General features: G+C 40.3%; 1 protein-coding gene across 1 annotated transcript; it reads left to right on the top strand.

Annotated features, from left to right (window-relative positions):
• Positions 1 to 24,829: 24,829 nt before the first annotated feature.
• LOC125465430 (ubiquitin-conjugating enzyme E2 E1) lies at positions 24,830 to 127,766 on the top strand. Its single transcript, XM_048558950.2, has 5 exons — positions 24,830 to 25,678; positions 26,233 to 26,283; positions 115,794 to 115,926; positions 123,840 to 123,987; positions 126,219 to 127,766. The coding sequence occupies exons 1-5, from the start codon at positions 25,449 to 25,451 to the stop codon at positions 126,314 to 126,316; spliced, it is 660 nt and encodes a 219-aa protein (XP_048414907.1). The 5' UTR covers positions 24,830 to 25,448; the 3' UTR covers positions 126,317 to 127,766.
• The last annotated feature ends 16,413 nt before the right edge of the window (positions 127,767 to 144,179 follow it).

Genomic DNA, 144,179 nt, shown 5'->3' with positions numbered 1-144,179 from the left:
TCTGGTTTCCTCCCACAGTCCAAATTTGTGCAGGCTAGGTGGATTGGCCATGCTAAACTGCCCACAGTGTTCAGGGATGTGCAGAGTAGATGGGTTATAGGGGGATGGGTCTGGATGGGATGCTCTGAGGGTCAGTGTGGGCATTTGGGCCAAAGGGCCTGTTTCCATACTGTAGGGATTCTATGACTGTGAAGTATTGAAAATAGAAGCAGGAATAGGCCTTTGAGCCTGCTATTGCATTCAACAAGATGATGGCTGATCATCCTACTCAATATCCTGTTCCCGTTTTCTCTCCATACTCTTTTTTAACCCCTGAGCCCTAAGAACTACATCTAACTTATTTTTGAAATCACTTATTGTTTTAGTCTTAACCGCTTTCTGTGGTACAGAGCGACAGGCTCACTACGCTTTGGATGAAGCAATTCATTCCCATTTCATTCCTAAATGAACAATTCCATATCATTAATCTGTAATGCCTGGTTCTGAGCTAACCTGTAAATCAAAAACATCCTTCCTGCATTTATGCTGTCTAGTATTGTTCGGATTTTATGTTGCTATGAGATTCCACAATGCACATCCCTCCCCAACCCAGTTTTCCAAAGTCCAGTGAAATAAAACTTAACAGGCCCTAATCTCGAACTCATGTACCAGTCTTGCCATCACAGGAATCAGTCTCGTAAATCTTTGTTACACTCCCTCCATAGCCTCAACATCCTTCCTCAAGGAGACTAAAACTGCGCACAATACTCAAGGCGTGGTCTCACCAAGGCCCTATGCAACTTCACCAAGATATTGCTGCTCCTGTGTGCAAATCCACTCACTATGACGGCCAACATACCATTTGCCACATCTACCCCCTGCTGCATCTGCATGTGTACTTTCAACAACTGGTGTACAAGAACATCCAGGTCTCATTGCATCTCCTCCTTTTCCAATCTATCACCGTTGACACAATGATCTGAATTTCTGTTCTTGCTACCAATGTGAATAACCTTATATTTATGAACAATATATATAAAAACATAGAAAATAGGTGCAGGCATAGGTCATTCAACCCTTCAACATGCTCTACCATTCAATAAGAACATGGCTGGTGATCAAGCACAATATCTCAATCCCTCCCTCTCTCATATCTGTGGGTTCCTTATAGCCACAAAAACTACATTTACTTCCTTCTGCCTCAATCAGTTTCTATGGTAGTGAACTCCACAGGCTCACCATTCCTTGGGTGAAGAAATTTCTCCTTATTTCAGTCCTAAAAGGTTTACTCAATTTGTTTAAACTATGATCTCCCCGCCCCGGTTCTGGAATCTCCACCATTGGGAACACCCATAATGGTTCAGATGAAGCGATGGAGAGTTACGGATTAGCTAGGAAGGATTTAAAGAGAGAGTTAAGAAGATCAAGGAGGGGGCATGAGCAGACATTAGCAGGTAGAATACAGGAGAACCCGATAGCTTTCTATAGGTGTGTGAGGAATAAGAGGATGACTAGGGTAGGAATAAGGCCAGTCAAAGACAGAAGTGGGAAGTTGTGTGTGGACCCTGTGGAGATCGGAGAGGTGCTAAACGAATATTTCTCATCTGTTTTCACTCAGGTAAAGGAGAATATTGTACAGGAGAAGACTGAGATACGGGCTACTAGAATTGAAAGGATTGAGGTTAGTAAGGAGGAGGTGTTATCAATACTAGAAGGTGTGAAGGTAGATAAATCCTCTGGGCAAGATGGGATTTTGCCAAGGTTTCTCTGGGGCGCTAGGGAGGAAGTGGCGGCGCCTTTGGCCTTGATCTTTGAGTCATCATTGTCTATAGGTTTAGTACCAGAGGACTGGAGGATTGCAAATGTCAATTGTTCAAGAAGAACAGTAGAGATGACCCAGATAATTATAGACCAGTGAGCCTTACATCTGTTGGAGGAAAAGTTTTGGAAAGGATTATAAGAGATAGGATTTATAATCATCTAGCAAGCAAAAATTTGATTGGAGATAGTCAGCATGGATTCACCAAGAGCAGGTCATGTCTCACAAACCTCATTGAGTTTTTTCAGAAGGTGACCAAGCATGTGGATGAGGGAAGGGCAGTTGACATGGACTTCAGTAAAGCCTTTGATAAAGTTCCACATGGTAGGCTATTGGAGAAAACGCGGAGGTGTGGAATTGAAGGAGATTTAGCAGTTTGGATTAGAAACTAGCTTTCTGTAAGAAGGCAACGAGTGGTGGTTGATGGAAAATATTTAGCCTAGAGTCCAGTTGCTAGTGGTGTGCCACAAGGATCTGTTTTAGGATCACTGCTGTTTGTCATTTTTATAAATGACTTGGACACGGGCATAGGTGGATGGGTTAGTAAGTTTGCAGATGACACTAAAGTCAGTGGACTGGTGGACAGTGTGGAAGAATGTTGCAGGTTGCAGGGAGACTTGGATAAATTGCAGAATTGGGCTGAAAGGTGGTAAATGGAGTTCAATGCAGATAAATGTGAGGTGATTCATTTTGGGAAGAATAATAGGAAGGCAGAATACTGGGTTAATGGAAAGATTCTTGGTAGTGTGGATGTACAGAGGGATCTTGGTGTCCATGAACATAGATCCCTGAAAGTTGCCACCCAGGTTGATTGTGCTGTTAAGAGGGCATACGGTGTGTTAGGTTTTATTGGTAGAAGAATTGAATTCCGGAGTCGTGATGTCATGCTGTAACTGTACAAAACACTAGTGTGGCCTCACTTGGAATATTGTGTACAGTTCTGGTCGCCCCATTACAGGAAGGATGTGGAAGCCTTGAAAAAGGTGCAGACGAGATCTACCAGGATGTTGCCTGGTCTGGACCGACTTCGGTTTGTTCTCATTGGAGAGAAGAAGGCTAAGAGGGGATTTTATAGAGACATACAAGATGATCAGAGGATTATATAGGGTGGACAGTGAGAGTCTTTTTCCTAGGATGATGACGTCGGCTTGTATGAGGGGGCATACCTGCAAATTGAGGGGTGATAGATTTAAGACAGATGTCAGAGGCAGGTTCTTTACTCAGAGTGGTAAGGGTGCAGAACACCCTGCCTGCCAATGTAGTTAATTCAGCCACATTAGGGGCATTTAAACAGTCCTTGGATAAGCATATGGATGACCATGGGATAGAGTAGGGGATGGGCTTAAATTAGTTCACAAGTCGGCGCAACCTCGAGGGCCAAAGGGCCTGTTCTACGCTGTACTGTTCTATGTTCTGCATCTACCTTGTCTAGACCTGTAAAATTTTTTAGGTTGCTTTAAGAGTTTCCAACCCCCTCATTCTTCTCAACTCTGGTGAATACAACTCCAACCGACTCAATTCTCTCCTCATATATCAGTCTAGCCATCCTAGGAATCTATTTGGTAAACCTTTACTGCACTCCTTCTACAGCAAGAACATTCTTCCTCAGATAAGGAGACCAAAATTGCACACAATTTTCCTGGTGCGGCCTCTCACCAGTGCCTTGTATCATTGGAGCAAGATATCCCTCCTCTCGCTATAAAGGCCAACATACAGTTTGCTTTCTTTCCTGCCTGCTGCACCTGCACACTTATTTTTGGCAACTGGTGTACAAGGACACTCGGGTCAATGAAGATTCCTCTCAATTTTCAGCCATTCAAATAACAATCAGCCTTCCTACTTTTGCTAGCAAAGTGAAAAACCTCACATTTATCCACATTATACTACATCTGTCAAGCATTTTTCCACTCACTCAGACTATCCAAAACACCCTGCAGAATCTCTGCATCTTCCTCATAGCTCACTTTTCGTCTTAGCTTTGTTTCACCTGGGAATGTTGAGATTTTACATTTAGTCATAGAGTCAGAGCTGTAGAGCATTGAAACAGACCCTTCAGTGCAACTTGTCCATGCTGAACAAATTTCCTAAATTAATCTAGGCACAATTGCCAGCATTTGGCCCATATCTCTCTAAACCTTTTGTATTCATACAGTCATCCAGATGCCTTTTAAATATTGTAATGTACCAGCCTCCAAGACTTCCTCTGGCAGCTCGTTCCATACATGCACCACCCTGTGTGAAAAATTTGACCCTTTGGTTGCTTTTGATTCATTCCCCTCTCACCTTAAACCTATGACCTCTAGCTTTCAACTTGCTAACCCTGGGGAAAAGACCTTGGCGTTCACCCTATCCACGCCCCTCTAGATTTTATATAAGTTCTATAAGGTCATCCCTCAGTCCCCAACGCTTCTGGGAAAATAGCCCCAGCCTACTCAGCCTCTCCCTCAAACTCTCCAACCCTTGTAAATCTTTTCTGAACCATGTCAAGTTTCACAACATCTTTCCTCCGACAGGGAGACCAGAATTGAGTGCAGGTTTCCAAAAGTTGCCTAACCAATGTCCTGTCCAGCAGCAACATGAAGTTCTGTAATCTAAATTATTAATATATACTGCGAATAGCTGCGAACTTAGTACCAATCCCTGTCATACCCTACTGGTCACTGAAAAAGACCCATTTATTCCTCGTCTATTACCTGTCTGTTGACCAATTTTCAACCCATTTCAATAAACTGTCCCCAATCCCATATATTTCAATTTTACACATTAATCTCTTCTGTGCAACTTTGTCAAAAGCATTCTGAAGGTCCATATAAATCACATCCACAAGTTCCCAAGAACTCATTCCATCCTCAAAGAAATCCAGTAGATCTATCAAACTTGACTTCCTTTTTGTAAATCCATGCCAACTGTGTCAAATTCTACCACTCTTTTCTAAGCGCTCAGGCATAAAATCCTAGATATTGGACTCCAGCATCTTACCCATGACTGACGCCAGACTCACTGGTCCACAATTTCTTGTTTTCTCTCAACATCCCATCTTAAATAGCGGGGTTACATTAGCTATCCTTCAACCATTAGGAACCATTCTAGAGTCTGAAGAACTTTGGAAGGTGACCACCAATGCATCTACTATTTCTAGGGCCACTTCCGTAAGCACTCTGAGATACTTATTATCAGGCCCTGGGGATTTATCAACCTTGAATCACATCAATTCCTGTAAAACCATTTCTCTGCAATAAACAAAGAAACAAAGAAACCTACAGCACAGGAACAGGCCCTTCGGCCCTCCAAGCCTGCGCCGATCAAGATCCTCTGTCTAACCTGTCATCTATTTTCTAACGGTCTGTGTCCATTTGCTCCCTGCCCATCCATGTACCTGTCCAAATATATCTTAAAAGACGCTAATGTATCTGCGTCTACCACCTCCACTGGCAACGCGTTCCAGGCACCCACCACCCTCTGTGTAAAGAACTTTCCACGCATATCTCCCTTAAACTTTCCTCTCTCACTTTGAACTCATGACCCCTAGTAATTGAGTCCCCCACTTTGGGAAAAAGCATTTTGCTATCCACTCTGTCTATACCCCTCATGATTTTGGAGACCTCAATCAGGTCCCCCCTCAATCTCCGTCTTTCTAATGAACATAATCCTAATCTATTCAACCTCTCTTCATAGCTAGCACCCTCCATACCAGGCAACATCCTGGTGAACCTCCTCTGCACCCTCTCCAAAGCATCCTCATCCTTTTGGTAATGTGGTGACCAGAACTGCACACAGTACTCCAAATGTGGCCGAACCAAGGTCCTATACAACTGCAACATGACCTTCCAACTCTTGTACTCAATACCCCGCCCAATGAAGGAAAGCATGCCGTATGCCTTTTTGACCACCCTATTGACCTGCGTTGTCAGCTTCAGGGAACAATGGACCTGAACACCCAGATCTCTCTGTTCATCAATTTTCCCGAGGACTTTTCCATTTACTGTATAGTTCGCCCTTGAATTTGATCTTCCAAAATGCATCACCTCGCATTTGCTCAGATTGAACTCCATCTGCCATTTATCTGCCCAACTCTCTAGTCTATCTATATTCTGCTGTAATTTCTGACAGTCCCCTTCACTATCAGCTACTCCAACAATCTTAGTGTCATCAGAAAACTTGCTGATCAGACCACCTACACCTTCCTCCAGATCATTTACACATTTCACAAACAACAGTGGTCCCAGCACAGATCCCTGTGGAACACCACTGGTTACAGGTCTCCAATTTCAGAAACCCCCTTCTACTAGTACCCTCTGTCTCCTGTTGCCCAGCCAGTTTTTTTATCCATCTAGCTAGCACACCCTGGACCCCATGTGACTTCACTTTCTCCATCAGCCTGCCATGGGGAATCTTATCAAATAACTTACTGAAGTCCATGTATATGACATCTACAGCCTTTCCCTCATCAATCAACTTTGTCACATCCTCAAAGAATTCTATTAAGTTGGTAAGACATAACCTTCCCTGTACAAAACCGTGTTGCCTATCACTGATACTTCACTATCAAGCATTTTCCCACTCACTTGTTCAAATCAAATCAAAGCCTCTCTGCATTCTCCTTACAGATTACCCTCCCACCCAGCTTTGTGTCATCTGCAATCTGGGAGCAATTACATTTAATTCCCATTTCTAAATCATTGATATATATTGTGGACAGCTGAGGTCCAAGCACTGATCCCTACGATACCCCACTACTCACTATTTGCCACTCAGAAAATGATCTTCATGCCAAATCTCTGCTTCCTGTCTGCTAATCTGTTCTCTACCTATGTCACTACATTACCCCCAACCCCAAGTGCTAACATCTTAAGTGGGATCTTATCAAAATCGTACATTAAAACAGAAACTGTGCTACCTACCTTGTTATGTGAAGTAAATTCTGAGACTGAGAAGAAATGGAAGAGCTTTTCTCACATCTTGAGTGATGTTTAACATATTGCTGTACCTGATTTGGGCTCTTGATCTTCTTAATACAGATTTACCAATTGATTGGAGAAAGCCACTGTGTAAGATTGACCTGCTCAATTGCACTCAGTTTGTCACAACCAAACTGCACATTAATAGTATGACAGTATTTTTCAATTACAAATTATTATGCAGAAAGCATAATAAAAAAGCATTTTTGCAATCAACAGGATTACATATGCACTTTGGAGTTTAGGGACCTTCTTGGTCCATCTCCTGTTGTTTCTGGTTTTTGGGAAAGTAATTTATGCAGAGCTTTTATTATTACTATTATTATTATTATTATAGTACTTATGTTTAAAGATTTGCAAAAAGTTAGTTTATTTGAAAAACTATGGCGATGTCTGGACTTGTTCTTTTCAAAAGCTTACCGCAAGGACATTTCTTTTTAAAAATGCTTACTAGAAGAGACAATTTTTAATGAATTGATGCTGGAGCGTTGAAGAGTCTGGAACTGATTGGATTTACTTAGAGATGTCATGAGTTTAGAGGGTATTTTTCAGTATTATTTAAAAAGGCCAGGTGGACTCTTTGCTAAGTGAGAAGCGACCTAATTCGTCCTTTCCAAACTTTTGAGGAAACCCTTGAGAGCCCAGTATGAGAGCTGAAAAGATGATGGAGCAATCCTCCTGAAAAGCTTTCACAGACTTTCTCTCAAAACTGCTTGAACAAACTGACATACAGATGATTTAGGAGGAGGAGTAGACCATTTGTGTCCTGGAGCCTGCTCTGCAATTTACTAAGACCACGACTGATCTAATTGTAACCTGAACTCCACATTCCAGACTATCCCCAGTAGCATTCACCTTCTTGCTTACCATGAATCTATCCACCACTGCCTTAAAAATACTCAAAAACTCTGCTTCCACTGCTAGTTGAAAGACAGTTCCAAGGACTCAGAACCTTCTTAGAGAACAAAAAAACTAATTAATGACATACCCCTTATGGTGACCCATAATTATAGCTAAACCCACTGGAGAAAATACCCTCGCCACATCTGTTCTGTGAAGTCCTGTGAGGATTTTAACCAAGTTGTCTTCCAAGCTCCAGTGGATACAAGTCTAGATTGTTCAACCTTTGCTTAAAAAGATAGCCTGCTCCTTCCAAATATCAATCTAGTAAACCTTCTCTGAATTGCTTCCAACCTATTTACATCCTTCTTGAATTTAAACAACCAATATTTGTGATCTCATCACAGCCCTGCATAACTCAAGTTGAACCTACCTACTTTTGAGGATTTGAAAAGTGCTATTCAAATCCCCATAACAAATATTCTATTAGCTTTCCTAAGTATTTACTGTACCTGAGTATTAGACTTTGCTAATTCATGCACCAGGGCACCCCGATCTCGCTGCATTTTCATAGTAGTGTCCTAGGACAAATTATCAGCTGTTAATTACTTTCCTGAGGTCAACATAGAGGGTAGGTGAGAGTGATTATGCTTGACGTCAAGGCTACATCAATGTCAGAAGTGGGGATGTTTGCAGATGACTGTACAACATTCAACATAATTTCTGATTATCCAGATGCTAAAGCAGCCTGTGGCTAAATGAAACAAGATGAGGACAATATCCATGCCTGGGCTAATAAGTAGCAACCAGCGTTTGCACTACAGAAGTGCCAGGCAATGACTCCGTCCAACAGAACAAGAGAAAATCTAACCATTGTCCTATTACATTCAATGGCATTACCATCAAAAACATTCTGCAAGTTACCATTGACCAGAAACTGAACTGGACAAGCCATTAAATCCTGTGGTTACAAAGGCAGGTCAAAGAATTAGAATGCTGCAGCAAGTAACTCACCTTTTGACTCGCCAAAGCCTGTCCAAGGCACAAGTCGGGAATGGAATCGAACATTCCCCACTTTACCGGATGAGTACAGTTTCAACAACACTCAACAAGCTTGACACCAATCAGGACAATGCAGCCACTTTATCATATGCACAAACATTCACTCTCTCCATCACTAATGCATAGTAGCAGCAGTGTACCATTTACAAGATGTATTGGAGAAATCACCAAGGTTCTTCAGAAAGCACCTTCCAAAGCCTCAACCTTTACCATCTAGAATGGAAAGGGCAGGACATATGCAGTAACACCACAACCTGCAAATTCCCATCTAAGCAACTCACCGCTCTGACATGGAAATATATCACTATTCCTTCAGTGTCACTGTGTGAAAATCTTGGAACTCCCTTCCTAATAGCATTGTGGTTGCATTTAAACCGGACAGACTGCAGCAGTTCAAAATAGCGGCTGAGCAACACCTTCTCAAGAGTAACAAAAGATGGGCCATAAATGCAGGCACAGCCAGTGAAGTCGACATTCCTTGAATGGATACAAAAAGAACTCTCATCATTTAGAAAACATGCTTCTTCTCATTCTTCCAGTCAAAATGGAAAATGTCACATTTTGCCACATTAAATTCAATTTGTCAGATTTGTCCACTCACTCAACCTATATGTATTTCCCTTTGCAGTCTGCTTATGTCCTCTTCATAACTTAATCTCCTACCTATCTTCATGCCATCAGTAAGTTTAGCAAGCATGTTTTTAGTTCCTTCAGTAATATCAATTGTAAAATCTTACAGTCCTAGTACAGATCACTGCAGCACAACATTCATTGCATCTTAGATACTAGTCTTTGAATTGTTTCTAAATAGATCCCAGATTGTCTATGTGCGCCAGAATGTCAGATTGCAATTCACTGGAACATTTCATATGTTACTCCTTTTTATTCAATAATTAACAATAACTTGGGCCAAGTCTTTTTTTTTAAAACAAGGTCAGCAGACAAAGTTCCTTGATTTTTTTTTGCTTTAACGTGCGTGTTAGAGTTGTGCACACAGGTTCTAGGTTATATAGAAAGGTTAATATTTTAACTTTCATATATCAAAATGTGTGTTAAACAGCTCTGCATCTTTCTTGATTTAATTTTGCATTATAATAAGAGAATAATTCTGTTTGCTTATTAAAGAAACGTGGTTTGCAGATTTTTTTTTGTATTTGGAAACATTTAAATATATGTTGCGACCAGTAGAATGAGGCTAAGACAGTACACTCCTCCAGCCTCACTAATAACAGGAATGAAGACTGGCTGGTATTGCTGAAGTCATGTGAGGGATCCTGGAAATTGCTGGAGGTAATAAAAGTCCAGGCCAAAGTAACCATAATAATTTCTGGCAGCGCCGTGCCTGCCCTCTGATGAAGGTTGCCTTGAAACATGCAACACAATTCTATCCTCCTATTACTGGTGAATCAATACTTTCACATACATTGTTTCTCAGACAAATCAGGGCAAGTCTGCAGCTGATAGTAACTACGAAAGTGGGTTCAATAATAAATAATGCCAAAGCTGTTCATGCACATTGGTGAGAAGAAGGAAAAGGTTCTCACACAATTCAAGAAACACAACTTAAATTTCAGCATTAAGTTATTGACTGCTCCTTGAATACTTTATTTTATTCACTTGTAGGACATGAGCTTCACTAGCTGGGCCAGCATTTATTGCCCACATTTAGTTGCCCCTGACAAGTTGGGCAATTATTAACAATTATTTTATCAAAGATTTTCTTTCAACAGAACTCTGCAGATGAAGTTTTTGATTTTTTTCTCTTTAGCCTGCACATTATGATTGTGTAATTTATAACTTTAGATCATTTAAAAATTTTATTATTCATAAATGCCCTATTTGTAAGGACATGACTGAATTCCTGACAAGTGAAATTGAATACCAATCTTTCAAGCAACACCACCACTGCTCAACCAACAGAAAACAGGCAATTGAATAGTTAAAACAGAGGTTTCATTACCCAGTTTGAAATCACACAGCCTAAGCACATCCTTTGTTCCCTAGGTCTTGAGTAGTTTCATTTACACCAAAAAGTGGGGAAAATATTATGGCGTGTCAGAATAACAAACTTTTGAAACAAAACTATCTTTGTGCATAAATTCTATCTAGTGGCCTGATTAAATTCTCTTCAAGCTGCAGAGTAACATTGCTAATTAATTCTATTTCCGGCTTTAAATGTTGTCAATTTATTTAACCATTAAAACAGAAACATAACAGCTATGCCTTACAGAAGGGATTATTCCCCCTCTTATACCCAGATACTTTAATCAATCAACTCCAATATTCATTTTCCTCACCAGTAATTTTTTCAACTTAGTATTTGTGTTTGCTGGTCATCATATGGATAGCATCTACACTTGGAAATCCAAACACAAATTGGGTGATCACTCTGATGCATGTCTCCATTCAACCTGTAAGCATGACTGTGACTTCTCTTTCCCACTCACTCTGACCACTATGCCTGAAGCTTTCAATACTGTTACCATGTTGCTCAATATCGGCTTGAGGAGCATCATGTCTTTCAACTAGTGGGCAGTCTTCCAGACTAAATGCTGACTTCTATAATGTCACATCAAAATAATGCTATGTTTTTCAGGCAGTAGCTGCTGAATTTTCACCACAGGGGGAAGAAATAAGGACACAATCTGTTTATGAATGGCATGGCCTCTAGGGCAAATGGATTAAAATTCAAAGTCTCATTAGGGCAAATTCTGAAGGTACAGAAACATGTTGCCAGTTGTAATGACCATAACTTTTTATTTTTATGTATCTGTGATTACGTACTGAAATGGGAAAAGTGTTGTTTTAAAATCCAGGGTTTGTGGAAGGCTTTGCTACAATTTTTAAAAGCAAGCTAACAATGCTTGTTGTAAGCGCTTGTCCAATGGGAGTTAGTCCGACTTCTAATCAGTCAGGTTGCATGCTGAGCCAGTTTGGTGGTGGGCAGGGCACAGCCTGATTGTACAAATATTACATTTATCTTAAAAAAATATTTATTACACTGTTTTAAGAGTTATTTACCACTTAGGCCAGGAAATCATATTGGTTCAGCAAGTCAGGGACAAGGTGCTCGGGATTAAGTTTTGGCCAGGGTAGGGGAGGCTAATGGAGCTGTTGGCCATACTATTTTTATTCCAACCAGTAATGCTTTGATTTCTGACAGAGTCTCAAGATTCAAGTGAATGCATTATTTGGTTTGTCTCATCAATAAGGGAATCAAGGGTTATGAGGATAAAGCAAGAAAGTGGAATGAAAATTATCAGATTAACCACAATTTCATTGAATGGCACAGCAGATTCAGTGACCTAAGTGTCCTACTTCTCCACTTACATTTTACAATTTTATGCTCTTTCAGCACTTAAGTATGGATGGGCTTGGTGACTGTACATTGAATAGGCAGGACCCAGTTATAATCACAAAGTGTAATCACAATACACTTACCTTCACCATCTGCAGCCTATTTCAAGTCAGCAACAAATTTTATTTGCTCATGTTTATTTAGGGCTAAATTTAATCTTAATTCTCAACTTTTATTTATCTTATTCCTAATAGGCCACTTCAAACTAAATATTTAATATTTTCCTTTTGGAAATGAAATATGGAAAGTTTATGATCAATAAATTAACAAAAACATTTTATTTATAGATCACAAATTATGTACATAAACAATCTTTGCTGAGTCTGCTATCCAATCTTTCTAAAGTGTCAAGGACCTTTTTTCCCCTTCTTGGACTTCAAACTGAAATAGAAGTTGAACTACTGTGTTGCTGAAATACCAGGAAAGGTTTGCAACTTGACTAAAGACATGTGGTGCACACTTTAGTGCAAGAAAACGCCAGTCTGAAACAGTGAGATCGCCACTTCTCCCAGTGTAAGTGAAAAGACAAAAAAAACCCAAGAAAGTTTAAAAGAAAGAATTTGGCCTAGAAAAGACCTAGCACACCAGATCAATCATCAACATGAAGATCAACTATTACTTTACAGACAATAGCATCATCAAGGCTGACATGAAAACGAACAGATAGACCACCCTTGAAATCTGGAGTTGTGATCTTCAGAATTCTGTTCTTTGTTCACCTATACCATCTGTGCCAAATACCACTTTTATTGGAATGACACAATATGAGAGTGAGTCAGTCAGAGAGACGGTGAGAGAGACAGCAAGAGAGAGAATCTGTTTCGCAACAATCTTTTGAATGGTTCTTCAAAAACTACCAGTTGAGATGGTCAGGTGTGCTCAACATTGCGATTGGTTCCTTGACAGATGGCTCACAGTCTTGTGTTTCAGGAGAAACATCAAGGCTGCAAAGAAAAGCATCTAAATCTGTCTCTCTTCCTCCTGTGTACAGATATAACAGAAAACCTCTTCAAAGCTATTTGTAATTTTTTTTGTTTAAATTGCTGTCTCTCCAAATTGTCTGTTGAAAGGAGAAAACGCCTACAGAAGCACTGAAAGGGTTAACTTCTGAAGCAGTGAATGGAAAACAGCATGAGTGTGCAAACAACATGGTCCCACAAGCAAAGAATTGAAAGGAAGTGGAGGTAACAGAAAGAAAACAACTCATCAACATCGGTGGTCTGAACAGGTGCCAGGACTGTGTTTGTCTGATTTTCTTTTCCCTCCCTGTCTTGTAACGTTTGTATGTTGGGCAATTTCAAAAGGGGATAGAGTTTAAGTTGTAGAGTACATGTTAGAAATTCATATTTCTTTCATGCCATTACTTAAACAGTTTGACAACAATAAATCATTATCTTTTTAATGAAATGGCCTGGTATGTGATTTTTAACCTGAATTACACAGTGAGGTAAAATTTTAAGCAATTAGGCAGTTTAATCAAATTTTCACATTTTTGATGATTCCAGTAGGTCATGGCATCATCTGTCATGTGTGTGTGTGTGTGTGTGTTTGGAGTTTTTAATAGGTACATAGTTTAAGATAAAGTGTTAGATGAGTAATCACTTCTTTCCTCTGCCATTTATTAAAGTTGTGTGTTATAATGAATAGTTACTTTCTGTGTGTGATAAAACCTAATGTGAATTGCCTTTGTCCTGAATGGCAACCAAGCAAACTGATCAGCTTGCTGGTCTAATTTGGAATTTTATACACTTGACAGCTCGTGGAACAGGGGGACGTGTTTATTAGTATTCTCTTTCATGTCAAGTTATGACAAAAGCAGAAGAAAATCCTAAAAGGAAAAGCCAACACAAATACAGAAGATAGTATTACTCTGCAACAGCCTAAAAACATAATAAGAAAATTAGAATGAAAAAGGTGTCCCTCAAAATCAAGTGTTAACCCTTGCGAAAATCTCATAAGAAGCCTTTTTTAAAGATCATCCTGTTAGAGATATTATCACAAATCTCAGCAGGCAGGATTTAAACCTAAGCTTCCTACCTCCAGGTCAGGAGGCCATGCAAGGCCCATTAGAATTTTAAAAAAATACAATTTTGCCACCTCAGCTGAGTTCAATCAACTCCACACCTGTTCATGGGGTTCTGATGAGGGGTCAGTCATTATCACTTCAAGGGATATCCTATGTGCAGTAGGATCCATCCATGTACTTTAATGGAGTGGGCTTTTGCTGTTGCAGTAAATTGCTGAGGCAGTCTGAACTGGCTGTGGATGAAGGGAGGAGTGGTGGTAATTGGTAGAAAAGTAGGCATAGACATGGATGTTGAGTATGGGCAAGGCTTTCCTGTTGATGGACCTCACTAGCAAGTCACCGGTTGTTTTGATAGCCACATGATTTCAGTCGATAATGCCCTACAGCCTGAGGAAGCCAACAGAAGAAAAACCTAATGGTTTCTGTTGGTGAATGAACATATAGACAGTTTTTGGCAACAAGCATATCAGTGATCAAAGATGCAGTCGTGTGCAGACATTTTTAGACACCTAATGTCTGTAGCTAATCCCTAGAAATTCAAAACAAAGATGTTCGAGGCCACTGTGACTTTGACAACAGTTAACAGAGCTTCGCACAGCAGTCTTTGGTAATAAGATAACAAATCTCTGTTGTCGTGTGTCTTGAGATTCACAGTTTCTTTCAGCCCTAATTCATCTCTAAACAGCTTAGTCTTCACCAGTTGATCCTGTATTGAAGGTCTGGCCTCCATTCTCTTCCTGGTCTCCTTTTTCTCTTTGGTGTCTCCCAGAAACTTCTGATTTGTTCCTATGAAAAGTTGCCTTTTTTTGCCACAAAACTCAAGACATGGCCATCATGCTTCACTGCTGTCTGCAGCTTTCCTTTACAGCAGGTGGCTACCCATTCTCTTTGTCAGCCTTGCCTACTTGTTCCCTTGTGTTTACGATACCAGGGAGCATGTCTAACTTGTTTTCAAAGCTTGGGTGCTATGCACCCTGTCCTTACTAATGTAGCACCAAGGGTGTATACTTACCATGTATCCACATGCAGCCCTTATTGGCTGCAGTAATCCACAATCTGTACACCTACCCTTGCACAGCCTATGGACAGTTTCTCAAACCCACGGGCTCCATTAAATTTCCCATCTAGCTTCCTTTCATGTTTAAAAACGCGTTCATACAAGGTTTACTTGTTAAAGTAAAAAAAAATTACCTAGCCTCAATGGTGGGGGGTGGGGAAGAATGGGAATCATGTGCTTAAAATTTGGATGTCTTATGATGCATGTCTGAGGCAGGTGGAACTTGAACCTTCTTTATTATTGCCCACACTGGGATCAGCATCTTGAAATTGATACTCCACTTTACATTGGTTTATTCATGCTCCCAGTCCACTTTCCCACTAGTCTCAATTTTTTTTTCCACCTTCAGAAGTCACAAAAATTCAACTTCCCCAGGAGGCGTTAATGATCATGTGGATTTCTAACGACAAAAGACTTGCATCAACATATGTCGTTTTACTTGTTTCATTCTGCTGCTACTTTTTCTCTTTGACTTCCATCATTTCCTTCAATATTTAGTAAGTCTCCTCTTACATCCTATCATACATTTGCCTTTTTAACTTCCACCTAATTCTGCTGCCTCTGATCCCCATACACACTTTCCCCAGCTCGGAATATGGTTCAGCCCATTCGCATGTCCAACATTTCCAATTGTGATTGCGCCCAAAAGACTAGCTGTGTTTATTTCTCCACAAATGCTGCTTACCTGCTCAGTCTTTCCAGCATTCCTTGCTTTTATCACTATTATTTATAGTAATTACTGAACATTACTAGCCTCTTGTGTAGCAAAAAATAATAAACAATTTGCAACGTCTAGTGCTAAAAGTATTACTACAATTACTTCTTCCTAAAACAAATTGATTCAGGACAATTCAAAGTTGATGTTTTTCATTAGAATATTCAAACTAATGTTGAGAAAAGCAATAATGACAAAGTTTGTTTTATATTCCTTGATCTAAAAAAATTAAGATGAACTCATTTCCCTGCATATACAATAGAAAATTGTAGTCATACTTCTGATTCTCAATGTTCTTAATTAGATTCACATGAATGCGGAACAGAAGCGGTATGTTCAGCCCTGAACGAATGGTGGAACAGGCTCAAAGATCATAGCTGATCTGTACCCCAAGTGTCTTGGCTAGCAAAGATCTACATCAATTTCAAACTCCTCAATTTAGGATCTGTTTTGTTTCTGGGCTGGGGGCTCCATTCTTCTACCATCCACTGCCTGAAAAATGTTTCCTAACCTCTCTCGTAAATGGTCTGTTTCTGACCTTTGAAGTTCTGTTCCCTTGTCCTAGCTATCATATCAACAGCAAGAATCTCTCCTTTCTATCTTAACAATTCCGTTCAAAATGCCAAAACCTCAATCAAGTAATCCTTTAACATTCCATACTTCATGGTATGTAAGTTAATTTAATCCTCCCTCCAACCAAAAGAACAGAACTGAGGAAAGATCACTAGACTTGAACCATCAACTGTTTTCTCTCCACAGTTGCTGCCATATCTGCTGATTTCCTCTATCAATTTCTGTTTTCGTGTGTGACTACATTATTTTACTTGATCACCACACTTAATATATATTGACACCTGATTCTTTTTAGATCTTCAATTCCTGACTTTTCAGCATTATCCTATTTTTGGTACAAAATGAATGATCTTGCACCACCTTATGTTGAAATCTGACTGCCACAATTTCACCCCCTCAATTAATCACTTGAAACATTGGTTTTGTTGTCAGTATAAGAAACAAAGAAAGAACCAGCAATTATATCGTGGCTTTCCTGATCTCCGTTTGTTCCAAAGTGCTTTACAATCAATATTTTTCAAGGGTGGTAACTGCTGTAATGCAGGGCACATTGCTGTGTGAGAAAATTGCCTACAATGTCCCATAAACCATACTGAACTAACCAGACAAAACAGTCAAGCAGCAAGGAGAAACCATGCCATATTCCCTATATCTTTTGATCCATTCACACTCAAAGAAAATAACAAAAGAAAACCATCCTGGCTCCTGAGCCTGAACTGTTTGTAAATGGAGCTTCCCATTTTTGGATGGCAAACATGTCGGCATTCAGGGAATTAAGGCTTACACAAAGGAACAGTTGAGTAGCATCTTACTGTACAGAAATACCTCGATTCCAAATGAACGACTGAGTGTAAATGGGAACAGGGGTCATGCTTTTAATGCGAGATCCGTTTTGGCATTCAATAGTACACTCCTTTTCAATTACTGTACTTGCCTTTTATCAGATTCCTTAAAACCATACATAGATTAGAGCATATTTATAGGCCATTTGGCCTAACTGGATTGTGCCCATGTTTAAACTTCCCACGTGCCTAATTTTGACCCTCTTCCATTTTATCAAGCAAATTTTGTTAATAACTGTATTGAGAACATTAATTATCACAAAATCTAATCTTATTTAAGAGGAGATTGTTCTAAATTTACAACCATTTGTGCGAAAGTGTTTTGTGATTTTAGTACAGTGTATTAAGATAACATAAAATTACAAAAAGACATGGCATTAGAAGATGAGACTTGAAAATAAAATCAATCATTAAAAATCGAAGGGAGAGATAAATGATAAATTACAAAGATTTAGAGCAGTATCTATGTACTAAAATGAACTGTGGAGAACAACTGAGACACTATTGCATTTATGTTTATTAGAAAAGGGAATAGCGCTAAAAAAATTAACAGACAGCAGCTGTCATCCTTCTACTTAAAAAGATATAAGTCTGAGGAAGCATAGGCTGAGCTGCTTAACACTGAATGACAATTTCATGTTCTTTAGAACATAAAACATAGAACAGTACAGGACAGGACAGGGTCTTTGGCCCACGATGATGTGCTGAACTTTTACCCTAACCCGAAAGTCTATCTAACCTCCACCCAACCTTTTATACTATCATCCATATGCCTATCTAATAGCTGCTTAAACGCCCCTAATGAGGCCGACTCCACTACCCGCTCCAGCAATGCATTCCACGGCCAGACCACACTCTGAGTAAAGAACCTACCTTTGACGTCTCCCCTATATCTACCTCCATTCACTTTAAAACTATGCCCCCTCTTAATAGCCACCTCCACCCTAGGGAAAAGGTCTCTGGTTGTTTATCTATACCTCCGATTGTTTCAAACACTTCTTTCAAGTCTCCTCTCATCTTTCGTTCTAAAGAGAAAAGCCCTAGTTCTCGCAACCATTCCTCGGAAGACCTTCCCTCCATTCCAGGCAACATCCTTGTCAATCTCCTCTGCACCTTTTCCAACGCTTCTACATCTTTCTTGTAATGAGGTGACCAGAACTGGGCACAATATTCCAGATGTAGTTGAAACAGGCTTTTGTATAGCTGGAGCATAACTTCACGGCTCTTGAACTCAATCCCTCCATTAATGAAAGCTAACACACCATACGCATTCGTAACTTGGGTGGCAGCTTTCAGGGATCTGTGGACATGAACCCCAAGATCCCTCTGCTCCTCCACACTGCCAAGAATCTTTCCGTTAACCCTGTATTCTGCTTCCAAGTTTTTCCTTCCAAAATGAATCCCCTCCCGTTTTTCAGGGTTAAACTCCATCTGCCACTTCTCAGCCCACCTCTGCATCCTTTGTAATGTAGAATAGCCCTCTGCAACATCCACAACACAACCCACCTTCACATCGTCCGTGAACTTACTAATCCACCCTTCCACTCCTTTATCCAAATCATTTACAAAAATCACAATTAGAAGAGGACCCAGAACAAATTCTTGTGGGACACTACTTGTAACTGAGCACCATGTTGAATATTTTCCATCCACGACCACCCTTTGCCTTCTAAAGGTTAGCCAATTCTGAATCCAATCGGCCACATTTCCCCCATCCCATGCCTCCTTACCTTCTGCATGAGCCTACCATGGGGATCCTTATCAAACGTCTTACTTAAATCGATGTATACCACATGCACTGATCTACCTTCATCCATGTGTTTGGTCACCTCTTCAAAAACCTCAGTAAGGTTTGAGAGGCATGATCTACCCCTCACAAATCCATGCTGACTGTCACAACTCAGACTGTGCCTTTCCAAGTGATCATAAATCCTATCTCTGAACCCTTTCCAATAATTTACCCACCACTGACATTAGACTAACTGGCCTGTAATTTCCAGGGTTATCCTTATTCCCTTTTTTTGAACAAGGGAATGACGTTCACTTCTCTCCAATCTTCCGGCACTATACCTGTGGACAGTGAGGATGAAAAGATCATAGTCAAAGGCCCTGCGATCTCTTCCCTCGCTTCTCATAGAATCCTTTGATAAATCTCATCAGGCCCGGGGGACTTATCTATCTTCAACTTGCTCAAGATTCCTAGCACATCTTCCTTACTAACAGCAACCTCTTCTGGCCTACCAGCCTGTTTCTCACAGTCGTCCTCTACAACTAGGTCCCTCTCAGTTATGAATACCAAAAAAAAGTATTCGTCTTTGCTACCATCAAAGATGTAATAGAGAAACATCTAATATATCAAAAATATGAATGATTGCTAAAGTTTTTTAAAAAAGGTCATGCTTCACTAACCTTAATTTTTTTTTGAAGTAGTAACGGGAAAAGTAGATAAAGATGTACCAAAATCTGTTATTTTTTTCCCCCAATCTGATTAAAAGCAAAATAATATCCGTTTTTATCAGCCTGGTGCCAATATTATTTTCATCAATGCATGAGTGAACTTTACATTTCCTGTGTCAGTTATTGCTCAGGTCTCCAGTCAAACAGTTGAGAGTACTAATCCAGAGATACAAGCACAAAATTTAGGCTGACATTTCAGTGCAGCGTGAAGCAAGTGCTGCATTGACTGTGTAGAGACTTATGCATGGTGAGTTTGGCCATGTTCATATTTCTCTCTGATCAGTTGATAATACTCCCGCCTCCGAACTAGAAGGTCACGTGTTCCAGCTTCATTAAAGTGGCTGGATTTTTTTTGGTTAACCAATCTGAGTTAAAAATCACCAATTGTCCTACAATTAATTGTTGTTTGTAGAAGACAGAGTTAAGCGATCCTACAGTCAATGGGTCAGATCTAAATTCTGCACTCCAACCATCCATGTACAAACAGTTGCAATTAAGCTACTAATAGGGGGTTGATAGTCCAAAATATTTCTTCTCATCAATGGGAAGTCCAGCACATCAGTGCAAATAATAAGGCTGAACCACTGCATCCATCTTTGGCCAAAAATGTTGAGTGGATAATCCGTCTGGACCTCTTCCTGAGATTCCCAGCATCATAGGAGCCAATCTTAACAGGTTGTTTCACTCCACGGATATGCAAAAAGCTACCGGGCCTGACAACACTCCAGCAACAGTAATGAAGATGTGTTCCAGAATTTCCGATGACCCCAGCCATGTTGTTCTGGTACTGCACAACATTAGTATCTATGTGAAAGTGTGGTACATTCCCTAGGTATGTGTTCACAAAGAGCAGGACAAATCCAACCAAGCAAAGTTCCACTCAATCTGCCTACCCTTCATCAGCAAAATGATGGAAGGGATTGTCAACCATCTTATCAACCCACATTTTCAAAGGAATAACTGGCTCATTCTTAGTCTTTTTCTGCTGCACCAAGGCCACTAAGTTCCATACTGCATTACAAACTTGGACCAAACATGGACAAAACAAGCTGAATTCCAGAGGTAACTTTCCTTCATATCTAGGCAGTATTTAGCACAAAGCTGAAAGAACTGCTGGAAATCAGAAACAAACAGAAATTGTCAGAAAAACTCAAGTCTGGCAACTTCTGTGGAGAGAATCATAGTTAACCACTCAGGTTCAGTGACCGTTCACCAGCCCTGAAGAAAGATCACTGGACCTGAAATATTAACTCTGATTTCTAGCATTTAGCAGAGTGCAGCATTAAGTAACGCCCATAATTACAAAGTCAATGAGAATCGGGGAGGAACTCGCTGCTGGTTGGAGTTAGATGTAACTTTTAAAAAAATGATAATGGCTTTGAGGTCAATCATCTCTGCCACAAGACTTCTCTGCAACCATTCCTCGAGGTAGTATGCTGGTCCCAACCATCAGAAGTGTTTTTATTTGAAGCTTGTGCAGTGTCCAGCACTGCAACATTCCAGATAGTGAAGCAGTCCATGTTCATCTGCAGCAAGTCCTGGGCAACGTCTAGGCTTGAATGTCTAAATGGTAAGTAATATTCATGCCACACAAGTACCAGGCAATGTTTGTTTCCAGTAAGAGAGTATATAATCATTGCTTATGCCATTGGATGTCAAGTGGCATTGATATTTTATTTTTAACAATTCTTTCATGCAATGTGGGTATTGTTGTATGAGACAGCATTTATTGCTCATTACTAAATACCCTTGAATTGAGTGGCTTGCCAAACCACTTTGCAAAACATTTAATGGTTCACTATATTTTTGTGGGTCTGGACTCATGTGTTAGCCAGACAAAGTAAGGCTGGCAGATCTTCTCTCATTAGGAACATCAGGGATCAAACTGAGGCTTACAATAATCAACAATGATTTAATGGTTGTTGTTGTACCAGCTTATTTATTGTTATCAAATGTAAATTTTCACCATTTGACATATTGGGATTTTAAGGCATATCCCTCAAACATATGTTTGGGATTCTGAATTGTTGGTCCAGTGACATGACCAGTATGTCACGATGTCCCTTGAATTCCCCACTATCAACATCCTGTGGGTTACCATTGACTAGAAACCGAACTAGGCTTGCAATTTACTTACAGTGGCTACAAGAGTAGTTCAGAGGTCAGGGATTCTATACAAAGTAACTCACCTGCCATCTCCCCCACTCCCTGTCTGCTATCTACAGGCACAAGTCAGGAATGTGATAGAGTACCCTCCATTTGTCTGGATGCACAGCTCCAAAAACACTCACTAAGCTTGACACTATTATGCAAAGAATACAGGGATATGGACCAATGGCAGGCAAAGGGATTAGTTTAAATTGGTGTCATGTTCTGCAGAACATCATGGGCTGAAGGGCCTGTTCCTGTGCTGTAAAGCTCTATGTTCTATCCAAGATACAGCAGGTGACTTCACTGGCACCCTAACCACAATCTTTAATATTAAATCCCTTCACCACCAACACACAGTAACAGCAATGTATACCATCTAGATGATGCAATATGATAACTCACCAAGACTCTGCCGAAAACACCTTTCAAACCTATGACCTCTACTACCTAGAAACACTACAGCAACAGGTACTCAGGATTAATACACATGCAATTTCCAAGTTACACACCATCCTGACTTGCATGGTATTATCATTCCATCACTGTTGCTGTATCAAAATGCTGGAGTTAAGTTTCCAAAAGCACTGTGATCATCCCTACACCCAAGTTACAGTGGTTCAAGAAGGCAACTCACCACCACCTTCTCTAAGGCAATCAGGTATGGCCAATGGTCTAGCTAGCAACACCCACCTTTCATGAACAAACAAAAATCTCTCAAATTTCAACCAATCTTTCTTAACTTTACTGAGGTTGTTGACTTGCTCGCTGAACTGGCTTGTTCTTGTTCAGTCATTTTTCACCAAACTAGGTGACATCATCAGTGGACCCTCCAATGAAGTGGTGTTATTCTACTCCACTTGAAATTTATACTGTTTGTTCCATTACGGTGAGCAGTGTCATTTCTGGTTTTGGTCTGTATGGGTTTACTTACCATAATGGACCAAACAGTATAAATTAAGTGGAGTAGAATAACACTGCTTCATTGGAACCTCCACTGATGATGTCACCTTATATGGTGATGAAATGTCTGAATAAGAATAAGCTAGCTCGACAAACAAGTCAACAACCTCCTCCACAGCCGGAGTTATGGATCTTTGCCAAAACTTTAATCTTAACTTTACTATTGAAAGACATAGCTCTAATGTTCATGCTATGTCCCCTACACCTAAGCATCCTAAATAACTGCAGTATTTTCTATCTATCTTATCAGCTCTCCTTCATATCTCTCAAAATTGGCAGTCTTCATTTCCTACATTATAAATAACTTGGTTTGAGAAAGTGTTTTGTTTAAGTCACCCTGTAATCTTCTTATTCCCAAGAAACAAAATTATGATATGTGCAATATAATACTTGGAGTTTAGACATAATTCTGTCAATTCCATGCTGTCATACCTCCAGGACCAATGTATCATTTCCTAAGGTGTTCCCTACAACTGAAATTAGTTCTCCAGGTGTGTGGTATAACTCAGACTCTGTACACCTGCATGGTAATTTTTAACCGTTGTACTCTTCTAGTCCTCTAGACACAACGGCCCATATTCCATGTTATGTTCTTACCTATGATATTTTAAAACCTATATACATTGACCTGCAAGTCTCCCTGAACTGTCACAGTTCCTAGCTTTTCATCACTTAGAAAGTACTTTGATTTATTCTGTTTAGATTTAAATTGAGTGAGTTTGTATTTCCCTACACTGAAATCCATTTGTCACAGTTTTGGATATTCCCTTGATATTCAGTATCTCTTCATAGTTCTGTACTTCCATTTATGTGGCTTCCGGTTTGACACCTTTTAGCTACCAGCAAACTTGGATATATAGCTGTCCATGCCATCAAAGTATTGTAATTAATAAAATATAGCTAATAGTTAAGCCCCAACAGAGATCTGTAAGACATCAGTCGTCATATCCATCAATTAAAAGGTACCTGTCTATTTTCCCTGTTCGGTAATATAATAACAAAGTCAATAATATTGCTTTCAATTACACAAACCTGAATTTTTGATAAGTCTCTAATGAGAGGCTTTATGAACTTCCAAAAGACACTTGATATAAATTACATTCATAGACATTCCTCAGACTAGCATTTCAAACACGCTTTAAAAAAAATTCAGGTTTGTCAGAAATAACCTGCCCTTCACAACCCAAGTTGGCCCATTCTGATTCGCTGAAAGTTTAAGGTGCTCAGTTACTCTCTACTTTTAATATAGACTTTAAAAGTTTCACAAATTGGTTCACATGCTTGGGTTTCCTTTCTTAAATAACCAAGTGGTCTGGAGTTTTCCCAATCTACATGAATTGTTCAGTTGCGAGAATGAGAGGGGAACAGAGTTTGGGCATTAAGGATTCTCTCCTTCCTGCAAAACCATGGGATGAAAGTCACTTAGTCTGGAGCATTTGGCATTGTTTTTAGGTTTATTACATTTATCAGTACTATAATTTTGCTTATGTCAATTTCGAAGAAGAGAATGAGTATTCCCTCTAGTATCCTAATGAATGTTGTCCCTTCACCAACATATTGCAAACAAATTATCTGGTTAATATTGCCCTGCAGTTTGTAAATTGGCAACCGCCATTTCATACGTTATAAACTACTTCGATTGATCGAGTGGTTTGGGTGTCTTTGAGATCCTGAAAGACCACATCAAGAGTTTTTAGACAAGAAAGGAAAAAAAAACTAAACTTCCTTGGAATATCAAACATGTCTGAAAACGTCTTCACTTCATTCAACAAATTATCCGTGTTGTCTTTTAAAAACATTTAAGTGTTTAAATACAAAGTTCATGAGCAATAGAATAAAAATGTCAGTGAAACCTAATGAACCAAGTCAATTAATCCGAAAATAGACAAACAATGTGCCTAGAAGTGTGTGAGTACAACTTTCTATGTAGTTACCAGACCTTGTAACAATCCCAAAGAAGCCCTGTCTCCTCCCTGCATTTGTGGTTGGTCTACTTCCGTTCCTTTCCCTGTCCGAGTGAGACACGCGTCTGACATTGTACCAGCCCTGGCAACCGGCAGGTCGGCGACAATCGCTGTCCAGATTACCAGAGAAGCAAAAGTGTAAAAAGAATCCAACAAAGAGGGAAAATAAAGTAAAAGGAGGACAGAAACACACAGCGAAAAGTATAACAAATACAAAAGTCAACATCTGACAGCAGGTTCATTCTTCAAGTCCATATGGTGCAACACTTGTTTTTTTCCACAGATTGTACAAAGTGTGGCATCCTGTCTGTTTTGTTATTGTTGTGAGGATAGTCCCCTCAATCACTCCAGAGCTGGAGCAGCTCCAGCTGATAGTGCGCAGCCGATGACGGGATATTGCTCGGTGAGTGAGTGTCAGTCAGTGCGTTGTTGCTGTGAGTGTTACACTACATCAGATACACTGTGACTCACTCTTACTGACATTGTATCCTCACCTCTCTCTATACTCTTATCTCTTCAGGTGTCCGCTTTCCTTTTTAATTATGTTAAGTTCTATGTCTTGATTCTCCATCTTTTCCGTTGTTGTCGGTGTGTTGTGTGTTTGTTTGGGAGGTGGGAGGGGAGCAGAGAGTGAGACACTGTCGTGCTTCAACGCAGTCAGTGTGTGACAGCGAGCCAGCGGTGGAGATGTCGGATGACGACTCGAGGGCCAGCACCAGCTCCTCCTCGTCTTCAAGTTCTTCACAAGCAGCTGAGAAAGAGACGAGAAACAACAACGACAGCATCACCGGCGGCGGCAGCAGCGATAACAACGGCGGCGGCGGGGGTGGTAGCGGCGGAGGGAGCAAGAGGAAAAGAGAAGCGAAGAACAACACCATGAGCAAGAACCCCAAACTGCTCACCACCAGCGCCAAGAGGTGAGTGCGGATGGCGGGGGGGTGGGCACGAGCTCCGGCCGTTGGTCTGGGGTGGGGGGGGGGGGGGGGGGGGAGAGATCATGGGGCTCCTGCTTTGCTTCTCTTCCCCTTCCCCCTTCCCCCCACCCTCCGGGGTTTCCTCCTTTCTCTCACCCGCGACACGCCAGACTTCTTTAACACCAGAGGCTCATTTGCATATTAGCTAAGATCATTTTGTACAAAAAAACAGGGCCGAGTTCTGACTCCATTGCCCCGGGTTTGCATTTCTGACGCCAACTACTTTCCACTGGGCCGGCTTGTGCGGACTCTGCTCGCCGGAGGAGTGCGGCAATCGAGTTGGAAATTTTTCACTGTATTAGCTTCTTGGAGCTGTGAGAGGCGGCCATGTTTTTCCCCCCCTCTCGCTTTCTCGTACAGGCTGAGGGTCAACGTCTTTGCTTTATTTTATTTCCCTAACTTTTTGAAGTCGTGAAATTTCGGAGAATGTGTTGGGAATGTGGCATTCTTAGTTATGCCGTGAGTTTTTAAAATGGTCAATGTTTTATGTTTGACAGAATCCAGAAGGAGCTGGCTGACATCACGTTGGATCCACCACCGAACTGCAGGTTAGTTATTTCTCATAAAATAAATGGTCTGCTTTAATATCTGCGTTAAAAGGGCGATGATAACTGGGCGTGCGATTTTTGTTTTATTTTAAAAATCTGGTTAATGAGTTAAAAGAGTAGTGATTGTTGTATTGAAACAGAAATTGGGATTCAGGCCAATTTTCTATTTGCAGAATCAAATAGAAGTTAAACGTCAGTACTTTAAACTGAAGTTTCTCTAATAAGTTTCAGTTTGGAAGCTTGAAAATTTCCTCCACGTTGAGGGGATTCCCATCAGTACTAAACTTCCTGGAAGATTCTTGTCCATCTGCATTTGGGCTGTTTCACAATTGTGATTTTTTGGGGGGGGGGAGGTACTGGGGTTACTGAAGTGTTCTGGTTGTGTATGTAATAGACGTGCTCATTTTTGATAAGTAAATGTTATGTCCTTCACAGACACCGCAAATGCGAGTAATTTGACTTTAAATGATTTTAATCAGTGCTGATAAGATGGTGACAAGTTCCTATCCAGTGGACAATTTTAAGCCTCACCTTTTCTTTTCAAAACAAAACTCCTTAAATTTTTTTTAACTGCTTTTGCAAGACCAGAATAAGGTCTGCCTACAATTAATTAGTGTACAAAATGTGAGATAGTGATTGGGATGTTGTCACATTTTAGGACAAAATGAGATTTGCAGTTATGATGTCTTCTGGGTTGTAGTTCGTTCTTGTTTTCTTAATGAGAACAAAAATGGCACTCAGTACCTATGTTGTGAAAAACATTTAAAAGTCATTTCCACTTAGTTGGATCACTTCCTGTTCGAGAAACTCTTTCACTTCGCTTATAACTTGAGCATTTATTTAAAACACCACCCTTCTTGGATATTAGTCATTGATTCGTTTGTATATTTGCCCAAGATAGAGCCTACAGTTATGTTGCACATGAAAATTCTTGTGTTTTATGAAGGAGACAATTGGAACAACTCCATGAACTTCGAGTCCAGAAATAAGTTTTCGGGTATTAATTAGATTTCAGAAATGATATTGGCATGTGATGTACTCTGCGCTGTTGGTATTCCATCACAAATTGTGTATGTTTTCTCTCTAATGAGATAGTAAATGGATAAGTGAGTTTAAAACCTGTAACTTAATCAATCCATGTGATAGCATAAGCTGTGAATAAATGGGTGACAGAATCTCAAAATTACTGAAATACTGCACAAAGCTTGAGTTATAACTAAGAAATTTTGAATAATGTTTGAAATGCACTGGAGTGAATGAATGTACAACATAGGCATACTAGCTTTGGCCATAATAGTGTTTTTAGATACAACTCTGAGGTAAACCTGCTTTCGGTATGTATGTGCTCTGGCATCGCAGGCATTGATGTCTGGTTTTGCGGATAGGTGCGCTTGGTTTTGATTTCTCCCATTTAAAACAAACTACTCGGTAATGATATAGGGGTTGGGCAGAAATATGGAAGGTTGAGTTAACCTAACCCTGACATGGAGGGGAAAATGGTTTCCTTAGATGTGTTGAGAGAGTTTGCTGCATTGATAACCTATTGCTGCGATAGCACAGGCCTGCGGGATTATTCTTAACGCCTTTCTCTGACATTTGAATGAAAAAAATTGTATGACATTACTCTCTGTGAGGCAGCCAGATTGGATGCCATGGAACAGAAAGCAACTTTAGTGCGTTATCTAAATTTTGAGCAGGCAGATCAGTTGGATTTCCCTTGAGCTGGATCAGTTTGACACAGTCCTTAAGGTAAGCATAGATCTTCCTATTTAACTGCACCCCAGTATGCTTGATTTCTTTTTCTTCTGTGGGCATATGTGCAAACGTGGACTCTGGCATGGAGCTGTTCTAGCTATGGCATTGAAGTAAATCTGAACCTACAGGACTAAGACAGAACTTTTCATGCAGCACCTGCTGAATATTTTGCAAACTGAGATGTGTGTAGTTACTGATTATCAGTCCACTGAAATGATGGCTTTGAGGGACATCACTGTCTATTCATCATTCTTGATGGACTCTGAAAGAAGAATGAAGAAGATTTTAGAGCAAGTTAAGTACAAGGTTTCAAAGATAGTAGGAACTGCAGATGCTGGAGAATCTGAGATAACAAGGTTTAGAGCTGGATGAACACAGCAGGCCAAGCAGCATCAGAAGAGCAGGAAGGCTGATGTCTCGGGCCTAGACCCTTTTTTCTGAAGAAGGGTCTAGGCCTGAGATGTCAGCTTATCTGCTCCTCTGCTGCTTGGCCTGCAGTGTTCATCCAGCTCTACCCCTTGTTATCTAAGTACAAGGTTTGTTTGCTATTTGCCACGGAATTATGCAACATACTGCATATATGATGCAGGACGCGAAATTTATTTTTAAGTATCTTAGACTGCTCGTTCTGTGTAACGCCACGGAAAGAGCATAAAGATAGTTCCTTGCTGATGGCTGTCACTGTAATATTTTCAGTTTGATGGATTTTGGTTTAGTGCCCAATATTTTTGAGGAAATTCAATGGTGTCATTAACTAAAACTTTTTCGATTGTGTACCTGCAGTTTTTAATTCTATCTAGCCAAATCAAAATGCCTGGAAACAACCTTGAAATTGCCAGAGATCTATGAATTTTTCACTGAGCTATTTCTTTGGCTGTTAACTGACAACTTATACAGTAAATGTTCTAAAACTCCTCAAAGTAGCATCAGGAAGAATATGCTGACATTGGAGTGAGGTGCAACACATTAACCAGAATGACGCCAAGAGTAAAGCAGTTAAATCATGAGCATAGGTTGCCTGAAGAAAAGTTGTAATCCTTTGAACATGGAAGATTCAGGATTGATCTAGTTGAGGTGTTTAGGATGATGAACTGATTTAGATAGTGTGGCACTAATTACCTTATTTTCTTTGGTGATGGTTTTCAGAAAAACAAGCCAGAGCTTTAAAATCTTAGGTAGGCCGTTTGGAGGTGATGTCAGAAAACACCTTTTCATGTGAAGTCTTGTAGAAAACTTGAAAATTTCTCTTCTTAAGGTGAGGTCACTTGAAAATTTTTGACTTTTTTTCTGTTAACCAAGGACATTTTCTGTATTACAGAACTAAGGTAGCTGGGTTGTTAAGACGGATCAACCATGATCAAATTGTATGGTAGTATAAGCTTGAGACATTGAATGGCTTACGTCTTGTGTGTCTCTATTTCACATGTCCAACAAGAAGATTCTTATTTCAATTATTATTCACCCCCACATTGCTGAATTTGGCTAAATTATCCATTTAAATCACAATCACAAATGTTTTATTCCATTTAAAGCTCTCATTTGAACTTACCTGATCTCTTACACTTTGCATTTCATGTGATGAAGATATTTGAATTCTATTGGATGAACTACAGGAGTTCCGCTATAACACGATAGATGTATTCCTGTGAAATGATGCATTATAGAAAATCACACTATAGAAATAACGGGGCCTATGGGAGTTGGTGAGTTGGGGTAGATCAACAAAAAAAAGTCACTCCAAGTGATTCATCACTCAAAAGCGTAATACATAAGAGAGCGCAGTTGTTGAACAAATGTTTAATGCACATAATGAAATAACAGTAAATTTACTGCCTTAGCTTGAAAAAATGTCAAGATGACTTCATGGGGGAGGAGGTTCTGAGGTAGCTGTGTTGTTAATGCAGGAGCTGAGGGTTGCCGTCATTACTGCTGCCGTCTCCGCCCCCTTCAGATGCAGTTTTATTTGCAGTGTTAGGGTGAAGGATAGTTAATCCAGAAGTGGGTAGTTGTCCATCGTCTTCTGACTATTTTCTTGGGGCTTGGCTTAAAAAAAGATATCCAGCTTTTGCTGCCTTACCCCTGTTCTTTGTTCGTCATGAACTGCTACCCTGCTGTGTTTTGCATTGTAGTCATTGTCCTCTAATCATTGCAACTGCTTCTCAATTTCCCCCAGGATAAAGAGAAAACCGAAGTGGAAAGCTGTCATGGTGCTGCATCCTGGATTTCACCTTCATATCCAGCTTCCACTTCCCCCTCAGTGACAAGTTGGTAAAGATCAGAAATACAGAGGTCTTTATTGTGGGACTCAAGCAGTTCTTCAACACCCTCGCTCTCCACTTCTTTAATCCAGCTTGCTTTGCAAGATCAACACAATGTTCTTTAATTTTTGGGAACTCCTCTGGATCAAAGTTTTTTTAAAACGTGAGAGAAGTTTCTGCCAAACTGCATGCGAGCAGCCCTTACTGACATCACCCCAGGCCTCCATGATAATGTCAGTTGCATTCTTGATGTTAAAGCTCGAACAAATTGAAGAACACTGCCCTTCTCTCCCTCAGTGATTGAAGTCAGCCTCTTAAATGTGGATCTTACATAATAAGCTTTAAAAGTTGCTCTTGCACTGTGGTCCATGGGTTGAAGGAGAGGTGTTGTGTTGGGGCTAGAAATATCACTTTGTTTTCAGAAAGCTCACCAGTGGCCTGAAGATAGCTTTGCAGATTATCCAGGATGAGGAAAATCTTGAAATCACATTTCTTTTTCCTGCAATACTTCATAGAAAACATGAATAATAAAGTCAGAAAAAATTTGCCCAGTCACGCAACCGCTTTTGCTTGACCTAAAGTAGATGCCTAGAGTCGAATTAAGGTAACCTTTCAAGGCTCGTGGGTTGGCAGATTGGTGCACGATCAGAGGCTTAAGCTTTAAGTCTCCACTTGCACTTGTCCACAGCAGCACAGTCGTATGATTCTTTGCCACCTTAAGGCCTGGAGCATGTGCTTCATTCGTAGAAATGTAGGTTCTTGCTGGTATTTCCTTCATGTATAAACTTGTCTCATCCAAATTGAAAACTTGATCTAAGTTGTAGCCGCCTTCGTCAGTTAGTTTTTTTTAAAAACTATGGGAGGCAATGCGATTGCCTGCTCCTTGTCTGCATTGACAGCTTTGCCACATAACTTCACATTATGAAAATCTTAACTGTTCTTAAAACCAGTGAGCCAGCCGCTGCTAGCACTAAAGGCACACGTCTGCAGGATCTTTGATAACAAAGTGTGGAGCTGGATGAACACAGCAGGCCAAGCAGCATCCGAGGAGCACAAAAGCTGACGTTTTGGGCCTAGACCCTTCATCAGTTCCCATTATCTCTGCAGGATCTTTGGCTTGTTTTGTTAGATCCTCATAAATTGATAAGGTTCTCTCTTTCATGTTGAGAAGGATGGCCACAGATTGCTTCTTAGTTTGCTGTTCTATCTACAAACTTAGCTGCTTAATCTCCTCAAGTTCCTTTGTCTGTGACCTGTTAGATTTGCTAGCTCTTAGACTTGTTCCAGTAATACTGCTTGCTTTAATCTTTTCTGCATTGTCTCTAATGGTGCATAAGGTAGGCTCCTTCATTCCCGTTTGCGCAAGCAATATCATTTTTTTCTCATTCCGCTCAAAATGTTTTATCACATGTAACTTCTTTTCCAGTGTTATAGCCTTTCTCTTACACACGCCACCTGCAATTTTATCACTAGGATGTTTCTTATTATCATTCTTGTCACTTTGTCTTTGCCTTTTGTGGGTAACACAGCTGAATTGTACAGTACATTTCACAGCGTGAGGATCCTTGATGTCAATGCAGTGACTCTCTTGGGTGCATGCTCAGGACAAAGCCCGCAATCCGATCATGTGACGTCGACATTGGAATTGTGTTGTGGCTGAGACAAAGTTTGTGTTTTTCAAATACTGTTTCCCCTATTCGTCAGTCACATTATAGGCAATTCGTGTTGCCGTACAACTCCCTCCACCCGGTACTGTTTAATTCATAAAGCCCTTCTATTTCTAACTTTTGATATCAGCTTCCATATCTTTCTGAAAACATTGAATTGATAGCATTAAACAGTTACAGCCTGACCTTTATTAACAAGTACAAAAATATTAACGATGAGATCTAGCTTTTCATTTTTGTTTTCAATTTTTATTAAAACTTTCATTTTGTTTTACAACAAAAGTAAATTGCCTCCAACTCAAGGTTGATTTTCATTCTCCAATCAACAATGTTTACAACAGCAAAGATATTCACCTTATTAAGGTAAAGTAAAACTGGTAAAACAAACTACTGGTTGGAGTTTATTACTGTGTCAATATTAGTCTGACCACTGTTAATGTCCATCTTTTTTAATCACTTAACTTCTTGTAGACTGGGCTACTGCTGCAATCTTGGTGATAATTTTGGGGCTTTACCACTTGCGTAATGACTGAAAGTATTGACTGGTATACTTTAAGCCATAAAGATCAGACAAATTCAGTTTTGATCTGAGGCTTGTGCTGAGTTAACTGGTTTGAACTGAGATAGGGTAATGTGCAAGAAACAACCTTTGTCCCCCAAACTAGTTGTAGTGGGAAATAGAGCTGAGCGTCTTACTGCACATTCGTTATTCTGTAATCTACATTAAAGGCTCATATTTGAGGATGAGATTGGATGTCTTCTAGTACAAATTGTCCATTCATATAATATCTGGATCTGCATGAAGAATGACCAGTTAAGATAAAAACGAAAGAACTGCAGATGCTGTAAATCAGGAACAAAAACAAAGTTGCTGGAAAAGCTCAGCTGGTCTGGCAGCATCTGTGAAGGAAACACCTGTTCTGAGGAAGAGTCACTGGACCCAGAACATGGACTGTTTTTTTCCTTCACATGCTCCTAGACCTGCTGAGCTTTTCCAGCAACTTTGTTTTTGTGACCAGGTAAGATGCATTGTATCAGTAATAGTATCCCAGGTGAAATGCCATTTTGCAGGTGTAGTGCTGAAAAATAATTATTTTTAATAAAGAAGCTGCTTGATATTCAGTTTTGATTAATAGAATTATAACACTGTGTAGACTGGTGACTTTAAGAGCAGTAAGGTTTTCAAGAGGGAGTTAAAGACAAATTACTGATGTGAAAGGAAACATTGAAAAATAAAATGGAGTCTGAAAATCTTGCTAGTGCCTGAGCGCTCGTCAAACAAGGTCAGACTGTAAGCCAGTTCAAGCTGTAAATTTTATTAGAATTTGCATGCAGAAATTTACAAGCTTGCATTGGCAGTCACAAATATGAGGGCTTTAAGAGGTGAGAAAGTTGAATAAAACCTAAATATTTCCATCATATGATAGGTACATGAAATCAAGTAAGTCTTTGGAGTAGAATTTTAAATGCAGAAAGAAAAACTGAAATAGAGTTATAAGGGATTATGTAGCAAACTTCAGTGAGTCATGATTAATAGTTCAATTGAATTAATAGAATAAGCTTCTCCTTTTGAAATACCAATACTTAATTTCTGATTGGATTGGTTCTAACAGTGGAAGCTAATAAAGTTACCCTGTAGATTTTTGTGCACTGAGTGAATCACCCAGGCTTTACTAAAAATTTCTGTTTTTGGTCAGTGTCTGAGTTATTTAAGCGGAACATTAGATTTTGCTGCTTCTAAGATGTTTTTTTCATTTTTTCATTGAGGAAAGTGTCAGTTTATTATGATTTATGGTGCTTAGGCGTTTATGGCAACATGTCAAGCCAACTGTATAAAACATTCCCATTTCTCATCTTCAAATGAAATGTTTTGTTTGTGTTTGTGTTTTTGTTTTTACCTTCAGGCTTTGTTGGATATTGTGTTTGTGAATGAGCTTTGAAATATTTATTTATTTGGATTTTTTAAAAAAAAAACAGACTTAGATGCCATTTCACTTCCACTAGTTGCAACCTTTTGAGATAAGGACTTCACGGTGAGTGAGTTCATTCCCTCCTCTATCAAACCAACTGGAGCAATCTTCCTAATACTGCATAGAAATGTGACTTCTGTGAATCGAGTACTGAACAGTTTTGATTAGAATGTAAATCAATCTGTAATAATGTCATTGTGGCTGTGAAGAAGTGTGATTGGTAGTCAGATTGATAGGGCAAAAGTTGAAGCACTTGCTCTGCTGCTGTTGACTATCTAGCTAAGATATCTGCAACCTCAAGGCCCGTTCTGTCTGGAATCACATTGAAACTTCTTAAGAAAAGTTCTACCCCAGCTAATCAGTGGGTTAATTCACCATCTGGCATGATAGAGTGTTCGGGGAGTTACCTAATCTTAAATTGTTTGTCACAGATTTATGCTGAGTTTAGTCTATTCTTTGTTTTTGATTCCTCATTGAAAACTTACTTGAATGATATGCAGTCTGATGAAAATGTGTAGCCAACCACAGTCCCCTCAATCAGAACAGGCAAGAGAAAACATAGGTGGAAAAAATTAAGTTGTGGGAAATTCAGGTTAGGCGGCATCTGTGAAGATAGAAACAGAATTAACATTTTTAGAGTCCAAAGTGTCTCTTCTTGGGAACAGAGTAAATATGGAACTGGAGGTTGCCATTGACTTATGTTTATGCATTGTCAGCATTCAAATTGTTGGATATCATTCAAACTTGATTTTTGTAATCTGTATTCTTTATAGATTGCAGCCTGTAGATTACTCCCAGATGTCTCTTCCCCACACCACCCCCCACCCCCCAGCCCTCGGAAGAGGATTTTTACTGTCTGAAGTTCTACTTATTGTATCGCCTGTTTCATATAGTTTTCAGGTAATAGTGATAGCAGTTAAAGGATTGAAAGCACACCGAGAAAGAGTGCAACTGCAGCACCTATTTGGAGTTATCTTTTAGCTTTGTGTGGATGGGAGGTTTTGATTATTTTGAGTTACGTGTTGCTGAATAATTCTGAAATGCTTCAAATGAAACAAGAATTGTTTAGCATGGATTAGTGGTTGGGAAGAAAAGTGCTTTTGATTTGCTGTAAAAGTCTCCTGTGCCGAAGCCTGAGGTGCAATGGTACTTTATTATGATTTGTCCTTTGAAAGGTGGTTTCTGTATCATATCTACTTGTTTTAGGGTATTGGTGTTAAATGGGAAATTTGTTGCTGCCTACAACAGCTGGTAAATTATTTGCACCATATTTTGGTTTTTAAAAAATTTTAAATTTAAAACTAGTATGGCTGAAATTGAGTGTAGATTACACCAAATTAAGGTTGTTACCACACTCCAATCATGCAGCCTATGTATGTATTTCTTCACGCCTTTGTTTAAAGTAACTGTAAGTGCAATAAATTGAAGCATTATAGTTCAATTTTTTTTATTCTTTGGTCATGCTGACTGCGCGTAATTAATGCTTTCTGTAATTCCAAATATCCAGCATAGCTTAATGAAAGTTGAGGTTCAATTTTTTTTTCTCAGTTGCCATTTTAGTAAAATGACGGTTTTTCAGAACTATTGCCTGAAACATTTTGTTTTTAAAAGCATAGTTCATATTTGCCTTTTATTACAACTCCCTGTAGTGACTGATGATGGGGTGTGGTACTTAACTCAACTCAAAAGACCATTTTTTGTGTTTCAAAATGAGTGTTGGTCATATTCTGTAGCAAGTATCACAGCAACGTCTGATCCTGCCCACATCAGAACGCATTGACTTTTTAACCAGATGTGATTGACTTTTTTCTTTAAACCCTCCTTAGCATGAAACAGAGATTGACAGACTGTAGCCTGCCTTTGCATGAAATCTACTTCTACAACAATAATGAAATCTGACTGAGACTGATTCAAAGACTTTTCTTGTCAGAGTGGCTTATTCAGTAGCATGTCTAGTGATACTGTTTCAAAGATGAATGCCATATGATAACATAGGTCCTGAAATATCTATAAATGTTGAAGCTGTATTAAACTCCGTGTATTCATACACTATTATAGCTCTGAATCTTTTGTATTAACTGCTCCTTTTCAAAATAACACTGGCTGTTTATTGATTGTTAGCCCCAATGCTAAGTAGTGCTGTGCAGTTTTGCTTGTAGATCTAGAATTTTACCTGAGCTCATTGGTAACGTTCCTTTAACTTTCCATTTGCTTAGCTGCCTAACTGAACACATTTTAAAAGAAACTTTTCTTGCTCACAGCCTGCCTATTCTTTGTGCCCGATAATTCTGCAGCCATTCGACTTAGCTGGAACATTAATTAGTAAGCTTCAAACCAACAGCATCAAGGTGGTGATGTTTCAGTAATACGCAAATTTGTTAACTAATACAATTTTTGATCCAGTATCTGCCTATTGTAAGTTAGAAAGCAAAGTTTATTAATTGATAACAAATTAGGGAGAGCTGCAGTAAGAGACAATTAAAGCAAGTATTTCTTCGTTATTGCTGTGCGCAGTGGGTTCCCAGTGCTGCATGTTAATGCATGTGTCTGTGTGACAGCTTATCATAAGCAAATTGTTTACTTTGGAGTTAACAGCTGACTCAGATCAGGGATTGGTGGAATGAATACCTCTGGTCCAGTAGAAAAATCACTTTCGTTGCCTTGGTACAAATGACCAAAGCAATTGTCCATCTTGTGGTGCCACTATGGGCCATTTATGAACATATGAAAAACTAAATATAATAAATACAATTTTATTGCCACTTGGCATTCATCTCCCCCCTCCCTGCCATAATGTTTAACTGCCTCCACTTATGAACTCTCACTTAGAGTTAGCCTATATAATAATACAAGGCTACCTACCTAAGGTTTCTGTCAAATGAAGGACCTATAATAGCAGATTAGTAGTGAGTTACAAGGGTGTGATTTTAGTTGTGTATTTTAGTGACATGCAATCATGTGTGAGAAACGGCATTTAATTTGAGATCGTAGCAATTGTTACTTTATGTAAATATGTTCCACGGCAGATAATATGTAATGTACACAATTTGATGTCTTTGTTTCCATATTTTGTTGTTAAACGTTGCAAAATTCAGTCATTTAAGGTTTACATTAGGTGTCACCGCAGAAATGTCATTTGGATATACTGTTGTATCTCCTGTGATTGCAATTGAGGCTAGGTTTCTCTCCAGGGTAATTAAATGGAAGGGTGGTGTGTGACGAACAAGAATCGAAGTTCAAATCGGCTATGATTTTGTGGAATAACTGAGCTAGTGAGAGAGGCTACATGGCCCATTCATATTCCTAAACTAATTGTACAGTGTGCTTTTGTTTCTTGGTTCATTGCAATTTAGAGGCCTAAGCAAAATCTCCAGCAATGAAAAATACACTTTCTGCTTTTATTTTATGGTCGTACTCATTATTGCCAGTTACATTATCGTACATGCAAAGTAATTTAGTTTGCATATTCAGTTAGTGTTTTTGTTAATATCTATAGATAAGTGGAGCAGTACCTATTTGCTGTTTCTATGTTGGTTGATAGTCCCCTGTTTGATTGGAATGTTCAAATAAGGTTGAAAGGGATTGAAATATTGCTTTAAGATTGCATGATTTAAATGTGGATAATTCCATATGAAGACAAATGCTGATTAAAATAGTGATTTAGTTAATGCCTTATTCCATACAGTGCTGAACATAAATCATCACTTCTGATATTTGGAGAATCTTATTTGCAACAAACCTTTGGTTTGGATTAATCTAGAATGGGTTCAGATTCAAAATTGCATATTGGGATTTGGTAGTTTTTATGCATATATGCAATTCTAAAATTTCAATTTTAGTCTTGAATGGTTTGCAAATTATGAAACATTGGCTCGAGAATATCTTCACAAAATATAATTAGTTACAAAATAAATTCTTCTTTCAGGCACCTTTGTTGCCATTTTTGTTTGACTTCAGTTGAATCTAATAAATAGGTGTGTCAGGCTATCTGATGCATACATTGTGAAGTTTAGAAGAAATTTTGTAAGAAATAATGCACTTGATTTCAAAGCCTAACTCTTGATTAAAAGAGGGAAACTAGAATTGGTTTTCATGTAACTTCAAACATAATTTTACAATACAGGATTTAAACCACAATTTTTAAAAACCAAAAGAACTACGGATGTTGTAAATCAGGAAGAAATACAGAAATTGCTGGAAAAACTCAGCAGGTCTGGGAGTATCTGGGGAAAACAAAACAGGGTTAACATTTTGCATCCAGGCAGTTCCGAAGAAGGGTCGCCGGACCCGAAACATTAACCCTGTTTGTTTTTCCCCCACAGATGCTGCCAGACCTGTTGAGCTTTTCCAGCAACTTCTGTTTTTCTTCAGAATTTAAATCTCAGTTGGTTTACGTTGAGATTATGATGTCACAGTAGTGTTTGTTTGTGCTTTCAGATTGTGGTAGTGTTCGGTGTTTGGTAAAAGGGCATTCACACAGATAATAAATGGGAACTGCAAGTGGAAAACACTGCTGCTAAGTGCCGTATGTGTAAATAAGTCAAATAAATTAGCCATGATGTATTTCCAGATCTGTAAATAAATCTGTAAATATAAGCATTCTTTTTTCATATATTATGACAGAGTTGTTATGAAGGAAGCCATTTGGCCATTATCTGCCATTATCTGCACCAGCTTCTTGAGAGTGTGTCATTACCAAGGGCCAGTATCCTTGTTTAGCATTCACACTAATCTTGAGCTTTTGGTCAAATAGAATAAGTATGGTAAAATATGGAATTGAGAAAAGGTTGAAGTGTTGACCACTCCATTTGAAGTCTGCTGTGTTGGCATTGTTAACTATCCTAACATTGGTAGATGAACAGTATCTACTTTATATTACCATGTGATCTGAAAAAAGATCAATAGTTTAATTTTAATTCTGATGAACTTAAGCCCAGAATGAAATGGCACCTACAGTTGCTACTTCTGATGAATGGGTTTGCATGTATAAACTTTTCACCTAAAGTTGAAGTATGATTTTTAAAAAATAATGTACTTGGGGATTCTTGATTCATTCTTTTGTACTGATTACAATTTAAGATTAACTTCTAATTAAAGTGTTTCTGTCTACCAGTTTTATTTACGTATTTTAAAGCACAACTGAATTATGAAATTTGTCAATTCAGAAAATTAGATTGCATAATAATTTATGCAATGAATTGGAAAAATCTTGTGTAATCAATCATTCTTTTAAAGGCAGCATTAACGGAAGCCTGAGTTGCCTGACTATACTCTTCACTTTGGGATAAGGTAGAACTTGTGTAAAGGGCTAAGAAGCATAATTGAAGGAGAGGGAGTAGGAGAAATGAAGTACTTCAACCAGAAATCAGACAAGTTTACAATAAGGACGTTTTAGAGTTCCTCAATATGTTTAGCGTTTGAAAGGGGAGGGATTACGAAAGTATCTTGTTCTGATTTATTATCTAATGATTTTTGCTGGAATGTATGCTTATCTGGATGTCAGGTGAAAAGTGAATGGGATTTTGTTTGTGTTGCCATAAATAACCTACATATTGTCCACATTGACTATTGAACAATATTGAATTATGTTAATTGTGTCAAGCAACTATGGTCTGCTGGCACCAGGAAAACTGCATGTGCCTCCATATTTTATGGGAGGGGAAACAATGGACTATAAAAGTTCATTGACAAAAAAAAATCATTATGGAGTCGATCTCTGCAAAATTGATTAATATAGTAAATATGCATTTGTTGTCAGCCTGTTTTGCCTTCTAATAAATACTGCTGTACTTGGAAGTATTAATGCTTTGATACTTTAATTTGTTAATAGCTTAAGGTTATCTCAGTTTGTATTTCAGAAACAGTGTGTGCACTTTGCTGGAGTGGTTTCATTAGAGTAGAAGTTATGAGTAGGTTGTGGGATGTGAAATTGGGATTGCAAGCTGGAACTTCGTTCTGGTATCTGGAATGGAAATGTTGATTTAACATCAACTCTAAGGGTCCTTTTTTAAAACCTGTCCTCTTTTCAGCTTGTGGGCATGGTCGAATCCATTGAGTTCTGAGGCCTGATTGCTGACACCAATAATCTGAAACTTGTAGGTATCCTACTAAAATATCGTTAAGAGTAAATGTATTCCTTAAGTCCCACGAGCTTACCCTACCATTCAGTAAGATCATGACTGATCATTTGCTTTGAATTCCACATTCCAGTCTATCTCTGACAACTACTGATTCTTCTCAAGAGCCTAGGCACCTCTACCTAGAAAAAACTTGTATGATCCTGCTTTGTGAGGTAGATTCTAAAGTTGCATAACCCTTTGGCGGGGAGGGGGGTAGGAGAAGGTGGATGGTGGGGAGGAATCAGCTGGTCTCTGCCCTAAACGGGCAACACCTAATTTTTAAAAAGTGCCCCTAGTCCTAGACTCCTCCACAAGAGGAAACATTGTTTCCATGTGCATCTTGTCAACACCACTCAGGATCATATATATTTCAGTCAAGTCATGCTGTGGAGATGCTGGTGTTGGACTGGGGTAGTCCAAGTCAGAAGTTGCATGACACCAGGCTTTATTCCAATAGGTTTATTAAAATCACAGACTTTCAGAGCACTACTCCTTCATTAGGTGATGTAGAGAGGGGCGTGTAGGTAGAGAGATAATGCCAAGATTAAGCTGTTAGTTACCTGGAATAAAGATAAAGCATATAAAGTGCCGAAGGGCAGTGGGAAGCCTACCAAGACCAATACAGGCCAACAGAAAAAGGGAGAAGATTAAATATGAGGGTAAGCTAGCCACTAACATAATATAAAATAAAATTGCAGGCTTTTTTAAACATATATAGGGCAAAAGTGGACATTGGGCTACTGAAAATGGCAAGTAGTAATGTGGAATAAAGAAGCAACGGAGGAACTGGACAAATACTTTGTGTCAGTCTTCACTGTGGAAGACACAAATAACATCCCAAAAAAAGAGTTGGGGAGCAAAGGCGAATATGGTGGTCATGACCAAGGAGGAACTGCTAGAAAGACTGGAAATGTCTGAAGGTGGCTGAATGACCTGGACCAGATGGGCGACTCCCCTGTGTTCTGAAAAAGATAGCTGAAGAGATAGTGGAGGTATTAGTGTTGATCTTTCAGGAATCACTGGAATCAGGTTGGCGGGGTGTCCTCAGAGGACTGGAAAATCACTAATGTGATCCCTCGTTTAAGAAAGGAGTAAGGCAAAAGATGGGAAATTTACAGGCTGATTAGCCTGACCTCAGTTGTTGGTAAGATTTTGGAGTCCATTTGTGAAGGATGAGATTTCTGAATACTTGGAAGTGCATGATAAAACGGGGCAAAGTCAGCATGGTTTCATCAAGGTGGAGCCATACCTGACAAATCTGTTAGAATTCTTTCAGGAGGTAACAAGCAGATTAGACCAAGGAGAGCCAGTGGATGTTATCTACTTGGACTTCCAGAAGGCCTTTCCTTCGACAGGCTGCTGGACAGGAGGTCGCTGAGTAAGATCAGAGCCCATGGAGTTAGAGACAAGATATTTGAATGGATAGAAGATTGGCTCTCTGGCAGAAAGCAGAGTGTGTGGATAAAAGGGCCTTTCTTGAGGTGGTAGCCAGTGACTGGTGTTCCATAAGGGTAAATGTTGGGACCACAATTTTTCATTTTATAGGTTAATGATCTCAATGAAAGAACTGAGGGCAATCTGGCTGTTTGCGGATGATACAAAGGTAGGTGGAGGGACAGGTAATATTGAGGAGACAGGGATGGGTTGCTGCTGAAGGATTTAGACTGGTTAGGAGAGTGGGCAAAGATGTGGCAGATGGAATACAATGTGGGAAAGTGTGAGGTTGTGCACTCTGGTAAGAAGAATAGAAGTATAGACCATTTTCTAAATGGAGAGAAAATTCAGAAACCTGAAGTGCAAAGGGACTTGGGAGACCTAGTCCAGGATTCTCTTAAGGTTAACTTGCAGTTTGAGTTGGTAGTTAGGATGGAAAATAAAATGGGTTGGCACTTACTTCAAGAAGGCTGGAATATAGAAGTAGGGATGTACTCTATAAGGCTTTATATGATTCTAGTCAGACCACATTTAGAATATTATGAGCAATTTTGTCCCATATCTCCGGAAGGATATACCAGCCCTGGAGCGGGTCTAGAGGAGGTTCACGAGAATGGTCCCAAGAATGAAAGACTTAACATATAAAGAACTTTGAAGACTCTGGGTTTGTACTCCATGGGGTTTAGCAGGATTGGTGGGGGGGCATTGGGATCTGATTTGAAAAATTGCAGAATACTGAATGGTCTGGATAGAGTGGTTGTTGGAAAGATTTCTCCATTAGCAGGAGAGACTGAGACTGGAGGGCACAATGTTAGAGTAAAGGGAAGACCCTATAGAACGGAGATGAGGAGAACAACTTCAGCCAGAGACTGGTGAATCTTCAGAATTCATTGCCACAGAAGGCTGTGGATGTCATTGAGTATATTTAAGACAAGGATAGATAGGTTCTTGATTGTTAAGACGATCAAAGGTTACGGGGAGAAAGCGGGAGAATGAGATTAAGAAACATATCAGCCATGATTTGAATGGCACAGCAGACTCGATGGTCTGAATGGCCTAATTTCTGCTCCAGTGTCCTGTGACCTTAAAGACGCTCTTGATTACTAGCAAAGACATGTTCTTTAGTCTGTCAACATTGTACTCTCTATTTGTGCTCATTGGTTGAAATTTAAACTGTTGAAACTAGAATTTATCTTACCATTATCGCTCCATCTGTATAGTCTGTACTGGTGCGCGCCTCTCCACTTTGTCAGGTAAAGGAACAGCATACCAAAAGCTTATGTTTTACAATAAACCTGTTGGGCTGTAACCTGGTGTCATGTGACTTCTGACTCAGTCAAGGCAGCACAAACTCTTCTAGACCATGGTGGAAACAAGTCCAGCCTTCCAACCTATCCATATAAGACAACCTGCTTATTTCAGGCATCATTCTGGTTAAATCTTCAGAATAATCTCAAATAAACTTTTATGTTCTTCAGTTAAGTAGAAACACCAAAACTGCACATACATGTAGTCTCACTCATGCCCTGTGTAACTGACATGGGCATCATTGGCTGGCCAACATTTATTGACTATCAATAGTTGCCTAGGGATAACTGCTGCAATCCACGTGCTGTAGGGATTGCAGTATATTTCCAAGTCAGCATGGTAAGCAGTTTGGAGGGGAGCTGCAGGTGGTTGTGTTTCCATGTATTTGCTGCTCTTGTCCTTCTTGATGGAAGAAGTCACAAGTTTGGAAGGTGTGGTCCAAGGATCTTTTGGTTTTCTGTTTAAATCATACTCCTGTTATTTTTATTCTTTCTGCCAAAATGAAATATGTCATTAATTCTCTACATTATAGTACAGGTGTCAGATTTTTTGCCTACTCACTCAACCTATCTATGAAGGGTCTAGGCTCGAAGCGTCAACTTTCCTGCTCCTATGATGCTGCTTGGCCAGCTGTGTTTATCCAGCTCTACACCATGTTATTTATAACCTTATTATGTTGTCTTCACAACCTATTTTCCAACCCAACTTGATGTCATCTGCAAATTTAGCTACAATGTCTTGTCTCCCTGCATCTAAGTCATTGATGTAAATTGTAAAAGGCTAAGGGCTAAACACCGACTGTTGCAAGATTCCATTTTTTGTAATCATAAAGATAAAGACTTATTCTATGCAATTGTTTGCTTTAGTTCCTCCAGTTTTGTGCTTTCCTTAACAATTTCAGATAACCCTCCAGAGGTAGTTCCTGCCCTTAGTCTTTTTCTTCATTGTAGGAATATACTTACCTTGTGAGTTCTGCAATATCTCTTGTTTTCTACCAGCTAGCCAGACAACTGTCTATGTTAGAATGTTAACCCTGACACTATGAGCTCCTACTTTGCACATAACTCTTGCGTTAGCTTTTTCAAATGCCATCCGGAGGCTCCCCTTTAACCACTGTGAACTCTAATAAATTGTTGAACGTGATTTCCCTTTCACAAAACCATGCTGACTTTTCCCACTTGTCTTGAATTTTCTTAAGTGCTCAACTGTAACTTTAATAATGAGATCTAACCAAAACAACTTGTCTATTGTTTAGAAAAGCACAAACCAGAAATTACTGGTGAAACTTAGTACATCTGGTAGCATCGGTGGAGAAAAAGCAGAGTAATGTTTCAGATGCAGTGGATCTTCAGAACAGATAACTGGGGAAGTTGGTGAGAAAGATTGAGGCAGATGGATATAGAGGGAACCAAGAGGGTCAAGAAAGAAAAACCTTTAGGGGTGGGGAGTAGGATTAATATGGTAAGCCAGAGAAGAAGAGCTTGAAAGGTGGTAATGGGGGCTGTGACTGGGTGAGAATGATTTGCCAGTGCTGACAGGATTTGGAATGTCAAAGTAAGTCATAGAAATGGAAGGAGGTTTTCATGCTTTTAAAAGTATTAAACTCAATACTGAGTCTGGAAAGCTGTAATATCCCTTAATCAGAAGATGACGTAATGCTCTTCCAGCTTGCATGAAGTTTTGCTGGAACCACTGCAGCAGGTTTTGGCCAGAAAACCTGTGTTGAAGTGGCAGGCAGCTGGAACTTTGGTTCACTTTTGCAGACAGTGTAGGTGTTCCAGAAAGTGATCACTCAACCTGTGCTTTTGCTTCCCCAACGTAGAAGAGATTGCGTTGTGAGCAGCGAACAGAACAGTCTAAGTTGAGTGATGTTCGGTAAGTTGCTGCTCCACCCGAAGTGTATGTTTTGGGCCCAGATTAATGAGGGAGGAGGTAAATGGCCAAGGTTGCACCTTATGTAATTACATGGGTAGGTTTTGGGAGTGGAGAAGGACTGGACCAAGGTATTGTGGAGGGAACAGCCCCTGCAGAATGATGAGGGAGGGAAGGGGAATGTCTGTGTGGAGTGGCAGAAATGGTGGCTTTTGATCCTTTTGGATGTAGAATGTGAGAACTGGAGAGTTCATATTGTGGGAATGGAGAGAAGGGTTGAGGCCATAAGTGTAGGAAATGCTCAGACATGGCTCAGAGGCTTGTCAAACACATTAGCATGTCAGACAGATGCGGTGGAGAATAGAATAGAGCCCTTACCGGAAGCAGGGTGACAAGGTTAGTGGGTTTGCACTGAATATTGGCGGCTAGCAAATCTCCAGAAATGGGAACACCAGTATCATGGAATGGAATGGGGGAGTCAGAGATGGATCAATTGAAGGTGAGAGCAGGATGGAAACTGAAAGCAAAATTTTTTTTTAAAATTCTAATTCGAGCCCAGAGGGAGAAGTGGCATCTAAGATGTCATCTGTTCTCCGAAAAAAAAGTTGTGGAGAATGACCTGAGTCGGACTGGAATCGGAAAAGTTCCACATACCCTACGGAGAGACAGACATGACTGGGTCCTATAAGAGTACCAGTGTATATATGCTGTAGTTTGCACTACACCTTATGGTTTATGGTTTATAGTTTCCTATTTTCTGCATTCTTCCCTCCTTGAATTTAGGAGATGTTTACTACTGTTCAATCTAGTGAATTTTGGTAAATTTACCGTCAAAACTTTCTCAGTAGCTACCTCTTGAGACATAAGGATGGGATTCATTAGGACTTGTTAGTCCAGTGTTTGCTCCATCAACTCCCCTAGTGATCTTAATTTCACCAAGTTTGTCTCCTTTCCACCTTCTGATTTTACATAAATATTTTTGTGTCCTGTACAACAAAGCCAGTGTAAAATATTTGTTCGTTTCATTGTAAATTCCTCATTTTCCACTATTACTTCTCTAGTTTTCACAATTTTTAGAGATCATTCTTTATCATACTTTTATTCTTTTTTTTAAATAGCTACAGTAATTGTTGCTATCCTCTTTTTTGCAATTCAAGTTAACTCTCCCACATAATCCAATTTCATTCTGTTAATTAATCTTTTATTCTCTGCCTTTCTTCGTATTGTGTCATCTGAGCTGCCAGTCACTTTGCAATTATTTGATTCTTCCTCCAGTTTGATGCTTTCCTTAACTTTAGATAACCATGAATGGTTGGTCATCCCCTTGCACCTCTTCTTTATGGCAGGTATCTATTTATGTCAAGTATTCTGAAATATCATTTTAAATATTGCATCGCTATTGATCTATGTATCTTGTATCTGTTCACTTCAGCAAACTCAGCAGTCTTTCCTTGAATGGTTACCTTTGTTTAACTTAGCATACACATCTCTCCTTTTCCTTCGTTGCTGCTACCTAGGGATGGTTTTACGTTGTGGTCATTAATGCTGGTCATTTTACACAAAATAGTCTAGTTTTCACAACACTGTAAGCTGCTTTATGAAGCTATCTCATGCATTCTATGAACTCATCCGTGTCAATCTGACACACAGTTTATATGTAGACTAAATTTGCCCGTGATCATTTGCTGTCCCTTGGTCATAAGCACCCAGTATTTTTCTTAAATGCTTTGTCCAACGTTATGGCTACAGTGTTGGACCTGTAAACCACATCTACGAGTGACTTGCTCCTCTTACTGTCCCTCGTCCGCACTTAAACCAATTCTAAATTCCTGATCTCCTAAACAAGGATCATTTCTACCAATGCCATCCTGGATTAACAGGGCTTCCTCTCCACCTTCACCTAGCTTCCTATTATTTAATTTCATGTACCCATCAATATTCTGGACTCGGTCTTTGTCATATGTCTCTGTAATGGCTATCAATAATCTTACCTGAAGTAAATAATTTGTGTTCATTTAATTTATAAATGTTATGTACAATTAATTTTTAGTTTTTTGTCTTTATTGTCTTTTTTAATGTTCTTGACTGTTAGTCTACTCTTGATTTATTCTGTTTGCTCAGAGAATCATCATCCTGACAGTGCATTTTGCCCATCAAGTCTGCATTGACACTCAAAACAGCATCCTACAAGACCCACTTCTCACCCTATCCCTGGAAACTTACATTAACCATGACTAATCTGTCTAGCCTACGCAATCCTGGACGCTATAGGGCAATTTAACGTGGCCAGTCCACCTAATCTATACATGTTCGGACTCCACAGGAAACCGGAGCACCTGGCAGAAACCCACACAGACAGTTGTCTAAGGCTGGAATCAAACTTGGGTCCCTGGCACTGTGGTTAGCAGAGCTGCTTCAATGTGCTATTGTGCTACCCCCAAAACACAAAGGTGTCAGTCCCAGATATCCATAATATCTCTACAGTTCAGAAAGAGGCCATTCAGCTGTTTGTTCCTGCCATTCTTTGACCCTCCATTTTTCTAAACTATTATTTTGCTCTTCTGCCTTAACACTACCTTGTTTGATTTGCTACAGTTACCCAACTGTGCCACCCTCTCGGACTTTAGCAACTTTACTTTTACTCAAACACCCAAAAACATTTTTCAAATTATATATACGAAGTTTTTCTGAACAAATGCTAAATTTAGTGAAACTTTATCACAATGATCTTGTAGATGGAAGTTGTGTGTGCTGGAATTTGCATACTGTCTCTAACATCGCTTAACTTGCTAGTTTTTTTTCTGATGGTTAACTGATTTTAACACATCCAGAATCTTTTTAATGTGCTTTTTTTCAATAGAAATCATTAAATGTGTATAAATAATTTTTAGTTTCATGTTTTATACAATTTATTTTTAATTTCCAACTGCATTGCAACCTTTATGTACAATGCACATCAGCTAGCTGATGAGTTAGCTGTAGTAAAATTTTAGAATGTGCAAATTCTCTTGGAGTGTCATCATATCTATTTTATTTTGTTATTCGCATTGTAAACTGTCTTGTTTGTTACTGTGATGGTCATATGGCCCTCTTTTTGCTAAAATCATACCTGGTATCTCCTGCTTTAAACATTTCCTTTTGCTCTATACTTCATTTAAAATATTCTCATCCATTCTAAAATTTCTCTCTTCATTTGAGTACTTCCTCATCCATTTGATTTCAGCTAAGGTGGTGCTTGAACGTTGCCACTCTTCCTTGCCCTCCTGTATTGTGTGAAAGTTTCCCTCCATATAAATGCTTCTAACCATATCCATGGTCATTTCCTTAACCTTGGTAGCTCCATGACTTCTCCACTCCATAATTTGCATTTAAAATTGAGAGTATTCTTTTACCTTTTTTCCTTAAATCCCACAACCCATTTGATGTATCCAACTGCCTTTAGTATCTACTTCTGGAATCAAACTTTTTACTACCATTCCCATCCCACTTCCCCTAACAAGCCACTTTGCAACTCCACTTCCAAACTCCTAGACTATGCGTTTTCTATTTTTCATGATAATTCTGTTGCATTGTTGTGGTGTACATCTTAATGTGTTTTTTCACTATCTACCAGGATCAAAGTATGCGATGTCCTGGTCTGATTTTGCTTTGTGATGCTGACCTTGCAGTGGCATCCAATTATTGAAATTCATTTGCAACAATTTGTAGATTGGTCCTTGTCAGAGCCAGGAGGATCATTTTAAAAAACAATCAAGATTCAATATTCTGTCCACGTCAACGACCTCATTCTAGAGGCCATTGCCATTTTTCTATATTTCTGTTAACAGTTTCTAGCAATCTGACCTTTTGGAACAGAAATGAGCGCCAGGATTGCCAAGGCAGTAACTGTAGTGCAAATAAAATTGAGAATTTTGGCAAATGGTAAACTAACAAAATACGAGGTTTTGAGTTCTCTTTTCCTCCCTATACAGCAGTGAAGCGTAATCAATTTATATAAGCCATTGGACATTGCTTGAATATAGTTTGGAAATTATTTATATTTTGTTTAAAATATAACAGAACACAAATTTGCCCTTCACTTGACTTGAAGCTTACCTAACTGGATGGCACGGTGGCTCAGTGGTTAGCACTGCTGTCTCTCAGCCCTAGAGACTCTAGTTTAGTTCTATACTCAGGTGACTGTGTGGAGTTTGCACATTCTTCCTGTGTCTGCATGGGTATCCATTGTATGCTCCAGTTTCCTTCCACAGTCCAAAGCTGTGCAAGTTAAATGGATTATCCATGCCAGATTGCCCATCGTGTTCAGGGATGTGTAGGTTAGGTGCATTAGCTACAGGAAAATGCAGGGATAGGGTAGAGGGATGGGAATGGGACTGGGTGGGATGCTGTTTGGAGGGTCAGTGTGGACTTGTTGGGCTGAATGGCCTGTTTCCACACTGGAGTTTCTATTCTACGATGATGGCAAAAATTGAACTACCTCAGCCTAAAGGGAGTCTAGTATGTTTGCCTTTTGTGCCAGCAGTGACTCCATTAGTTGGAGAATGTGAATTGAAGGGATGACAGCCACAACTCCAAAGACAATGGCACAATTACTGTTGGCATGAAACTGACAGATCAACCAAACCTATGATTAAAAAGATGCCTGGAGGTTGGATGTTCAGTTGTAGAGTCATGCAGCATGGACTCGTTGGATCTTAACCAGGTTGCTTAAACTGAACTAGTCCCATTTGCCTCTACTATGTCTTTTGGCAGAGTATTTCATGTACACACAATCCTCTGGAAGAAGTTGCACCTCATCCCTTTTAAATCTTTGTTATCTTTACCTTAAACCGATTCCCCTGCTTTGGAGGGGAAAAGACCTTGGCTAGTCACCTTTTATAATTTAACTATGATTAGAAGCAATGCATGGGTACCCCATGCTGATTGGAGGGACTGAAAACAGTCAGTCATGATGAGCGTAGAAACAGCATTAGACAAAAGAAATAACAAGAAAATGGAAATGACCCTGCTAGAAGGAAAGGAAAGGTAAAGTCGACCTCTGGTCAATCCTGTTCATCTGTGTTGGCGTGGGAGAGACTGCCACTCATGCAGCTACCTCTGCAGCTACCATAGATTAACAGATATTAAATTTGGCGTTGACGTAATCCCCAGGGTGCTGTCCATCTCCCAAGAAGATGGACAATGAATAGGGAGATCTTGGAATTTTTAATTAAACTGGACTAATAACCCAGGTGCCCAATCCAATTCTTTTGGGCATGGTTTATATTCCCATTACAGGCAGCTAGCTGGTGGAGTTTAAATTCAATTTACAAAACCTGGGATGGTAACAATGAAGTCATTATTTTAAAGTAAAAACCAATCTGAGTTCATTTGTGTCTTTTGGAGAAGAAAATGTGCCCCTTAACTAGTCTGGTCTGTATTTGACTTCAGACCCTCAACAATGTGGTTGACTTTGGCTTGCTGTGTCAGTTCAGAAGACAATTGGATCAGTGCAAGGGCAAATTACGGATGGGCAACAAATACCATAATACCAGTGATGCCTACATCCAATAAAAGAATTTTATTATAACCTCTGTTTTTAAAGGCCTGAATGTTCAATTGGGTTGGAATCCTTCTTTCTGTATCAAACAAAGTTGTCCTCTTATTTTTGGTAGTTTTCTGGGTGATCTTCCGGGCCAGGAGCTTTCCCACCCAAAGCAACATAAACAAATTGGAGGATCCTCAAAGACACGTTGGAGAGCATTGCTGCTGAACTATTTCCTCTCTTTCAACAGAATGTGATACATTTTTCAATGTAAAGTTCCTTATTACACTTTGATAAAACTGGGAGCTGGTTAATGAGGAGGTAGAGTCAAGTTGGGGATTTGGATAGGGCTCTGGGTGGGTGATGGGATACAGTGCCAGTCAGGCAGCGGGGTAGAGAGGCAGGTAAATGGGTGTCAAGTCAAAAACTTTTGGTGTTGGTCTGGGGATTGGTTCTTGAGTGGGACTGTCCGATCCAGAAAGTCTGAGAGGAGTTGGGGTCCATTCTGGGGATGCTGTTGGGTCGTGGGGATTTTGGATGTAAGTAGGTTACATGGTTAGCTTACATCTGTAGGGGTGTGGGAGAAGGAAAATCGCATCAGGTAAAGTTGGAGGAGATTGTAGGGTTTTTTGCTGTGGTAGGGTTTTAGTCCTATATTTGGCCAGGAGTTAAAACAGGTTTTAATTTCTCCTAACTTTTTTCCTGGCAGTCTTTGCAGGTAGGTGAGGTAAAGTGTTTAATTAAAAGTAGGAGACTCATTCAGACAGTTCCAAATACTAGGCAGTTGTCCATTGGAAGTTTCAGTTTCATGGGAAATTCTTGTGGAATCGGCCATGTTGGGAATTTGCACGGTCCTGACACACCTGCTATTTGTATTCATGATGGGCATCAGTATTAGAAGTAAGGCATGTTTCATTGCTAGTACAAGTTCTTGTCAAATACACGTGTATTGTAAATCAGCATGTACACTTTCAGTTTTTGTGTGAATGCCAGAATGACTCCAGGTTCCTCATTGGCTGCAGCTGTTTGCTTTGTGATTTTATAGCATTTATGGAGTCAGATATCGTGACCCTTTGTCCTAACTTGTCCTTGTCAACCAGATTTCCTAAACTGAACTAGTGCCATTACCTATTTTTTTGACCTATGTCTCTTAAAGCCTTTCCTATCCATATTACCATCCAAATGTCTTTCCAAATGCGAAGAAGTTGCCCACCAAGTTCCTTTTTTTAAATCTTTCCCTCTCGCCTAAAACCTATGCCCTCTACATTTGGTTTGGACTCCCCTGGCAAGGGGAAAAGAACTTGAATATTTACCTCCGCCATGCCCCTGACGATTTTATAAACCTGTATAAGGTTACCCCTTAGCCTCCTGTGCTTTAGGGAGGAAAGAGCCCTAGCCTATCCAGCCTCTCCTTATAACTCAAACCTTCCAGTTTCAGTAAGATCCTTGTAAATCCTTTTTGTTTTGCACCGTTTCCAGTCTAATAACATATTTCTATTCACTTCAAATCCTGTTATTTGCAAGAATTCATTGTTGAAGAGGCAAAGTGATGTGTAGTATTGCACCTTGATTTTCCAATCTGCTATTCCATTGATAGTTTTTATTTCCGTCTTTTCCATTGCAACCCATAACTCTTTTTTAAAGTAAGATTGTATCATTTTGTGTACCCTGCGAAAATGTCTTTTAATAGCAATTCACCAAGGCTCCTTAAACAGTCCTTTCCAGATCCATGACCATTGTCATCTAGAAGTGCTGTTAGAAAAGATGGTTAGATCACATGGAAAAATGCACTTTTTTTTTAGTCAAGGCATTCAACACCAGAGCAGGTAGGTACACAGTGTTAGTCAAACCACAGCTCAAGTGCTGTTTATGGTTCTGGTTGCAACTATAGGAAGGATGTGGTTGCGTTAGAGAGGGTGCAGAGGAGATTTATCAGGATGTTGCCTGAGCTGGAGCAATTCAGCTACGAAGAGAGACTAGTTAGGCTTGAGTTATTTTCCTTGGAGCAGTGAAGGCTGAAGGAGGATCTGATTGAGGTAGATAAAGTTCTGACTGGTAAAATAGGGAGTAAACTTGCCCTTAGTAGAGGAGATAATAACCAGGGTCACAGTGTGAGGGACCGAGCAGGATGTTTACAGGGATTTTGAGGAATGAATGTTTTTCAGTCAGATGGTGGTGGGTATCTTGAACTCATTGCCTAAGAGTGGTAGAGGTAGGAAACATTGAGACCTTTTAAGAATTTAGATGAGCACTTGAAGTGCCATTGATACAGGGCTAAGACCATGATTGGTGACCTGCACAGTCACAGTGGGCCAAAGGGTCTTTTCTTTGTTTTGTAACAAGTGTACAATTTCATGACAAGACAGTATCTGCAAGTTCCCCTGTAAAGACTCACCAACTTGACTTGGAAATATATTGCCTTTTCTTCAGTGTTGCTGGGTCAAAATCTTGGAAATTCCCTCTCTTAGTGGCATTTTGGATGTACCTACACCAGATGGATTGTAACAGTTCAAAAAAGCAGCTCATTGCAGGTTCTCAAGGGAAACTACAGATGGACAATAAATGCTGGCCAGCCAGCGATGCATACATCCCATGAGTGATTTTTTTTTAAATTTCAAAGCAAACCCACAGGAATAATTGGCATTTTAATTTCAGATAGTAATTGAACTCTGACAGTTTCACAGTTTTATAACTAGTCAGTTGAATTAATGACTATCTCCTTTGCAGGTATCTGCTTTGCGACACAGGGAAGTGGATGAAATTTAATTATGTGAGCAAGGTTGTAAATCGTCATGGCAAACCTGCCTAAGTAGCCTGTCCTCTGTTTTGCCTTGGCCAATTATCTTTTCAAATATGCAAGTGTACAGCAGAATTTGTAGGTGGTAATATTCTTTAAAGGATAAAATTCTTTGGTAATAAACTCCAAAATCTGAATTATGTGGATCAGTTTGTATTACATGATAGGAATATTTGCTTCAAATTTTGATGGTTCAGGTAATTATGGTACATGGGCTTTGCAAGTGATGAAACACTGCATATAGAATTTTAATCTGTTCAGTAAATACTCTTAGCCCTTATTTCTAGTTTTTAAAGCTATTAGTAAGAGTTTAACTTGTGTCTTTGGAAGGGGTTAAAATTTCAGTATGCATGTTGGTGTAAACCTTTTTGATCCAACTATTCAGTGCATTCATCATTATATACTGCACTTACAATACGTCATTGTCTCATTTTGACAAACTTTGAGGATCGGGAATTGTGAGTTAGGATGAAGATGGCGCTTCTTTTTAACGATTTAGCTATTGATTGATATTAAATTTATTAATTGCATATTGGTTGTAATACAATTGAAATTATACATTTATCTAATTTCGTTTGACCTGACGTGCTTATGTAATTCCTTTTTGAATTTTTCAAAAATGCTGTGAATTATGGTGAGACGGTTCATGAAAGGATTTTATTCACCTTCCTCAAAAGGTGGTAAAATTTGAACCATGGTTTAGTACCACACCAAAAGTACAAATCCCAGGTTCATATCCTAGTATGTATTATGTAAGCTATAGTGGTAGTAAGCCTGCTGCAATTGTCGTCTTCCGCTTTATGCTATGGAGAGAAATACAAGGCAGTGATTTTACACCTGTTTGTTGTCCATGACTAATGCAGTTTTGTTTCTTGGAAAAATGTTTTAACTTGCTCTAAAGCCATTTTGTTTGTAAAGTGTTTTTGGTGACATTTATTTTGTATGGAGTAGCAAATATTTGTTAGGGAGGTTAAACAAATCATTCTTCCAGTTACAATGGTCGTCTGAATTTTTGCAGAGTAACCAATAATAGTGATGAAAATATTGCTTGCTGTTGTATGAATTTTTGATTGTGCGGTTGAATATATGCCAGGGATTGTTTTTGAAACCTTTTTAGGCAGATCAGTTCTGTTATTAAATAGTTTGTTTTTCATCTAGGATTCACTTAATAAATAAACCTGTAATGAATTTGAGCACTTAACTGTAATAGTATTTATCATAAAGCAATCAACTGCAATCAGTTCAAATCAATGATAAATTATGCCATGTTTGTCTGGCAGGTAGATGGTGAAAGATATACTATGGCTTGAACTCTGGCCTCTGGCGCTGTGCTTTGTGATTGGAATTTATGGTTACTTATTATTTGGATTTGGGTTTCAAAATCTGAATATTGAGTGAGAAATTGCTGCAATGACAATGCTGTAAATGGTGGTTAATTCATAAAGGGACCAAAACATGCTTGAAAGATAAAACAGTTAGCTGAACCTCATGTTTAAGGGCTGTCAGTATTAGAGGGCTCTTGTGGTACAGTGGTAGTGGCCCTACCTCTGAGTGAGTAGGTGTGGGTTCAGGTCCCACCTGCTCCAGTGCTTAACAATAACATCATTGAACAGGTTAATTAGAAAATGTCTATAAATAAAAAGCTATTTCTCTTCTTTTCCACCTGATGTGGAGTGAAACAGGTAGTTTAGAGGACCTCCTCCTAGGGCTGCCACTGGGCCTGGCCAAAGTAGGGAAGCAGGGTCCTGGGTAGCAGGACATGGACAAATTCATAAATTCTGATGACCTACCTCTCTTCACATCTGCATTTGTGCCTGGGTGTTCTTGGAGAGGGAGCATGCAGTGTTTACTAGTACATTGAAAGCTGAGAGAGGGAGAGAGACAGGTGGACACCACGGAAAGGGAATGTGTTATCTCGCCCTCCAGCACCATTTTGGTTTAACCCCTACCTTGTTTGCCTCATCATGTTGTGCTTTGATTTATCTGACACTGCTCCTGCTGGGCAGTGCTTGTTCATTGTGTGATTTGATGATGGGTTTTTAAAACAAATAGGACTTTTTCTTTCTTTGTACAGAGGGGACAGGCAGGTCAGAGGACCTCCTTCGGATTTGGTAAAGGACCCATCAGCAAGTGTGTCGTAGAGGTGGTTGTAATTCCTAATTGCCTTCCTCTCTTTCCAAAACCTGGGTGACCTTGGAGAGTGTGTGTTTGGGGTCCATCAACATCCTTTTTGAAGCTTTTAGAGAGGTGGGCATCACGGGTTGGAGTGCATTATTTCCCCCTCTGACACTACTTTTTGATTGAATTCCCTAATCTTGTTTGCCCCTTTTTTATTTTAACTTTTTTAGTTTTGTTAGACTGTTTGTGATGTGCAATGCTAAATATTTGGTTAATTAATAATTGAGTGACTTCGTGGTGGGTATCTTGAAATTTAAGAAAAAGGATTGACTTTCCTCCGTATGGAGAATTGATTAGGAAGGGGAGAGAGCAGGCTGGAGTTATATTGAACCACGAAATGAGGATAAGTGGTTGGTGAACACTGTTTTTGCCTGTTCCTTTGGTCAATGGATGACTAATAATATTGTATGGGATATTGGAAAATTAATTGGTGAACGGTTGTGTGAAGTAGACAAACATTCTTGTCCAATGAAGTCTCGACCCCATGACGTACCCAATTCCATCATAATGGACCGTGAAAACCCCAATGTGAGCTTCGACTGCACTGCTTTCACAGGAACTTAAATGTCCATTTAGCTCATTTTCTGCCATGATTTGTAGTTAAATGATTCACTAATTAATAGAGTTACTGACTAATCATGGCATTCAAAGTTTCCTATTGATCTGTTTGATGTATCTGTAAATGACAAGACTTCATTAGTGTGGAATTTTAGGGTACCTCTTCTCCTTGCAAGCCTGACCCTGACTGTTATTGCAAAGTATGACAGATTATTGATCCCATACCCTGGATAGCTATTTTCTAATATTACCAATGTTTCATTTGATTTTGAATGATTGATCTCTTTGAGTTATGCAATAGCTGAACATTTATGCATTTTGACACCAAGCATGGGAATGGCAACATGGCACAAAAAAGATTGCTGAAAAAGATAAGAGGAATAAAGAAAACCACTTGCAGCAGTTTAGTACTTGATGGATCATTTGTCCCTCCAGGTTTGTATTGGGTATTACCAGGGTCTTCTGTGACAGTAATTACTAATGCTAAATGCTAGAGAAAAATTTAGAATCATGTCATACATACAACAATTTCCCAATCACCATTTTAGATTAGTGGAGAATCTTGCAGTGAGAACAAACCTTTTTTAATCAGCAAGCCAAAGAGTGAGTTGCTGCAAATAAGACAGCAACCTTTTATTCTTTAATTTGTAAACACAAATCCAGCAAGTAATGTTAAAGCTATAACTACCCAGCAACTTCTGAATAACTCAAGTCCACAAGATATATGGATACAATTTGGCCATTTGGCCCATCGAGTCTGCTCTGCTATTCTGTCATGTTTCTCAACCTTATTCTCCTGTCTTCTCCCTGTAATCTTCTTATCACTTTGTTAATCGAGAACCTATCTATCTCTATCTTGAAATACACTCAATGACTTTGCTGTAGACGGCTGTGCAGGCCAGGAGTTAGCAGGTTAACCATCCTCAGCTGAGTTGTCAAGTGTCAGCCTTTCACTCTGAATCTATGCCCTTGAGACCTGCTCTTTCCTATTAGTGGAAAGATCTTCTCCACATCCACTGTCTATCCAGACCTCTCAGTATTCTCTAAGCTTCAGTCAGATCCTCGTCCTTTTAATATCCATAGGTAGATCCAGAGTCCTGAACTACTTTTCATATGACAAGCCCTTCATCCCTGGGATCATTCTTATTAGCCATTTCTGTAACTATTCCGGGGCCAGAACATCCTTTGATCTGGGGCTCTTTCTTACTGTGATTCCAAGCATGGTCTGACCAGAGCCTTATACAGTCTCAGCTGTGCATCTCTGCTTTTGTATTCTAGCCATCTTGAAATGAATGAACATTGTATTTGTCTTCCAAACCCCTGAACTAGGACTCCCAAGTCCCTTTGTGCTTCAACTTTTTGAATCCTTTGCCATGTGAGAAAATAGTCACTGCCTCTATTCCAAACAGTACACATAACCCCAGACTTTCTCATGTTGTATTCCATCTGCCACTAATTTTGCCCAATTCTTTTGCCTGCCCAACACCACCTGCACCCTCCTGCTTCCTCAACACTACCTGCCCCTTCACATATCTTTGTGACAATCCCCTATCCATGCCAGCACCTTGCCTGCAACACTGGGCTCTTCTCTGATTTAGCCGACTCCAGTGCAACTACCTTGTCAAAGGCCTTCTAGAAATCCAAATAGATCACGTTCATTTGCTGTCCTTTGTCTAACTGCTCTTTACCTCCTCAAAGAATTCTAACAGATTTCTGCAGGATTTCCCTTAATAATGGACTCAAGTCTTAGCAATGACTGGAATCAGGCTAACTAGACTGTAGTTTCCTGTCTTCTGCCCCTCTTCCTCCTTAAAGAGTGGTGTGACATTAGCCATTTTCCAGCTCTCTGGGACCCTTCCAGACTCCAGTGCCTCCTAAAAGATTACCACCAATGCCTACACAATCGTTTCCGTTATCTCCTGAACTCTGGGATATAGTCTGTCTGGCCTGGGTGATTTATCCACCTTCTGATCTTTTTCAGCTTTCCCAGCACTTTCTCCTTTTATGATGGTCACTACATCACCTCTGCTCCTTGACTCTTCAGCTGCAGGTGTGTTCCCCTGTGAAAACTGATGCAAAGTACCTTATCAGTTCCTCTGCTATTTCTTTGCTCCCCATGACACCCACTCCTGCTTCATTTTCTAATAGTCCAGCGTCCAACCTATCTAAAAGCAACTCCTGCAGTCTTCTTTTATATTTCTAGTTAGCTTACACTCATATTTCATCCTTTTGCAACTTAGTACTTTTTAAGTTCCTGCTGTTGGTTTTTAAAGGCTTTCAAAACCTCCGACTTACCACTAATCTTCCCACATTGTATGCCTTTATGTTGTCCATGACTTACCTTCTCAGCTGTGGTTGCCTCATCCTTCTGTTAGTATGTTTCTTCTTCCTTGGGATAAAATTCTGTTGCACCTCCTGAACTAGCCCCAAAAAACCCCTGCCAGGCTTCCCTTCCAATCAACTCTAGCTCCTCCCTCATGTCTTCGCAGTTACTTCTTATGCAATTGTTAATACCATTACGCTAATTCTAACTTTTGCCCCTCAAACTGCAGCCTGACTTTAGTTGTATTATGGTCACTGATCTTTATGGATTCCTTTACTTTAAGCTCCCTAATCAAGTTTGCCTCATTACATTTCACTAAATCCAGATTGCCTGTTTCTTGGTGAGCTCCACCAGAAGCTACAGGCACCAGGCAGGCAAAGCAGTCTTTGGGACTCTTGATCCTTGCGATAGAGAATAATGTCAAGTTTCCCTGATTACAACTACATTTCTGTTTCCTCTCTCTACCATGGTGCTATGGTCTGTTTGCTCATCCTCCCTACAGCATCACTCTCATCCACACCAGGAACAAGAATCTCAAACCTGTTAGATAAGATCAAGGGCTGAGGTTCCTGGAGTGCTGTCTCCTGGATTCTTGTATCTGCCTCCCTCATAGTTACTCCCTGCAGTCCATGACTGCTGACAAAGTACAAGGTAGTTAATCGAAGGGATATGACTGCTTCCTGAAACGCAGCACCTGTGTAACACTCCACCCCCGCCCCCCCGGACCCCGCTCCATCTGATGTATCACAATGTTTGAAGGTGAGCTTTAGAATGATAGTATGATAGTTAGAATGATCAGAAAACATGCCTTGCTGTTATTGCAAAAGAGGTCTGAACTCTGTGTCAAGAAAGTACATGTGCAATAGGTGAATGTGAGATTAGAATCAATTTTAATATTCCCTTAAATTACATGTTGATCATTGAATCTAGATGGTTATGAAGAATAATCTCTTTGACATGCCATTTGACACGTTATTAAACATAATCAAGAGAAGGGAAAAGTGAAATGCTAGCAACAATATATTTTTCCTTTTATATATAGTTACTTCTTTGATCACCAGTTACCAATCATTGAGATGAGATGCCAAAATCTATCTTGTTATCATTAAAACATTAAAGTTTCACAGATGTAAATGGCGATTCGTAACTGAACTTGAAAGAGCAAGATGTTTCTTTAGACTTTGCATGAATTGGCATTGAATTTGCATCAAGCTGCCTTATGTTCCAAGATAATTTTCCATTTTGTGGTTAAATACTGAATTTTTAAAGACTTAATATTTGTGTATTGGTGCTTTTGTATTTTGTTCCAGTACTAATAGATACCCTTGTCCTCCCTTCTAGCCAGAATTGGCTTTCAGACAAGCAGCTCTGAAGCAGGGTTTTGATTAGCAGTATGACAGTAACAGTAGCAGTACTACTGCCCTGCACACACCATCTCAAGACCTTTTTTATCAAATATCAATTACTGTATTTATATTTTGGAACAATCGTCCGTGCTGTTTTGAATTAGAGGTCATGGTAAATTCAGCATTGTACTAACAGTGCTATTTCAATATCGTTCAAATACACTGTGGTTGGTGGGTTGCGATTTTTAAATAGATTGAACAAGTGTAGAGTAGTCCGCTCGGTGTGCCAGTGTTTACAAATACTGGTAGCCATGAACAAAACCATAAATCTCCAAGATCAGAGCAATGATGTGCTGAGCACCCTCTACAGACTTCAAACCATGCTGATTAATTTTTGAGACATTTGAAAAATGGATCTTATGCTGAAGGTCTTTGGGTTAAGCAAGTTTCAGCTAAGTTTCCGATCTGATAGAGGTTATGTTTAGAAACCTCTTTAAATTTGTTTATTTTTGTACGCTAACATCAATAGTTTACTTTTGTACTCAATATATCAGTAACCACAAGGTAGTTTATGTTCCCTTTCTTTAAAAAAAGGTAGAATCAAGAAGTTTTAGAATCTGATGCAGTAGAATAATTAGTTGTGTTATGAGACCAGTAAACTTGACTCTTGAATTCAAACCTCACCTTGTGATGGTTTGGAATTTTAAAATTAAATCTGAAAAATACCTAGCTCCATCTTTGACTGTGAAACATTGAATGTTTTTTTTAAATGTTGTGTTTGTATCCAAAACTGAGCACATGCCCAACATAAATACTTAGGTCTGTTATGGGCACCAGAAGTTGGTTTAAAAATTGATTGGATAACTATCTAGTAAATCTTGTTTTCATTCATTTACAACAATGTTTTAATTTTAAACAAAGCAGTAGATAAATGAAAATTGACTGCAGATAGTAAGAACCTTTGCAGGAGCCGTATTCCTACTGGTAAGTGATGATGGGCCATCCAACATTATCATAATCTGATTTTCACCCAACGCCCAAATTGCCACATTCTTTTTGTTGCAAGATCACTGGAAAAAGCATCTGGAAAAAGGCTGTTTTGTTGACCTTTCTTATTTGCTGCCTTGGAATGCCAAACTGCAACAAGCTGCAGAAGTATTATCATAGGTATTTTCTAATCAATCTGTTCAGAGAAGTTATACACACCTAGGGCCTTGAACCCAGGTCTCTTGACAAAGATAGAGAAACTACCAATGCACTACAATATCCCCTGCATCCCTATATATATTTATATATAAGTCACATGTTGCTAGTATGATTTTGGATTAAAAGTTATGACATTCGCTGGTTGTGATTTGGAAGAGTTGAAATGAATCCTTGGTTTGGACCCAGAAAAGCCATCCCACCTGAATAAAGTTAAAACAAACAGCACAAAAGCATTTTATTTTAATTCTCAATGCTTTTTCGTTTTAAAAATTACAAGCCATGTAAGTTTTTTTTAATCAAACAGGATATGAACCACAATAAATTAACTACAATAAATTAACTATGATACTTTATGTTGAAATCCTTCATAATCATTCTGATCACTATCTGAATCATTGAAAATTTATCCTAATAGCCTGACTGGATAACATCATCTGCCTCATCATCTTCATTTATAGTACAATTAACTGTGCATCATGTTTCTACAAGTAACCACCCTCTGAGTCATTCCACACATTTGATATTCCACATTTTTTGGGGTTTTATTTTGACTAATAGGATCAAATTTATTCCACATGTCTGTGACCCTTTTGACACAGTGATGCAAGTGAGGGTGTTCACATATTGCCCCCTACTCTGGATGACTTTCCAGTAGCTGGTTGTTCTATGTTTTTTGGATGTGGTCTTTTTGGGTTTTATCTGTGCGTGTGAGTTTGCAAATGTAATTCTTTTCACCAAGAATGGTCTGGTTTGCTGGCATATTGAAGTACATTGGTGTTTAACTTCCATTCCAAATGCAAGTTAATTGCACACACTTTTGAATCAGATGACAAAATGTTAGAACTTGATTTTATTGTGAAGTTCAAATGCTGTTCCCTTTTTTGTCTTCTGACAATGCCAAATTGCGCGCGCTCATGAATCTTGTAGCCAATCAGCACTGGCCTGATGATTTTCTGGAATACCTTTATTTGTTTCTATGAGGATGTTGAAAAGGAATGACTTGGATAGTAATATCATTTTGCAGATCGCAAAACCTATTTTGTTTGTTTTTCTCCAGGTGAGGCCATTTGCTTGGTCTTCCTCTACTGTTTATTCTGTGACATAATTTCTAGTTTATTGGATATCTTCTGTTAGTCTTTAACTACTTTCTCAAAAGCATTAAACTTATTACTTATGCATAATTGTGAGTCTTCTCATTAAAAGCAATGGCTTTAATATTAAAGATAATGGGAACTGCAGATGCTGGAGAATTCCAAGATAATAAAATGTGAGGCTGGATGAACACAGCAGGCCAAGCAGCATCTCAGGAGCACAAAAGCTGATGTTTCGGGCCTAGACCCTTTATCAGAGAGGGGGATGGGGGAAGGGAACTGGAATAAATAGGGAGAGAGGGGGAGGCGGACCGAAGATGGAGAGTAAAGAAGATAGGTGGAGAGAGTATAGGTGGGGAAGTAGGGAGGGGATAGGTCAGTCCAGGGAAGACGGACAGGTCAAGGAGATGGGATGAGGTTAGTAGGTAGATGGGGGTGTGGCTTGGGGTGGGAGGAAGGGATGGGTGAGAGGAAGAACCGGTTAGGGAGGCAGAGACAGGTTGGACTGGTTTTGGGATGCAGTGGGTGGGGGGGAAGAGCTGGGCTGGTTGTGTGGTGCAGTGGGGGGAGGGGACGAACTGGGCTGGTTTAGGGATGCAGTGGGGGAAGGGGAGATTTTGAAACTGGTGAAGTCCATATTGATACCATTAGGCTGCAGGGTTCCCAGGCGGAATATGAGTTGCTGTTCCTGCAACCTTCGGGTGGCATCATTGTGGCAGTGCAGGAGGCCCATGATGGATGTGTCATCTAGAGAATGGGAGGGGGAGTGGAAATGGTTTGCGACTGGGAGGTGCAGTTGTTTGTTGCGAGCTGAGCGGAGGTGTTCTGCAAAGCGGTCTCCAAGCCTCCGCTTGGTTTCCCCAATGTAGAGGAAGCCGCAGCGGGTACAATGGATGCAGTATAGCACATTGGCAGATGTGCAGGTGAACCTCTGCTTAATGTGGAATGTCATCTTGGGGCCTGGGATAGGGGTGAGGGGGGCGGTGTGGGGGCAAGTGTAGCATTTCCTGCGGGTGCAGGGGAAGGTGCTGGGTGTGGTGGGGTTGGAGGGCAGTGTGGAGCGAACAAGGGAGTCACGGATAGAGTGGTCTCTCCGTAAAGCAGACAGGGGTGGGGATGGAAAAATGTCTTGGGTGGTGGGGTCGGATTGTAGATGGCGAAAGTGTCGGATAATGATGCGTTGTGTCCGGAGGTTGGTAGGGTGGTGTGTGAGAACGAGGGGGATCCTCTTAGGGTGGTTGTGGCGGGGGCGGGGTGTGAGGGATGTGTTGCGGGAAATAGGGGAGGCGCGGTCAAGGGCGTTCTCGATCACTGTGGGGGGAAAGTTGCGGTCCATAAAGAACTTGGACATCTGGGATGTGCGGGAGTGGAATGTCTTATCGTGGAGGCGGAGGAATTGGGAATAGGGGATGGAATTTTTGCAGGAGGGTGGGTGGGAGGAGGTGTATTCTAGGTAGCTGTGGGAGTCGGTGGGCTTGAAATGGACATCAGTTACAAGCTGGTTGCCTGAGATGGAGACTGAGAGGTCCAGGAAGGTGAGGGATGTGCTGGAGATGGCCCAGGTGAACTGAAGGTTGGGGTGGAAGGTGTTGGTGAAGTGGATGAACTGTTCGAGCTCCTCTGGGGAGCAAGCGGCGGCGCCGATACAGTCATCAATGTACCGGAGGAAGAGGTGGGGTTTGGGGCCTGTGTAGGTGCGGAAGAGGGACTGTTCCACGTAACCTACAAAGAGGCAGGCATAGCTGGGGCCCATGCGGGTGCCCATGGCCACCCCCTTAGTCTGTAGGAAGTGGGAGGAGTCAAAAGAGAAGTTGTTGAGGGTGAGGACAAGTTCAGCTAGGCGGATGAGAGTGTCGATGGAGGGGGACTGGTCGGGCCTGCGGGACAGGAAGAAGCGGAGGGCCTTGAGGCCATCTGCATGCGGAATGCAGGTGTATAGGGACTGGACGTCGATGGTGAATATGAGGTGTTGGGGGCCAGGGAATTGGAAGTCCTGGAGGAGGTGGAGGGCGTGGGTGGTGTCACGGACGGAGGTGGGGAGTTCCTGGACCAAAGGGGAGAAAATGGAGTCCAGATAGGTGGAGATGAGTTTGGTGGGGCAGGAGCAGGCTGAGACGATGGGTCGACCAGGGCAGGCAGGTTTGTGGATTTTGGGAAGGAGATAGAAACGGGCCGTGCAGGGTTGGGGAACAATGAGGTTGGAGGCTGTGGGTGGGAGGTCCCCTGAGGTGATGAGGTCGTGAATGGTGTTGGTGATGATGGTTTAGTGCTCGGGTGTGGAGTCATGATCGAGGGGGCGGTAGGAGGTGGTGTCGGAGAGTTGGCGTCTGGCCTCGGCGATGTAGAGGTCAGTGCGCCATACTACCACTGCGCCACCCTTGTCTGCGGGTTTGATGGTGAGGTTGGGGTGGGAGCGGAGGGCTGCCCGTTCTGCGGGGGAGAGGTTGGAGTGGGTGAGAGGGGTGGAGAGGTTGAGGAGGTTAATGTCTCAACGGCAGTTGGAGATGAAGAGGTCGAGGGAGGGTAGGAGGCCTGGGGGTGGTGTCCAGGAGGAGGACTTGTGTTGGAAGCGGGTGAAGGGGTCAGTGGAGGGAGGGTTAGGTTCCCGGTTGAAGAAGTAGGCATGGAGGCGAAGACGGCGGAAAAACTGCTCTATGTCCAACCGTGACTGGTATTCGTTGATGTGTGGTTGTAGGGGGACAATATTAATCTTAAGATTGCTAATCCTTGTTCTCTCTCGAAGACATTGTGATGGATCATGTAGTACACATTAGTCATGTTTATTGGCTGGGAAATAACAGACAGAATTGGTATGTGGAAAATCTAAAGATTCCTGTATGTACTACTGCTTAGTGATAATTAATCTTAATTTAATTATTGCATTTTGATCCCAAAAAAGAACTGGCAAACTGAATTGAAGCAGTCATTGTCACATACATGCAATATCAAATAGTGATAAGTGTGTGCTGTCGCCATGTATGGCACCATAGATATATAGTACGTGTATGAAAATTACATTTTTAAGGCTAATTTTTTAATCAAGTTGAGCAAACTAACAAGACGCTTGTTTAAATATTTGAATGAGGCTTGTGCAATTTTATACAACTACTAATAAAAATTGAAGAAATATCATTTTTAGAATTTCCTAAGAAGTCAAGTAACTTGTAACTGTGCAACATCAGCCCTATCGGGCTGATTTGAAAACAGAAAAAATTCAATCCGTTAACTTCAACTGTTAACTATCTCTCGACATATGCTGCTAACTTTCTGAATATTGTCAACATTTTCTGTTTTTATTTCAGATCTTCAGCATCTGCAATGTTTTGCTTTTGTATTACAGTCAACCTTTTACCCATATCAAATTTGTGTTAAGATTTGCTCTAGCTTTGTTGAGATATTTCATATTCATGATGAGTAACTTCACATTGGTTTCTAATTTGTACGTAATTGACCATAGAATGTGTAAACTGAAGGGCTAAAGCGAACTTAAGTCAAATGAGATTAACTTTAACTGTTTTGTTAAGATGAAAATTGAAGTGTCATAAATATAATTTGGATATCATAACAACTACAATCCTATGCAACTGATTTAAATCTCTTCCATCTCAGGAGTACATATTCTAGTGAGAGAATTTGTACAAAACCATTTCCCTGTTGTCTTGGCTTGCTTGTGGGATAAAATCTTGAAGTTGGATCAGAGAAGGAAACAATGATCTTTCCCCGGGACCCTACTCGATAGTTTAAATGGCCTGTCTGCCTTCCAGGCAACTATCTAACAATATGTTTTCAATTTTGGATATCTGTTCAAATTAAAATCCAATTTTAACATGTACCTTTTGGATAAGTGAAATAATGTACTAATTTATGCAACTTCAAAGGAGCAACACATTTTAACCTTGATTGCTTAGTTAATGAATAATTGCTAAAAGAGCACAAGATGTCGAAATTTCGTTAGAACCAGGACACAAAAGACAGACTTCAAAAAAGAGTACCATTTTACACAGCATGAGAAGGTGTTGATTGCAAGGCCGGTGCATTTAAACACAGTTAACTGGTTATCTTATTTCTTACAAGGGATAGGTAGATTCTTATTTGTCATGCGATGCTGCAGAGTGTGGCACACTTCATGACAATGTTTTCTTTTATTGAAGAGGTATGACTTATGGACACATTCCTTTTTGGCTATATAAAACTGTATTTATCTATGTAGTTTCTAGCACCTGCAAGTGCATCACACTGCAAGCCCAATGGTGATCTGAAATTTAATTTCTTGTATATCTCTTAGCATTATCTGGATTATTGAATATACAGTATGTAAAGCAACTGTATATTGCTTTACAATATACAGTTGTAAAGCTGTATACAGCTTTGTATGGTGGATGATGGATATCGAAAATAAAGATTGAAAATGCTGGAGAAACTGAACAAGTCTAGCAATTATTGTGGAGAAAGATACAGAACTAACATTTTGGGTCTGATATAATTCATCAGAACTCTATTTAATAAATTTTTGGTACAATTACCCCTACTAGGTGAATTTTTCTAAGGCCTGCATACTTTGAACTGGTTGAGCACAATTGACATGCAGCCTGCTACAAATGATCACCAATTAATAAATAATAAAAGATTTCATATGTCTCAATTCTGTTCACTTTCTTAGTCATTTACTGACTCTCAACTGTCCTCAAGTGTTCAAGTGAATAACTTGGCTGTATAAAACCTTGAGAGGAGTGTCGCAAATCAATAATGTGATTGACTGCCTGATGTTGACTTTGGAGCTGGAAACAATGATGGCACACCCAATTAAGTTGCTGCTTTCTTTACTTACTTTTGGTAGAATACCTAGGCATAAGAGAGCAGATCTACTGATAAGTCAAGGAGCGAACTGACACATTTGTACTTGGGGAACTGTACCTTTGTTGTCCCAGACGCCATTATCACCGTCCCTGGCTATGTTCGTTCTCAGTGGTAGGTCAAAACCACCAGACAGTTGGGAGGAAGTTGCTTGGAGTTTTCAGCATTTACTCTGGAGCCTATGAAGTCTTGTAGCATCAGCTGAAACATGGGCAAGAAAACATTTGACTAATTACCAAATACTGAACTGATGAATCAGTAGTCTTTGTTGAATACTACATAGGAGGAGCACTAAAGGTGGCAACAGCACAGATTGTACATTGTATGAGAGATTTCAGTGCACATCACCACGAGTAGCAATGTAGTAACAGTACTGTCTGAGCTTCCTGATTTTTGTAGGAGATAGCTGCCAAACTGGACATGGGAGATAGTGAAGGAAAAATCTACTCATTCCTATGGTCACTAACTTAAAAGATGCAGATCCATTTGTTTATGACATTATTGTCAAGAGTGACTGCCACACAGTCCCGTCGAACATGAATTCACTCACCCTAAGGATAGCTCCAGCATCTTGCGTGGCATTACCATTCAGCTAAATGGAATAGGTTCAGAACAGATCAAAACTGAGCACCTACGTGGGCCATCACACAAGAGGATCAATACTGTTTCACTGAAGAGTATGGATGACCATCCCAGCAGCAGCACCAGACAACCTAAAAATAGGGTGTCATCCTGGTGAATCTACAAAACAGGACTTGCATGCCACATTGCCTAAGTAACAAGTTACGAACAAAACTAAATAATCACACACAATCACTGATCATTGCTCTGCAGCCCTGCCATTTCAAGTCTTGAATCATAATGGACAACTAAACCAATAGCTAGAGGAGGTGACTCCATGAATATCCGCATTCTCAATTCTGGGTAGTACTAGGACCAGGCCGAATCATTTGTTGCAATCTTCAGGTAGAAGTGCTGAGTGAATAATTCATTTCAGCCACACTGTCTTGAGGTTCTTAGCATAACACGTGACAGCTGTCAGCCAATATGATTCATTCTATGTGGTAGAAAAGGCTGTAGAACAATGCTGTGCCCTTCGGTCCATGATGCCAGTCTAAACTAATCCCAACTGCCTGCATGTGGTTCTTATCCCCCTCTTCCCTGCCTGTTCATGTCTATCTAAATGCCTCTTAAATGGTGCTGTCTGCTTCTATCACCACCTCTGCAGCGGGTTCCAAACACCTACCATACTCTTTTAAGAAAAAAGAATCCTGCTGCACACATTGTTTTTAAGTTTGTTTCTCTTTCTCCCCCCTGCCAACCACCACCACCACTTAAATCTATGCCCCTAGCATTTGACATTTCCACCCTGGGGGAGAAGTCTCTAAATATCCACCCTATCCATGCTTCTCACAAATTTGTACACTTCTTCTAACAGGTTGCCCTTCATTCTGCAACTTTGTAGTGAAAATAATCCAAGTTCTCCAACCCCTCCATATAGCTAATACACTCCAATCACATAATATCCTGGTGAAGCTTCTTTTACACCCTCCTTAAAGCCACCACATTGGTGGATGTTGCTAACTGTATGTTCCCTGAGGTCTGATTGCTTCTACACTATCAATCTGTTTGCCCTGGAAAAAGAGCAATCCGGATGTATTCCCCACTCCCCACCCCCAAGAACCCTTCCCTAATTAAGACAGTTTTCACTCTGGAGTGCACAAAGGCTGAAGCACTAATATTTGGTGAAATCAGAAAAAACATTGGAATGACTGTGTCCTTAGCTATGGACCTGAATTCTAGAGAATAATTTAACCAGTTCTGATAAAGTTTAAAAAGTAGGAAGAGAAAATAAATTCTTCCAAATCATTAAACTGGTTAGGCTTAAAATGTCTCAGATAGTATTCCAACATTTGCTGAAAGCTGATTGGCAAATTCTTCACTCTTACAATTTAATGACATTGTTCAGGTATGTCTCTGAAACGATGTTTGCTAGAAAGTGAATATATGCAGATAGAAATAGATCCTGTCTTTGCCTGATGTCAGCCCCATAGCGAATGAATTTTTGCCAACATTATCACTGTTGATGCTAACACTCGAAAGTGTACCTAAATAGCAATTTAACTAAATGACAGCAGAGCATTATTCTGATATGTTTGAATAAGACTAAAACCTTTGAGAGGAAAGTGGAGATGATTGAAAGCTTCAAGTTCCTAGGAAAAATTTTCACCAACAGTCTCTGTCCTGGCCCAGCCACGTTGATGCTGCAGTCAAAAACACAACACAATGCCTTTGCTTCCTCAGAAGGCTAAGGAAATTTGGCAATGACTCTTACCAATTTTTGTAGATGCACCACAGAAAGCATCCTATCTAGATGCGTCACAGCTTCGTATGGCACTGTTGTGCCCAAGACCACATGAAATTAGAGTTGTGAATGCAGCCCAGCCCAACTCAGTCCAGTACAAAAACAGCCTCCCTTCCACTGATTCCATGTACATCTCCCACTGCTTTGGAAAAGCAGCCAAAGTAGTCAAAGACCCTTCCCATCCCACTTATACTCTCTCCCACCCTCTTCATCAGGCAGCAGATAGAAAAGTTAGGAACCATGTACTAACAGATTTAAGAACAGCTTCTTCCCTGCTGGATTCGGAATTATGAACGGACCTCTCAATAAATTAGAGTTGATCTTTCTCTGCCTTCTTTGTAGCTGTAACACTGTTCTGCATTCTGTTCTCCCTGACGTACTTATGATTTGTTTAGTTAGGAAGCAAAGCAATACTTTTCATTGTGTATTGATACATGTGACAATAATGCATCAAATCAAAATTTGTACCTGCCCAAATGTCTTTTAAATGTTGTAACTGTTCTTGTATCTACCACTTTCTTTGCCAGTTCATTCCATTTATACACTTCCTGCTGTGTGGAAAAATTCGCTCCTCAGTCCCTTTTTTTAAAATCTTGCCCTTTCCTGTAGCAGGGCAACAATAACTGTCTTGCAAACAGCAAGTAGCAGGCTAATCAGGTTTGGTGGTGGTGGCTGAGATTTGATTACTGACTAGAGTACTGAGTTAGTGTCAGAACTTGCATCATATGAGGTGGATAGGACCTTAATTCTATGTCTCAATCTGACATCCATCATTCAGTTAGAAGGGCACTAGCTCGTCAGCTTTGATTAGTGAAGTTCTAGGGTTTGAATGCACCACCTTTCTAAAGTGTGAGTGCAACAAACCAAGCTAAATAATGCTTGTAAATTATTCCTTTGTTTTGTGCAGGTAGTTTTTAAAGCCAGGTTTCCCAGACAAACTTTTGGGATTATGAATTCCAAAGCAACAGTGGCTACCATGGAACATCAATTCAGTACAGACAGCTGTAAGGTCCCTTTAACTCTTCATAGTCTTTTTAATAGGAGGAGTGGCAGAACTGGCCAATTCTTGAGATCTGAATCCTGTCCTGAAAATAAGAAGGGTCTAGGCCCAAAACATGAGCTTTCCTGCTCCTCTGCTGCTTAGCCTGCTGTGTTTGTCCAGTTCTACACCTTGTTATCTCAAAAGAAATAGCAGCTTCTTACTTAAAAAAACTTGAATTCCTAAACAGCTTTCACCATCCCACCTTCCCGTGGGGACATAACAATTTTTAAGCATGAAAATAGGCCATGGTGAGACAAAGTTTGAGAACCACTGTTGGAGAATGTGTTTCCTGGTACGTTTTTTAAGAATCCTGCTTCTGGTGCTTGTTCCAATTTTTGGTCCATGCTCAATGAGCCAAGGAAGTTAATTTTAACTCCTCTTCCTGTCTCACGTTTCCTGAAATCTCTCTCTCGGTAAATACAAGTAGTTTAGTCAAGCAAAACTGGCATTTGGGTCTATAGTATGGAGTACGTTGATTGGGGTATGATTGTGTATAAAAACAACATACAGTTGGATAACTACAAATAGACCATTTTGGTAATTAAATAAAACATTTACACTTCTGGTAGATCTCTGAAATAATTGGGCTTGATTGTCAGTGCATTCCTCGAGTTGGAGTTCTACCAAAATTTGGGACCTTGGACTAGATATCGAATACGGATAATGTGATATTGTATATGGAGTGGTAGCAACTAGTAAAGGATAAAAGGACATATCACATGTCTCACATGATTCAAATAGCTTGGCATTGAAGCACCTAAAACTTGAAGATTGATTTGCAAGATTTAACTGAGACTAGCTAATATAATTCACAAAAGAGTTAAAGGTGGAAATTCCTGCAAAAGCTAAGATGGCAAATGTAACTGAAGTACAAGAATAGCAAGTATAGGAGATTGGGATTTGTAAAAATACAAGAACAACCACGTTTTTTGAAAGTGAGTCAAAGTTTACCATGATTATCTTTAAGGTTAAAGCAGTTTGGAAATGAAACGTAGCTGAAGCAGCTAGAAATACATGTTCAAAGAGCAGAGAAAGAAAAATAAATAACATTTGGAATCAAAAAGGTTGGAAAGGGAAATGGAAATAAATGACTTGATTTTGAAGAGAAAGAAGAAGAGAGCCATTAAGCTGGATCTAGAATTGCAAATCAGGAGGGGATAGAGTAAAGTGTGCAGGAAAGGGAATACCAAGAAGGATGGACTTGAAACAAGAGACCTTGGAGGCAGCAGAAAGTTCTAAAATCAAGTAAAGAAATATCTAGAGATAATGGGGACTGCAGATGCTAGAGAATCCAAGATAATAAAGTATGAAGCTGGATGAACACAGCAGGCCAAGCAGCATCTCAGGAGCACAAAAGCTGACGTTTCGGGCCTAGACCTTTCGTCAGAGATATCTAACTTTGTTCAAGCCTCTCTGATATATGAGAGAAGATATGGAATTGTCCTTATGCTTTGCTACATTGTCAAATGGCATGAAGTGGCAGAAAGAAAACTGGACACTGCCCATGCAGAGTAGGTCGACAGGTGAACTTGGGATGCATGTGAGATCACTTTCAGGGGAAGTTTCTATGGATTATGATGTGGCTTTTAGGAAAAAAAGGATATTCTTAGTCCGTATGAATTAGTCCCTGAGGCATATAGGTAAAGTTTTGGAACTTAAGGAGACAGTACAACATTGTCCTGTTGGCTGAATTTGAAAGAGTATAGAAAAATAATTTTGACCATTAGATAAGGGTGATAGCAGTAAATGTTAAGTATGAAGTCTTCAGAGGAGTTTATTTATAAATTAACTGCCTCCAGTAATTAGAATCAGGGTTGAAGACCAGGGGCTTGTAACAGTTCAACAGACAGTGAATATGGCTGATTTAATATGAGCTGGTCCATAAAGTTTTCTTCCCATCATCCCATGATGCTGATAAGGATAGAAAGTGGGGAGAGTTAAAGGAAGACAAGTGGCCAGGGTAAAGATGAAAACTTGGAATTCTATCCAGACCAGAAAGGAAGTGCTGAGAATGGAAGTGAGCATCCAACAAGGCTTAAATGTTTCCATTGTAACAAAGTGGGAATACTTATTGATTCAGAATACTTAAAGTTGTGAAGGATGCCCATGGATTTGGGTTTTGTAAAAATTGGTCTGAAAGTGGAGCTCAGAAGGAAAACACCACAGATCAACTTCTAGTTTTAAATACTAATATGAGACAAAGGGTAAATACAGCTGTAAGTGCAGGAAAGGTGAGGAATACAGGGTTTTGTTTCTGTTTAAAAGTAAGGAAAATTTAAAAAATGAGAAGTGACTAAACCCATATAATGTCAAGAGTTTTAGGAGCTACTCAAAACATTTTTTTCCCCTCTGGAAAAAGGCTTAATGTTTGTTCCAGATATTACATTGAAAGCCAATGTTTGGCTAAATAGAACTGGTGGAAAATATTCCTTTGTTAAAAGTACATTTAGAATGTAACTTAATATCTGGGACAATGATACGAATTGTTCAGAAATTACTTGTGGGTTTCGTTGATGTACTGCTCATCAGTGATGCGGCTGAAGCAAATGTTATAGTTTTGCTCATAATTGCAAAGTCCATATGTGATTAAAGAGATGGAACGGTTGCAGGAACAAGTTCTAGGTATTTTTTGCTTCATGTATAGTTGGCGTAATCAAAAGAATCACATTCCCTATCAAAGTTCAGGCTTGAACACACCCCAGCTACTTTTCCAAAGGTTTGAGAATCAAGTTGGTCTGTCTTGTACTAGGATTCTATGCATCTGCTCTGGGTTGGAGAGGAATTTGCAGTGGGTGGAGGATACAGCTGTTGTGGTTCAAAAAAAGTACTAACAAGCTTTTGTAGAACTAGAATGGATAAAATATGAGCAGCTGCGGCTAATTTAAAAAGCAGAAATTGAAGGTAACAATCTCTAGATTATTACCTGCTCTAAGAGCAAATTTGAATAGGATTAGAGTATTAAGTGTGTGGCTTTAACATGGGTTATGAGAAATGGATTTTGATTCCTAAGGCACTGACAACGATACCAGTAATGTGGGAGCTGTACCATTGGAATGGTCTTCACCTGAAGTCTGTTAGTCTGTGTTTTTGGCAAGCCATATACCTTGGGCTGTAAAAAAGACTTTACACATCTTTCTTCCCTAATTAACGAGGGGGACAAGGCAAGAAAGCAAGATTGCAAGGAATTGATAATCTGAGACAAAAAAAACTTACAAATTTAATAGTATGCCAGCTGATGAGGATACAGACTTTTGTAACAAAATACATGAATGGTTTTGATTTGATTTATTATTGTCACATGTACCTAGGTAGAGTGAAAAGTGCTTTGCGTGCAGTACAGGTACGTTATATCATACAAAGTGCATGGGGTAATAGAGTGAGGAATGCAATGTTGTAGCTGCAGAGAAGGTACGCAAAGAGCGCAATCAACATTAAATTTTGAGACCCGCTCAGAAGTCTGATAACAGCAGAAAAGTTATTTCTTGAATCTGTTGGTTTGTATGTTTTACGCTTTTATATCTTGTGCCCAACAGAAGAGGTTGGAAGAGATTATAACCACAATGGGAGGGGTCTTTGATTATGTTACCTGCTTTTCTAGGGCAGCTTGATAGTCAATGGATAGAAGGTTTGCTTGAGTGAAGGACTGGGCTATATTCACAATCTCTAGTTTCTTATTGTCCTGGGCAGAGCAGTTATCATACCAAGCAATGATGTAACTGGATAGAATACTTTCTACAGTGCACCTATAAGAGTTGGTAAATGTCTTTATGAAAATGTCAAATGTCCTTAGCCTCATGAGGGAAGTGGTGGTGTTGTGCTTTCTTGACAATTGCATCAGCATGGGTGGATGAGAACAGATTGTTGATGGTCTTTCCCTGGATCTTGATGCTGTCAACCATCTCCATTCTCGGCTCTGTTGATATAGATAGGGGGTGTGCCTTCCACCTGACTTCCTGAAGTCAGTGACCAGCCCTTTTTGCTGATGTTGAGGGAGAGATTATTATCTTTACATCATGCCAGCACGCACTCTATCTCTTTCCTCTGTTCTGTCTCGTCACTGTTTTGAGATCCAATAAATGGAGTTAGGATGAAATTTGACCGCGCTGTCATAAGTATGCATAGAGTGCTGGTTAGAGCACTGATGTTAAGGATTGTCATGAAGGAGTGGGGTGTTGCCTGTTCTCACTGATTGCGGTCTGTGAGCCAAGGAGTCCAGTTGCAGAGGGTGGAGCGCAGACCTAGGTCTCAGAGTTTGGAGTTTGGTATGGTTTGGTCAGAATTATAGTGTTGACGGCAAGGCTGTAGTCGATAGTTAGGAGCCTGACATAGGTATCCTTGTTATCTAGGGATGAGTTTGGGGTCAGAGAGATGCTGTCTACTGTGGACCTGCTCTGATGGTAGAAAATTGCAAAGGATCAAGGCTAGCTGAGTGCCTAGAATTGAAATAAGCCATGAGTTACCGTTTGAAGCACTTCATAATTATGGAGACCAGAGCCTCTGGCAGGCGTCATTGAGGCACACTACGAGTTTTCTTTGGTATTGGAATGGTGGTGATCTTTTTGAAGCGGGTACAGACTTCAGATTGTTATAAAGAGCGGTTAAAGATGTCAGCGAATACTCCTGCCAGCTGGTACGCACAGAACCTGAGTGCATGGCCAGGGACTCCATCTGGGCCAATTTCCATGGGTTCACTCTCAAAAAGGCCAATCTGACACCTGCAGTAGTGACTGAGGGAGCAGGTGCATCAAAGGCTGTCAGGGCAGCTTATACTGTTTCATTGTCTTTCTGCTTAAAACAAACATAAAATGCAGTGAGTGCATCGAGGGAGGGATGTATTTTTGTTTAGTTGTATAGCTGTTTATAGGCCAAGAAACAATGGTGGTAATGCAAGTCACGTTGTAAATTAGAGATTTGTATTTAACCAGGATCAAACAGAAATTGAGGGGCTTCTACAAATAGACTGGCTAAACCTAATAAGCACTAAAGCTGTGGAGGAGGAGAGAAGTTAGATTATACCACATCAAAGGAATAAGCTTATAAAGATGCCAAAAAGTAGTAGGCCTGAGAATTAGAAATCAGCAAAGGAAGATGAAGTAACTGACAATGAAGAATGAAATGGAAAATGAAAATAAACTAGTGACAAACCTAATGAATTATAAAAGTCTCTATTGCTGTGTTAAAATGAAAAGATGGACAAGGTCAAATGTGGCCTGTCAGACAGCAGAGTTTATTTTAACATAAAATAAAACTAAAACAAAAGCTGTACATACTGGAAATCTGAAACAAAAACAAGTTGCTGGAGAAACTGAACAGGTCTGGCAGCATCTGGGGAGAGGACAGTGACCCTTTTTCAGAACTTATAGTAGCCAAGAAAATGTGATATTTAGCTGAAGGCAATGGGTGAGGGAAAAATAGGAATGAGCAGATGGGTAGAGATGGAGCTCAGAGAGATGTACTGTTAGGAAGAGAAAGAGATGGATGATAATATATTCAGGTGAAAGGAAAGCTGATTACGGGCTCCAAAATGAGGTGCAAATGGTTGGCTGTGCTGAAAGCAAATCTTGATGAAACCTGGGGTGTGGGCACAGGTAAAGGAGATGGTGGAAGGTGTTCAGGTTATACGCTTATTGAACTCAATATTGAAGCCTGAAAGTTGCGGTGTCCTCAAGCAGAAGATGGAATGCTGTTCTTCCAGCTTGTGCTGAAGCACTGCAGCAGACCCCAGACAAAATGTTAGTCAGGGAAGGTGGTGGTGTGTTAGCTTAGTTGGCAGCTGGAAGTTCAGGGTCATTTTTGCAGTCAAAATGGAGGTGTTTTACAAAAGCAGTTGCCCGGTCTGCGGTTCATTTGTCATATGTTGAGGAGACCACATTGTGAGCTGCGAGAATACGGTGGACCAGATTGAGTGATGTGCAGCTAAATTGCTGCTTCACCTGGAAGTTGTGCTTGGAGCCTTGGAATTGAGGAGGAGAGTCATAAATGGACAGGTTTTGCACCTTCTGCACCTTCTATGCAATCACAGTTGGAGTATGTGGAGATGTGAGAGTGGGCCAGGATGTCCTGGAGGGAACAGTCCCTGCAAAATGCTGGGTGGCATCTGACCATAGGTTTGAATGGATGAGGGATCAGAGAAATTTAAAAAAAAACCTATGCCACGTTGACAGTTCTAACAAACAGCTTAAGTGCAAGTAAAAGAACAGAGAGAAGGATTCAGATGGAGGCAGAGTGTTGGAGTTGGGTGAAGGGGTTGGTAGGGCAGGGACAGTACTCTTGCCCAGAGAAATGGGTCCAGAAGCAAAGATGCTGGAAGAAGAGCACAGGGTTATGTCCTGCCAGAAATTCATTTGAGGTGGGAGCACTGAGGGATAAAGCCAAGACCTTTGCAGTGAACAAAACATGCAGCAACAGAGAGCAGAAAGTCAGAGGGGATAGTTAAAACCTGACAAGATGTGGGGATAAGAGATGGAGAGAGTGGAAATTGGAGGGGAGGAAGATTCCATAGGTATGTGGATACCTCACTTGTTGAAGCTTGCATTCCTTAATAGCTGAAGGGAAGAAAAAAAGTTTCTTCTTAGAACAACAAACAAGGCAGAAGTGGATGAGGGGGCTGGGGTGGGTGGTGCAGGGCAGATCTGAGATAGCATGAGACTATGCCTGTAGTGGAGGAGAGAGAGACGGAATGACCGTGTGCATGTGGCATTGCATGGCATGGTGTGGATCTCTGGGTATGGGGAGAGCAGCTGTCTGAGGAGCATTATACATCACTGAGATGTGTGTAATCATTGACGGATTTGATATACGAAGGATGAAACCTCAGTTGAAATCCACGTGCAGTCAGTCTGAGCTGGAGGCAGTCACTGAGGAATTTATGAACTGGAATAAGAAAATAGCAGCAAATACTATGCATGGGTCTTTACGGAAAAAGATAGCAAAATCTTCCTAGGAATAGCAGGTGTAAGGGACCTGCAAGAATGAGGAACTAAAAGAAGTTAGTTAGTATTAATTATTTTTAAAAAGTGAAATACTGCACAAATGAGTGGAAATGAAAGTTAGCAAATAGAGAGAATGGGGAAAATAGTCCTGTTGGCCTCCTGTATCAGTAGTAGGGAAAGTGCTAGAATACATTATCGAAGATGTGATAGCTGGACCCTTTAAGAAATGGTACAATTAGGCAGAGACAACATGGATTTATGAAAGAAAAATGATGTTCATCAAATCTTTTAAAGTTTGATGACATAATTACTAGGATGCATAGGGAAACCCAGTGGTTGTGATGCATCTGGATTTTCAAAGATTTTGATAAAGTGCCACACAGTGGTTAGAGAGAACAATTAGAACACAATTTTGGGACTAATTGGCGTGGAATGAGTATTTGCTAACAGACAGAAAACAGTTTGTATAAAGGGGACAGTTACAGGTTGGCAAGCTGTCACTATGGTGACCACAGGGTGCAATACTTGGGCCCCAGTTGTTCGCGATCTATAGGAATAATTTTGAATTTGGGGCCCAGCTGCACTTTTTCCACATTTTCTGAGGACAAAGCAACATGGGAATGAGGGTTATGAGAAGGATGCAAAGGGATCAAAAGAATTTAAATGTTTCTTAAATATTGAGAGAATTAGGAAGTGCAATGTTTAAGAGTCTTGTGACCTTGTTCATAAATCACTGGAAATTTAACTCGCAAGTCGAGCAATGTGGATATTATTAGAAGACAATTTGAATGCAGATTAAAAAAGTCCAACTGTATTTGCATGGACATTAGAGAACATAGCCTGGAGTATCGTGTACAGTTTTGATCTCCTAACCTAAGTGAAGAGATATTTGCAAAAGATGGAATGGTCTCACTCAAGGCCCTGTTCAACTGTAACAGTTTACCATTGCTCCATACTTTAATCCTGTCGCGGCGAAGGCTAACATATCATTTGACTTCTTCACTACTTGCTGCACTTCCTTGTTTACTTTTAGCGACTGGTATACTAGACCAGGCTTCGTTGCACACCCCGTTCCTAATCTGTTAACCGGCAGATGATGATCTGCCTTCCTGATTTTGCTATGCAACACACTTATCCACATTATACTTCATCTGTCATGCGTTTGTCTACTTGCTCAAATTGTCTAAATCACACTGAAGTATCTCTGGATCTTCCTCACGGGTCTCCTTCTCACCCAGCTTTGTGCCTTTTTGCAAACTTGGAATTATTATGTTTAGTTCCCTCATCTAAATCATTAATATGTTTTGTAAATAGATGGGGTCCAAGCACTGATCCCTGCAATACTCCACTAGTCACTGATATATCACACTACTCACTTGAGAGAAAAACACAACATCGTGGTAACTTCATGGCAGCATCCTAATTGTGCCAGACAAAACTCATCTGGCTACTGTGTAGTAACAGCATGAACCTGCCAGCTTCAGCTGTTGTTCAAACTTGTACGATGTCTTTCCTTGCAGATTGTATCAAGTAACACCACCTTTTGGCTGTTCTTAACAAACAGGGTGCATCAATCAGTCATTGGGCCTAGTTCAAGAGTTAAACAGAGCCTTACTATTGACTGTCCGTCTGTGTTAATGGTTGCATGCCTGAAATAACAGAATCTACTTGTCAATCAATTGGCATTTGCTTCTCATGCAGTATGAGTATTATTTTTCCCCTGAATTTCTTCCAAATGTTTTGATGAGTGTCTACGAAAAATTTGGACAAAAGGTGTCTTATCAGCAACACAAAAGAAGATAAAGTATCTTAAAAAGACAATGATTAGGGAAAGTATGAAGTAAGCTAGACTGTTGTGTACAGCTTTGGCCTCCTTATCTGAGGGTGGATATTCTGTCAGTGGAGGGATTGTAACAAAGGTTTACCAGATTAATTCCTGGGATGGCAGGACTGACAGATGGAGAGACTTGATCAAATTAAGACTATATTCAGTGAATTTTAGAATGAGGGGTGATCTCCTGGAACCTTTGAAAATTCTAACAGAGAATTGGAAGAAGTATGCCCACAATGACTACGGAGACTAGAACCAGAGATCATAGTCTGAGGATCTGGGGTAGGCCGTTTAGGACTAAAGTGAGAAGTTTCTTCACCCAGAATGATGAACCTGGAGAATCCTCTGCCACAGAAAGTGGGTTGAGGCTAAAACATTTAATCTTTTCAAGGAGTTAGATTATACTTCTCAGGGCTAAAGGAATCAAAGGATATGGGGAGAAAAGTTACTAAGTTGGATGATTGGCTGCAATATTATCAAGTGCTAGAATAGGGGCGGCCCGGTGACTCAGTGGTTAGCGCTGCACCCTCACAGCGCCAGGAACCTGGGTTCGTTTCCAGCCTCGGACGACTGTCTGTGTGGAGCTTGCACATTCTCCCTGTGTCTGCGTGGGTTTTCTCTGGATGCTCTGGTTTCCTCCCACAGTCCAAAGATGTACAGGCTAGGTGGATCGGCCATGTTAAAATTGCCTGTAGCGTTCAAGGGTGTGTAGGTTCCAGGGGCTGGGTCAGGGTGGGATGCTCCAAGGGGGCGGTATGCACTTGTTGGGCCGAAGGGCCTGTTTCCACACTGTAGGGACTCTAATCTAATCTAAGAGGTTTGAAGGACTGAATGGCCTACTGCTCCTAGTTTCTACATTTAAAAGCTATAGAACCAAGACTGACTGGTAGTATCAAACAGCATGTCCCCTTTGGCAACACTCAAAAAGCAAGTTACTGACCTGTACCCAACCAGCTCTCATTTGCAAACTCTGCTTTAGTGTCAGACATTAGATTTGATTCTGCAATTGGACAACATTTGCCAGATAATCATCATAGAATCTGTAATATGCAAACTCCACTCAGACTGTTGCTCAAGGGTGGAATCAAACCCAGGTCCCTGGGGCTGTGAGGCAGCAGTGCTAACCACTGAGCCACCGTGTCCCCCCTAATCTTAAATGCATGAAGAATTACCCTGGAGTTCGTACACGGGACCCCATTCTTTGTAGACACAACATGTCCACCCATTGCATCTGTTTCAACTCAATAGTTTAGAGCCATTCATTGGTTCATTTCTCAAGACAATAACCTAACCAATTAGAGTCAATGTGTCGTTTAGATCGTAAACAAAGCCTGGCTGTTCACTGTCAATTGACCTTGATGGGATCTTGCCAACAAATCAGTACTCTTCAGTCATGCTGTATAATTGGTATTCCCCTTGAATTATAATCATGCAAAATGTCTTGATGAGTACAAGACAAAATGTCATTTTTGACAATACTCAAGTTCTGTACTACCAAACAACAACTTGTTTACTTTTGTAGACACCACCAATAAATTTCCCACAGGCCTACAGAGTAGTTTCCTCAGCTCCAGCTATTCTGAGGTAAAGCTTTAATTTAGCTTGTCTTGATTGTGTAGTCACTTCCAATATTCCAAACTCCTCTTTTGATTAGTTTCTTTTGCAATAACACTGAAGCCAAATGCAGGTTCTCCCAAAGTAAGCAATATTCCAACTTCTGTGCCTTGCACAATTTAAACTGAGATTAAATCTCACCACTTTGCCAAACATTCAGTTATGAAATATGGATTTTACACCCCTTTCATTGCAGATCTACCTAACTATCAGTAACTTTGGCATGGCCTACTCTAGGCTATCATCAAACTGACCTTTTTCTCGGCTAATTATCCCACAATTACAATGCTTAAAGTATGTTCGCTCTCTTGCTATTTTATAGTTGTATTTCTTCTAGCCTGGCTCTTAAGTATGTTGTGAGTGAGCACTTCCCATCTAACACACATCAGGACATTTGCAAGATTATCAAATTAAAGAACAGCATTTATATTAAGTGAGAAAAGGATGCTGATTAATTGGCAAGTAGATTTTGATTGCTAGAGGTGCTATCATGGAGACTTCAGGTTGGTGGTGACTGACTGTTAACTGTCGAGCTTTATTTAAATTTTGTCTTGACCCAAGTCATTGTTCTGAGGATTGAACCAAAGATTGTCGATTACTTATTTTGTTACATTGCAACAGACACAGAAATTATACATGATCTTTTTCTATCTGCATTGAACAGGGCCCTTTGCCATGTTAAATTAATTATCAGTTTAGTTGGCATGCTCAGAATTATTTAACAAATAAGCCGTTTCAATATCATATCTAATGTTGGACAATGATTACTCAATGCGTTTCTCTGAGACAAAGCAGTCAACCTGCTAGGTTTAAATTTAGATAAAACTTGAGCTTTTTGAAATGTTGAATTTGGCCTTTAAAAAGCTTTGATTATGGGCAATATATTTAAATGGTGTATTTTTTTTCAATGAATTGTGCTGCATGAATTTAATATGAATGAATTAAGTTACTGCTTTCATACTTCAGATGCCACTATCAACACCTGCAGTTCTTGTTTTATACAGAGTGCACATGTTGGCCTACATGTTTGGAAGGATTTTGTAAGTTTCAGTGGTCAACTTATAAGCCATGACAGTCATCAAAAAACTAATGACGAACATACGGTCTATAGTTGGTACCACCTAAATATATTGTTTACTGGTGCCATAGTTTGTATTTATTCTTATGTATTTAATGCAGTTGCATTGTAACAATCAAAAATTTTAATCAAAATCTGCACACTGCACACCACACATAACAGCACTTGCAATTGTTAGCATTCACTAGTTTATTTGTATCAAATAGTTTATTTGGATTTAGGTGGTTTTATTAACGTGGTGTTTATACCTTTTTGGATCAAATCCAGCAAGTTGAATTACTTTATTTATATTTAAATCTGTTGTACTTTTCTGGAACCCCAATTTTAGGTGAAACAGGCTGGACAGTTCAACACATCAGTGAAATATTGTGTTGTCAAGAAACAATGTATGGTGTGCGCAGTAGATCTAAGAACTGATGAGTGCCAGTTCAATGCACGTTTAGGGCATTTAAGGGCCAGATCAGAGGAGAAGGTAGGTTTGCAGGTAAAACATTAGCCAAGCAGCATCAGAGGAGCAGGAAAGCTGACGTTTCGGGCCTAGGCCCATTTCTGAAGAAGAGTCCAGACCTGAAATGTCAGCTTTCCTGCTCCTGTGATGCTGCTTGGCTTGCTGTGTTCATCCAGTTCTTGCCAGCTTTATAGGAACACAGCAGTATTTTGAATTGCTGACGACTGTCTATAAGTCATTGTACTCCTTCAGGGTAAAAGTATTTCAAGATCATATTTCAACACTCGAAAGGATTTTCGGTTTGTTCCGACAACAATGAGTAAAGACATCACACAACCAAAGAACTTTTAACTTGTGCCAAAGCTTTTTTTTAATACTCATCAGCTATTTTAGATACAAATTATTGTGCTTTGAGGGGTATTGATGAAATTTAACTCAATTTGCATATAGCTTGAGTTTTGCAAGGAAAAAATCTGTTTTAACATTTAGTCAAAGGGCATCAGGAACAACCTTTCTTATGTCTCTCCAGGCAAACACAGTTTGTATTGGAGAATTGTCTAAATTACCTCTAAATAACGACAGCTTGTATTTAATAGTACTTCTTAATGTGTTTTTTAAAAATGAACTCACTTCAGAGGATCAGCCAAATCACTTTTGACACCAAACCACAAGGGGAGACTCTGGGAAAGATGATCAGAAGTGTTGAGATGGGTTTGAATATTTTCTAAACGGTGAGAAAATTCGTAAAGCAGAAGTACAAAGGGATCTGCAAGTATTGGTCCAGGATTCTCTAAAAGTTAACTTGCAGGTAGAGTCTGTGATTAAGAAAGTGAATGTAATGTTGTCGTTTATCTCTAGAGGGTTGGAATATAAAAGCAGTGATGTGCGTCTGAGACTTTATAAAGCTCTAGTTAGGCCCCTTGTAGAATACTGTGTCCAATTTTGGGCGACACACCTCAGGAAGGACATACTGGCCCTGGAGTGTCCAGCAGAGATTCACACGGATGATCCCTGGAATGGTAGGTTTAACGTATGATGAACGGCTAAGGATCCTGGGATTGTATTCATTGGAGTTTAGAAGGTTGAGGGGAGATCTAATAGAAACTTACAAGATAATGTATGGCTTAGAAAGGGTGGATGCTAGGAAGTTGTTTCTGTTCGTCAGGGAGACTAGGACCCGTGGGCACAGCCTTAAAATTAGAGGGGGTAAATTTAAAACGGAAATGAGGAGACATTTCTTCAGCCGGAGTGGTGGGCTTGTGGAATTCATTGCCACGGAGTGCAGTGGAGGCCAGGACGTTAGATGCCTTCAAGGTAGAGATCGATAAATTCTTGATCTCAGAAGGAATCAAGGGCTACGAGGAGAGTGCAGGGAAGTGGAGTTGAAATGCCCATCAGCCATGATTTAAATGGCGGAGTGGACTTGATGGGCCGAATGGCCTTATTTCCACTCCTATGTCTTATGGAATACACATTGTAAAGGAGCAGAGTGAGGTAGTGACAGAGTTTCAAATAAGATACTCCCAAGTTTAGAATCGTGGCAATTAACAGCAAAGCAACTATTAGTGGAATGATTCGAAACCAGAATTGAACAGAAGACAAGGATTGGAGAAGTCTGTATAACAGTGTGAACCTGACAGGGATTACAGGGTCAGGAATGCGAAGCTATAGAGTGAACTAAAAGTCTGGGTGAAAAATTTAAAATTGAGGAACATTAAAATCAGCGGGCACTGAGTAGTAAGTGAACCTGTGAAAAACCACTGGACCAGATGAAGTCCCCAGGAGTGTACTTAGATCCTGTGTGGACCAGTTGGCGGGAGTATTTGCAGACATCTTTAACCTCTCCTTTATTACAATCTCAAGTCCCTACCTGCTTCAAGAAGACCACCGTCATCCCAGTGTCAAAGAAAAACCATGCAGTGTGCCTCAATGACTATTGCCCAATCTCTCTGACCTCTTTAATTTTGAAGTGCTTCGTATGAACAAATTCAGGAGCAACTGCTTCCCTGCTGTTATCAAACTTCGGAATGGACCTCTCAAATTCAAATTTTGACCTCTCACTCTGCACCATTTCCGTGGCTGTGACACTATGCTGCAGTCTGTTCTGCTACCCTAATGCACTTTGTTTGGTACAATCTCCATGTATAGCATGCAAAACAACTTTTCACTGTTTCTCAATACATGTGGCAAACAACAAATCTAAATCAGACCCAAATGAAAGTGATGTGGACCCAAGTTAGGAAATGGACAGGAGTTTTTTTAAATATTTCAAACTCAGAGGTCAAACAATAATGATTAGATCAGGAGTGAATTGGGCTAGTCAACTGTACAACATGAACAGAGGCATAGATGAAGTGTTTTCGCAATGGTGAGCTGAGTAAAGGCAGAGCTGAATGATATTATGGGTATAAGAATAAATTATTTCAATAATGAAACCTATGGCATTGGAAGGGCATTTCAAGATCAAATATATTATACAGATTACAGCGACTGGATGTCCATGGTAAACATGAGGTTTTGGGGGCCAGGGAATTGAAAGTCTTGGAGGAGGTGGAGGGCATGGGTAGTTCCCTAAACATGGGTGAGGGGTTCCTGGACCCGGAATGGGGGGGAAAGCAGAGTTGAGATGAACAGAGATGTGTTCACTGGGACAGGAGCAGGCAGAGACGATGGGTTGACCGCAGCATTTAGATTTGTGGATTATGGAATGGGCAGTGAGGGGTTGGGGAACCAATGAGGTTGGAGACTCTGGGTGAGAGGAGTCCTTACAAGTTCCAACTGAACTTGGCCTTACCCTCAGCAACTTTTCCTCTCACTCCTCCCACTGGGCACGTGCATGGGTCCAAGCTTTGCCTGCCTCTTCATAGGGTACATGGAACAGTCCCTCTTCCACTGTTACACCTGGCATCATCCCCTACTTCTCCCTCTACTACGTCAATGACTGTATTGGCACTGCCTTGTACTTGCATGAGGAGCTTGACAGTTAATCAACATTATCAACACCTTTCACCCCAACCTCCAAATTTACCTGGACCTCTCCATCTCCATCTTTGGTAACCGTCTCAGCACAGACATCTATCTCAAACCAACCAACTCCTATAGCTGCCTTGATTTACCCATTCTTGCAGAGGGATGGGTGAGAGAATGTGATCCCTGACTCCCAATATCTCCACCGTATCCGCTCCCAAGTTGGAGCATTCTATTCCCAAATGTCCCAGGTGTCCTCCCTATTTCAAGGACCACAACACCCCTCCTCTGTTGATCCAAAATATCCTTAACCGCGTCTCTTGCATTTTCTGCACTTCTGCCCGCAAACACCCTCGCACCCCACCAACCTCCATATCCAGCACATCACCCTCCACCATTTCCCACACCTGCAAACTGACTCCACCACCAAAGAGATATTTTCCTCCACCCCATTTGCCTTTTGTAGAAACCACTCACTCTGAGACTCCCTTGTCTGCTCCTCACACCCCACCACTCCCTGCAACCACTGGACGTGCTGCATCTGCCCTATGCCTCCATTCAAGGCCCAAGACACTTTCCAAATCCTACAGGGGTTCAGCTGTACATCCTCCAACCTGGTCTACAGTATCTGCTCCGAATGTGGCGGCCTCTGTGTTGGTAAAATCAAGCACAGATTTGGTGACCAATTCGCAGAGCATCTGCATTCTATACACTATAACCAACAAGACCACCCCCCCCCCCCCCCCCCAACACCAACCCAAACTCCATTGGTGACACATCCATCCTGGGCTGCCTCCAGTGCCACAGTGACACCACACCCAAACCGGAGGAACAACACCTCATTCTGCCTCAGGAGCCTACAGCCTGATGGCCTAAACATAGAATTCACCAGCTTTGAAATATTCTCACCCTGGCCGCCTTCCGACCACCCCACCATTCCTATTGATCAAACTCCACTATCCCCTACCTGTATCTATTTATCACCATCCCACCTACCTTCCCCCAGCCCTGATGAAGGGCCCAGACTCCAAACATCGACTTTCCTGCTCCTCCAGCTCTGCACTGTATTGATTCTGACTCCAGCGTATGCAGTTCTTGCTCTCTTCAAGGAGCTAAATGGTTATTCCTGTTTCTACATTCTTAAAGTCAAAGTCCCATGGTGGAATAAAGTTAATATAGCTAACAGTGGAATCAGTATGGAGCATCCACAACTGTTGTCGAAGTTTGTCAATAGGGCAGTTGAAGTCCAGTATTATCAAAGGGCTCACCGATGGAAGTCCCTTTGCATATGAAATCCAGGAGATGTCCACAATCCTTTTCAGATCTGAGAAAGTAGCAGCAAATTTGGAAGTTGCTGTAAGATTCAGAAGCAACTGAAAAATGTAATTTGACGCCAGTCAGTAGACTGTAATTGAAGCTGAAGAACCAGTAAGCTATGTTAGTTGGTCAAAGAGTCAGCAGTCTGGCACCAGGGAGAAGAGTTGTAAGGTTGTTAAACGTAATTTGAAGCAACAAGGCAAATCATCAGTGGCAGAACAACCAAGTCTGAGTCCAGCATTATTCAGCGTGGAAATCTGGTCTTGATATCATGACCAATAACTTCACAAAGTGTGGAAACTTCTAGTGCTTAGTGAGGGAAAATTTAAAAGTAGGTACAGTTGGGGAATGGGCAGTATCCATTTAAGCCAGCCAGTAACATTAAAAATGCAACCAATCATTGAGCCATTGGGACTAGACTTAGGGAGAAAGTGTGAAGGCTAGTCAATGAAGGTGCACATGGTAAGGAGTTAGCTAAGACACGGTCATCTCAAACTGTTAAAACTGTTACCTGGGTTTTATGGGTTACATTTTGTCAACCTCTCTAAATAGACCTTAGACACAAAACATATTCTTTTGGAAGCTTAGAATTGAATTCAGACTGAGTCCTAATGCCATGCCTCTACAAAGCATTCAACAACACAAGTTTCATTTACCTGCACTTGAAACATCAGGGAACTGTTTATTTCAGTTTCCATGTAAACATCAGCCAGCTCTTATCAATGCTGTTGGTTAGTACTTTTCACTTTAGAAAATAGATGGAATCGTGAAATTAAATCTCTAAGCTGTTTTCCTAATAGTTGCCAGGGTCCTATGTCAAAAATAGAATTTGACTTGCTCAGTCATGCTTCGTCAGTGGCCTTGGCTTTATTAATATCGTATAGAACTTCTCAAATCCTTCAGCATAACCTCATACTATTACTGAATCACTAGTGAAAATACAAGTAATCATGGGGTTAATCTCTAAAACGTATTTTAAACATCACTGACACTATATAACATACTTTAATAGATGATTTTTATTAAGAGAGAGTGGTGTTGAAAATCATCCCAACCTGAAATTACAAAGTTTTGACTGTGTTGACATTGAGCCTTTGCAAACTGGTGAAACTTAATTTTTATCTCTTACATACCTTGTTTGCTGTGTGATCAAATCAGCAATAATTCATAAATTGGCTTGTGTTTACAGGCAAACTAACTGATGCATATTTGTAACTAAAGCCTCAGGTGAAATTTGAAAGTCATAGAATAATTCAGTGCTTTTGACATCAATAATTCCGCTGCTGGGTATCCATTGTAAATGGAATCTTCACACATAATTATTCAACTTGATGTTTTTTTTTAAAAGAGATAGCCTATTGAAATCTTTTCAATTAAACTTATTGCAAGACTACAGAATATACGAGATGACTCTATTTAAGTTTGTAGTTAGCTTTTGAAGTTGCTAATCTTGGTTACTGTATTTTAAATTTGATTAATTTTTCATTCTTTACATACCAACCAAGACTTTCCACCATGTAACGAACATGGAAGTTAATGTAATATTTGCCCTTTGTAAGATCTATTCCCATTCATTAGCTGGATATCAAGCCAATTCTAAACCACAGGGAAAATTTAAGGGTTTATTTCATAGACAATCAGGTGTCCACTGTAACTTCTTTGTCATTTTTGTAACTTTTCACATTCCACAACTTCAGTGAAAAGTGGTCCTTTTGTGAAAAAACAGTTTTCCCAAGACTGTCCAAACATTAGACACAGCAGTTTTAAAATTTATAACTTTCATTAGGATCTTTGGATCCTGTTGACAGAGAAATTAATCTTCATCCAAGTAAGTTGAAGTATCTGAAAGTTCTCATTCCTCAATGTTATGGTAGAATTCATAGCCCAGTAGTTATTTCCATGAACTGAGCTATTTGTTTTAATTATATTTTGTATATTTGCAAAATTCTTAAAGAAAAGTTGCAAGATTTGAAGAAGTTGGGTCCTTTCTCTTAAAAGATTTGATAGGATCATTTTGTCTGCAATAACATTTTCATTATCTTTTATTATCATCTTTGTTATTGTACAGAGTCTACTAAAGAATATTCACAGTGAGTGCAATGACTTGCTGTTTTATAGGGACAGATAAATAACAGTGTAGTACTGCTCTTTAAAGCTAAAGTTTAACTGGTTAATGGAAGTGTTTGTTAATTTCACATACCGTGTCAATTACTGTATTTGTAAAAGTAATAATCTCCTGTAAAAGCCAATCCTTGATTTAGCCAAAAAATTCAAACTTTGAGTACTTACTACCCACTTGCCGCTGAAGTCCTACTCACCGTGGTGCAAACTTAATTGATAGAATTATAGGATAGCAGAACATTGAGGACAACTGTTCATCACTTCAAATCTGGCGCAAGTCAATGCTTTCACAATAATTTCCTTAATCATGTCCTCTAATATGACATTAGGACATGAAGATACACTAGATACACAGCTCAGTTTAAACTTCAGAGATAATGGGAACTGCAGATGCCTCACATTTTATTATCTCAGTTTAAACTTCAACTTATTGAGTTTGCAGAGTAGAGAAGTTGCAGTAACAATTAAGGTATTAGAGAAGAAAGTTAAAAGATTGGAGGAAACTTTCCACGTGGCTTAATACATGTCCCAAGATTAAATGTACCAGGAAAAATCTAGCAGTGGACCATATTTAGAAAATGTAGTTGCAAGATGTCATTGGAATAGCCTAAATGATTTTAAAGCTATCTCTGAATTGTGTGCCAGGTTTATGAAGATAACTGATTTTGTATGATGGCAGTACAGCTAGATTTGACAATTTTAAATAAAAGTTCAATGATCAAAATACTTTTTGACTCCTTTTGCACTACATGTGGATGGCAGGGTTGATTGGAATAGTCTTCTGGCCTGGCAATTCTGATAGCAAGACAATAGAGATATTATAACTTCTCCAAAATGTTACTCAGTTAGAAATCAAATTCCTAATCCAAGTGCTTAGTCAGAAAGTTGGAGTTTGACATCATGATATGTTGGGGGATGCGGGTGTAGTCTGTAGTGAACTCTGATAGAAAAGATGTTAAGAGTGTGACATGTGCACAATCTAATAATTCAGGTGAAGGTTTGTGTCAATAATGTTGACTGTTTGAAATTTAGTTACCAACTAAGATTCCCTCTTGTGTTAGAATTTCGGTAAAGCTGAATAATAGCTATGTGAAAATTCTCACTTAACCTGCAAACACAGCAATTACACTTGCTAGCTCTCTAGGCCTGTGTTGTCAAAAGAGTACTTTAAACTGTACAACACTGGTATTAAGAATTTATGGTAACTAATTATTAATTCACTACCCTTCCCATTAATAACAATTATACACAGCAGGCCTACTGATGATATTAACCGATATGTTTTTAGTGCAAATGTTACTCCATTTAATAGTGATAATGGGAACTGCGGATGCTGGAGAATCCAAGATAATAAAATGCGAGGCTGGATGAACACAGCAGGCCCAGCAGCATCTCAGGAGCACAAAAGCTGACGTTTCGGGCCTAGACCCTTCATCAGAGAGGGGGATGGGTGAGGGTTCTGGAATAAATAGGGATAGAGGGGGAGGCAGACCGAAGATGGAGAGAAAAGAAGACAGGTGGAGAGGAGAGTATAGGTGGGGAGGTAGGGAGGGGATAGGTCAGTCCAGGGAAGACGTACAGGTCAAGGAGGTGGGATGAAGTTAGTAGGTAGGAGATGGAGATGCGGCTAGGGGTGGGAGGAAGGGATGGGGGAGAGGAAGAACAGGTTAGGGAAACAGAGACAAGTTGGACTGGTTTTGGGATGCAGTGGGTGGAGGGGAAGAGCTGGGCTGGTTGTGTGGTGCAGTGGGGCGGAGGGGACGAACTGGGCTGGTTTTGGGTTGCGGTGGGGGAAGGGGAGATTTTGAAGCTGGTGAAGTCCACATTGATACCATTGGGCTGAAACCAAGTGGAGGCTTGGGGACCGCTTTGCAGAACACCTCCGCTCAGTTCGCAATAAACAACTGCACCTCCCAGTCGCAAACCATTTCCACTCCCCCTCCCATTCTTTAGATGACATGTCCATCATGGGCCTCCTGCAGTGCCACAATGATGCTACCCGAAGGTTGCAGGAACAGCAACTCATATTCCACTTGGGAACCCTGCAGCCCAATGGTATCAATGTGGACTTCAGCTTCAAAATCTCCCCTTCCCCCCGCCCCCCCCTCCCCACTGCACCACACAACCAGCCCAGCTCTTCCCCTCCACCCACTGCATCCCAAAACCAGCCCAACCTGTCTCTGCCTCCCTAACCTGTTCTTCCTGTCACCCATCCCTTCCTCCCACCCCTAGCCGCATCTCCATCTCCTACCTACTAACTTCATCCCACCTCCTTGACCTGTACGTCTTCCCTGGACTGACCTATCCCCTCCCTACCTCCCCACCTATACTCTCCTCTCCACCTATCTTCTTTTCTCTCCATCTTCGGTCCGCCTCCCCCTCTCTCCCTATTTATTCCAGAACCCTCACCCCATCCCCCTCTCTGATGAAGGGTCTAGGCCCGAAACGTCAGCTTTTGTGCTCCTGAGATGCTGCTTGGCCTGCTGTGTTCATCCAGCCTCACATTTTATCATCTTACTCCATGTAATGTTGGTAGTGTTGGTATTAGCTCCATCTCTGACAACACCTCATGCATGCAGCAGCATATAGGTTATATTACTGGATTAATCATCCAGAAGCTTGGACTAAGATGGAAATAAGAATTCACATTCCACCAAGCTAGCTGGGGAGGTTAATTCAGCCCATTAAATAAACCTGGAATAAAAAGCTTGCATCAATGAAGGTGACCTTGAAACTACTGGATGTCATAAAAACACAACAGGTTTGTTAATGCCTTTTAAAGAAAGAAATCTAGCTGCCTTCTGAAAGCGCCTTATCAGCTATTCAATTGTAGATACTTTCTAATCAACCTGTTTGGAGATGTTATTACACACCTCCTAGAAGGTGAGACTTGGACCCAGGCCTCCTGCCTCAGAGGTAGGGACACTATCACTGCACACCCATAGTATTCCTCAAAGATGAGCACATACACATTGCTCTAATGTCCTGTGCCCATGTTTTGTGTCAACATGCTGACGTGGTCGTGACCTTGAAGTCACTGTCATGCAAAGGCATGCATAGCCAGTGGGCAAATTTAGAGAGAAATCTGATCACGAGGCCCAAATTATAGATAATTTCTAATCCACCTGTTCAGCAATGATATTACACACGTATGAGCAAGGAAGCTTGGGTTCAAGCCCCACCTGCTCTAGCAGTAAGAATGCTACCATTGCACCACAAGCCCTGAAGTTAAGAGTGGAATCCATTCTTCATGTTACCAACTCTCAAGTGTTGTATCAAAATTGCGACAAAATTCTGCAGAGGTTGAAAAAGAAATCTTGCAGACAGTTTGAGACGAGCAATAAATACTGGACTTGCTATCAATGTCTAAATCCTTTCAATGAGTAACTTAAAAAATTTAAGCCTTGTTAGGAAACATTGTTTTCTAACTTGTTTTTGTTTCACATTGACTCTTCTATACAGGTTGACAATAGTTCAGTGTGAATTGCTGATGATTTTGTACCCCACGGTGACTAAAATTCTGTGAAAGGAATTGTGAGAAGTAATATTTGTCTTCCCCTGTAATATCTGCAGTGCAGTTTACAGCTCAAGAATATAATATTATTAAAAGGATTTCTAGTAAAGGAGCAATGTTTTTGTCCCATTCTATCGTGTCAGTATTAATCTATTTTGGCACTACTCATTGGAGCTCTGAAACAATTTTGTCAATTTAAAAGTCTTTCTGCCTTTTGAGAGGCCTGCTTATTCTGCCATTTCTCATAAATGTATTGCCACACAGGTCAGTTTTTTTTTTCCCTAAACTCCTTTTTGTTCTCTTGGCCTGGCATATGCCCCACTCAATCTATTACCATTAAGGAGAGATCAACCTTGATTCAGTGGAGAGTACAGGAGATCATGTCAGGAGAAGCAGTAACCATACCTGACGATGAGGTGTCAATCTAGGGTAAAGGCCCGAAATGTCAGCCTTTATGCTCCTTTGATACTGCTTGGCCTGCTGTGTTCATCCAGCTCTACACCTTGTTATCTCAGATTTTCCAGCATCTGCAGTTCCTGCTATCTCTGAAACAGATCCAAGCCAGTAATTACAGGCCCCTCAATACTCAATCATCAGTAAAGTGATGGAAGGTGGCATCAACAATGCTATCAAGCAACACTTGCTCAGCAGTAACCTGCTCCGTAATATCCAGTATGGTTCCAACAGGGCTAGTCAGCTCCTGACCTCATTACAGCCTTGGTTCAAGATGGACAAATGACCTGAATTCCAGAAGTGAGGGTGAGGTGAGAGTGATGGTTGAATGCAGCCTTGATGTCAAGGGCTGTGTGGCATCAAAGAGCCCTTGAAAACTGGAATCAATGGTTTCAGATGGAAACCCTCCACTGGTTGGTGTCATACCTGGGACATAAGAAGATGGTCGTGGTTGTTGGGAATCTGTGATCTCCAGCTCCAGATCATTTCTACGTGATTTTGTCAGGGTAATGTCCTCAGCCCAACCATTTACAGCTGCTTCACCAATGACCTTCCATCCATCATAAGGTCAAAAGTAGGGATGTCCACCGACTGCGCAATGTTCGGCAAAATTGCAACTCTTCAGATACTGAAGTGATCAATATCCAAATGTGACTATCCAGACAAGTGCACATAACATTTGCCAGGTAATGACTGTCTCCGATAAGAAGCAATCTAACCACTGCCCCTTGATGTTTAATAGTGTTACTGTCTCTGAATCCCCCACTATCAACATCTGGGGGCTACCGTTGACCAGAGACTCAACTGGACTGGCCACATAAACCCAGTGGCCACAAGAGCAGGTCAGAGACTTAGGAATACTGTGATGAGTTACTCGCCACCTGGCTCACCAAAGCCTGTCCATTATATGTTAGGCACAAGTCAGGAGTGTGATGAAATATTCCCATTTGCCTAGATGTCTGCGACTCCAGAAGCTTAACACCATCCAGGACAAAGCATCACGCTCAATTTGCACTCCATCCACAAGTGGTGTGTACTATCTAAAAGATGCAGTACAGAAATTCACCAAAGATCCTTAGACAGCACCTTCCAAACTCTCAACCACTTCTTTCTAGAAGGACAAAGACAGCAGATACATGGGTACACCACCTTCAAGTTCCCTCCCAAACCAGCCACCAAGCTGACTTGGAAATACATCGCTACTCCTTCACTGTCACTGGGTTAATACCCTGGAATTCCCTCCCTAATAGCATTGAGAGTCAACCCACAGCAGGTGGACTACTACCGTCTAAAGGGGACAAATAGTGACAGGTGATAAATGCTGGCCAGCTAGCAATGTCCACATCCCACGAAAATGAATAAATAAAACAATTAAGACCAGAATACTGCATTCACTCAGCAAAATGGCCTGTGTAGTCAAATTTTTATTGCAGATGGTGTTTTGTTTTCTTTTATACTGTGTCTTGGTGGGAATTTAGCTTAATGAAAACCAGATTTTGACTTTGTCTTGGCTTTTATTTAAATTAGAAATTTAAATTACACCTGCCACACTTTCTGCTAAATCTAATCTCTGTTATGATTACATGGGCACTAAGGTATTGCACCATGGGCCTTTGATCAGTCACTTTGAGTTCCAACGCTATTTCAGTGCCTGAAGTGCATAACCAAGGCTGACACTAGCACTGTTGCTGGAGGTGAAGCCTTTTAGCTGAGACATTGAGCTGAGGCTTCATTTGTCTGTAAGTGGATAAAAATCCATGGCATTGTTCGAAGTGGAGTAGGGATATTCAACTGCTGTCCTAGCCAATATTTATTCTCAACCAATATCCAAATCTGTTAATGACTTCAATTAATTACTGGTTTTATCCTGTTGCTATTTTCAGGATAATATTGTCTGTAATTTGGCTATAATGCACTTTGGCATATTCTGCAGCTGGGAAAGACACCATTTGAGTTAGTAGAACAAACTGAAACAGAAATTGCTGGGGAAACTCAGCACATCGGGCAGCATCTATGGAGAGAAAGCAAAGTTTGTGTTTCGGGTCCAGTTTAGAACTCCTTTAAATAAAAATCTGTTCGTTGTTCAGTAACTTCTTAATTTTGTCTAGGGGATGTGGGCTTTGCAGCCGGTGCTAATCCTTAAATGTCCTCAAGGTGATAGTAAGCTGCCCTCTTAAACGCTGCAGTCCATTGGTGTAGGAACATCCACAATGCTGTTAAGAAGTGAGTTTGAAGCACTGACAAAAAAGGAACAAAAATCTGTTTCCAAATCTGGATGGTGAATGGATTAGAGAGAAACTCGAAAGTAGTGGTATTCCCATATATCTGTTGCCTTTGTCCTTTTTTCGGATGGAAGTGGCCATAGGTTTGGAAAGTGCTGTCTGAGGAGATGGTGAAATTCTTTATTGGTACACACTGCTACCTCAGTGGAGGAGAGTATTAATCCTTGTGGATGTGGCCCCAGTCAAGCATGCTACTTTGTGCTGGATGGTGTGAAACTTATGAAGTGTTGTTGGAGAGACATAATGGGAACTGCAGATGCTGGAGGATCCAAGCTAACAAAGTGTGAAGCTGGATGAACAAAGCAGACCAGGCAGCATCTCAGCAGCACAAAAGCTGACGTTTCAGGCCTAGACCCTTCAGACCCTCTCTGATGAAGCATCTAGGCCCGAAACGTCAGTTTTGTGCTCCTGAGATGCTGCTTGGCCTGCTGTGTTCATGCAGCTTCACACTTTATCTTGGAGTGTTGTTGGAGTTGCACTCATCATGGCAGGTGGGGTGTTTTTGATCACGTTCCTGACTTGTGCTCTATAGATGGTGGACAGGCCACGGGACTCAGGAAATGAGTTATTTGTTGCAGAATACACAGTTTCTGACCTGCTCTTATTGCCACTATATTTATATGGTTAGCTCAGTTCAGTTTCTGGTCAACAGATTTTGATTCTAGCTTTTTGCCATGATCACATCTTGTCTAATTTTTACACATTTATATATTCAGATATCTCTCTCAAACATGACCATTGGAATTTCTGACTTGGAAGAAAGGAGAAAATAATTAACAATGTATACCGCACCGAACATTCATTTTTTTTAAAGGAAAAGCAAAAATCTGCAAGTCTTCCATTTTTGTTTTAATTTTAGTCACCACACCGTGTCTGACCAGTGGAGTGTGCTTTTTTTTGCAAGTTAATTCTTCAAACTCAGAACAGCTACATAGCAAATCCTTTGAAGTTTCACAGTCTTTGAGATTTGTCGGGTTTCTTTCCACCCTTTATTCATTCACAGGATGAGGGCATCGCTGGCTAGGCCAGCATTTATTGCCTGTCTCTAATTGCCCAGAGGCCAGTTGAGAGTCAGCCACATTTGCTGTGGGTCTGGAGTCACATGTAGGTCAGACCAGGTAAGGATGGCAATTTTCTTCCCTAAAGCACATTTGGTGAACCAATTGGGTTTTTCTGACAATTGGCAATGGATTCAGGATTATCGTTAGACTCTTGATTCCTGCAATTTATTGATTTCAGATTCTACCATCTGCCCTGGCAGGATTCAAACCCAGGTCCCTAGAACATCATCTGGGTCTCTGGATTAACAGTCCAGTGATAATACCACTAAGCCATTGCCTCCCCCAGCCATAAAGCTAATAGCAGTGGGCCTTTTGAAATCTTGTCATTGTTCCCTGGTTGAGATTCCTTGTGTTGTAATATACTATGTGTTGATAGATGAGTCACCTTTTCAAACAGTTGACTCAATTATCAATGTAGAAGTGATCAAGGAAATTCATCTTTTTACTTTTAAATCAAAAGACTTTGTGTGTAAATTCTCTGCCAGTTGTTTTATTTCCTGCATTGTTCTAATATGCAAACTTGCTAAACAAATGGCAGGAAATGACTCTCTCCAGAAAGAGAGAATTCAAGCATTACCCTTGACATTTGTCAGCCCAATCCTAGATATTGCCCAGGTCTTTGTTGCATTTGGGCATGGACTGCTTCACTATTTGAGGAGTCAATAATACTGCTGAATGTTGTGCAGCCATCAGAAAACATCCCAGTTTCTGATTTAATTATGAAGGCAAGTTCATTGACAAAGCAACTGAAGACAGTTGGGCCAAAAATGTTACCCTAAGGAACTAAGGGCTGTTGTAGTGAAGTGGTAGTGTCCTTACCTCTGAAACAGGTAGTCCAGGTTCAGGTCCCACCTGCTCCAAAGCTATGTAATAACATCTCTGAAAAGGTTTGATTAGAAAATATCTACCCTGAAGAAAACCTGCTTAGATGTCCTGGAGCTGAAATAAATGATCTGCAGTAATCACAACCATTTTTCTCCATGCCAGGTATAACTCCAGCCAATTGAGAGTTCCCTTCCAGTTCCCACTGACTCCAATTGTGCCAAGACTCCTTGATGCCACCCTGTATCAAATGCAGCCGTGATGCCAAGGTAGTTACTTGCATCACCCCTGTGAAATTCAGCTCTTTTGGTCATGTTTGAACTAAGTTTGTAAGGGGGCCAGAAGCTGTGTGGTCCTGGCAGAACCCACACTGAGCATCACTGAGCACTTTCATCTTAGGCAAGGGCTGTTTGATAGTATTGTTGATTGCACCTTTCATCACTTTACCAATGATGGAGAGTAGAATTGGCCAGGCTGAGTTTGTTTTGGTTTTTATGTACTCGACATATGTAGGCAATTTTTCCACGCTTTCTGGTAGATGCCATTGTAGTAGCTGTGCTGGAACAACTTGACAAGTTCTGCAGCAAGTGTTCGGTACATTTGCAAGAATGTTGTCAGGTCTCGTAGTCTTTGCAGCATATTGGAGAATATAAGCATTTCCTATGGCAGAATTTGAGGCTTGGTGTTCACTGCACTTATAAATTTCCTTGAGCTATTACATACTGGAATGAATGTGCTTTTTTTTAAAACTTGGATGCGTTTTGTTATCAAAACTGACATCTAGACACACTTTGCTCCAAGGATCAGAATTTGAGACTCAAAAGTAGATAAGTGAAATATGGGGAACGGCAGCTCTTTAAAGCTCAAAAAGGTTTGCTGCTTACAAAGGTGTAATTTTTGCTGATATTTCAATGGTTGGAAACTGTGACTTAAAAGAAGTTTCAGAGATAGTAGGAACTGTAGATGCTGGAAAATCTGAAATAACAAATTGTAGAGCTGGATGACCACAGCAGGTCAAGCAGCATCAGAGGAGCTGGAAAGCTATCGTTTCTAGGCCCAAAATGTCAGCTTTCCTGCCCCTATGATGCCTCTTACTTAAAAGAAGTATTGGGGTTTTGTTTGAGGCTGTTGGAATTTTTGTTTGTTCATGGCATGTTAGCATTGCTGGCTAGACCACCATTTATTTTGAATCTGCTAACTGTCCAGAGGACATGTAAGAGTCAACCACTGTGGGTCTGAGTCACATGTAGGCCAGACTTCATTTCATTAATGAACCAGAAATGAATTTATGACAAATGGTTGTATAATTGAATTTAGGCTAGTTTTATTTCTAGACTTTATTGAGCACAAATTTCACTAACTGTCAAGCCAAGATTTGAATCCATATCCACTGAATATTTGCCTGAGGTTCAAGACTAGTGACGTTACCACTGTGCTGTTGCTCTTTGAACATTTGAAAATGAATGTTCTTCTATTTGTGCTGTCACCATACTCGATTACACACCTAAATGAGGGAGGCCATTACAGCCCAACTAATTCATTTTTCATGGAAATTTTTGATTGTCCAACATCTGGAATTGCTTCTCAGTATTTACATATTTCCACTTCCTGGAAGAGCTTTCCAAGTATTGATCACTTTTTGCATGAAGTGGTGGTTGCTGGTATTAGCCATGGAAACTAGTTCAGGAATTACTGGAGGCAGTGATGGAAATCATAAGCATTGGGTGTGTGGGGTTGATGGGGGATATTAAGGAGTTATAGAGTCATGCAGCGTGAAAACAGTCCCTTTGGTCCAACTCATTCGTGGCAACTAAGGTTCCCAAACCAAAATTAGTCCCAATTGCCTGTGTTTGTCTCATCCCTCTAAACCTTTGCTATTCATGTCTCTATCCAAATATATATTAAATGTTAAAGCTATATCTGCATCTGCCACTTATTCTGGCAGTTCATTCCACGTACGAACCACCCTTTGCAAAAAATGTTCCCTTCAGGTCCCTTTTAATCTTTCTCCTTGTACCTTAAAATGATGCCACAGACTTTTGAAATCCCCCACCCTCGGGAAAAGACCTTTGCTATTCACCTTATCGATGCCCTTTATGATTTTACAAACCTCTTAGGTCACCCTTCAATCTCCTCTGCTCTGGGGGGGAAACAAGTCCTTATAACTCAAGCCCTCCAGTACCAGCAACATCCTGGTAACTATTTTCTGAACTCTCTCCAATTTATTAATATCCTTCCTATGGCAGAGTGACCAGAACTGCACACAATGCTCCAAATGTGACCTCACCAACATCCTGCAAATCCTAAACAGGATGTCCTAACTCCTGTACTCAGTGGTTTAAACAATGGAGGCAATCATGCTAAACTCTGCTTCAACCACCCTGTGATACAAATTTCTAAGAACTACACATCTTAACCCCTAGGTGTCTCTGTGATAATGGGAACTGCAGATGCTGGAGAATCCAAGATAATAAAATGTGAGGCTGGATGAACACAGCAGGCCCAGCAGCATCTCAGGAGCACAAAAGCTGACGTTTCGGGCCTAGACCCTTCATCAGAGAGGGGGATGGGTGAGGGTTCTGGAATAAATAGGGAGAGAGGGGGAGGCAGACCGAAGATGGAGAGAAAAGAAGATAGGTGGAGAGGAGAGTATAGGTGGGGAGGTAGGGAGGGGATAGGTCAGTCCAGGGAAGATGTACAGGTCAAGGAGGTGGGATGAAGTTAGTAGGTAGGAGATGGAGGTGCGGCTTGCGGTGGGAGGAAGGGATGGGTGAGAGGAAGAACAGGTTAGGGAGGCAGAGACAGGTTGGACTGGTTTTGGGATGCAGTGGGTGGAGGGGAAGAGCTGGGCTGGTTGTGTGGTGCAGTGGGGGGAGGGGACGAACTGGGCTGGTTTAGGGATGCGGTGGGGGAAGGGGAGATTTTGAAGCTGGTGAAGTCCACATTGATACCATTGGGCTGCAGGGTTCCCAAGCGGAATATGAGTTGCTGTTCCTGCAACCTTCGGGTGGCATCATTGTGGCACTGCAGGATGGGCCCCAGCTATGCCTGCCTCTTTGTCGGTTACGTGGAACAGTCCCTCTTCCGCACCTACACAGGCCCCAAACCCCACCTCTTCCTCCGTTACATTGATGACTGTATCGGCGCCACCTCTTGCTCCCCAGAGGAGCTCAAACAGTTCATCCACTTCACCAACACCCCAACCTTCAGTTCACCTGGGCCATCTCCAGCACATCCCTCACCTTCCTGGATCTCTGTCTCCATCTCCGGCAACCAGCTTGTAACTGATGTCCATTTCAAGCCCACCGACTCCCACAGCTACCTAGAATACACCTCCTCCCACCCACCCTCCTGCAAAAATTCCATCCCCTATTCCCAATTCCTCCGCCTCCGCCGCATCTGCTCCCACGATGAGGCATTCCACTCCCGCACATCCCAGATGTCCAAGTTCTTCAAGGACCGCAACATTCCCCCCACAGTGGTCGAGAAAGCCCTTGACCGCGTCTCCCGCATTTCCCGCAACACATCCCTCACACCCCGCCCCCGCCACAACCGCCCAAAGAGGATCCCCCTCGTTCTCACACACCACCCCACCAACCTCCGGATACAACGCATCATCCTCCGACACTTCCGCCATCTACAATCTGACCCCACCACCCCAGACATTTTTCCATTCCCACCCCGTCTGCTTTCCGGAGAGACCACTCTCTCGGTGAGTCCCTTGTTCGCTCCACACTGCCCTCCAACCCCACCGCACCCGGCACCTTCCCCTGCAATCGCAGGAAATGCTACACTTGCCCCCACACCTCCTCCCTCACCCCTATCGCAGGCCCCAAGACGACATTCCACATTAAGCAGAAGTTCACCTCCACATCTGTCAATGTGGTATATTGCATCCACTGTACCCAGTGTGGCTGCCTCTACATTGGGGATACCAAGCAGAGGCTTGGGGACTGATTTGCAGAACACCTCCGCTCGGTTCGCAATAAACAACTGCACCTCCCAGTCGCAAACCATTTCCACTCCCCCTCCCATTCTTTAGATGACATGTCCATCATGGGCCTCCTGCAGTGCCACAATGATGCCACCCGAAGGTTGCAGGAACAGCAACTCATATTCCACTTGGGAACCCTGCAGCCCAATGGTACCAATGTGGACTTCACCAGCTTCAAAATCTTCCCTTCCCCCACCGCATCACAAAACCAGCCCGGTTTGTCCCCTCCCCCCACTGCACCACACAACCAGCCCAGCTCTTCCCCTCCACCCACTGCATCCCAAAACCAGTCCAACCTGTCTCTGCCTCCCTAACCTGTTCTTCCTCTCACCCATCCCTTCCTCCCACCCCAAGCCGCACCTCCATCTCCTACCTACTAACCTCATCCCACCTCCTTGACCTGTCTGTCTTCCCTGGACTGACCTATCCCCTCCCTACCTCCCTACCTATACTCTCCTCTCCACCTATCTTCTTTACTCTCCATCTTCGGTCCGCCTCCCCCTCTCTCCCTATTTATTCCAGTTCCCTCTCCCCATCCCCCTCTCTGATGAAGGGTCTAGGCCCGAAACGTCAGCTTTTGTGCTCCTGAGATGGTGCTGGGCCTGCTGTGTTCATCCAGCCTCACATTTTATTACCCTAGGTGTCTCTGTTCTGTGATGCTCCCCAGGGCTTTGGCTCGTCTCATAGCATCAAAATTTGCCTTACTCCATTTTAGAACTTGAACTTTTATTCCAGGCCTATCCTTTTTTATTATTATTTTAAAACAAATAGAATCACGATCGCTCATCCCAAAGTGCTCCCCCAGTAACACTTCAGTCACTTACCATGCCTTATTTCTCAAGAGGCGGTCAAGTTTTGCTCCTTCTCCGGTAGGTAGATAAATAAAATTTTCTTGAGCAGACTTAAACAAATTCCTCCCTATCCAAGCTCTTAACCCTATAGCAGTCCCAGCCTATGTTTGGAAACTTAAAATCCCCCTACTGTTACAACTGTATTATTCTTGTACATATCTGAAATCTCCCTACATAATTATTCCTCACTTTTCCCTCTGACTACTGGGAGGCCTAAAGTACAAAATCGCTAAGGTGATCATCCCCTCCTTGTTTCTAAGTTCCACCCATAAAGCTTACTGGATGGTCCCTCAGAAATATTCTCTGAGTACAGCGGTAATGTTTTCCTTGTCAAAAACACCACTCTTCCTCTTCTCTTGCCTCCTTTTTTATTCTCCCTATAGCATCTAAACCCCAGAAAATTTGAGCTGCCAGTCTTGACCCTCCCTCACTCAGCAGTGTTTCTGTAATATCTAAGATGTCCCAGTCCCATGTTCTGCTCGGAGTACATCTGCTTTATTTATAAGACTCCTTCCATTGAAATAAATGCAGTTTAATTCTTCATAGTTACCTTGTTCTCTGACTACTTCTTCCCTGCCTTTTCTAATTGTGGTTCTCTAATTCAGAACAGTCTTCCTCTGTTTCCATTCTCACTACTCCTTTGGATCCCAAATTAGTTTAAAGGCTACTGAATAGTGCTAGCAAATCTCCCTGTCAGGATATTGGTCCTCTTCCAGTTCAGGTGAAATCCATTCCATTTAAACCGGTCTCTTTTTGCCCCAGAAGAAATCCCAAAGATCCAAAAATCTAAATCTTTGCCCACTGTGCAATCTTGTCAGCCATTGATTTATCTACCCTATAATCCTATTTCTACTCACTAACACGTAGCACCAAGACTAATCCAGAGATTACCATTGTTTTGAGGTTCAGCCCTTTAACTTTCTGCATAACCTCCTACATTCATTCTGCAAAGCCTCAACCCTTTCCCTAATTATATTTTTTGTTACCAATGTGTGCAACTTCTGGCTTCTCAATCTTCCCTTTGTAATATGCTGCAACCGTTTTGAGATTTCCTTGACCCTGGCACCAGGGAGGCAACACATCATCCTGAATTCACACTCATGGCTGCAGAATCTCCTGTCAGTGCCCCTGACAGGAAAATCCCCTATAATAATTAACAATTACTCTTTTGAACGTACTAAAGTTTCAAAAATAATTTTAAATGAAATAATTTTTACTTCTGCTCTGGAAAAATCTAGAGGAAAATCTATACTACTCTCCTTCCACCATTTTTTCCCCCACAGGAGCTGAGGAGTAGTGTGGATCTGAAATCCAATAGGATTCAGGGTAGGATTTTGAAGCATTGGGACTACCCCGATCTACAGTATTTTGGGGATGGAGTTCCAGGAAAAGGCCATTTAAAAACCGCTCCGCAGCTTCCCACATGTTGGCTACATCAGCCTTCCATTTCCTCTTCATCATCTATTCCTATCTTTTTGTCTTCACGCAGTTAAGTCTACATTTTCAGGTTCTTACAATTTAATGAATAAAAGATAAAATAGGCAGGTGCTATGTGCCTGCTAGAAATGCACAAATAAGTGTAATGAGTGAGATCATTAATTTGTATGGTCTTGAATAATAACACATGTACCTGCATGAGGTCATTCTGAATTTTTAAAGCTGACAGACCTGAGGACCACCAGGTGGCTCTGTGTCTCATTGTCTTATTGTTGAATGGACAATGTTAACCTTCTGCTTTGATTATGAGGCACTGTGACTGTGGCCTCAACACCTTAATTTTTAATGTAGATTTTCCTATTTGTGTCAAAAATAAATGATTTCAAATGCTTTAAATCACACTGTTATTAAAATACTGTCATGTCTTCCAAGGTCTATGGGTCACCATATGACCCTCTGAGAAGTGATGTGGTCTTTGCTCCCTACTAAGAAATACTAGAAAAATCCAAGCTGCTTCTTGGAGGTCAAATTTGTCAGAGAGGGCAAGTCTTGCAAGCAAAGCCTTTTCCAATTGCTGCAGTCAACTAAACAGCCAAAGGTTCTAATCACAGTTCCATGGAAGAGGAACAAAGGATGGTATCATCCTGTTTTCAGACTAAGCCTAAAAGTGGGAAAGATTAGAGGAGAAAACTGTGGCCTGTCAAAATGCGAATGCCCGCTGGATCCCCCAAGCAGGCACCAACTTATTTGGCAATTGGAATTTCTACTACGATTAAACTCTTTTTTTTAAAAAAATAAAACAGTTCCAGCCATCAAGAGCTGCGAGCCAATGAGAGACTGGCAGTTCCAGCACTGAGTACCACAGGTAGAGCCAGGCTGCTGCTGTTAAAACAACCTCAGGCTTGTTTTAGGTGGGGGGAGGGGCAGTGTCTCAGGTTAGGTGTCTGGAGGTGAGATTAACATTGTATCCAGAAATTCAGGCAGTGGGGCTTGCTGAGAGAAATCAGCTTCTGCCCTGTGTCCAGTCCCTCGTCGTGCTCCTCAAATGAAAACCTGACATGCTGATCAACCAATCAGTTATGTTGACTCTCAAAATAATTGAGCCTAGGCAGGAATAGGCTTTTAAGTAGACAGAACCAGAAGAGTTTGCCCAAAGACCCCCTCTTTTGATGTAGCCTATCAACATGCAGGCTGATTGGCTAGAAGAACCATTTGCAGCCGCTGAGAAATCTCTTTCCTTCAGACCTTCGCTGTAACCAAACTATCAACACAAATTATATAACATTAATGGTGTTGATCAAGTTAACCATGCAGTTTAAGGGGTCCCACTCAAACTGTTGATGTCTCACAGTCTGAAGTGGAAAAATACTTAGTCTACCATGAGATTTCAATGGAGACAGATGGGACATAGCTGATTCCTGATAGTTGGCCTTTTAATTAGTTGTAAATGTTCCTATCATTTAACTTCTATGTTAACATAACAAGGTACAGCGTCTTGAGTGATCTGTTCACTACCATTAATAATTAGAGAGGTCCTTAGAGTCAGCATTGAGGCTCTTGGTGCAGTGAATATCCTTACATATGAATCAAGTGTCCTCAGTTCAATTTTGCTCCAAATGTGTTTCAATACATGACCAAACAGTTTGATTGGAAACTATCTAAAGGGTTTTGTTGGGGTTCTTGTGCTGTGGTAGTATTCCTAAGTCTGGACCACGGCTTGGATTCAAAGTCCACATGCTCTTGAGATGTGTAATAATATTTTACAGCAGATTTACCAAAAAACACATAGAGGATCTTTTAACTGCGCTTGTGGTGCAGTGGCAGTGTTCCTACCCCTGGGCCAGGAGGCTCTGGTTCAAGTCCCACATGCTCCAGTTGTGTGTCTTAATGTTTCTAAACATGTTGATTAGAAAATATTTAGATACTGTGGTAGTCATATTGTTCTTGCCTCTGAGCTAGAAGGCCTAGGTTCAAGTCCCACCTGCTTCAGAGCATAACACGTGCTGAACTGGTTGACTGAAAATATCTCAACTGTGCATAGAAAGGAAGTTTAGTGGCAGTGAACTACCCTAAACACAAGCCAATAGCTGTTCGTACCCCGAGCTGAATATGACAATTATGAAACATCAGCATCTGCACCCCAACACAGACTGAGTTAAATTCCATTTGTAGAAGTATTGTTATCTTCAGCTGTATAATTTTTTTTTGTCCAAGAGAGTATTGTTGAGTTTAGAAGAAGTGAATGCAATACCAAATGAGTTGATCTCTCTCCTCATAAATCATAGAATCCCTATGTGTGGAAGTAGGCAGTTCTGCCCATCGCATCCACACTGACCCTCCAAAGAGCATCCCACCCAAACCCACCAGTACCCTAACTCTGTAACCTGTATTTCCCATGGCTGATCTACCCAGCCTACACATTCCTGGACACAATGGGCAATTTAACATGGCCAATCCAGCTAACTTGAACATCTTTGGAATCTGGGGGGAAATCCATGGGGAAAATGTGAAAACTCCATGCAGGTGGTGGCCCAAGGGTGGAATCGAATCCAGGTCCCTGGTGCTGTGAGGCAGCAGTGCTAGCCACCGAGCCACCATGCCATCTAGTCCTGCCATCCCATGAATTTGCTAAGTCTTTGGTAAACTCCCTTATAGCAAGAACGTCCTACCTCAGATAAGGAAACCAAAACAGCGCACAATGCTCCAATGTCCTGTACAATTGCAGTAAGACATCCTTATCCCTGTATTCAAATCCTGTTGCTTTTAATGTCAATATACATTTTGCCCCCTTTACTGAATTTGCAGGCTTTCAGCGACTTGTGCAGAAGAATGTGCAGGTCTCCTTAAAATGCCCCTCTCTCAATTTACAGCCATTCAAATAGTAATCTACCACCTTATTTTTACAACTAAAGTGGATAATCTCACATTCTCACATTGTACTGCATCTGCCATGCATTTGTCAACTTAGCCTGTCCAAATCAAACTGCAACATCTCTGCATCGTCTTCACAGCTTACCTTCGCACACTGCCTCACCCCCAGCTTTGTGTTATTTGCAAATTTTGAGATGTTATATTTAGTTCTCCCATCTAAATCATTAATATTGCGAATAGCTGACATCCCAGTATCAGTCCCTGCAGTACCGAACTAGTCACTGCCTGCATTCGGAAAAAGCCTCGTTTATTCCTACTGTTTTCTGTCTGCTGTCCAATTTTATGTCCATCTCAATACACTCATCTGAATTCCATGTGCTTTAATTTTATAAGCTGGTCTCTTCTGTGGGTCGGAAAATCCAAAGAAACCACATCCTTTGGCTTCCCCAATCAACTGAACTATTTAGTCCTCAACACCTTCCAGTAGATTTGTATATGTCTGCAGGCTGTGTCTGATTATACCACTGTTTACTAAGTGCTCTGCTCTCAAATCCTTGCTAATGGACTGTAGCCTCTCTTTCACTGACCACCCCCCCCCCCACCCCCAATGACAACAGATTCATTGGTCAATAATTCCCTGTTTGCTCTCCACCTCCCTTTTTAAGTAGTGGGGTTACATTAACTACCCTCCAGTTCCTCTGTAGGAACTGTTCCAGAGCCTAAACAGACTTCCGAGATGATCACCATTGCATCCACTATTTCTAGCGCCTCTTACTTAAGTATTCTGGAGATTGGAGATTTCAGCTTTCAGCTGTCTGCATTCAAAATATCTTCTATACGTTCCTTGCACCATTCCCACTTTTTTTTGCTGTGGCCTTGTTTGATTCTGGCCTTTGATTCCTCTGTCTTGTCTTATTCTCCTTTTTCCTTTTTTGTCTTTTGTTATTTTCCCTGATTCCCTTTGCTCTATCATGTGCATAGGTTCCCATCCCTCTGCCCATTTTAGTTTAAACCTCCCCAACCCCACCGGCAAATACTCCTCGGGTGTAATTCATCCAGTTTGTACTGGTCCCACCTCTCCAGAACAGGTTCCAGTGATGCAGGAATCCAAACCCTCCCTCTTATGCCATCTGTTTAACCACAGGTTACTATCAGATGCACACGCTATTTCTAATCTGACTAGCACATAACGCTGGTAGTAATCTTGAGATCACTACTGCCTTTTGATGCCCCACATTTCAGCTTGCTTCCTAACTCCCCATATTCTGCTTTTAGGACCACCTTTTTCTTAAAATACCTACATCGTTGGCACCTATTGCAGTTGCCCATGGGTGAAGAGAATTGTTATTTCAGGTAACAGTTTTCACTGTCAGAATCATGGCCTTCATGCTAATGGCAATCAGATAAGAAAATCAGATGCCTCTCAGAAATTTTTTTGGAAAAGAGCAAACTTGTTATTTAACAACGTGTAAAACGGCAAGTCTGATACCAGCATAATCACAGGTTAAGTAATTCCCATTTTATATTATACTTGGCGACATAGTGAAATTAAGTGCAACTAACTACTTAACATCCTTTAGACAAATGTCTGTAACTAGTATAGAGAAGTGGGTTGTGTATGGGAGGGGTGTGGGTAGAGAATTGAAGGATGAATGGTATAAACACCAAATGACTTGTAAGAAAGGATATAAACAGAGAGCCTCATGAGTGGATACTGGAAAACTGATACCATTGTAAAAGGGGGGGGCAATTGCAAAACATTATTTAGGGAAAATGAGCAATCACAGCTTTACAACGTAACAAACCGTATCTATTCTGTGTGATAGACCCTTCACCAAAAATTCGCAGCTGTGGTGGTTAGAGGGGAGAGGGCAAGCACTGATGTCAATGCTGCATGTGAATGTAATGCAGCATGTATAAACAATTCTGTTTTTTTTAATTGGGTGAGGTGGAATGTCTTGGAATCTGTCACCAATGTGATTTCTGCCAGGCCAAGTAGCAAGGTGCTTGACCAAGAATTCTCTTTAAAATCTCTTTCCAATACTACCAATATGTACAATGACCACTGGCTGTTCACCCCCTCCCTTCAGGATGTCCTGTGGCTATTCTGAGACTTCTTTGACCCTTGTACCATCCTAGAGTCTCATTTACAGCCACAGAAACACCTTCCCCTTAAAGTTGAATCTGCTATGACTACCTCTTTTCCACACTTGTTGCTGTTCCCCTCATGTGGAGGTGCTCGTGTTGGACCAGGGTGGACGACATCAGAAGTCTCACAACACTATGTTACAGTCCAGAAGGTTTATTTGAAATCACGAGCTTCAGAGCACTGCTCCTTGGCCAGGTGAAGTGATCTGACAAAGGAACCGTTTAAAATCACCCTTATTTTAAACTTAAGGCATTGATAGACTAAAAAATCAGGATGGGCCAGCAGCAGAAGGGTCAACATGACTTGATGTGGGAGTGAAGCAAAATTTTAGATGCACTGAAGGTTATATGGGATTGAAAATAAGAGCTGGTCAGAACAGTATAGCTGTGTCTATTCCAAGAGGTAACAGGCATTGATGAGGGTATCAGGAACAGAGAGGGTTCAAGTTGATTGATACCGTGGAAGTGGGGTTACGTAGTCGGAGGTTCATCTTTTGAGTTCAGCACACCAAATGATCTAGCATCTGTTTCACTCTGAAGCAAATGGTAATCATGAAATGGATTTTATGATTGGGAGCAAAGACCTTGGTTTCTATTTTCCCGGTTGTTAATTCAACAAAATCTCTGTTCATCTGGGTGAGCAGAATTAGAGTCAGAGATGTATAGTACGGAAACAGACTCTTTGGTCTAACTCGTCCACATCAACCAGATATCCTAAACAAACGTAGTCCCGTTTGTTAGTATTTGGTCCGTATCCTTCTAAACCCTTCCTATTCATGTACTCATTCAGATGCCTTTTTAAATGTTGTAATTGTACCAGTCCTCCACCATTTCCTCTGGCAGTTCATTCCATGCACACACGACCCTCTGCGTGAAAAGATCGCCCTGTAGTTCCCTTTTAAATCTTTTCCTTCTCACCTTAAACCGATAGTTTACCTTATCCATGCTCCTCATGATCACCTCTCTGTCTCTGGCGCTCCAGGGAAAACAGCCCCATCCTATTTAGCCTCTCCCTATAGCTCAAGCCCTCCAACCCTGGCAAAATCCTTGTAAAACTTTTCTGAACCCTTTTAAGTTTCACAACATCCTTCCTATAGCAGGGAGATCAGAATTGCACACAGTATTTCTAAACTGGCCTAACCAATGCCCTGTACAACTGCAACATGATCTCCCAACTCCTATAATCCATGCACTGACCACTAAAGGCAAGCATACTAAATGTCTTGTTCACTATCCTGTCTATCTGCCACTCTTACTTTCAAGGAACAATGAACTGATACTTTTAGGCCTTTTTGTTCAGCAACACTCCCCAGGACTTTACCATTAAGTGTATAAGTCCTGCCCTAAATTTCCTTTCCAAAATGCACCACCTCACATTTATCTAATTTAAACAAGATGCCATTGTACTCTGAGGTAACCTCCTTTGCTGTCCACGACACCTTCCAATGTTGGTGTCATCTATGAACTTACTAACCATATCTCCTATGTTCACATCCATATTGTTTATATAAATGACAAAAAGCAGAGGATCCAGCACCGATCCTTGTGCTACACTGCTAGTCACAGGCCTGCAGTCTGAAAAGCAACCCTCCACCACCACCCTCTGTCTTCTACCTTTTGAGCCAGTTCAGTAACCGACGGCTAGTTCTGTCTGTATTCCATGTTATTTAACCTTGCCAACCAGTCTACCATGAGGAACCTTGTCAATCACCTTACTGAAGTCTATATAGATTATGTCTACTGCTCTGCCCTCAATCATCCTCTTTGTTGCTACTTCAAAAAAACTCAATTTGTTAGTGAGACACAACTTTCCATGCACAAAGCCATGTTGGCTGTTCACAATCAGTCCTTACCTTTCTGAATACAAGGAATCCTGAAGGATAGGATTTACCTCCAACAACTTGCCCGCCACTGATGTCAGGGTCACCGATCTATACTTCCCTGGCTTTTCCTTATCACCTTTTCCTAAATAATGGTACTGCCAACTTCCAGTCTTCAGCACCTCACCTGTGGCTATCGATGATACAAACCTCTCAGCAAGGGGCCTGACAATCACTTCCCTAGCTTACCGTAGAGTTCTAAGGTACATTTGTTCAGGCCCTGGGGATTGAGTCACCTTCGTGCAGGTTAAGCCATCCAGTGCCGCCACCCTAATATGGACATTTTTCAAGATGCCACTATTTATTTCCCCGTGTACTGTGTCTTCCAATCCCTTCTCCACAATGAATACTGATGCAAAATACTTGCTTGTATCTCCTACAGTTCCACACACTCCTTTCTGATCTTTAAGAGTTTTATTCTCTCCCTAGTTACCCTTTTGTCCTCAATGTATTTGTAGAATCCCTTTGGATTCGCCTTAACTCTATTTGCCAAAGCTATTTCATGTACCCTTGTTTTTTGTCGTCATGATCTCTCTCTAAAGTATACTCTGACCACCCTTATACTGTTCTTTAGATTCAGTCAATATCAGCTGTCTATACCTGACGTGTGCTTCAAACTTTTTCTCTTGTAACTTCATTTTTGAAGGCTGTTCATTTTGCAGCTGTCCCTTTACCTGCAAACATCTGCTCCCAATTAACTTTTGAAAGTTCTTGCCCAATACTGTCAAAATTGGCCTTCCTCCAGTTTGAAACATTTAACTTTTAGATCCATTCTATCCTTTCCATCATTATTTTAAAACTAATGGAATTATGGTCACTGGTCCCAAAGTGCTCCTCCACTGACACCTCAGCCACGTGCCCTACTTTAATTCTCAAGAATAGGTCACGTTTTGCACCTTCTGTAGTGTAGTAGGCACATCCACATACTGAATCAGAAAATTTTCTTGTACACAGTCAACAAATTCCTCTCCATCTAAGCACTTAACACCCAGGGCAGTCCCAGTCAATGTTTGCAAAGTTAAAATCATCTACCGTGACCACCCTAGTATTCTTAAAGATAACTGAGATCTCCTGACAAATTTGTTTCTCAATTTCCTGCTGACTATTGGGGGGTCTATAGTGCAATCCCAATAAGATAGTCATCCTTTTCTTATTTCTCAGTTCCATATAAATAACTTTCCTCGGCATATTCCCAGGAATATTCTTCCTAAGTACAGTCATATTGTTATCCCTAATCAAAAACACCACTCTCCACCTCTCTCTTACCCCTCTTTCTATCCTTCCTATAGCATCTATACCCTGGAACATTAAGCTTCCACTCCATGCTCTGAGTTCATTTGCCTTAACTGTTGGGCTTCCTGAAATAAATGTAGTTTAATTTATCAGTCCTACCTTGTTCCCTGCTTTGTTCCTGACTGTTTGACTTGCTCCTCTTCCCAACGGTACCAATCTCGGATTGATCTGTTTTTCTCACTATCTCCCTGGGTTCCACCACCCACTGTCTAGTTTAAATTCTCCCCAGCAGCAAATGTCCCCACGAGTATATTAGTGCCCTTGCAATTCAGGTGTAATCTGTCATTCTTATGCAGGCAATTTCTACCCCAGAAGAGATTCTGATTAATACAAAAATGTGGATCCTTCTCCCCTGCACCAGCTCCTTAGCCATTCATTCATCTGCTGTATCCTCCTATTCGTACCCTCACCTAGCTCGTGGCAGTGGGAGTAATCCAGGTATTACTACCCTCAAGGAAATCCCTTTTTTAACTTACTGCCTAATTTCCTATATTCTCTCCTCAGAATCTTATTCCTTTCTCTTCCTATGTCATTAGTTCCAATGTGTACAACTACCTCCTGCTCGGACCTCTCCCCTTTGAAAATATTTTGCATCTTGTCAGAGATATCCTTCATCCTGGCACCAGGGAGGCAACACAATTCTGATGTCTTGCTGTTGGTCACAGAAACGTCTGCCTCTGCCTCAGAATCCCCAGTCACAACCAATTGCTTGGAACCTGATGTGCTCGTCGTTGGGTTAGAGCCAGTTTAGGAACCAGAAACCCGGCTCTCAGTGCTGCATTCTTCTGAGAGTCCGTCACCCTCTACATTTTCCAGAACAGCATACTTGTTTGAGATGGGATAGCCACAAGTGACTCCTGCACAACCTGCCTCCCTTTCCTTGAGGTAACCAATTGACCTTGCTGGATCCTTCGTTTATCTCCATCCCTTGCTCCTGTAAATTCCTCATTGCCTCTAATTGCTGCTGCAACCAATCCATGTGACCCAATAAGATGTGCAACCTAACACACTTAATGAAGATTTAATCATTAGTAACATGGGACCTCTCCTTAATCTCCCACATCCGACGGGAAGAACACATCACTCTACTCAAGGCCATATTTGCATGGTAACAATCTACACACCCAGAAAATAACAGCCATACTGCTCTTTTTAAAAAAAAACACTGCTCCAGGCTAAACTACTACTTCTGTTTTATATGTTTAAAGTTTAATCAAGAAACCAATCTCCATAAAACAGATGATCAAAAAAACCCCACTCTCCTCACATTTGTAGATTTTAAAAAAACAGTAAGGTTACTCTTTTAAAAAGTCGCTTAGCTGCTTCCCTGCTGTGTGTTCTCCCATACAGGTTTCTCTAAGGTCAGCTGTGAATTTTGCTGTTTGTTAATCTTTGAGACAAACACCGATGATTTTTCAAGACAATCAGTGAAAAGTTACAGGTGTACAGATTCACTGGTTCATCAGAAAGCATAGGTTTATTTTTCCATTTTCATTAGATTTGAATGTGGTCACTACTTTTTGTCTGTCTTTCTCCTTTTTAAAATGCTGTTTTTTATTTTATTTTGAATTTGTCATGTAGATGTGATTTTAATGACAGCATCACAGAGTTGTGCATATTTAAAAACTAAGATATATTAACACTGCAGGCAGTCCAGAGGAGGTACACTTAGCTGATACTAGCTGTGGAGGAACTGTTTTATGAGCAGTGGTTTGAAAGGTTGGGCCAGTATTCTTTGGAATTTAGGCAATCTTACTGAAACATACAAGATTCTTAGGATATATGTGGATAGGTTGTTTCCCCTTTGGGAGAAATTTGGACCAGAAGAAACCACCTCAGAATAAGGGGTCACACGTTTAAGACAGAGATGAGGAGGAATTTCTTATGGTAGTGAATCTGTGAAATTCTTTGTGGCTGAGGCTGACCTGTTATGTATAATCACAGTTGAGACAGGCAGACATTTTATCAGTAATGAAAATCATAGGTTATGGGGAAATGTAAGAAAGTGAAGTTGAGGTTTATCAGATATACCATGATCTCATTGAATGGTAGAGCTGATTTGATGGGTTGAATGGCCTTGCCCTGTTCCTGTATCTTGTACTTCTAAAGCCACTGCTCATTTTGTAAATGTCTGAACTCGATAATTCTGTTTTTATTTAAGCTTTAAAATTTGAAAGATCCAAGTGCAATGATGTAATTGTTCAATTTGGTTTAGTTCTAATCATTGAATAGTTAGTGATTTGACTTCTGTACTTTGGCAATTATCCTGTAAATTTTGATGTAAATTTTGCTAAAATTACTTTCAAATTGCAAGAAAGATGAAAATTACTAAATGCCTAAAAGAATTGATCAAATTTATAAACAAATGCATATTACTGGTCATGGAAAAGTGGAGCGTAAACTCCAAATTTTAAGAAGTGGGATGTGATTTTTGCATCTGTGATTTCCTCTGCATGCTAATTTTCTGACCTAAAACATCAGGAAATGCATGTGCTAATTAGATTTTATCCCTTCCATTTGATTACTGCAGGTGAGTGATTAAATTTTATTTTGAGACAATAGGGCCTTGCACAGGACAATGTTAGTGTATTCTCTGGAAGCTAATTTGAACTAGTATTGATGAAATGTTTAGAGGTGGATGAGGTTGAGAGGTTTAGTTCACTGTCAACAGTGTCATGAATTTCATTCCAAGTAGAAGAGAGAAAAGTCATCCAAGCTGTGGATCTGATTTTTTTTTCCTGCAGTATTGCTGTCCTTGTTTCACTCCCCTGTCCCTTCAAACTGCCTGCATTATCAGCCACCCTTCAACCCTGCTTGGCCAGAAAAATTGAAATTAGATAACCTGTGTACAGCAACATAACAGATTGATCAGTGTACTAATAAAATGATATGTTTTCTTCACGTAATTATAAGAAAGGACTGGGTCTCTTAGAGTACTTCGGAAAATTCACTGCATTTTGCAGCAGGTTCATTCTGGAATACTATTGAAGCTTGTGTATTAAAACCATTTTGAAAATCATGTTTAGATCTTCAGATATCTCTTCAATAAAATGTGTAAACTTGCCTGTTTCTCACATCTGCTGTTCCAGTTGCAGCTATCAGAAATATATATTTCAAACTATAGTTCAATTTCTCAGGGACATATGAAGCAGGAAATTGAAATGTCGAGAATGTAGGATGAAGTGGAAACTATTTTTGTGTCTTTGTGCAGTTTGGCAAATGTAAACTGGAAGATGCCAAAACAAACTTTTTTGAGTTCTGGCAAAGGAAATAAAAGTGCATGCTGAGATTAAAAAAAGGAATTGATAGTTTTCAAAACCAAGATTCAGGAACTGAAGCCAAAGTCTACCATGATGACTTTGACTGTTCTCCAGGGGAAAACATGAAGGCAATTGACCCAGGAAAGGTTGTGGATAGTAAATTTGAAACATAAACGATGCAATAACTACAGAACCAGCCAGTAACCAACTGTTTAAAACAAATGTCACCAAGAAGTTAGCTTACCTCTCATTTATTGACAACTTTGTATGTTTTTGATGGAAGTAATTGAAACTCAATGTTCTTAAATTATTGGCTAAATGCCTCAAAACTATAGTGGCCAGATTAACTCTACACTTTCTTGAATTTGACTTTCTGTAAAAATTTGGAATCACTTAAATAAATTGATGCCATGTCAGGGGAGTGGGGAAGAGACTTCAGGATCCTCCTAGAAGAATTAATTAAAATGAACTGAATGGCCTTCATCATCCATAATGACATTTTGAAGATTGAAAGTGTGTTGGGGCTGTGTTCAGGAATGGTGACTAGGATCATTCATTTGACTGGATTGTGAAGAAATGGGAGTGCTTGAACCCTTTTCACTGGTGAAATGATTAAGGAAGAATGTTGGTCAGTTTAGGCTAACCGTTCAATTTTCAGCTCTTACATTTTGGTGTTAAATCATTTTGATTCTCATGGATCTCTTTAGATGTCAGAAGTAGCTTTATTATTGTTATTACCTATACAACAGACTATGGAATAAAAATTGCAATGCATTCTACCTAGCCCCTTTTCTCCCCTCACATTCACTCTAAGCAACTTTTATCTATGCTTTGTCCTGATTTATGTGCTAGTTTTAATAAAATGTGAGGCTGGATGAACACAGCAGGCTGTGTTCATCCAGCCTCACATTTTATTATCTTGGAATCTCCAGCATCTGCAGTTCCCATTATCTATGTGCTAGTTTTGCTGTTTTCATAATCCTACTCTCGATTTTGATGTTGGGCTTCACAGTTTAAATAAAGATTTTTGTTTTCAGAATATTATCTTAGATCTAAGTGTTCTGATGATGCATGGCTTCATGTTTGCTATGATATAAATCTATACAGAATACTATGATAAAACTGGAAGACATAATACAAATTACAATTAATTGATTTTTTTTTCCTCTGCGTTCAGAAGGAGTCACTCACTTTCTACTGGTACCTTAAATTGAATAGAAATCTCTCTCTTTCTCATCCTCATCTCTCTTCAAACTGCCCCACTCTCCCTTTCTTTTCCATAGGATTATCAAATTTAAAACTTCAATGTTGAACAGAAATTTGCTTCCCCCAGGTACTTTTTTTAAAATTAACTTAAGCCCCTGACTTAAAATTCTGGAAATCTTTAAATACATCACCAACATATGGACTGCAGCAGTACAGGAAGATGGCTTACCACCAATTTTTCAAGGGTAATTCAGGATGAGCAATTGATGCCTGAGCCGCAGATACCAACATCCTGTGTACAAATAATATAAAAATTACATAAGCTGTATGATTCTTGTTTATGCAAAATGAAAATAACCAATTTTTTGTTCATACATTTTATGAATATGTCAGAAATTTAACTTAAATATTGATCATGTAACAGATTTTAAAATACAATTTCTTTTTGATGAACATTTTTCAGTGCTGGACCAAAAGGCGATAATGTGTATGAGTGGAGGTCAACGATTCTGGGGCCTCCAGGGTCAGTTTATGAAGGTGGCGTATTCTTTCTGGACATTGTATTTTCAGCAGAATATCCTTTTAAACCACCCAAGGTAGGGACCTTATTTAATAGAATGCTTCATAGGTTTCTGTTCTGTTTACAAGTGTTAAAGTACTGTTAATTTATTTATAACTTGATGCTATAATAATTGAAAATTGATCTCTGCTCATTTCTAAAGTCTGTGCTATATGAATCACTTTTCATTGTGTTTGATTTCTTTTCTTTTGTTAGTTTTTCTCATAGTGTGGAATTTCCCAGACAGCAGAGGAGGCAAAGTCTTTGAGTTTTGTTTTAGATTTATTTAGCCAGTTTCTGACTTTTCCCTTTCCTTCCTAGATCTTTGTTTCCATTTATGGAAAATACTGGCCAACAATATATATTCCAAAGCAACCAACTCCCACAGTTAGTTTAACTGTACTTTCTCACCTACTTCCTGTAAGGATTTCATTCCATTACTGATATTGCTTGTCCTCCCAGTGGTTGACGTGACCCTTCTCCGTGTCTGACACATTTCTGGCACTTTTGCCTTTGTCCCCTCCCGTCTCTCCCAGATCATCAATATAGTTCCTCTTGTCCTTGCCTTCCACCCCTAAAATTGAAAGGATCATTTTCTGCCACCTCTAGCAGGATGCCCCTTAAAAAAAATACCATCTCCTTCCCTCCCTTGTTAGCATTTCACTCCCTCTGTGATACCCAGGTCCTCTCCTTAGCCACTCCTAACTTTTGCTCGTCTTCTCATGCAAAAGCAGAAAGTGTAACACTTCCCCATTTACTTCCTCCCTTCTTCCTCTGCAAGGCCCCAAACGTACCTTATGGGTGAAGCAGAAGTTTTATTGTACAAGCAGTTCCTGGGTTATGAGTAGGTTTCAGTCTGGAGTCTGTCCCCAATTTGATTTGTATGCAATTTGAAACACAATGCAAGACAATGTAAAACAGCTGTTCTTAAGTACAGGAAATGTTCTTATGTTGAGTCTTTAAAATTACACCTCTGTATGAATCGCATTTACAAGGATTACTAGGTCAGACATTTGTAAATAGAGAACCCAGTGTTCTTTTCAATCTAGTGGTCTTATTCACTTTTCGTAATATGGTCTATTCTACAATGGTAGATGAGAGATTGCACTCAGGCTGGAGGACTGCTTTACGAAAAGCTTCTACTCTGTCACTAAGAATGGCCCTGGCCTTTCATGTACTTGCTGTTTCAATACACCAAATTGGTGTCATGTAAATATTTCTGTCTCAGGCCTGCTACAATGCTCCACCAAAGCCCCTATGCAAGCTGGAAGAACAGCACTTAATTTTCCGCTTTGGCACCATGCAACCTTCAGGATTCAATATTGAGTTTGACAATTTAAGAACTTTGACATGTCCTTGATCTTGATTACGCCTCATCCCACCGTGTCCAACTTACATTAGTTCACACTCGGCAATGTCAGTTTTTTGGGATAAATTGCACCTACCGTTAGCCCTCCCTTTAACGTTTGCTCTGGGCACTCTCGTCATCATTTCCACTCTCTCCCCCTCTACTTTTGTCAACAAGAATGACAATTATTTTCTAGCACTTTTCCATTCCAGAGAAGATTAATATCACACTCAAATGTGAGCCTTGTTTTTCTGTCCACAGCTACTGCCAGATCTGCTGAGTTTCTCTACGTGATTTTTATGTTTGGTTGGCTTCCTAATTAATCAAGAATCTAAGATTATGGAGCTAAACAAGAAAATAGAAGTAAATTCATGATCAGATCAGTCATGGTTTTATCAAATAGCGGAGCAGGCTTAGAGCTGAATAGTCAACTCCTGGTGTTTCATATGTACTTATGTGATTCATTTAGTGATGAGATTTTACATAATGTACACCACTGCTAACAGTGGGTGACACATTAACTTACAAGGCACCAACAATCTTACTACTTATATGGGTTTCTCTTATCAAGAGAGGATCCTTTTCCACTTCAAGGAGTCTAGTTGAGGGATAATATGTTTGTGAAGTTCAACTTTGGTGTAGTGTTAATGTCATCAACATTCTTGGGTTTCTTAGTACTTTGCAGTGTTTTGTAGCATTAGAAATGGATATAGTACTCTAGTTAAGGCTTAACCAGTGTTTTATAAAGTTCAGCATAGCCATCCTACTTTTGTACTCAGTGCTTCTTATTTATGAACCTAGGATAAATCACGCTTTTCTTATCATTTCCTTGTGTCTTGCTGTTTCAAAAATCTATGAACATGAACCCTCAATTTTCTTAGAAGCAGCATAGACGCAATGGCAAAGTTCTCTATATCGCTTATACTAGGCTGTATCGTCTCACATGTCTCTCCGTTGTTAGCTTTCCTTTGGCTGCAAGCCAGTGACATCACTCTCGCAGTCTGACATACTTCCAAGTTTAGAATAATGAGCAAACTTTCAGATTTTACTCTGAATTCCAATAGCCAAGCATTATCATTTTGGCACAGGGGTTTAAGCACTTAAAGATTAGCCCAGTTAACATTTCGGGTTCAGAGTTAGGAATACCATTTCACTTACACTGATGCATTGATGAAATGATAATTACAACTACCTGAAGAATAAGGTGTAGAGAGAATTTTCCACTATTTAGTATTTATTTTTCTTGTTTGTTGCTTTCCTCCTGTTATAAGGATACAGTCATACAGAGGTACAATTTAGCGAATGTTCGGCATTTGCTCGTGACATGACTAACTGGCCATTTACTTTGTGAGAGTCATTAGTAGTGGATACCCAATCGCTGTTTAATTCTGGGAGATCATCACAGCCAAACTTAATAAATTTTTATACCGCCTTTTCAACGTGCTAGGTTGTAATCATAATTGAAAAATGACTGGTTTATTTTTAAGATAATAAAGTGTGAAGCTGGATGAACACAGCAGGCCAAGCAGCATCTCAGGAACACAAAAGCTGACGTTTCGGGCATAGACACTTCATCAGAGAGGGGGATGGGGAGAGGGAACTGGAATAAATAGGGAGAGAGGGGGAGGCAGACCGAAGATGGAGAGAAAAGAAGAAAGGTGGAGAGGAGAGTATAGGTAGGGAGGGGATAGGTCAGTCCAGGGAAGACGGACAGGTCAAGGAGATGGGATGAGGTTAGGTAGGAAATGGAGGTGTGGCTTGAATTGGGAGGAAGGGATGGGTGAAAGGAAAAACAGGTTAGGAAGGCAGAGACAGGCTGCGCTGGTTTTGGGATGCAGTGGGGGAGGGGATCAGCTGGGCTGGTTGTGTGATGCAGTGGGGGGAGGGGACAAACTGGGCTAGTTTTGGGATGTGGTGGGGGAAGGGGAGATTTTGAAGCTGGTGAAGTCCACATTGATACCATTGGGCTGCAGGGTTCCCAAACGGAATATGAGTTGCTGTTCCTGCAACCTTTGGGTGGCATCATTGTGGCACTGCAGGAGGCCCATGATAGACATGTCATCTAAAGAATAGGAGGGGGAGTTAAAATGATTCGCGACTGAGAGGTGCAGTTGTTTATTGCGATCCGAGCAGAGGTGTTCTGCAAAGCGGTCCGCAAGCCTCCGCTTGGTTTCCCCAATGTAGAGGAAACCACACTGGGTAAAATGGATACAGTATACCACATTGGCAGATGTGCAAGTGAACCTCTGCTTAATATGGAAAGTCATCTTGGGGCCTGGGGTGGGGGTGAGGGAGGAGGTGTGGGGGCAAGTGTAGTACTTCCTGCGGTTGCAGGGGAAGGTGGTGGGGTTGGAGGGCAGTGTGGAGCGAACAAGGGAGTCATGGAGAGAGTGGTCTCTCCGGAAGGCAGACAAGGGTGGGGATGGAAAATGTCTTGGGTGGTGGGGTCAGATTGTAGATGGCGGAAGTGTCGGAGGATGATGCGTTGTATCCGGAGCTTGGTGGGGTGGTGTGTGAGAACGAGGGGGATCCTCTTTGGGCGGTTGTGGCAGGGGTGGGGTGTGAGGGATGTGTTGCGGGAAATGCGGGAGACGCGGTCAAGGGTGTTCTCGACCACTGCGGGGGGAAAGTTGCGGTCCTTGAAGAACTTAGACATCTGGGATGTGTGGGAGTGGAATGCCTCATCCTGGGAGCAGATGCAGCGGAGGCGGAGGAATTGGGAATAGGGGATGGAATTTTTGCAGGAGGGTGGGTGGGAGGAGGTGTATTCTAGGTAGCTGTGGGAGTCGGACATCAGCTACTAGCTAGTTTATTTTTAATTTGTTCATACATGTCCTTTCATCCTTACCCAAAAAGAGGCATAAAATTCATTTTATTATTATTATTGACATGTACATCTTAACTAATACCAGTTGTAATAGCATAGATTTTTAAATCGCGCAAACAACATTTTCAATCTCTAAGACACATATATTAAATGATGTCTTTAGATCATGCATCAGAGGAACAGCAGTAAGCGATTCACCTCATCAAGCCTGAATATCACCATTCAATGAGATCTGGAAAGAACTGATAATCCTCATCTTGTTTTCCTGCCCCTTGATGGTTTATTCCCTAACTGCTCAGAAATATATCTATCTTAACCTTTATGAATGTACTTAATGACACAGCCTCAACAGACTACTGTAGTAAAGAATTCACTAGATTATTCAGAGAAACTATTCCTTCTCTTCTCTTAAAAGGGCAATCCTTAACTCTGAGATTCCGCCCTCTGCTTCTAGATTCCCCCACAAGGGGAACAACCTTTCCATGTCTGTCAAGCCCCCAAAGTATCCTTTTTATCAATAAGGTCTCCTCTCATTCTTCTAAAGTTCAATGAGTACAGGACCAGTCTACTCAACTTATCCTCATAAGTCCTTCCATATCTGCGTTCATTGTAATGAATCTTCTTAGTACTGCCTTCAATGCCAGAGCATCCTTTGTTATTAAAGGGAACCAGAACTGTCCACAATTTGAGTTTGCTCTGAGTAGTGCCTTACATAGTTTCATCAATACTTGTTTTTAGACTCCATTCCCTTTGAAATAAGTCAGCATTCTATATTCCTTCCGTGTTACCCAATGAACTCCTATGCTAGCTTTTTGTGATTCATGACAGGTATCCCTAAATCCCTGTGTGATGCAGCCTTCTGCAGGTTTTCACTGTTCGAACAATATTCGGGTCCTGTTTTCTTCAGGCCAAAGTGAATAGACTCATTTTTGTACATTTATATTCTGTCATCGAAGTTTTTGCTCAGTCATGTAACCTGTCTGTATCACTCTGCAGATTTTGTATCATCCACACCACTTGCCTTCCGACCCATTTTTGTATCATCCGCAAACTTGGTGATAGCACATTCATTTCCCTCATCAAAGCCTTTAATGTATATAGTAAATAATTGTGGCCCCAGAATTGATCTCTGTGGCATATCACTAGTTACAGGTCGCCATCCTGAAAACGTTCCCCTTGTCCCAACTCTGTCATCTAATAGCTCACTAGTCCCTTGTCCAGACTAATATACAACTTTATTCTTTATTCATTCATGGGATGAGGGTGTTGCTGGCTAGGCAGCATTCATTGCCCATCCCAAATTGCCCAGAGGGTAGTTGCAAGTCAACCACATTGTGCAGGTGTGGAGTCACATGTAGGCTAGGCCAGACGAAGTAAGAATGGCAGTTTCCTTCCCTAAAGGACATTAGTGAACCAGATGAGTTTTTTCCAACAATCTACAATGGATTCACGGACATCATTGGACTCTTAGTTGCAGATATTTATTAAATTCAAATTCCACCAGCTGCTGGGTTGAGATTTGAACCTGGGTCCCCAGAACATTATCTGAGACTCTGGATTAACAGTCCAGCGATAATACCGCTAGGCCATCGTCTCCCCAACCTTAACAATATAAGCTCTTATTCAACAGCTTTTCCTGTGCTAGCTTTATCAAACAGTTTTTGGAAATACGCAATATATTGAGTTTACTGGGTTTTTTTTTATCCTATTTGTTACTTCTTACAAGAATTCTAATAAATTTATCAGGCATAATTTACTCTTCTTGAAATGATGCTGACTTGCTTATTTATATTTATTTATATTCTGTATTTCTAAATGCTCTGGTTTACATCCTTTAATAATAGATAAATAGATTTTCCCAATGACTAATGTTAAACTATTGGGCCTATTGTTGCCTTTTTTTGGTCTCCCACCCTTTTTGAAATGATGTACTGTTACGTTTGCCGTTTTCTAATCTTTTGGGACTTTTCCAAAATCAAACAATTCTTGGAGGATTACTACCAGTGCATACACCATGTCTATCTCTAATTCCTTTAAATGCCTACAACACAATCCATCAGGTCCAGGGACTTATCTGCCTTTAGTCCCATTAGCTTCCAAGGTACTTTTTTACTAATAATTATTTTCTTCTCAACACCTTAATTATTTAGTATTCTGGAATGCTGTTTGTGTCCTCAATTATAGACTGATACAAAGTATTTATTCAACTTTTCCATTTCCTAGCTCATTATTTTGCAGCCTCGTTCTCTAAGAGGCCTGTGTTCACTGTGGCCTCTATCTTTTCACTTTTTTTGTGCTTTTTAGTACTTTCTAGCTTGCCCTCCTAGTTTTTTTTTCCTTTTTCTGGTCTTTTTGTTTGTTTTTGAAGCTTTCCCAGTCCTGTTTTGACCATTAATGTTTGGCACACTACGTTTCGTCTTTCAATTTGATACTGTCCTTAAGTTGCTGAGTTATCTATGGTCAGTTTATCCACTTCCAAAAATCCTCCTTTCTCTTTGGGAAATATCTTTGATGTGAATCATGAACAATTTTTTAAACATCTGCAATTGTTCCTCAACCGTCTTTTCTGCTAAATTTCATTCCCAGCTCACTCCACACTATAACCTGCTAGGCCATTCAATGCACTTATGGTAAATTTTCACTTTGTATGAAACGCTGTTCTGAAGCAAACAGTTGCTATTGAAAGGAGCTTCAAAATTATTTAACATTCTGTGGTCCTTCAAACATTACAGATGTTCTCCACTCCGCTTGATAAGATTATTTGAATAGCAAGAGGATATAATTTAATTGAAAAACTAAATTAAAAGTATAATATTAGAATAATTGATAAATTCAATACCAGAATATAACTTGCAGTTTGGAGCAAGGCACTAAATTTGAATACTGCTCTTGAGAAAAATACATGATTCTGTCAGCCTCAGTTGTTGAGACCTTTGTTATAATGCTGCCTAGGATTAACTGCTTCTCAAGTACTGTTGTAACAAAAATTTAATGCATCTTTATGCAGTATGGATGGAATTTGGAGTGTGGCTGCGTTTGGAGTCTAGAAGTTGATTTGCATTGTAGCATATTAATGTTGTACTGTTCATATTTAATACTAATAATATAAAACTAAATGTTAATTACAATGTGAGGGGAAACCTAAGCCCAAAACCACTGGAATGCATTATAAACTGTCAATAAATTACACCAAGTTTTTTAATTGCATTTATTGTAAACATACAAGGATTATGCAATGGAGTAGGTGGGAGGAAACAAGGTGAAAGACTTGAACCTGTTGTGAGGATGAAAGTGTAGTTAGATTTACATCCCCAAAACACACAAACAGTAGTGGCATTGCTGATTCATGGCCCTTTAGATTCTTTTGCCCCTTTTGTTTTAAGATTATTTAATGATTGTTATACGAAACCACCCAATCTGTAATGTGATTTACCATGTCAGGCTGTGAAAATAGTTCAATGCATGATCAAATCATAAATGATTGTTAGCGGTCTATGATAGGATTGCTTTCGACTTGAGACTAGCAGCATTTGCCATTGTACTGTGTTACGTCCACTAACAGGCGTTCAGACAGATGAGAAAATAATCATTGATGTGAATTCCTGTTGATCTCAACTGTAGTCAACTCAATTACTTACTGTCAAGGTACATGTATGTAATGTTTTATTGTACGCGCGATATGTTTTAGTATTATTCTATGAGAAGTATGTTTTGTTGGAGCAGGTTTACTGGGTTTTTTTGAGTATGCGTGTTAATTTTAAACTGAAATTGACAGGTGACTTTCAGAACAAGAATATATCATTGCAATATCAACAGTCAAGGTGTGATTTGTTTGGATATCCTGAAGGACAACTGGAGCCCAGCACTGACCATCTCCAAAGTTCTCCTGTCAATTTGCTCTCTCCTAACAGATTGCAATCCTGGTAAGAGGAATTTAGTGTATAGCCTTGTTATGAGTGGTTGAGGGTTACTTGATAACGGGAATGGGTGGGTGGGAAAAGGACTGGAGGCGCTGAACAGTTGAGGAAAGGCCATTTGAGCCATCAGCGAATTATGTCAGACTATCCCATCTATTTGGTTTCTTGAGGAGAGATTTTAATTTTTTCTTAAGGTTATGAACAAAGAAACAGTATTGTTCTCTTTATGCCTTTTATAAATACTGAACAATAGACTCTTAGAGAGTAAAGAAGCCAGTGTACTCTAGTTTCATGTTCAGGTGGGTGTATGCTTTAATGCAGGTTTGTAACTGAGTTCCTGTATAGTGAATTACCATTCTTTGCTAAAGGGCAGGTAGCAGTAGAAAAGGAGAATAGAAAAGCTAGACATCCTATGTTTAAAGGCACAAAATTGCCATAGGTCAGGAACACAGATCTCTTTGAGTATTAGAGATAATGGGAACTGCAGATGCTGGAGATTCCAAGATAATAAAATGTGAGGCTGGATGAACACAGCAGGCCAAGCAGCATCTCAGGAGCACAAAAGCTGACGTTTCGGGCCTAGACCCTTCATCAGAGAGGGGGATGGGGGGAGGGAACTGGAATAAATAGGGAGAGAGGGGGAGGCGGACCGAAGATGGAGAGTAAAGAAGATAGGTGGAGAGGGTGTAGGTGGGGAGGTAGGGAGGGGATAGGTCAGTCCAGCGAAGACGGACAGGTCAAGGAGGTGGGATGAGGTTAGTAGGTAGCTGGGGGTGCGGCTTGGGGTGGGAGGAAGGGCTGGGTGAGAGGAAGAACCGTTAGGGAGGCAGAGACAGGTTGGACTGGTTTTGGGATGCAGTGGGTGGGGGGGGAAGAGCTGGGCTGGTTGTGTGGTGCAGTGGGGGGAGGGGATGAACTGGGCTGGTTTAGGGATGCAGTAGGGGAAGGGGAGATTTTGAAACTGGTGAAGTCCACATTGATACCATATGGCTGCAGGGTTCCCAGGCGGAATATGAGTTGCTGTTCCTGCAACCTTCGGGTGGCATCATTGTGGCAGTGCAGGAGGCCCATGATGGACATGTCATCAAGAGAATGGGAGGGGGAGTGGAAATGGTTTGCGACTGGGAGGTGCAGTTGTTTGTTGCGAACTGAGCGGAGGTGTTCTGCAAAGCGGTCCCCAAGCCTCCGCTTGGTTTCCCCAATGTAGAGGAAGCCGCACCGGGTACAGTGGATGCAGTATACCACATTGGCAGATGTGCAGGTGAACCTCTGCTTAATGTGGAATGTCATCTTGGGGCCTGGGATAGGGGTGAGGGAGGAGGTGTGGGGACAAGTGTAGCATTTCCTGCGGTTGCAGGGGAAGGTGCCGGGTGTGGTGGGGTTGGAGGGCAGTGTGGAGCGAACAAGGGAGTCACAGAGAGAGTGGTCTCTCCGGAAAGCAGACAGGGGTGGGAATGGAAAAATGTCTTGGGTGGTGGGGTCGGATTGTAAATGGTGGAAGTGTCGGAGGATAATGCGTTGTATCCGGAGGTTGGTAGGGTGGTGTGTGAGAACGAGGGGGATCCTCTTGGGGCGGTTGTGACGGGGGCGGGGTGTGAGGGATGTGTCGCGGGAAATTGATGTGTAATGTATGTGCAAGGTAAAGTCTTCAGAAGAAAAATGGAATACATTGCAACAAAATATGGATTGGAGTTCATCGAACAAGTAGTAAAAATTATTTTATTGCAGTGACATATCTGCTGATGTAAGGCTTTATAGCTTGTTTAAAATATCAGAAATTTTTATTAGGCAAATTTTACACAAGTATTAAAACGTAACTAACCACACAGTATTCCAGTGAGATTTAATGTCATTTATTTTCATTTATGCAATCATATTTAGTTGATATGGCTATATCTCTGCTGGAATAGCTGAACTGCACTAATAGGCTTCATGTCATTTTACAAGGGGAAAAAATATCACTTCAGATTTCTCCCCTGGGTTGCTACTCAGATGGATATGTATTGCCATGCACATTTAATGAGGACACAGTTGAACTTTGATTGGACACACGGTTGAACAGCAATCAAATGTAAAGCTATTAAATGATCACTACCATTTGTTTAGAATTGTTCAGCTATGGGCCACTACTTCGAGTCTATAATTTGGGACAAAGAAGTGTTAGGCTGAAAGTTGCAATGTTGTAATTCATGCATTCTCCAATAGTAAATTGACCAATATTTTCTGTTTTGTTGCAGCGGACCCTTTGGTTGGGAGCATAGCCACGCAGTATATGACTAACAGGGCTGAACATGACAGAATAGCAAGACAGTGGACCAAGAAATATGCCACATAAACTCATGGTTATCAATCCTATCGACATTTGTCTCCGAAGGAAATGAGCTGCTTCTCATTGAATTGAAAAGGGGAATGGGTTGGGATGAAGGGGAGGGGAGGGGAATGGGACAAGCATTCCTATTACAGGTTTTAAATGCAACAGTCTTTTATTTGCATAAGTCTAGTCGGAACTCTTGATGAGCTTTGTTATTGTAGCTTAAACAATAAACTATTGATCTCTGACAGTAGATAGGAAATTCACATGGAAAAGGTTGATGATTATGACATAATTGGTCGTGCAAGACACAGATTTGTTACTGAACTATTAAGTGATACCTCTTTGCTGGTTTAAGTTTTAGTTGTCTGTGTTCACTGTGTATGGTCAAAATTTGAAGATGCTTGAAACACCAGTCAAACTTACAAGGGTTGATGTTGTTGAAAAATGTAAGGGAAAGCCATGCTAAAGACTTCCAGCATTTTTTAAAAACCCAAGAAGAGTGATGACCAGATACAACAGCATTGTCTTTATTCAGGGAGTAAGGAATGAATTGGCAGAATATTTGTAATTACAGGGAACAGGTTTTATTTTGCAGGGAGTGTGGGGGCGAAATCCAAAATCCTTTTAAGTAACTGTTTTGCCTTATTTGAATTAGAGTCTCAATTCAGTGTGTTTTGTGGACTATGTAATAGGGCAGTTTTTTTTACATTAATATTATACAACATTAGGTCCTTTTTTAAAATGATCAAACATGTAACCTTAAAACAAATTGATTGAGGGTCTTGAGCCCCTGATTTGTTTCAAATTCTACAATGCCTGTTTCAAAAAACAGTTTTGTCAGTGGTCATGCTTTAGCCAGATGAGAGTATTGTATTAAAATATCTTTGCTTTTTTTTAAATGCGGATTGTCTACAAAAGAAGAGTGCATTTTAATGTTGATGTTTTAAGATTTTAGACAATATTAGAACTTGAGGATGAGCTGTTTAAGTTCTGTCAATTATTGTTAAGACTTCATTGGCCCCCATCATATTGCAAATTCAAAGAATGTTGATCTTTACCAAAGTTGTACAGTTACTGGTCTGTAACCACTGTAATTCCGACTGTTTTCTTTGGGAAGTTAAACTTAAAATGTCAGTTTGTCAGCAACCACACATTCTAATTAAAAATACTGATCATGAAACTTTATTTAATGAGCAATAGTTGAAAAATCTTGATAGTTCTTTCTTAGTATTGTCTAGTTGTGACAACTTTGGAGGATGTACGGCTGTATACGAAGCAGTGCAGGCTTACTGCCATAGCAGGACGTTTTTGTATGACTGAGTGCATTGAGTTGATAAAGAACGAATCAAATCAGTAAACGATTCACTTTCTGCACTTTAGTTTTACAGGTGAAAGATTGGTGCATTTTTTTTTAACACTTAGTATTAGTGTGCATATTCCAAAACTGATTAAAAGAGTTTACGCATACAGACTTTGAAGAAGCTTTGAAGTATATGCTGGCAAGATTAGCACACCTGAACATAAATATGAAGATGCCTGGTAACTGACCAGCAAATTAGTGTTTTTAACTGCCATTCCAGTTGTCACTTTACCAGTTTTCCTGACTGTAAATTGTGTTTTCCAGTCATGCCTGCCCCGATGACCTAGTCATCCTATATAAATGCAGGACTGATATAGCACTGTGTACAACCACAGGATTACTCGTTCAGTTCAAACGTGTATTAAGTTAACTGATGTTAGTGGGACAAGGACAAGAGGCATTGTTTACTTGTGAGACAGGGAAGAAAAAATTCAGCCACATTCTTCGATCTGCTTGTAATGGCTGATAGAAAATGGATGTTTGCAGACATTGAGAATGGTTGGTTGTGATTGGGTTCAGGTTAAGTATCTTTTACACTTGTATGAGTGCTACCAGTTTTTGACAGTTGAAACTGTCAGTTGAAATCATTAAAAGTTTGTAAAACACAGCAGGGATTCAAGTTTTAAATTGTTTAGACAGAACCCATTTGGTACCTTTTTAAATATTTTTAAATATACATTATATAATTTATGAATAGCTTTTTGGTGGAATTACAACACCGGTATGTTTATCTCCTGTACGCTGGAGGCTTACTTGCTCATCTTTAAGGCCTTGTATTTGGAAACCAAAACCAGATATACTGGAGCCACTCTGACTCTCTTGATCATTGCCTGTAACAGCTGAAGATCAGCCAGGTTCTGAAATGATACGTAAGTCATTCTCTGAAAGCTGTTGTATGCCTGGAGCTATTTAGACTTGCTCTTAAAACAAAACCAGAAGAAATCAAGCAGAAAATGAAGTCAAATCTCAAGCATAGAGCAGAAATAGCTAGAATCTGAAGCTGCAGGAAACCCGTTTAATTATTTTTAATATCTGAACTTTAATGAAGAAATGGTGTATGAAACACAAGTGCTCTCATTTACAAACAAACTTCCTTTTAGAACCCACTTTCTATTTATTCACAATAGTTTTCAAGATTTTGTTTGCTTTGCAGATTTTTGCTGCTAACTTAAAGTATTTTGCTCAAGTGTTGCTGCAGACTATTTAGCAACATAATATTGGATTCTTTGAGCCCTAAGTTTTAATTTTTTTCATCATTGAAGTAATCAGCATTTCATTTCAGCATTGAACTCAAAATAAAACCATCTAGGAAAGACCTGGTTAGAACCATTGTCTTAAGCAGATTTCTTTAAAGGAGGACCCTGGTACTAAACGAAAATGTTTCTGGTTGAGTGTTACATTTCCTTTGAAAGTGCTTTTGATTGCAAAAAGGGATATAAAATTATATGTCTGGAAGCAAATGTTATCATCTATCTTAATTTACAGTTTTCCAATTGCCTTCAACTACATCTATCTAACTTGTATTTTGAAAATTCTTTCCAACTTTATCCATATATGTCCTTGAACTAAAAACCAAAAAAGTTTTTTTTTCTTTCTCCCTATCTCCCAAATACGTTCTGTTACAGCACAAGGAATGGCATATAGACTTAACATGGGTAACCATAATTACGTATAAGGTGATTGGAACTTTGTAACTGGGAACTGACTTAGAGAAACAGGGTTAAAAATCAGACTTCATTCACTGGCATTAATTTTTGAGGGTCAAGCTATTTTAATAATCCTTGAGTGTCAGATTGCAAAGAAATAATTGATCAACCGACAGCAGCTGCAGATTTGCTAACGTGCAAGTAAGTTCCAGGTGGGGAGTTTCAGAATATGTGTGTGTAGTGAGGAGAACCTGGAAAATAACCCAGACTTTTGATTTTATGGAGTTACTGGAGTGTACCAGAAAGATAAATTTAATGCTTTCTTTAAGACTCCTTGTTTTATTATTTACCACTTTTACTGAGTAGGGTAGCAGCAAAAGATTATTCCCTCAGTTGCTGACGCTAGGAACAATACATTTTCCAAGACAAATTTAACTGCATGGCTGTCATGTTCTCTTTGCATCAAATAGGTTAAAATCAAATCTGTGATTCTACCCCGTATCATTTTGCTTCTCAACCTCTTTGCTTTTGGCAAGTGAATATGTCTATAGCACAAATACTTCAGATTAGCCATATGTTTTGTGCTGTGTAATGACTTTTATTTCTCCCCTCCACTTTGCTGCTGCTTGGACAAAATTTCCTGTGATTTGCTAATTAACACTTGACACTGTACTTTGTTCAAATAGTGATTTTTATATTCCTGCACCTTGTTTGTCCTCCCCAAGTGCATTACCTGACATTTCCTTGGGCAGACTTCCATTTGCTGCTTCCTTGTTCACCTGACCTGCACTTTGATCCCTCTGCAGTCTGCAATTTTCTTCATTATCAACCATAATCAATTTTTGTATCATCTGCATGCTATATGACTCTGTCTGGTACATTTAACTTCAACTCATTGATACATACCATGAAAAGCAATTGGTTTAGTATTGAGCCCCAGTGAAACCACTATAAAGAAATTTATCATTATTTCTGCCCATGCTTTCAGCAACATGAGGTGCATTTCATGCAGGTCTAATGATTTATGTGTTGTCAAAGATGCCAAAATCTCTCGCTCTCACTATAATTATTACACGTAATATTTCAAACTGTCCTCCTCTGACAATGGATCAACTCGTTTAATGTAGACTGATTCAAATTTTGATTAAGAATCATGTATCACGTCTTCTATGTTACACACAAGTTCTCTTTCCAGTCTTTGACAAACCTCACTGTTTAGGAACATAGGAGTAGACATGTAGCCTGCTGTGGCATTTAATATGATCCTGGTTGATTGTACACTTCAATACCTTTTACCCACACTGTCCCCATAATCCTTTACACCATTGATAATATATATACCTCTACTTTATACACAAGAACTAAGTTTCCTTAGCCTTGTGGTGTAAAGAATTTCAAAGATCCACCACATGAGTGAAAACTCTTCGTAACCAGGGAAATGTCTGTCTTGTATCTACTCTGGCCGTCTCTTAAGTATTTTGTAGATTTCAGTGAGGCTACCTCTTATTTTCTTAAACTCTAGAAAACACGCTCAGATTGTCCAATCTCTCCATGGGACAATCCTGCTGTACAGGGGAAAAATCTGGTGAACTTTTGTTGCGCAGTCTATGGTAATTAATATCTTTTCTGAGATAAGGAGACCAAACTTGCACACAGTATTCCAGGTGTGATCTAACCAAACTCCTACACAATTGAAGCAAGACTTCACCACTTCTGTTTTAAAATCCTGTTGTGATGAAGTATTCCATTAGTCTTTCTGATAGTTTGCTGCATCAGCATGTTAGCTTTCAGTGAATTATTAACAAGGACTACCAAGATCCTTTGCATTTATTTCAAATGTTTTACCATTTAAGAAATGCTCTACATGTCTATTCTTCCTACTAAAGTGGATAACACTCTCTTTTTCCACATTATATTCCATCTACCATATTGTCATCCATTCACTAAGCTTATCAATACCCTCCTGAAAATGTTTTGCACCTTTCTGACAGCATTCCTGCTAATGCTTTGCAAATCAGTAATATTGTGTTTGATCCTTACCTCCAAATCATTGTCACAGATTGTGAGCTGCTATGGCCCAAGTGCTGATCTTTGCAGTACCCCACTAGCCAGCCTGCCAATGTGGCAATAACCTTTTCATTTCTTCTGATTTCTGTCTGGTAACCAATCTGGAATTTATTGTAACTTTCCCTATCAAAAGCACTGTGAAAATCCAAACCTTTCTACTCCCCATTATAAGTTTTGTTGATGAACTCTTCAAAACAAATTTATCAAACATGATTTTCCATTCACAAATCCATGCTGACTATGCCAATCAGATCATTTTTATCCAAGTGCCTATATATAATCTCCTTTGATAGATTTTTATATTGTCCTGTACTACTGCTATAAGGTTGAAGGGATTGTAGTTCCCTGTGTTCCTTCCCCCCACTTGCTGCTTGAGTAGTGAGGTGATATTTGCAAGCTCCCAATGTGTGAAAATCATTCCAGAATCTCTCGTTTTGAAAGATGATTGCCAATGCATATACTATCTCTGTGGCCGTTCCTTCAACACTCTGGGATGTAGATTATTAAGTCCTGCGGCTTCAACCATATTAACTTCTTTAGTACAACTTTGATTACCAATACTAATTTCCTTCAGCTCCCCATTATAAATTATCCCAGCTCTCCTTTTAATGGTCCTCCCTTTATATGACCTGATTGTTTCCGTTATCCCTGGAATGGTAGGTTTAACGTATGATGAACGGCTAAGGATCCTGGGATTGTACTCATTGGAGTTTAGAAGGTTGAGGGGAGATCTAATAGAAAATTACAAGATAATGTATGGTTTAGAAGGGGTGGACGCTAGGAAGTCGTTTCCGTTAGGCTGGGAGACTAGGACCAGTGGGCACAGCCTTAAAATTAGAGGGGGTAAATTTAAAACTGAAATGAGATGGCATTTCTTCAGCCAGAGAGTGGTGGGCTTGTGGAATTCATTGCCACGGAGTGCAGTGGAGGCCGGGACGTTGAATGCCTTCAAGGCAGAGATCGATAAATTCTTGATCTCAGAAGGAATCAAGGGCTATGAGGAGAGTGCAGGGAAGTGGAGTTGAAATGCCCATCAGCCCTGATTTAACTGGCGGAGTGGACTTGATGGGCCGAATGGCCTTACTTCCACTCCTATGTCTTATGGTCTTATTATATGTACCTGCAGAAGCTTTCACAATCCACTTCTTGGTTTTTCTAAATTGCATTCATATTGTATTTCGTCCTCCTTTTATTGTAAAAACTTGCCAATCTTCAGACACATTCCTGTTTCCGTCTACTTGAGTCTTTCTAAATCGTGTACTGTTCTTAATTTCCATTGTCACATGGTTGACTTGCCTTATTGAGTTTTTGCATCTTGTTGGAATGAACAGCTGCTGTAAACCACAAAATAATTTTTTTAAAAACTGTCCAATGGCATACAATGGTCATGCACCTTAATATATCTCCCAGTCCGGCCCTCAGTCAATTTGTGCCATATGCTTTTGTAATTTCCTGTATTCAAATTTACTCTTTTTTTTGTTTAGATTAACCTGCGTTACTTTCACATGTAAAATGCTATCATATTATGATGATATCGCTAAAGGTTCTTTTGCAAGATTATTGTTTTTCCTTAGACAATATTTGATACAAAATAAAAACCAAAACAACGGCGGATTCTGTAAATGAAGAACAAAAGCAGAAGTTGCTGGAAAAGCTCAGCAGGTCTGGTAGCATCTGTGAAGAGAAAATCGGTTTATATGCTGGTGAAGCAATAGTTCACGTGCACATCCCAGAATCTAATCTATTGTATTCTTTGCTTACAACATGGTCTCCTCTACATTGGGGTAACAAAGCACAGATTACGGGTACACTTGCAGAATATCTATGTTCTTCTTGCAAAAAAGACCCTGAGCTACCTGTTGTCTGTCACTTTCAACACACCACCCTGCTCCCTGGCCAACATCTGCGTCTCTGACTTGTTGCAATGTTCCAGCAAATCTCCTCACAGACTGGAAGAACGCCACCTGATTTTCAGCATGGAGATCCTGCAGCCCTCCAGACTCAATATCCAGTTCAATAATTTTAGGGCCTAAACTCTCCCAATGTCCTAGCCTCAACCCCACATGCCTTGCTTTGTTATCACACAGCCTGCCATTACACAATACTACTTATTTGTCACTAATAGTCTCCATTAATAACTATTCACCCTCCTAGCCAAATTGTTATCAACTCCTTTGTCTATCCAACTGCTCTTATCTCTCTTTGGGCTCTATCCTATTGTTTAATCCCTACGTTATCCCCTTCTCTATTTTCTGGTATAAACCAACGTTTTCCCAGCTACCATCAGTTCTGAGGAAGGGCCAGCAGTCTTGAAACGTTAATTCTGTTTTTTCCTTCACAGATGCTACCAGACCTGTTGAGTTTTGCCAGCAACTTCTGCTTTTGTTCTCGATACAAAATAACCCTCCTTATTATGCTGTTGTAGAAGACATGGTGTAGAAACTCATCCTTAACAGCTTTAGTGTTCAGTTGGTTTATCCAATGTATGTTCACCTTGATGTCACCCATGACCACTGTGCCACATATGCTACAAATGTATTTTGCCTCTTGGTTTATATAATAACCCACGCTGCCATTATTATTTAGTGGCTTATAAACAACTCCAACCACTGTCTACTGCTCCTTGCACTGTCCTGTTTCCATGTAAACAAACAGATTCCACACATTGTTCTTCTGATGTGAGATAGTATCTTATTTTAAGGGACAGCCTGTACATTATCACCAGAATTTCACTCCCTCTTTCTTTCTTGTCTGTCCTTCCTAAATGTCAAATATCCTTTGTTTATTCAGTTCCTAGTCCTGGTCACCATGCAGCCAAGTTTCTGAAATGGCAATTATATAACCATTCAAATCTATTTGTGTATTTAGATCATCTAGCTGCCAATGCTGTGCATTCTGTTGGGGTGCCTTAAAGCTGTATTTTTGCTATCATTCTCAATTTGAAGCATATTCAATGCTCAGCTTTATTTCTCCTGTCTTCTAGTTTGCCTTGCAGTTTTCCTACTTCCCGCTACTTGCTTAGCTCCCTTCTGATTTGGGTTACTCTTCTGGTTCTATCTCCTTTGTTCTTCTCATGCTTCTTATATGTTTCTTTTAGGATACCTTTGCATTTTCCTTGATTTTAAACTTCTTCAAATTTTTCATGCTGCCTTCATTTACATTCCTTGTTATCTTTTTAATATATTTGCATTTTGTACACTTCTTCCATAGGTTTTTTGAAACAATTCTTAGCATTTGACATAAGCTTCCTTTTTGTCATACCCTGTATGTTTCTTGACGTACTCACTCTGTTTCCCTAGACTTAAGTCCAGCATCTTTTTGCTGTGTGATAATATTTATTCCGAACCCTCTACCTCCTTGAATACCTCTCACTGCACTGTCTCTGACTTATCTTCGTGTCCACATTTACTAAATCCTATTGTTCCAGTGAGACTTTTTATATTTGTTCTTTTCCATAAATGCACCAAATCTAACAGATCATTCCTCCCAAAGTACTCTTCCACTGATAAACTTTCCAGTGGTCCTGTTTCATTCGATAAAACAGCCCAGATAGCCACGTTTTCCAATATGTAGCAAATTAAATGAAAAATGTTCTCAATGCATTTTAAGCATTATAATTTCCAACTTTTGCATTGATTCCAACTGTTAATGTTGGGCCAGTTAAAATCACCATTACTGTACAACTGAATTATATATTTGGTGTCTGTTTTCTGTTTGTTTGAGTCCATCATACACTATTAGAAATGTGATTGAGTATTTTTCCTTCAATTCATTTGATGATCTGTCTAGTATATTATGCCGCAAAGTTGCTGGTTTGTTTCTCTATCCTATTTGTTACCCTATTTCCTATCATTTTCTTCCATCACTGTTGTCAGAAAATCCTGTAACCAGACATAACTTCATGGACAGAAATGTTTAATTGTTTAATTGATAGGTGCACACTAGTACATTGGTTTCATATATTTAGACTCCTGTTTTGAAATGTTTTTCATTACGTACTGCCAAACTCGGAAGTGTGAAAAATTGGAAGTATTAACTGTAACGGATAATGGATATTAAATGAGATGCAATTTTGCATTTTGGATTTTACACTTGGAGCCGTCAAGAATGAGAGAAGCTATTTGTCCTATTGCTGAACTAAATTTAAATGGTCTTGCTTTGCCTGGAACATTATTCCAACAATTTATCACCTTTTAAGAAACTGCCTTCAGAACCTGTGTTTATACTACTACTGGGGAGAGATAATGGGAACTGCAGATGCTGGAGAATCCAAGATAATAAAGTGTGAAGCTGGATGAACGCAGCAGGCCAAGCAGCATCTCAGGAGCACAAAAGCTGACGTTTCAGGCCTAGACCCTTCATCAGAGAGGGGGATGGGGAGAGGGAACTGGAATAAATAGGGAGAGAGGGGGAGGCAGACCGAAGATGGAGAGAAAAGAAGATAGGTGGAGAGGAGAGTATAGGTGGGGAGGTAGGGAGGGGATAGGTCAGTCCAGGGAAGACGGACAGGTCAAGGAAGTGTGATGAGGTTAGTAGGTAGGAAATGGAGGTGCGGCTTAGGGTGGGAGGAAGGGATGGGTGAGAGGAAGAACAGGTTAGGGAGGCAGAGACAGGCTGGGCTGGTTTTGGGATGCGGTGGGGGAAGGGGAGATTTTGAAGCTGGTGTAGTCCACATTTATACTACTACTGTCTGTCATCACTCTAGCTAGGAGGTGAGATAATGTGGAACTCATTGTTCATAAGGGTGATGGAAGTGGACACACGTAATGATTTCAAAAGAAAATTGGACGGACCCAAGGTGGATATAAAGTCGCAAGTGTTTTGCAGATGGACCCAGGATATGGAACAAACTAAGAAGAGCCCATTCAGTGGGCTGAATGGAACTTTATGCCACTTTGAAATCTATACATAGATTGAATGCCTACTTTCTAGGGCTGAATCTTACTGTTTTTCTGCTGGCTAAGTGCCAGTTATGTCTAGTATTTTGGAAAGCTTTCAAAGCAATGCCTGGTTGGATTGCTTGGCAAATCATGTAAATCCACAGTACAAATTTGCATACCATGGGACCCTGTGGCCATCCAGGTAGCTTCAGAGTGAGCGAGTGCTATGACAACAAGAAAATAGGTCAGAGATGTAGCCTGGTTCAGATCATGAACTGGATGCATATCTATAAGCATTGATGTCAATGTCTGTGGCCATTGTGTGTGACTGATGCTCATGTGTGTGCCCTGAAATTGGTGCCCAACGTTAGAGGACCTGGTACAGTTCTGAATTCCATAGAGAATTTCCATTATCTGGTTGTCCATGTGTTTGTTAACATAGGATGTTGGGTATTCATGAAGTGAGTTGTGTTTATTAGGCACTTAACAAGTATAATCCCTTTCAATGGCAACTTCCTGCTACATAGTGAGGAGCTTGCCTGGCAACCCAGCAAATAAAGATGCAGTGAGTTGCTGCAGATACTGGGATAGGTCTCAATGTACTTCTCATGCTTATCTTCTATCAGATTTGACCATACCCACGTAATTCAGGATTCTACCCATTTCTTGGTTTCAACTGCCTCCATCCCACTTAATAGCCTGTGTGCTATCTCTGTGTTTGTTTCTCCCAACTGAATCTGCACTCATAGTTGGTAGGATATTCTGAATCTCCTTGCTGTTAAGATATTGGGCCCCAAATCTCCCTTTCTCTCAATATGATGTTAGATGTCATTTCATGTAGCCTTGACAAAGGGGCAGAACTTAATGTTCTCTCACCTCCCTCCATGACATATTTTCTCTCTCCCCCCCCCCCCCTCCAATTGAGTTCCATGTGGACAAGGTGTATGGCAGTCCTCCCATTAGAGGGCCAGTTATGTGGCTACTTAGCAGCCTTATCTCTACTGCTGGCTGTCTCAAATGACAGGCAGCTGCTTGAGACTACCAGAGTGCTGAGTGCTTAATCAAGAAACCCAATAAGCGCTTCACCTCCTCCCCCCCCCTCCCCCCCACCTTCCTCCTTTTCCCTTCTGACACTCCCAATAACTGACACACGCATGATGTCAATGCTCCCCACAATCACCTCTGTGGTTCCACAGACAGTTGCTCCTATAGGCCCCCATGTAGTACCAACAACCACCAGTGATCCTGGTGGCACAACAGGTATTGCAGAGTCCAAGGTATCTGGCTGACAGAATTTGGGGGTTAGATTCCCACCATTTGGACCTTTTTATTGAGGTGAGTGATCTGCACAATCCACGTAAGCGTCTGATAGCATGCTCTCAGGCCCTTGGAAGAGGAGCCATCAGTTCTCCAAATTGTGAAATTCTGCCCAAGATCATAGATCGGAATCATTAGTACTGTTTCTCACTCCACAACTGCCACACCAGAATACTTCCTGGTTGCAACAGAAGTTTACTAGCATTTCTGAAGAAGTTATTTTTGGACTCAAAACATTAACTCTGTTTCTCTTTCCACAGATTCTGACAGACTGCTAAGTTGCTTCAGTATTCTGTTTGTTTTAAAAGTTTGCTGGGTTGATTTCTAGAATTAGTATTACCAATGAGGAGAAGTCAGGTAAAATGTGCTTACGTTCGTTTCCTCCAGTTAAGAAGAATGAGAATCAAGGAACAGAAAGACCAATTAAGGTTAAAGTGTGGCATACTTTTCTTCACTGTTGGATATTCTAAGAGGATGTTGAGAAAGTATTGGCAGAAGTGAAGATGGTGGAGATAATGGCTGGAGTGAAAATCCTGATGTACTTAGCATGAATTGGTCCTAGTGCATGGCTCCCACATCGTTAGGGGAGGTAGGGATGTAAGTAGCAGAAGGCTTGTCATAAGTCTGTAAATTTCCCTACATATGGAGGGTTGCAAAAAGTTTGGAAGATTGTAAATGTAATAACCCTGTTCAAAAGCAAAAGTGCAAGGACAATCCTAGTAACTACAGACCGGTCAGTTTAATATCAGTAGTGGAAAAAGATAAATAGGGTTAAGATTCAGCAGACACTTAGAGTTTTGAATTAATTAACATTGTTAAAAGTTCATTATATTTGATTTGCTTTTTAATGAAATAACCAAAAGTCAATTAATAGATGGTTTATTTTGTCTATATGTATAAAACATTGACAAAATATCATAAAATGCTGGTTAACCGAATAATGTTTCATGGAATAAGAGGGCCACTTAGTTTTGATGAAAAAATATTGTCTAAAGGTTACGGAATAGGCAGAGAAGTGGTAAATGGGATTTGATGTGGAGCGTTTGTGATATGTTTTGGTAGAATGGATGGCATGAAGAATGTTTTTATTTTGTGTTTTTAAATTGTGAACTGAAATGAGGAAAGAACTGTTTTAAAACCAAGAATTGCAAGGATTGTTACATGGGTTTAAAGCAAATAACCTGATATTCATTGTGAACATTTTTCCACATCTGTAAGCTACAGCCATGGTTGCAGAGGAACTGGACCTGGAGGATTGTGTACAATTAGAACTTTTGGATGGACCAAGTACTAGTTTGGTAACTCGTCACTAGATCCCCAGTGACAGGCAGCTGAACGGCTTGGAGTTGTGAATAAGGTACAAAGAAGATATTCAGATCTCCAGGAACACACACACTTCTCTGCACTAAAAGTCACTTTAAGCCTAATAAAAACTAGAGTCCTTCATTCAGTAATTGCTGCAAGTTGTGACTTTTAATCAATATATCAGATCATTTTTCAGGGAACCACCCTGTATCTCTTGCAAACTAGTGGAAGTATCCAGAAAAAGGAAGAGTGAGAAGTAGCATTCCGATCCACACAGGAGCCATCTGACTAGATCCGGTGAATAACGGCCACTGAACTGCTTTCCTGGTTTTCTTGCTGTCCATGATGCCCATGTGTTTTTTTTTCTTCCCTTGTCCCTTGTGTGTGTAAAGGAGAGTTTATAATTGGATTAAAGTTTTAATTAGTAGTGATATGATGATAGTTCATAAATTTACGTAGAGAGTCAATTAACTAATAATAAATGGTAGTTTTTGTTTGGCACAGAAATGTGGTCTGAGCTTTCTGTCACCCTAGGTCTGGAAGACAGGTAAGTTTAGGAATTTTATGACTTTTTCAACTCTCTTTAAGTCTTTGAATCATTTTTGTGATGACTCCAGGAATAGTAGGACTTGATTTCCTGCATGCCACGCCAGTGAGGCATGGTAAAAGAGAACAGCAATAACAAAAAGTCCAAAGGCAGAGAGTTGAGAATCTGTGTGTGGATCTTTGAAAATTGCAAGACATACTGTAAGAGTACTTCGAAAGGTATGTGGGATTTTGGACTTAGAATAGAAGTATTGAGTACAGAAGCAGTAAATTCCTGTTGAAGCTTTTGAAGCTCGTAAGGCCAAAGCTTGCGCATTGAGTTCACTTGTGGACCTACACTTTACCAGAATGGTTCTAGAGATAAGGCATTTTTGACAAACTAGGTTAATTAGGTTGTAGAATCTACGTCTGTTCTCCTATGTGCAAATTAGATTGAAAGGAATTATAATAGAATTTCACAAGGTTTTTACACGTTCAGATAGACAGAGAAAAGAGCTCTCCCATTGAATGTGATGGTACAAGGGCCAGGGCATCACAGATTTAAGGTTTTGGACAAAAGGTGCAGAGGATGGTAATGGCCCAGAATGCATTGCCAGCCAGGTTAGGAGTAGCAGAAATTGATTTCAGAAGGAAATTGGATGAGCCTTTTGAGGAAATAACCTGCAACACCATTGGGCTGGAGCAGAGGAATTGATTGTTCAACAGAGATGGTATGGGTAGAATGGTCTCCTGTGTCATTATGACTGACTCTTGCCTAAATTAAATGTATAAAATTCTTAGAACAATTGACGAGATATGTAATACACCTGCCATAGTCTCAGAATAAGGGGTTGGCCACTTATTATCAGGATGAGGATAAATCCCTTCACTCAGGGTTATGAATGTTGGAAATTCTGTGTACCAAAGGGTTGTTGCTGTCCAGTCAGTGAGTACCTTAAAGCCTGAGATTGACACACTGATTTTAGCATAGAACATTGAGCTATACATAGGGTGGGAAGTAGATAGTCAGCTTGAAATAGCAGGCTTGATGGTCAATGCAGAGATAGTAAGAACTGCCTACGCTGGAGATGGAGGAACACATCACACCACGCAGCATCAGACGAGCAGGAAAGTTGACATTTCGCATCAGGACCCTTCTTCAGAAACAGTCAATACAACCTACTTGTGCTATTGGTTCCAGGGTCCTTTCGATTTCTAGGCCTCATTCAATTATATTTTGTTGTTCTTGGATGAAACCTGCTACAAAGAAATAACTTGTTCGTTCCATGTCTGCAATTGTCTGATCTAAAGACCCAGTGAAATCAATAACAATTGGATTTGCACAGTGATTTTTTTTTTTCTTTCTGCACTGTTTTGAACTTTCTTTAGTAATTAAAAAAGGTGTATTTAAGTCTCACCTTAGTCTCCTATTTTGTGGTACCAATACCTTGTTAAATATACCTTAAAGATTATGTTTCCTTACAAATTTTACAGTTTACAAAACAAGAAAATGAAAACAGAGGACTGTTGAAATTGATATTTGATTAATGGTAATATACATGTCTTGTTGTTTTTATATTGTGGCATACTGCTACAATATGTTGCAAACCCAGGGATAATGTACACCCTTTGAGATGTCCTTCTGAAAGTTCACAAGTCACTTTATATGACTAATGGCAGTAACAAGATCGAAATGTCAATGGATACCTGGAAAATGGTTAGCAGGGGAAAATCTGTAGATGAAGGCAGAGTGTTGTTACTAAAAGGCCGCTTGAATTTACAGGTAGTTGTTCTAATTCCTGAACAAGGCTTCAATTTTATGAAAGGCCTATGAACTGTAAAAAGAGTGTTCTGATGAGAAATTGCAATTATTGATAGTGCAGCTTGGCTGACACGAGCAATATCCCTGCAATGCAAAAAGCTGTGGAATGAAGTCGAGTATGCACTACATGGTGTATGTTTGAGAATGACTCTGACTCTCAAACATAACAATCCAAAAATTAGCTAGGTTTTTTTTCCCAAGTTATCTTCCCTTGTATGTTGCGTCTGTTTTTTTAGGAAGAGCTTCCAACGTTCTTTCACTTTTTCTATTTTATTTCAACAAAACAAATTGAATATGATATATGGATACAAGTAAAAACATTGATATTACCTCCAGCACAATTGTCCAAACTATACATGGATACATGGCCACGGATTGATATTCGTGGGCTAATGCTTATATGGGAAGAGGCTGTGGAAACAGGGAATTGTGAAATTGGAGTGCTTGAATATGTAATGATTCCATTTTGAGCAGTTGTGTTTGAGTAAAAGCAAATTCGAGCAATTCAGGGAATGGATTCAATAATGTGAATATTTTTATCTCCTACATTTGTTCAAGCTTTATGTGAAAGTGCAAAGGTCCACTCAGCTGAAATTTAAGTAGAGAATATCCGTACAGTTCATTTCCCTCTTAACTGCACCCACTGGTCCAGCGAAACAAATTTTGGGCAAATTATATCATTTTGAGGAATTGGCACTGAATGACTAACAGCACAAGGAGGTGGGAAATGATGAGAAACCTACTGGCTTCAGAATGGAGACCCAGAAACAATCACCTTGACTCGAGTGTGTAAACAAGGATCTGGGGGTTGGGTTGTGAGTGGAGTTTCTAAAGAAGAGAAGAATGCACAGCCTCATGCAAAGGCTCCATGTTTCAACTGTCAGGGTTCTGAGTGGAAACAATTTCAATCTTTGTGCTACCAACTCAGAGGAATTGTGGATACAATGTATGTTGGAACCAGTGGTAAAACTGCAAAAATATCTGTTTCTGTTTCTGTCTCTGTCTCTGTCTCTGTCTCTGTCTCCCATCTTCTAAATCCCCATCCTCAGTTTGATTGTCTACATGAAACAAAAAGTACCCTGAAGGTTTTGATTTTAGACTAGCATGAAGATAAAAGTGGAGGGTAGCAAAATGTGGAGTTGAGCTAGGCTTGATTGGATAATAAATATTAGGTTGGTTTTGTAGGCAATCTACACTGATGTGCGATTATCAATTAAGAGGCCATTTCTGTCATCAAGGTACACAAAGACACTCAAATTATTCAAAGAACATAAAATTAAAATTGCTATTTTTTAAAATGTGGGTATTGCTGACAATGCTAATAGTCTATCTTTAATTGCCCTTTTATACAGAAATGTATTTTGACAGCACTACTTGGAAAAGGATTGTGAGCCTGAGGCAGATAAGAAACATTGTGAATGGTGTTCCTATACATCTGTCCTTTCCTGCTGCCTTGTGGGGAATGTGGGTTTCAGAAAAGGTAGGAGACTTAGTGAGTTGTTGTTAGTGAGTTGTTGTTATAGTTTACATTATCAATGGGGAAAGAATACAGCAATCATCAGTAAACAGCCCCATTCCTGTCCTTATGGAGGGAAAGTCAATAATGAAGTAGCTGAAAATGGTTAGGCATAGGATGTTATCCTGAGGAACTTCAACCAGATCTTCTACTGCCTCTTTTTATGACACCAGCCACTGGGGAACTCCCCTCCACAATCTCAATCTAAGTTCAATTTTGCGAGCGTCCCTTGCAGTCAAGTGCAGTCACCCTCCCCTCACTTCAGCATTGTGTTCTTGTTTGATCCATGGCTATAATAAACAACAAAGACAAGTGGTCCTGGCAGAACTTGAGTTGTATAATCGTGAACTGGTTATTGCTGAGTAGGTAGGTGGATGCTGCCTGACAGCAGTAGTAACAATGACTTCTGTCACTGCTGATGACGACTATAATATGGAATATTTGGTCGGGTTGGACTTGTCCTCCAGAATAGATTGATTGGCACTTTGCTCAACTTGCTACATTTTTGGCTATGTGCTTGCAGCTTTACTTGGAATGCAAATGGAAAATATTCTCGCTCTTTCAAGGTTTAAATAAAAGCCGAAAATGCTGGCAATGCTCCGCAGCGTGCGCAACATCTGGAAAGAGAAAGAGTTAATGGTTCAGGTTGATGACCTTTTGTTAAATCATCAAAAAATGGTTGACCTGAAGTCTTCGACCTGCATTTGCCAGCACATTTTGCTTTCTCAAAATGAGCATTTCTTCCATCGGCATTGCTTAATCTCACCTATAGAAAATCTATCACCCTGGCTTACCTATTGTTTGCGAATGCAATAAGTAAGAGGTAACTATTTAAATTTCTTTTAATAATATTCGATTATATTTTCAGATTTGGAATGGACTCGCAATAAACTGTGGCTATATTCTACAGAAGCTTAATTATATTTTCAAAGATGGAATGGATTTAAAATAAATTTTATAGTTGTTTTTCAGAAGCTTGACTTAGTTTTAAAACTATCAGCTTCCGTTACTAAAAAATGTAGACTTCATTCGCAATTATTTCTGAATGAATTGGAATATAATGTTTTTAAAGAGTGCTAAATCCATTATTTACAAATTTAATCAAAAACCTGCAGCATCTTATGCATAATTTAAAACTGAAGTCAGTAACACTGGCAGGTCTCTAATTGTCCAAGACCTGCAAAGTGAGCCGTGGCAGTTACTGTAGTCCTGCTGTGACTCATTTGCAATGGTAATTTGCCCATCACTCTAGAACAGCAAGTTTTTGAAAACAATGTGTTCCTATGTAGGCATAAGTGTAAAATATTAAGCATCATCTTGATACTGAAAGATTAAGGAATTCAACAAGAATCATCACACTAAGTACTCAACTTTAGAAAATACACTCATGATACTTTTCATTGAAACAGGAAAACATAACCTGACATTAACATTTTTCTAAGATAA

Source organism: Stegostoma tigrinum, chromosome 2 (genome assembly GCF_030684315.1).
Source record: "Stegostoma tigrinum isolate sSteTig4 chromosome 2, sSteTig4.hap1, whole genome shotgun sequence".
NCBI classification, from domain to species: Eukaryota; Metazoa; Chordata; class Chondrichthyes; order Orectolobiformes; family Stegostomatidae; genus Stegostoma; species Stegostoma tigrinum.
The sequence above is the reverse complement of the archived record's forward strand: the minus strand, read 5'-3'. Positions and strand labels throughout refer to the sequence as shown.

Excerpts from the sequence above, each read along its gene's own strand:
- LOC125465430 (XM_048558950.2), top strand. The coding sequence starts at position 25,449 with ATGTCGGATGACGACTCGAGGGCCAGCACCAGCTCCTCCTCGTCTTCA. Across the intron at positions 25,679-26,232 it reads CTCACCACCAGCGCCAAGAG|AATCCAGAAGGAGCTGGCTG; the intron begins GTGAGTGCGGAT and ends TATGTTTGACAG. Across the intron at positions 26,284-115,793 it reads GATCCACCACCGAACTGCAG|TGCTGGACCAAAAGGCGATA; the intron begins GTTAGTTATTTC and ends AACATTTTTCAG.